This window comes from Lycium ferocissimum, chromosome 3 (genome assembly GCF_029784015.1).
Source record: "Lycium ferocissimum isolate CSIRO_LF1 chromosome 3, AGI_CSIRO_Lferr_CH_V1, whole genome shotgun sequence".
Classification (NCBI taxonomy): domain Eukaryota; kingdom Viridiplantae; phylum Streptophyta; class Magnoliopsida; order Solanales; family Solanaceae; genus Lycium; species Lycium ferocissimum.
The window spans coordinates 10,573,769-10,717,947 of record NC_081344.1 but is presented as its reverse complement, the minus strand read 5'-3'; the positions used below and the strand labels follow the sequence as shown (position 1 = coordinate 10,717,947).

Genomic DNA, 144,179 nt, shown 5'->3' with positions numbered 1-144,179 from the left:
ATCGAAAATATTACGGACACACGTGAGGCTTCGATTTGAGCTTCTATTCAACAACAGTACCAGCATTGAAGTGTTGTAGAGCTGTCATATATCTTCGCAACGTCTTGAAAAACCCTCCCAATTGCCACAGACAATCCCATGTGCACGCCTACGCCCAAGATATGCCTTCCTCGTAGTGGACGGTTTGTTATATTTCAAGACTCTAATACGATCTTTTAATAGAATACCTGAAAAATTTGAAATATCATATATAACAATGAGGAACATTATATTAACACAAAAAATAAAAGAAAACTTAAGCGAAGGGATACACTTGGGTTTTCTCTAATGTCGCCAACTAATACACGCGCAATCAAATTAGTATCTAGATTGCAATGATCATGCGGGAGGTCACCCGTATCACAAGTGTGCTTTGTGTAGAACTTTGAAATAGTCCACATCTTTTCGGCTTTCATACCACGGAGCATCCATTCGCAGGCCTTGATACTTTCGGCTTGAGACCGATCGCCAAAGTTTTCGTGTGGAATCGTCAACTTTAAACTCCCATCCCCCGGATGCAATAAATCTTAACGACGCTTTGCAATGTTTTTTTCGAGATGAAAAATCATCCTTTTTCAATATGAGCTTTTTGTTTTACCGGATCCTTTCGTTCTTTCCACAAATTTTGCCGAATATGATCATCATCCCTAGTAAAGACAAAGGCATCGGGGCGATCTTGAAGATGATCAAGATATGGGATCTCATTAGAATGCCACTGAATCGGGGTCGACTCTTTTGTTGAAATTGGCTTTGCGGGCCGAATTAAGTCATTCGCCGTTCAAATGGTTCTTGAATTCGTTCCTCCTCGTGTGCGGATCGTTCATCATGTCTTGCAGCCAGTTCTACTTGATGTTGACGATTAGTTCAACCCTCAATCTCATCGTCACTTTGCTCATCGTCACTTTCCTCCGCATTAGGTATTTCCTCACTATCGAGTGATGTCACTATATAATTCGGATAATCTGGACCATCCATAGCACGCCTTTGCCTATAATTTGGTGCAACCACCATCTTCTCCCGCACAAGAAATTAGGGTGTTTTAACTACTACACATCAAATAACACTATTGATGTTAAAAAAAAATAGACGTACAGATAGTAATCAAACTTGCGAAACTTGAGGAAGGACCGTACATCGCTTTGAGTTGTTGGATAAGGAGATGTTCCAACACGATTCATCCATCCCGATTGAGGAGACCGTCCGACATGATCCATATCGTGTGTATAACCCCTAAATAATATAATCAACGTCATTAGTAGCATTAAATGCCATTACACATAATAATAATAATAATAATAATAATAATAATAATAATAATAATAATAATAATAATAATAATAATAATAATAATAATAACAATAATAATAACAATAACAATAGTAATAATAATAATAATAATAATAATAATAATAATAATAATAATAACAACAATAACAATACTAATAATAATAATAATAATAACAATACTACTACTAATAATAATAATAATAATAATAATAAAAATACTACTACTACTACTACTACTAATAATAATAATAATAACAATAATAATAATAACAATAATAATAATAACAATAACAATAACAATAGTAATAATAATAATAATAATAATAATAATAATAATAATAATAATAATAATAATAATAATAATAATAATAATAACAACAATAACAATACTAATAATAATAATAATAATAATAACAATACTACTACTACTAATAATAATAATAATAATAATAATAATAATAATAATACTAAAAAAGAATGAATATTTACACTTGCCTGTCAAATTGATGACTTAAACTATCCAGGCATTTGGCTAGTCAAAAATGCTTTGATAGGTACTCATGTCGTGGTAATTGTGTTGATAAGTAGGTTCATTGAGTGACTTGGCTGAATTATAGACGGGGCTTCACGAGAGCCCCACCCGTGAATTCAAGTCGATTAATGGGACCTTCTCTATATACATTTCAAGGACGTTTAAAGTTATGCATTTCCTATAATCATAAGGCGCCTTCAAAAAATCGATCAACGATTCGTCGTCTTGAATGTACCACTTCGACCATAACTAGTTACACCTTGCGGCGTAAATGACGTTGGATATTTTCCAATTATATTTAGATCAAAATCACTTCTACTAATTTGTAAGTCTATTATACAAGGCTTGGAGTAGTTTTGAGAATTTTAAGTCAAGTGGAAACTTAACATGGTATTTTTGGGAAGAATCATAGCGTAAATTATTTTCCCTCGGAATATAATTTGTCCGTCCCCCGAATAAAGAAACTTTAATTCTTGGAACATCGCCATACTTTGAATAATTTAGGAGGAATACAAAACGCAAAAACTAGATGAAACTTTGAATTTTTTTTTTTTTTTTGCGTTATGCGAACTGGTATTTATAACCAACCAACGCATGCATGCAATTGCGATTGTTACGTCTAATCAAATAAGTGTGAAGGTGATGCATACGCATTATTTTACGGCGTTATAAATTTCAATGAAGATAGCGCAAAGAAATCATGCGTTATGACGGTATAGCGCAGTAAAACACTGCGTTATGACGGTATAGCGCAGTAAATACTGCGTTATGCCATATAACGTATAATTTTGCGCTATGCATACCTCCATTGTCACCTCACCTATCAATTTAAAAAACGTCATGATTCGAATCAAACTTTTATATAACGTAATTTGACGAATAGTTGTTACCAACCACACAACATTTCACACAAAATTGAGCTACTATGTCATTTTTTGATCAATTTAGAGATATTAACCGTGTTATATCATTCACTCCAGCAAATATATTTGAAGCAATGGGTAGGACCTGGGAACTAGATGATGATGATTTTCATTACTCAAATAACCCTAACGATAGATTCAATCGAGAATACAATAATAAAATGACAGAGGAGTGGGATTGGCGTGTTAGGGAGGCTGCAGCACTGGAGCACAAGTTAGCGTCAGTAAGGGCTTAAACGCCCAAAAAACGTGCTATGTCAATGCCTCGCGGAACTCACAAGAAAGTTTAATTTGGCTCTTAATCGTTTTTCGCGAAGAGAACAATCGGATGCAAATACGTTACCATAGGGTAGAATATGGTATACATGGTAGCACAAGATTTAGATCCAAGTGGGATTCGACTGTGAAATGTCCGATGAAGACTAACATTTTTCTTACAATAAGGTAAGTAGGTAGGGTCATAAAGACCCCTTCCTCCCCGGGGTACTTGGGTTTGCAACTATATAAAGTAGTCCTTTCTTTGTTATTAGAGCTACACCATATTCAATGTCGAGTAGTAGAAACTCAGCTTGGTCTTTACTCCTTCCAAAAGAACCAAATAGCAGTGACGATGAGAGTTCAAATCATGACAGTTTTTCGAGCGATACTAGTGATTTCAAACTAGATGAGCTAAATCCCCACCTTCTTATAGAACGTAATGATGATTTCTGCAGTGTGAAATATTCAGATCCGCGGGAATATTATTGCGGTTTAACGCCGGAATGGTCATCGGCTTGCCGAAGTCGAACGTCTTGTTCGTGACTTGGAAAATCTCAACGCTCCAATACCCGAGGTCCTTAACCATGCCTCCAAGTAGGTGCAGAACTTGCGAGCTTGCGTGCAAAGTAGGATTAAAAAGAAAACAACAGAATGCTGGCAAGACGATGTAGATTTTACATGCTAAAGTTGGCCGAAGAACAAGCATCATCAACCGGTAGAGAACTAACTGCTACCGAAAAAAGATGTGTCTTAAGAAACCGCCAATATTTTTTCGAGACGATATTGAGGACTTGTACTCCGATGATGATTAAGAATGTTGTGATTTTAGTTTTAAGTTTAATATATCGTTATGCTCTTAGGTATTAAATTAAGTATTAAGTTTTTTTTCAAGAATGTTGTGGTTGTATTTTTAACATATCATGGGTTTCTTATTAATGAATGAATTAGTGTGTTAAGTATTTTCATCTACTCAAGGTTATGAATGATGCAATTTAATTAAGTTTTTTTTTTTTTTGCATGAACGCTGCCATTTTGATTAACTTTTGATTAATTATTAATGAACAAATTTAAGTATTCGTAAAGAACTTCAAGCTAATGTCACCGATCCTTGAACGAAAATGGCGTTCGAGCACTTTTCAACCTCTAAAACGGTCATCCGAACTTTTGTGTATCCTTGATGTGTGTGATCCTACCTAATTAAACGCACAAAAATAAAGTAGGGTTCTATATAAAATATTGAAATTTCGGGGTCCCGAAGCATGATTAATCTATGGTCAAAGTACGTTAAAGTGTAACGAAAGAAGGGTTAACGAAAAAGTAAAAAAAATAAAAAAAGAAAAACACTATAGCGTAGTAAATTCTTTGCTATGCTACAGAGAGTTAACGGAGCCATCTCCGTTAACACTTTAGCGCAGTAATTTACTGCGCTAAAGGCATTTTCGTAACATTTTTTTTTGTTGGGGTATTTTGGTCAAAATTATTTTTTTTGAGGGCATTTTGGTTCAGTACCCTCACCTTTCGAACGTGTCACCAAACTGTTTCCTTTTTTGCAATCGTTGGAAACTTGTCAGTAAGTTGTCAAACTCTCTTGATCACCCTTCACTTTTTGTGATTGTTCTTGATCAGTTTGTATATTTGTATTCTGTTGGTTTGTTTTTAAAACAAGTCTTACTTGTGCAATCCTTTACAATTGAAGCACCAAAAAAGAAAAAGTTTTTTTTTTTTTTTGGCTGTGCTCAAAGGACAAGTAGCATAATGTTGGTTAATATTGACTTATAACAACCCCTTTGGTTTGTCGAATTTGAGATGATTTTGTCCAGAAACTAGTCCATGAAATGATGAATTGCAGTGAGAAGTAGTGTAACGTCTGTTTGCCTTAAAGTTAAAGTCCACATTATTGATCTTAAAGTCCAAAAATTATGTGGAAAAAGCATATGAGATTCTGTTATCAATATTCAAAGTATGTGCAGATTTTTTTTTCTTTAATATTTTTGGTATAAAGGCCTAAGATTACAAGTAGATCTAGTTTAATTACTCAAAGGTTAAGCATTTCTTCATCATATTCTGTTTTTGTAAGATACAGTTAAAACTAGACATGAGATACCCTTTATTGCCAGGACTGGATTTTTTAAGTTTCTCCTCTTTTTTTTTTTTTTTTTTTTTTTTTTTTTTGATATGGTAAAAGTTTTATTAGTAGAAGTACCAAGAAGGTACATAAAAGTATAGAAACAAACATCCCTACAATAAGTTCAAGTTGCATAATTCCCAAGTGAATCCAAGAAATCCATATATTGATCCAAGTTTTTTTTTTTCAATTTCTCCTTTGATCGCTTGGTACGGAATTTAGCCTTTTTTTCCTGTTGAATTTCTCTCAAACTAATGCTGAGGTTTGTGATTTTACTGTTAGCTAAAGACATGCATTAGCCTGAAGCAGGTGGACTTTCTTTTGAAGAGGCCAAGAGGGTTATAGTTTCTAGAGAGTTGGGATATGAGAGTTTCCATTAAAGCAAATTATTATCATTCAAGTACAATGGCAAACTAGATAACAGGATTTTGATTGTGCTCAAGTACAGGCTAGTACCTCTGGTTACTCCTCATTGTTCTAATGCGTGATATTTCATTCTTGCAAACATGCCACAAACTCCGCAAAAATCATTCTTCACCCTCTCTTTTATCCCCTTACTTTTGGTGTATACGCTCATCCACTTCGACTCATCTTTATACCCTCAAGTAGAGTCTGAGCCATTTATTTCTAGTAGCCCCGATGACTGGCAACATCACCAGAAGCAACTATCCGATAGCAGAAATTATATTGTTCGATTCTATCATTATAGGGATGCTGACAATCACTGGAATTATCTTCAAGATAACTTGAAATTTAAGGGATGGCAATGGATTGAGAGGAAAAATGCAGCTGCCAGATTTCCTACTGACTTTGGATTGGTGGCAATCAACGAGTCAGTGAAAGAAATCTTGCTAGAAAAGTTCATAGAATTGAATCTTGTAAAAGACGTTTCATTGGATTTGAGCTATCAAAGGAAAGTTCTTGAAGAGAAGAGTGAAAAGATTGGGGCTTTTGCCAATGGGAAGAAGAGGCCAGGGAAGATTTTTACTGCTATGTCCTTCAGTGAAGGTCAAAACTATGCGGTGGCCAACACTAGTAAATTGAAGATTAGCTGGAACAGACATCTATTGATGCAGGCAAGTCCACTGATGTGTTTGTGTTTTGTTATGTAAGCATTTACTGATAATTTATGTCGTTGGAATGCATGCAATGTCTCTTTTTGCAATCATGACATATGATACGGTCAACTGTGTTGCATTGTAAATGTCCATAGGAAATTAATCTCTTTCAGTTACCTTTTGTCTTTGCCCTTTTCCTATTTTGATCTAATCAAGTGACTGTTCTTCTAGTAATTCGCCTTTGATTTGAGACTCCGGAGTGAGAAAAAATAAGAGAAAGATTAGAGAACCCGTGAATACTAATGTCTTACGACTGATTCCTTTTATGAATGCATATAGCTGTTTTCCCCAAAGTTGAACACTTATAAGAAGCACAACTATTTACATTTAGGTATTTGCACTTGATTATCTGACACTCCCTTTCTAGCCCGTTGTACCGAGCTTGTTGCATATGTAACAAATATGGGAACTAGTGAAGAACTTGTCAATATATCTACATTTTGGGCATTCGACTTCACGAACTTCGTGAGAATGTCTTCTGAGATTGTGCGATTATCTTATACCTGACAAAGTGACAATTGATTTTTACTCGTTTAGTTCTTTTGTGACACGCTAAATTCAATTAAATATGAAGAAAAACTTGATTATTGTACATAAGTTCCATCTTACTGATCACTGTAAATTTCAATCTTTGAGTGACTCTTTGATCCATGCAATTCCACAAGTTGTCACTGCCATGGCCCAATAATTTGCTCTTGCACTGGATCTAGCGACCATTGTTTGTTTCTTTACTCTTTCGAGATACCAAATCACCTCTAACTAGAATCACTTACATATCCTTAGATCGCTAAGAGCCTCACTTTAACTTGCTTGGAGATTAACATTAAAATCTAAGGGTGCGAACCTTTCTATAATTTGTCTGCTTATTTCCTCAGGGTTGTCAGAGCATACTTAAGTCGTGAGATGACAATACCTAATGTGTATCATGTGACTTTGATGCCTAAAAAGTACAACAATTTGCCAGGTTCTTAGTCTAGAAGTGAATCAGTAGTAATTTTCCTCATCACTATCAATGATAACTATGCCATCAACATAAACCACCAAATAACTGCATACATTCAGATCAACTTCATAGTGAGTCATGCCAAACTCCTGAATTACTTGAAAATTTTGAAAATGATTACTCCCTCTGTCCCAATTTATGTGGCACACTTCCCTTTTTAGCCTGTCCCAAAAAGAATGTCACCTTTCTATATTTAGAAATAGTTTAACTTTATGAGATGTATACAACCACACAAATATCTAAGGTTTGTTTTGAATCAAAAATTCCAAAAGTCTTCCATTCTTTCTTAAACTATGTGCCAAGTCAAATGGTGCCACATAAATTGGGATGGACGGAGTACCCAAAAAGATGTCACGAAACCTCGTCAGACAAATGTTTGAAGGTTGTCTTGCAGGATAATCGCCAGCGTTTTTTGTTTATGTTGCTGTTATAGAATTTTGTGGTGTATATTATTATTTGGATGGGTCATAAAATTATATGTGCAAGTTTTGTTATTAGGAATAAAGTAAAGTTTGTCGTTTTTCTTTGGTATATGTGTCTGCTTTCCTATACCATTACAGTGTTTTTGTTCATCTACCGTTGCTCTAGTTTGGCTCTTCCAAAGAGCGTTCAGCAGAAACAAAGGTTTTAAGTACAAGTAGGCATTCCATTAGAAAACTATGCACAAAGGTTTGCAAGAGACACATCATGTATCTCATCATGGGCTATATGTTGGTGCGGCCATTCGTTTGCTTGTTTAATGAATTGTAGCATGGTGCGTTGCCCCCTTTAGCAGTCATGTGGGTCATTTGGAAAGAGAGGAATAGGAGGGCTTTTGAAGTGGTGGAACTTGATTATGTAAAGATGCAGAGTAGTGTTTTGTCCCTAGTTTCTTTTTGGTGTACTTACGAGGTCCCAATTTGTATAGAGATTGGACCTCTATGTTGAGAACCATATTTCAGTGTAGGTTCTCTTCTTTTGGTATATGGCTTGTATACGAGGTTTCCCCCTAATTGTTAATAAAATTATTTACCTTATCGAGAAACAAAAATGAATTGTAGCTGTCCTACTTGGTATCAGGAAACTTTTAAACATGAGGTTTTGTTATGGAAGTCGATAATCAGAATCAGATTATTGTGCTTTTTTGGGGTCATCGGAGGAGAAGAATAGTGATTTGCGGTTTGACTCTTTCCTATTTCTGTTTTCTTCTTATGAAGTTTCCTGAATGAGCTTTTGAATCCATAACCTCTAATTGATTGTGTCTTCCTGGTGGCACTCAAGGAGAAAAACAAAGTCAACTTCCTTTCTGAAAAGCTTTGACTGCATTCTTTGAGTGACTGAGTCTCATGTTGCTGCTCTATATTTTTTTCTTTTTCTACATTGAACATGTTTCTGTTGTTCGCTACATTTTTCTTAATAAACTTGTTTTTGTCTATCCTGTATGCTTATTTTGCAGAAATCTCAAGTCACATCCCTCTTTGGGGCTCATGCACTTTGGTCAAAAGGGATTACTGGTGCTAAAGTCAAAATGGCTATTTTTGATACAGGCATTCGGGCAGGTCACCTGCATTTTCGCAATATCAAGGTATCATGTCTCTTTTAATAAATTTTGTGTCAAGGTGTGGTTTTGAGGCTTGACATTTACGTTTACATATGTGTCAATTCATATATATTTGTACCATCTTTACCTCATCAATACAGACAATGGGTACCTGATTAATTTTCAGGAACGCACAAATTGGACCAATGAAGATACATTGAATGACAATGTAGGACATGGGACATTTGTAGCTGGTGTCATTGCTGGTCAGGATGAAGAATGCCTCGGTTTTGCTCCAGACACAGAGATCTATGCTTTCCGTGTATTTACAGATGCACAGGTAATGGATTGCTTTGAACAAGTATTACAATTCCTTTTCTTTCGGGGGCGTGATGGGACTTTTCTTTCTTAAAATGTTAAACTAATAAGAAACTTGAAAATCTGCAACAATCTCGTGTCTTGGGTTAGTGCCTCTAATTTACTGTACTGATGTTTTATAGAAGTTCGATACTTTCTTAGTGCTAATTATGATTCCTGTTAAGATGAAAGGACATACTTTTGATAACAGGAATCATCATTTTTTTTTTTTTTTTTCATTCTAAAAAAAAATGATGATTCCTGTTATCAAAAGTATGTCCTTTCATCGTAAGCTGCTAGCAGCAAAGAAAATACCTTATGTATGAAGATCCTTCTCTGGGATCCTCTAGTTTTCTGTAGACAGTGCCACATCCACCAAATGAGTGGTGAACCTAATATAGCAAATTCTTGCAGTCATAATCTTTAATGAAATAATCATTTTCAGCTCCAAACAATCTTGTTGGCACTATGGCAGAAGAAAAGACCAATCTTGTGGTATCAATTTAGCAAGTTTACGAGAAATGTCTGTTCAGTTTATTGCAGGTCTCTTACACGTCGTGGTTTCTTGATGCATTTAATTACGCAATTGCAACCAACATGGATGTGCTGAATTTGAGCATAGGTGGACCTGATTATTTGGATCTCCCTTTTGTGGAAAAAGTGAGGTCACTCATCTGTTGGCTTATTTTATTGTTTTATGTTATGGTACTGGGTGCATTTCATCTACAGCACAGGCATTGAAATGATCTTTCTGCTGTTACGTTACTCAACATAATTATCGTCTAAGTTTCTGTGTAATTTGTTGTCTGGGAAGTGTTAGAAGTTTGATTTTAATTTTCAGCATGCTACTATTATATCTCCTTGCGAAGGGGAGCCTTGGCGTAACTGGTAAAGTTGCTTCCATGTGACCAGGAGGTCACGGGTTCGAGCCGTGGAAACAGCCTCTTGCAGAAATGCAAGGTAAGGCTGCGTACAAAAGACCCTTGTGGTCCGGCCCTTCCCCGGATCCCGCGCATAGCGGGAGCTTTAGTGCACTGGGCTGCCCTTTTACTATTATATCTCCTTGTGTAGTGCATGGATTTTAATTAGCTTTCATGAGCTTGTTGGTGCATATGCTTCATGAGATCTATTAATTTCTCAAACTGAACTATGTCATGGAGATTTTATTCACCAGGATTATATGTTAATTTAGTACTCTATTTCGTAGAAGCGACCCTGAGTTTTTAAGGCTGTCATTTCACTGAAATTATCATTATTTTCGGCAGGACCCGAAACAATGTTAGCAGATCATCTTTATATTGATGAAACGTACTACAACAACAACAATAATAAAAATAAATAAATAAAACAACAATAATTACGGCCCAATTCCTAACTTGTTGGGTTGACTATATGATTTGTCACCATCCATTCTGCCCCATTTGGAGTTGTCCAATATTCAATAGTATGGCATCTATAATTCTAGAGGTTCTTTTTCTACTGAAATGCCAATTTCTAGACGAACTAAAAAGACTCCTAATAAACGTTAGATCTAATATAAGTGCACCAGCATGACTATAGCTTTATTCTTACTAGTCAGTGTTGTCTATAGATCTTTTGCTTCTATTGTGTTTTATTGCTAAGTTTTTATGAATTCCAAGAGAAAAGGTTGAAGATATACCTAGTCTCTTTTTAACACCTTCAATTATCATGGTTTCACATATAAGGACTAGTGCCTTTGGATTCTTATTTAGGACATGATAAGACCATCTCAAATGACATTCTCTTGTCATAGTCTTATTTTATCCTTTAAATGTGTTACTTCCACCTTCTGCAGATGCGCTCATTTTTATGATTTTGTGTAATCTTAGATAATCGTACATTCATCTTAATGGCTGCATTTCAATGACACTCATCTTTTCAATTTTTTTTTTTTTTTTAAAAGGTAACATTTTCTTTTCAATATAAAGCCCAACATCTACTCAGATATAGCATTGCTAGTCTTGTAACCATTCCAGGAACTTGGCTCTACAGGTATCCTCTTATCGCATAGAACGCACTCCTCAATTTTAACCATCTTGATTAAGTTTGATGTGATACATCTTGTTTTATCATACTATTGTCCTAGAAAATTGAGCCCAGATACCTAACTTGTATGCATTTAGGTATAACAATCTCGTCTAATCCCACCTCATCTTCACTCTTCTTATGTTTGCTTAACTTGCAGTGCATATATTCTCTGTTACTTCAATTTATTCTAAACCTTACCCGCTAGAGTCTCTCTTCATAGCTGATTTATATTGATGATCGTAATTAATTTTTGGCTAGGTTTGCGAGCTTACCGCAAACAACATGATCATGGTTTCCGCTATCGGAAATGATGGACCACTTTATGGTACTCTAAACAATCCTGCAGATCAAAGTGATGTGATTGGTGTTGGTGCTATTGATTATAGTGATCATATAGCCTCATTTTCTTCACGTGGCATGAGTACCTGGGAGATTCCTCACGGGTATGCTGTCTTTTTTTTTTTGGCTTATGTATATTCTTTTCTGTGGAGTATAATCTTCGGACTGACTGATCCTTTACTTTTCTGCCCTCTCCTTCTCTGCATTAAAGCTTTATGTATATGACCATATAGGTAGGCAATGAGTGTGTTAGGATGTACCAGCCTCGTTAAAAGAAGACGCCCTTAAAGATCAGCTCTTCTGAAATGGACCAGCATTTTATGAGCTTTGGTCTATCCATGGTTGGGATAAATCGAATGAACTACTGCTAAGTAGAAAATGATGGATAAAAAATTGCAAAAACATTATGGACGAATAGGAACACAACAGCTGTTGAATGCCTCTTTTGCAGTTTACTCAGCTTCTAAGGAAATAAGAGAAGGGAGATGGATGAACTGTAAACATGAAATGCAAGAAAGTCACAATTAGGATCTTTGCTGCTTCTTTTATTTGCCTTTTTTTTCTCGCATGATGATTTTCTCATGAAAAGAAGAAACTCAAAGGTATGGTTAGTTGCTTTTTTTTCTTTCAATTTTGTAGGCTTTTTCTTGTCGAATAAGTTAGTATATTTACTTTAGGTGTCCTACGTTTTGTAGGAGTCTCTCGTCCTGTCAGAGATTTATATGCTAGTAGAAAATATAGAGGAACTTCTAGTACTTTTTATTTTTATTTTTGTAATTTTGGCTTGAGATGAGTTTAATGGAGAAACATGGTTAGTGAGGATTCATATCGCCGATCCTGACTTGTTTGGGACTGAGGTTGTAGTTGTTCTTGCTTGCTTTCTAATAGCAGTTCAATGATTACCTATCTGATCAAACCTTTTACCATTTCAAAAAAAAAAAAAAAGCATAGATTTGTAACTCATGGATTGTGCCTTGGCAGTTATGGTCGTGTGAAGCCAGACCTTGTTGCTTATGGACGTGAGATTATGGGACCCAAAATTAACACAGGTTGTAAAAGATTATCTGGCACAAGTGTGGCCAGTCCTGTGGTTGCTGGCATAGTATGCCTCCTTGTTAGCATCATACCTGAGAACAAGCGAAAGGACATTCTAAATCCAGCCAGTGTCAAACAAGCGCTGGTTGAGGGGGCAACAAAGCTTTCCGGTCCCTACTTATATGAGCAGGGCGCTGGCAGGGTTAACTTGTGAGTTTTGTATTTATGCTTGCTGCTCAATGATATCAGTGCATTGTTATTCGTTTATTAACCTTGAACATCAATGACAGGTTGGAGTCCTATGAAATATTAAAGAGCTATAAACCTCGAGCAAGCATCTTTCCCGGTGTTCTTGATTACACTGATTGCCCTTACTCTTGGCCATTTTGCCGTCAACCACTTTATGCGGGTGCAATGCCAGTTATATTTAATGCCACTATTTTAAATGGAATGGGTGTAATTGGTTATGTTGAGAACCCACCTACATGGCATCCTTCTAATGACGAAGGTAACCTTCTTAGCATCCGTTTTACTTATTCAGATGTCATTTGGCCTTGGAGTGGTTATCTAGCATTACACATGCAAATCAAGGAAGAAGGAGCTCAGTTTTCAGGAGAAATTGAAGGCTATATAACTGTCAAAATCTACAGCCCACCAGCTGTAGGTGAAAAGAGTCGGCGAAGTAGTACCTGTGTCCTGCACCTGAAACTGCAAGTGATTCCTACACCGCCTAGATCTGTACGGATATTATGGGATCAATTTCACAGTATCAAGTATCCACCTGGTTATATTCCGATAGACTCCTTTGATGTTAGGAATGACATGCTTGACTGGCATGGTGATCACCTGCATACAAACTTCCATTCACTGTTTGACATGCTAAGAGATGCTGGATACTATATCGAAACTCTTGGCTCCCCTCTCACGTGTTTTGATGCGAACCAGTATGGGACGCTTCTCCTGGTGGATCTCGAGGACGAGTACTTTCCTGAAGAGATAAAGAAGCTAAGGGATGATGTCATTAATTCAGGTCTTGGTCTGGTTGTATTTGCTGACTGGTATAATGTGGATGCAATGGTAAAGATGAGGTTATTTGATGGTAATACACATAGCTGGTGGACACCAGTCACTGGAGGTGCCAATGTTCCTGCTTTGAATGATCTTTTGGCTACCTTTGGGATTGCATTTGGCGATAAAATTCTAAATGGTGATTATGTCCTATCCAGTCAACAGAATCGGTATGCATCTGGGACTGATATTTTGAAGTTCCCGAGCGGTGGATACTTGCACATCTTTCCGTTCCTGGATATATCAGAGAGCACGGCCACTCAGAATGTCGTATTACCTGGCATGACCAAGGTGAGCTGAGAAGGCTGTTCATTAAAAAGAAGTTCCTGGCCTATCCCTTTCCTTTAGGTTCATAGAAGGCACAAGATTCTTTAGTAAGACTTAGATGGCACCATCATAACTTCTCTCTTTTAGCTTATTATTCCTGAACTAATATTGAGTATCTGTGTGTGGCTGTAGTGTTTTAGGGTACTCTAATCCAATGCTGAAGCAGTTCAAAGTGAGTTAGCTCTCTGTAAGCGTGTGTACACATATACCGCTGTTTTGGAGGGGAGCATGCCTTTAGCTAGACACAAAATTGTATTTCAGCATTCATTATCATAAACAAATTAGTATTTGATGTTGCTTGCTTTAAATTGCACAAATTAACGCTGGAAGAAAAATATGGTTTTCCCAATGAAGAACCTTTTGCCAGTGATATTAGAATTCTTTTCAGTTTTCTAGGCAGTAGTTGAGCTGCTTATCTAACTTGCAATATATTTGATGAATGCAGATAGATTCACCTATTCTTGGTCTTGTCGAGGTTGGTGGGGGTCGAGTTGCCGTATACGGGGACTCTAACTGTGTGGACAGCAGCCATATGGTTACCGATTGTTATTGGCTTCTGAAGAAGATATTAGATTTTACTAGCAGAAACAAAAAAGATCCTGTACTTTTCTCAGACTCAGTTAGACAAAATACACCATTATATGTTGACAACAAGAAGTTACCATCGCGCAGAGCAGATGTAAATTTTTCTATGTATTCTAGTGTTGTTGGAAAGGAGTTGATCTGCGGGCGTGACTCAAAATTTGAAGTATGGGGAACAAAGGGTTACAATTTACCGGCCAGGGGAAAGAACCGCAGATTGCCCGCCAATGACTTGGATAGAGGTCTTAATTCTACTTTTGAAACACCAGTTTGGTTAATATCTGATTCAGCACAGAGGAATGTTGACTCTATCGAGAACAAGTACTGGAGTTCATTTTACAAAGATGATGTAAGAACTTTTAGTAGTCATTTGCTTATGAAACTTCTTTTAACATATGTACTAGCTAATTTATTTTCCGTAACTGCAGATTGACATGCCTTTACTAGTTGCTAGCCACTGGTTTGTGCCAGCAATTGTTGCCATTATTGGTAAGTGCAAATTTTGTACTATAGTCAAACCTCTCTATAACGGCATCTTTTTGTCGGATATCTTTTGGCTGCTATAGCGAAATGCTACTATAGAGATCCTATAATATAACATAACATGAAAAGTCGGTTCCAAAGAAAGCTAGGCCGTTATATTGAAATGTTATTATAAAAAGTAGTTGTTATAGAGAGGTCTGATGGTATTTGATCTATTCACACAGTTCTCTTATTCAGTTATTATTCTTACAAACTTTTGCCAATATTATTAGGTCTGATGCTCTTATTCTGGCGCATGCAAAAGCGTGGCAGGAGGAGAAGATTTAGCTCAGGTCGTTTTACTAATTTATAGCCCTAATCAGACTTGGTATGAAAATTACATGTTATACACTGGCAATGAATTTTTTTCTCGTCGTAAGAACCAAGACCAAAGCCAACTTGTGCATTTCTATTTTCTCGTTCCACTAACTTATATGGAACAACTAACCAACTTATTACTTAAATGAATTGTACATGTGATGCACTTCGAGCAATATAAGTTGACCAGACATTTGCGTTACTTGTATCCAATTTCATTAGGTGCAGACAAATTTCCTTTTCAATCCATGGTTGCTTTTAGTCCTTGAATAGACTTCACTTTCATGATAAAGTTTGGTTTAAATTGCAATGGAGTTGTAGCCTATGAGTAGGGATCTAGTAGCTAAGTTGGTTGGCAGCCTGAACTTTCACCTTGTCGGTGAGGGTTCAAATCCCCACATTGTAATCCCCTCCTCCATTTCCCCTCCCCCTACCCATTATGTAATAAAAAAAAAAATCATAAACAAAACACTTTTAAGGAGTTATAGCCTATGAATCTTGTAATGGGAAACAATAGCCCTTGCAGAGTTTGTTTCTTAATAGTCATATTGGATTAACTATCCCCATTCGTATTAGCATTCTACCAACCGGGCTTGCAGAGAAAACATATAAATAGAGAAGGTAAGATACGAGGGTGCAGTTAAACGGTCAATAAAGTGAGTGGAAATATTGAAGATCAAGAGTTAAATTTCAGCAAAGATAAAAAGATATTAGGTGAACTTTTTTTTCCCATTTGCCTAAACTTGATGAGAGGCAAAAAACACGCTAGGCGTTTTCTTCCTAAATGCCTATATCTTGGTGGGCAAAATTATTCGTTATATGCTGGTGAATTCTAACAGCGATAACAAAACACCGCGTAGCTATTTAAATTTGGTGCCGTCACTGTTTTGTTTTCGTGGGTCGTGTTTAGTGCTAAAAGAGTTAGGAACTTAAGATATATGTGTTAGTGGTTTAAATGAAAGAAAGGGAAAAAAAAAAAAAAGTATATCTCTTGCCAGTAGAAAAAGTTACCAAAAATCCGTTTTATTACCTCAATCTTGTTTATATCTTGAGCCTCAACTTGTATGGACTTAGGTATGGTATTGTTTTAAATTACAACTTCTTCACCACGCTTGTAAATGCAGCACGGAATAACTCTCCCTCTCGATGACCGTGTTGTACAATCGATCATAAACTCGTAGAGAATATTAATAAATTCCAGTACCACCATGTTGGCAAAGCAAAGGGGGAGAAGCTTTTGTCTTGATCTAGAGACTAGTCAGGCCAGTGGATTTATGATATCTCGTGGCATGAAAAAAGAATCGCAAACCACTGAGAAATAAAAGGTTCGGACTTGGGACAAACCTCACAACCTTGGGCAATTGATGCCTTAAAATTATCAATGAAAAGCTTAAAAAAAAGAAAAAAAAAATATTGGAAGAACAGAACGGCACAAATATAGTGTTGCTATTAGACCTCAGAAAAAATAAAATCAAAAGAAACCAGACAAACATGGGTATCACATTTTAGCTGTAATGTTACTATTAGACCTTAAAAAGCATAAAATCAAAAGAAACCAGACAAGGATAGGTATCACCACCTTCAAAGAAGCCTTCTTTGATCAGTAACAAGTGTGGATGGTACGGTTCGAGCGGTTATTTTATAAAATTTATACCATATCAATTTTTCGGTTATTTTATTTTGTATAACTAAAATTAGACTTTTCAAAACCCTCCCATCATCTCGGTTTTTCTTGGGTATTGATATGGTTCGGTTTATTTTTCGATATTTTTTATAAAGGTCATATAACATGCATATTTGTATAAGACTTTGGTAAAAACTCTCTAGACATTTTATTGTTCAAAAGGTGAAGAATTACGAAAGCATGAATCACGACAAGAATAAAGATCCATTGCACTAATATTAAATAAAGACAAAAAAAATTGATCACACGAGCGGAAAGTAATCAATCAAGATGAGTTGATCAACCAATTAATGTGGCTTGTGAGGTACAACAATTATTAGGAAATAATCGAGTTAGAGCTGTAGCTATGAGTGCTACAGAGGGTCTAACGAGAGGAATGGAAGTGATTGACACAGGAGCTCCTATAAGTGTTCCGGTCGGGGGAGCGACTCTGGGATGAATTTTTAACGTGAGATACAAGAACCGAGTCTAATACCTTATAGCTTATTACTTCAGATCGTTGGAATACCTTGTAACTTAGTGGTTACTACTCGAGATGCTAGAACTAATTAGTTTCAGTAGGATAACATAACAGGTTTCAGAGTTAGAACTTTAGTGTTAATTACTTGTTGCCGACTTATAATCATTTTCATCACCCCAGGCACAAGATGAAAATTTAATATTTTATTAAATTTAAACTTAATATATAAAAATATTTTTACACATAAATGCATTCGATACAGTTTGATATTTTTTAGATTTATTTTTATATAATAAAAAACCTATCCAATTTTCGGTAGGATTAAAAATTTATATAAAAACCGTCCGTGTTATTAAAAAATCCTAATAATCAATTTGGTACGGTTCAATCAGTCAAGTCGATTTTTACAAAATCATTGACACCCCTAGTTGTAACATCATGATGAGAAGCTAAAGATACAGAAACGATAAGTCATGCATGCAATGTTGGAGAGCCATTCAATGTAAAAGCTATTCCATATAATCTTTAATACCATATCTCTTAAAAATAATATTCCAACTAAAAAGGAGCTTGACAACACAATGTGCTCAGGAAAAGAATTCGCAAGTAACTGCAGTGACTTGAGGATGTAGTTCCCCTCCCACTTAATCTCAGCTTGGACCATCAAAACTGAAAAGATCAGACTGAACCAACAATCAAACAAAATAGTTTCTAACATGATCTCAAAACAAAAATGGTCATTCACTGTGTAACGCCAAGCCACTTTGTGAAGACATCGAACTCTGTGTAATCAGAATCTGAAATCATCGTCTTGAACCAAGATTTGCCTGCTGCCGTGATAGCTGATGCCTCCTCCTGTCAAACAAAATAAAAGTTTACTGAGTTAACCCAACGCACCACCAAATTCAGGTTTCGGGAACAAAATGAAAAGAGAGCTATGATGTACATCATCTCTATAGTGCTAAATGGGAGGGGAAAAAAGAAGAGCACTAAGGTAGCATTTGGATAAGGGAACTGTTTGATTTTCAGGAATTGGCTATGGGTTCAGGCGAAACTAATATCAAACCAATACTGCTTTCTGATCAAGTAATACCAGCAAGGCAGTAACTACATTAATTTTGTGGAGAAAAGTTCACGGTGGCAGGAAAACTGAATATGTGCCATTTTCAGCTTCACTAAATCATATTTTGACAGTGTCTTTTTTATAACAACACAATTCCTTTCTTTCTTCCAGTAAAAACATTATTCATTCAAATATTAATTCAAATATATGTGCAGTTTATGTCTAGTCAGTATTACTCGAACACGAAAGCCTCAAAGACTGTAGGACATTAATAATTTTTTTCCGAAAAGACATGTACAACCCAACAATCCCACAAAAACAATCCCAAACACTAGCAGCTGTTTTACAAAAAAAAAAAAAAAAAACCAAGAAATTCTAAAAAAACCAAAATACTAAAAACAGTTCTCTAACACAAAAATAAACTAAATACAAATGGCTGAATAAGTAAGTCCATTCAACATATTACATTCAGCATCCACTAGCACAATACTGAAGATTATATGGATTATCACTAACATAAACTGATATGATAATGATGGAATTATCACTAGATGTCGAATATGTTATTTTTATAGAACAGAAAAATAACAGACCACAATATACAGTTCAGGTGTTACACAAATTCGGGAACTAATATAATATCACAACATCCCATCTCAAATAAAAAACTGAAACTTAATCCAACAGTATCCTGCCCTTCGGGCCTTCCTTTCTCAACACTACATCTAAGCATTGTTTTGCAACTAACCCACCAAGATCAGAGAATAATAGCATCAACCCCATCCCTACATCACTACAGATCTCAGTTACTAACCAAACCTTATTCGCTTCCCTAGCAGGGGTCAACTGAAAGCAATCATAATGCCATTAAAGAATGGAACAATACAACTAATAGTCAATTAAAACAAGCCCAAAGACAACACTAAAAACTTCTATAAATGTGCTCAGCAATGCAAGCCCAGCCAAAAATGCAAACTGAATGTCATGCGTATAGAATTCAGCAAACTATTACCGTGTTCATGTAAGTCAGTTAGCAGTTTTTTCTCATACCATCACTAAAGATACAAAACTAGAATAGTAAACTAAAAGATGGAAGTGTAAAACTACAAAAAAATCTTAGATTATGTATTGAAGGCGACAACTTTAGATGATGTACCTTAGTGATTTGATGTCTCTTCTTGTCAAGCTTCTCCTTCTTAGCCTTGACCCGTTGAGCCTCAGCCAAAAGAGACATTCTCCTTGCAGTCTTGGCATATGGGTTGAGCTTCAACAACACATTCAAATTCTTAAGTGGATTCTTCTTCAATGTTGCCCTCTTGTTAGCATCCTTCTTAATAGGTCTCACAACAGACTGCACCTCGTCCGAGTTGATAATCCTAGCAAGATCAGCATTCACCATCTTTGGTCGTGGCAACAAGTACCCCTTCTTCTTCAGAGATGGCTTATCGAATGAACCGTAAATATCATCCAATTTCTCATATGCCGACTTAGTCCATACAATAAACCTACCCAAATGACCTCCAGGAGCAAGCTTCAAGAGATTCAACCGATCCACATGACAAACTTCAACTCCAGGGATGTTACGGAACGCTTTTACAAGCTTAGCACCTTCAGTTCCATACACAATCAATGGTCCTTTACGAGAAATGTACCTACGATACAACATTATACAATACTTATACAACATTAAACAATACTTATACAGCATTATACAAGGGGGGAAGAATTATATATAATGTATCAACCTTGTACAAAGTGTATAATAGGTGACACAAATATGGGCTAAATTTGGAAACAAACTCAAAGTATGAGATAAGTGGCATAAATATTTTCAAAAATAGACATAGAGCGTAATTTTCCCTATTTAAAAAAGGTAATCAATGGTCCTTTACGAGAAATGTACCAACAGTTACACAAATTACATACACAATGTTAATCTTTCTAAACAAAAGACTGAACTTACATCGCATTTAGCTTAATGTGCACTTAGATATATTAGCAATCATTTTCTAAGATTATCAATAAAGTACTTGTAAGTTAAATCAATAATGTACCTATGGTTACATATTTTACCCTTTCCAGGGCAAATACACGAATATCCTTCGCCTTCTCAGCATCGGCAAAAATATACAGGTCAACATAAATTATTATGCCACATAGCCCAATATACAATATTACACAACATTGTACTTGGGGGAAAGCATTATACATAATGTAGAAACCTTGTATAATAGTGTATATATGGGCTAAATTGGTAACAAAATCAAAGTATGGGCTACATGGCGTAAATATTTTCTCCCAGTAGTTTTCCGTAGGGAAATTTTCAAAAATATACAGCCCAACATAAATTATTAAATCACGTAGCCTAATACACAATATTATAAAACATTATAAAATATTATGCAACTTTATACCTGGGGAATTTATACACAAATATGGGCTAAATTGGGTAACAAAATCAAAGTATGGGCTACGTGGCATAAATATTTTAAAAAAAGGACAGACAGCGCAATCTTCCCTACTTACTGTAAGGTAAATCAATGGTCCTTTACAAGAAATGATCCTACGGTTACACTACATACACAATGTTAATCTTTCTAAAACATATAACTAAACTTCACATTTAGCTTAACATGAGATATCACCAATCATTCTCTAAGACTATCAATAAAGTACTTAATAAGTTAAAATCAGTAATGTACCTACGGTTACGCATTTTACCCTTTCCAGGGCGAATAGCGCGACTATCCTTAGCCTTCTCAGCATCCCCATAGGCGCCAATCTGCTTCAACGCTTTAATAGCATTACTAGTCTTCTCAATCCCTTCAACAGAATCCGAAACAACTAGCGGAAGTTCAGGAACGGATTCGATACGATGTCCACGTGCCATAACAAGTGAAGGAACGGAAGAAGCAGCAATAGCAGAAGCAACAGCATAACGTTTCTGATTAACAGGTATTTTCCTATGCCATCTACGCCATATCTTTGTTGGTGCAAACATACGTCCACCACGACACATGTTACCAAATGCAGCTTGTCCTGCACGGTGGGTACCGCCACCGGGTACACGTGGGATACGTGAGACGGCTCTACCTGTACCCCATGATTCCGCGGATGTTTGGTGACCTGCTTTTTTGGAGACGGCGTAGGGTTGACGGGCGTTTTTGGAAATGTTGGAGTGGACGTAGGTTACTATGTCTGGTCTGATTGGGGATTTCATTACGGATGGGAGTGGGATGGCGGCGGAACTGCCGTCGGTGGACATGTCATTTTCGAATGTTTGAATGGTGGTGGTGGGGATAGCGGCGGCTGTTGTTGCCATTGCTAGGGCTTTTTGAGAGTGAGAAAAACTGAGTGATGCCTTTGAAGGAGATAGGTTTGAGTATACACCAAGTAGAAATATAAGTAGCACAGAGGAGCAGAAGGGTTAGAAATTGGGCCGGACTTCGAAACCCAACTATATCTTTACCTACCTAAGTTGCCATTTGCATTTTGGTCCCTATTTTGTATTTTTGGTCCCTCAAATCGCCAGGTCTTTAATTTTTGTCCTTTGCACTTTAAGTAACAAAAAAGTAGCCAAAAATATCCCTGATATCAAAAAATAATAAAAAGAAATTCGAATCTATGACCTAATTTCACAAGGCAAAGGTTTCATAGAAATTATGCCTATTCGAGCAAAGTTATATAGAAACTATGCCTTATCAGGCATAGTTTTGTAGAGTATTAAACAATTTCGCAAGGCAAAGGTTTCATAGAAACTATACATATTCGAGCAAAGTTACGTAGAAACTATGTCCTATCCGATGTAACTTCATTCTATACAACTTATCTTTGGATAAGGTATAGTTTCTTTGTAACTTTGCCCGAATAGGCATAGTTTCTATGAAACCTTTGCCTTGCGAAATTAGTTACTACATAACTTATGTCGGATAAGGCATAATTTCTATGTAAATTTGCCCGAATAGCCATAGTTTTTATGAAACTTGTGCCTTGCGAAATTGTTTAATTTTTTTACTCTGCTAGGGATCGAACCCAGAATCTCTAGTTTCATAGACTAGCGAATAAGGATACTTTGGCCATAAATTTTCATTAAATGAGAAGGAGGGACAAAATTAAAGACCGGCGATTTGAGGGACAAAAATTAAAGAACAATCCATATGAAGGTCAATCCGCACAATTTTTTGTCACAGTATCTCACAAGTTATGGGCTTGATTATCCCTAAGCCCAATGTGAGTTTTTCTAGTTGGATTTGCTCCCCCGCCATCATTCAATGAGAATGGATAAGAGGCTCGTGGGATCGCCCTTAAAGAATTTATGTCCCCCTAGGCATAAGTTCAATTTTGAAGGGCAAAAATTAAAGAGCAGCCATTTGAAGGCAAAATCTAAAGACCAACCCATTTGAAGGGAAAATCTCACAATTATTTCTTTTTATGGGACGAGAGCACACTTAGCGGATTTTGGGATCACCATTTAAGGTATGTCACATTATATAAAAACTTATACATTTAGCTACTTCGGAATCATGTTCAGGCCTACGTGATTGATATTGTAAGAATTTGCATATGAAGTTTTGACTTGTCAAGGCCAAAGCTCCGACAATTGTTCCTGAAGTTTGACTTATCAAAGCTAAACTTTAAATGTGTATGTTCAAAACTGAAAGTATTTTTTTAAAAATTGGAACGACTAATTTCAGCCCTTCCAACAGTTTTAAGCTTTTCCAACACCATTGCTTGGTTTAAGTTTAGTTTTCGTATTCAAACTTTATGACCACGGATTGCCCTTCATACGGACTGGTCATTAATTTTTGCCCCCTCAAATCGTTGGTCTTTACTTTTTGCCTCTACTTCTCATTTAATGAAATTTTGTGGGCCAAAGTACCCTTATTCGCTGCTCTATAAAATCAGAGATTTTGGGTTCGACACCCAACAAAGTTGAAAAAAATAAAATTTCCCAGGGCAAAGTTCCATAGAAGCTATGTTTTGTCCGGCATAATTTCTGTAGAAATGAAGTTATCCGGCATAAGTTGTGTAGTAACTAATTCGCTCGGCATAAGTTTATAGAAACTTTGTCTTCCCAACAGGTTCGCCCTTGTTTAGCATAAGTTCGCCTTGTCCAGCAAGATTTAGCCTAGAAGAGAAGTTATCTTGGATAACTTAATTTCTATAAACTTATCTTTGGATAAGGCATAGTTTCTATGTAACTTTGTCTTGTGAAATTAAATCATAGATCCGCATTTATTTTTGTTTTTTTGATGTCAAGGGTATTTTCGGCCGCTTTTTTGTTACTTAAAGTGCGAATGAAAAAATATAAAGACCAGCGATTTGAGGGACAAAAATTAAAGACTACTCCAAGATAGGGACATTCGTGTGAATTGCCCTCTTGCCTTAAATGACATTGTACAAATAAGCTACGCAATGAAATTTACTTCTTTTTTCTTGCAATTTCTTTTATCGTTTGTTTTTGTAATCTCCCTACTAGGACTCTTTTTTTGAAAAAAAATTGTACTTGAACGCAAAATCTAAAATTAAAAATGGAGTGATTTTATGCATCTCACCACAACCTTCGATGATTTCTTTTATCTTTTGTTATTAGCATCACTTCATTGTATTAATCACTTACACTCTCTTTGGATTGTTATTCCCATAATTTAATAATGTATCATTTTATGTTGTATTGTACTATATTGTTTGTGCGATTTAATAATATTTTTATTGTCTTATTAGATTATACTGTATTGTATCATAACCGATAGTTTTCTAAAATGGCCTTAATTGTAATAAACATTGAATTTATCAACTACTGCTTATAAAAATAATTTAAAACTACTTATTTTTTTCTAATTTATCACCAATTTTGCATTATTATTATATTAAGCTATTAAATTCGTGTAACGTATCTGTTTATATAGAATAGGAGAAGCAAAAGAATAGTAAGATGACAAGTGTCATCACCACAAAAATTAGAATTTAAAATAAAATGAAAATTAAAAAAAATGCAACAGTTAAAAAAAACTGCCATCACCATAAAATTTCGAATTTGAAAATTAGAAAAAAAAAAAAAAAAAAAAAAAAAACTACGAGATCAAGTGGTTAAAACATCACATCCTGAGCGGACTAAAAACAAAAAACCAGTAGTTTCAACATTCAACTTTTATTTGGTATTTTTCAGGTATTTATGCTAATGGGTTGAGTGTTTGTGTTATTTTTTATTTAGACATTTTGAAGCAATATGTTGGGAGAACTCATCACCAGCGGTTTAGTGTATGTGATTTCTTTGAAGCTATGGCAATGATGTTCATGCTGGTGAGTGGTGACAAACAAATTGAAGAACATCCCGGTGAAGTATCAATATGTTGCATTTCAACCTTGCAAAGGTGAGATTTTGGTAGCAACAGTTACCATAGTTCACAAGGTAAGGAAAATTCGTTTGTATTTAAGTTGATTATAAAATAAATTTTGTTTTCACTACCTATAGATATTTAAGTTCATTATAAAATAATTTTTCAGGAGGTTTGTCATTAAATGTTAAGTTAGTCACCTGTAAATTATTTTGAGGAATTGTGAATGGCCCTTTGATTTACTACTGCATTTGCTTGGTTCATTCCATGATATGATCCTAAAGGGGAGCATTTTCTTTTACTGTGCTATTAAAATTACTTCATTCTAATTCTTTCTCTTTTCTTCAACTTTGCACGAACACATTGGAGCAATATGGAGTCTTAATGCAAGACTCTTCATACCAACATAGAGTCATCACATCTCATCTTCTTTAGCCGCATTCGATTGCAAGAAAAATAATGAAATTGCTTGGGAAAGCCTATGGCGTCTTTTTTCGTTTTCCTTTTATCATTTTTTTGGTCTAACTCTTCATGTCTAATTGTTGATGTTTGTGTTTGGGGGACTGCAGTCTTATGGACTCAGTGACCTTATGTCTAACCTGTCATTACTATACATATATAAGATAGATGAGGTAAAATATTATAATGATCAATAAGATTAAAAAAAAAAAAAAAAAAAAGATCAATTTTCCCTCTTCTAAGTTCATTTGTTTTGTTATTTACACCTGAAAATTCTGTTATGTGCAACAGTAATGATAAATTCTTTAGCACTACCACTGCAACACCTTTGCTGGGAAGGATAAAGCAAAAAAACCATAACAGGAAGATTGAGTCAGATGAGTTGGATGATTTCCCATTTCAAAAGTCCTTTGTTGTCATTAGGACAGTCTGCGGAAAAGTGTTAGTTTATTTCTTTATTATCTTTTGGCTTATATATGCTTCTATTGATACTATGTCTGCAAGGTATACCCTGACCAGACATAATAAGTAAATTGCCTGCTAGTCACTATCAAAAGAATATGGATGTTGAAAGGATATGAATTTTTGAGATGGAACTTCAAATGATACCAGCTGGTTCAAAATATCCTGTGAGGTTGTTAGGAGTATGAAGAAATGGAGAGAATTACTTACTGAAAGGATTGAACTTATAATTAATTTTATAAGTTTTTTGGATGATATATGTATAACAACTTATCCAGTGTAATCCCACGATGTTCCTAGACCTTACCCCTATAGGCCGATAGACTCTCTCTGCTCAAACAAGAAATAACCAATGATTCTGCTAACATTTATTTATAAACAATTTGCTTACTCATGAGTAGAGGTGCCAAAATGGGTTAAAAATATGGTTATCCGCCCGATCCAACCCATTTTAAATGGGTTGGATACCCTATCCATTTAATATGGGTCCAATATGAGTCAACCCATATTATCCACTTAAAATATGGGTAAATTAATGGGTAAAATGGATAAAACCCACAACATAGAGTGTGTTTGGTATGAAGGAAATGTTTCCAATTTTCTTCCATGTTTGGTTGGTGAATTCAAATGTTTTAAAATATTTTATAAAACGAGTTCTTTAACCACCCCTCCTACCCCCTCCCTACCCCCACACCCCACTACCTCCCTTCCCACCCCTATAACCACCCGGTCCCACCCTCCACTTATCACCTACCCCTCAACCCTTACCTCTCACCTCCCTACCACCACCCCTATCTCTCAACTTTGCAAAACTAGACATTTTGTGAAAGTAGTAACTTTTCAAAAATAGCAACTTTGCAAAAGTAATCACATTACAAAAGTAGCCGCTTTTTCAAAATATTACTTGCGAAAAGTAGCTACTTTTCAAAAATAGTCGTTTTGCAAAAGTATTCACTTAAGAAAATAGTCACTTTTAGAAAATAGCCACTTTGTGAAAGTAGACACTTTTTAAAAATAGTCACTTTTTGAAAGTAGTCAATTTTCATGAATAGTCATTTTGTGAAAGTAGTTACTTTAAAAACTAATCGCTTTGCAAAAGTAGCCATTTTTAAAATAGCTTCTTTGTGAAAGTATTAAAATAACCATTTTTGAAATGTGCCATCTCCAAGATAGTGGTCAATTTGTAAAGTAGCCATTTTTTTAAGTGACACAAAAATGGCTACTTTTGTAAAGTGGCCATTTTTGAAAAATGACAAAAAAGTTGCTTATTTTTGCAAATTTGCATTTTCGGTTGTTTTCCAAGAAATAAATTTTTGCAAAAATAACCATTTTTGTGTCACTTTATAAAAATGGTCAATTTACAAAAATAGCCATTTTTTGTCACTTTTAAAAAATGGCTAGTTTACAAACATAGTCACTTTTTGGGGTTGTCTTCAAAGTACAAAGTAGTCATATACGAAATAGACGCTTTGGGAGGGGGGTGGGTGAGGGTTGGGTTGAGCGCTGCAAAGTGTGGGATAAGATGGAGTTGGGGTGGGTAGGTGAAGATGAAGTGCGTTCGAGGGGTGATCGTTGGGTGGTACTGGATTTGGTTGGGGGAGTGGGTGGTGGGGGGTGGGGTTGGGTGGATATTTTCCAAAAAAGATTTTTTTGAGGTCGTGTCATTGAAAAGGTTCGAAGTTCTATTCTTCCCACAAATGTTGAGGTGCAACTATGTACTAGGGATTGGATTTGTGGACAAAATGGTAAATTAATCTTCTCCATATTGGCTACATGAAGCCAACATCTTTGAAGTAGCTTTGGATAATATGGATAATATGGATATCCATATTATCCGACGGTAACCCATTTTTTAACCGTGTTAAATATGGTCTGTGAATCGATCCGTTTTTTTGTCAACCCATTTTCGACCCGACCCATATCCGACTCGACCCACCCGTTTGCCACCCCTACTCATGAGCAGTGGGGGTTCCATTGAACCCCCGACTTTCGATGCGGAGCATAAATTTATGTGTAAAACTTCAATTATGTCAATAACAACATAATTGAAGACTAAAAAGGTTTTGTTACCTTCTAAAACTTCTATACGTCTACGAACCAGAAGGCGTCTATAACAAATTCCAAAGAATAAGTAATTGCTCAATAAGGTCAAACTACCAAAAAGGAAAATATTTTTGCTCGGGAAATTAGCAGTTATTGCAGATTCTCATACTTGGAGAATCAAATGCAAATAGCAAGATGCAAATAGATATAATGAGCATAATTGCGCATCTTATCCAAAAATATGAGTAGAGGTGGCAAAATGGGTTAAAAATATGGTTATCCGCCCGATCCAACCCATTTTAAATGGGTTGGATACCCTATCCATTTAATATGGGTCCAATATGAGTCAACCCATATTATCCACTTAAAATATGGGTAAATTAATGGGTAAAATGGATAAAACCCACAACATATAGAGTGTGTTTGGTATGAAGGAAATGTTTCCAATTTTCCCACATATTGGTCAAAATGTTTTGGAAAATATTTTCTCTAGAAAACGAGTTCTTTAACCACCCCCTCCTACCCCCTCCTACCCCCACCACCCCACTACCTCCCTTCCCACCCCTATAACCACTGGGCCCACCCCTACCCCTATCACCACCTACCCCCAACCCTTACCTCTCACCTCCCTACCACCACCCCTATCTCTCAACTTTGCAAAACTAGACATTTTGTGAAAGTAGTAACTTTCAAAATAGCAACTTTGCAAAAGTAATCACATTACAAAAGTAGCCGCTTTTTCAAAATATTACTTGCGAAAAGTAGCTACTTTTCAAAAAATAGTCGTTTTGCAAAAGTATTCACTTAAGAAAATAGTCACTTTTAGAAAATAGCCACTTTGTGAAAGTAGACACTTTTTAAAAATAGTCACTTTTTGAAAGTAGTCAATTTTCATGAATAGTCATTTTGTGAAAGTGGTTACTTTAAAAACTAATCTTTTGCAAAAGTAGCCATTTTTTAAAATAGCTTCTTTGTGAAAGTATTAAAATAACCATTTTTGAAATGTGCCATCTCCAAGATAGTGGTCAATTTTGTAAAGTAGCCATTTTTTTAAAGTGACACAAAAATGGCTACTTTTGTAAAGTGGCCATTTTTTGAAAAATGACAAAAAAGTTGCTTATTTTTGCAAATTTGCATTTTCGGTTGTTTTCCAAGAAATAAATTTTTGCAAAAATAACCATTTTTGTGTCACTTTATAAAAATGGTCAATTTACAAAAAATAGCCATTTTTTGTCACTTTTAAAAAATGGCTAGTTTACAAACATAGTCACTTTTTGGGGTTGTCTTCAAAGTACAAAGTAGTCATATACGAAATAGACGCTTTGGGAGGGGGGGTGGGCGAGGGGTTGGGTTGAGCTTGGTGTGTGGGATAAGATGAGTGGGGTGGGTAGGTGAAGATGAAGTGCGTTCGAGGGTGATCGTTGGGTGGCCGGGATTTGGTTGGGGAGTGGGGGGTGGGGGGGTGGGGTTGGGTGGATATTTTCCAAAAAAGATTTTTTTGAGGTCGTGTCATTGAAAAGGTTCGAAGTTCTATTCTTCCCACAAATGTTGAGGTGCAACTATGTACTAGTGGATTGGATTTGTGGACAAAATGGTAAATTAATCTTCTCCATATTGGCTACATGAAGCCAACATCTTTGAAGTAGCTTTGGATAATATGGATAATATGGATATCCATATTATCCGACGGTAACCCATTTTTTAACCGTGTTAAATATGGGCGGGTCGGGTAACTGATCCGTTTTTTGTCAACCCATTTTCGACCCGACCCATATCCGACTCGACCCACCCGTTTGCCACCCCTAAATATGAGCATAATTTCACACTGAAAGATAAATAGATATGTAATTAAATGAAGTTTTTTGCATTGCATTAAAAAAATGATTCCGACCACCATTTGACATAATTAATATTCTTCAATATTGTTCGTCTGTCGCGTGTGCTATAAATTTTATTGGAAAGGGAATATAAATATTGATTTCATTTGCAAAGCAAAGTGAATCATACCGATATTAGCAAGATGCAATGAAACTTGATAGTAGGTGTGCACAACTATAAAACACAGGATTGATAAGTTCATTGCTTTCCAACCTTATGTATATGTTAATGCCGCGCATCACGCGGGTTCTAATACTAGTGTACAAAATGAAAAGAAGAAAAGGAAATGGGAACGGTAGATACCCAAATCTAAATCCTAATTTTATGACAGTATCACTCTTTTACCTGCCCTTTCTTGTTTTTCCTATAATTCATTCTTTATGTGTTCTTCTGAATTGCAGCATTTGTCATTTCTACGGAAGCTAGCTCTCAGCGAATCTGTTAACCTGATGCGAACACCAGATTTCACGAGGATGTCAAATTTGGAGTATTTGTATCTGGCAGGATGTGTGAGTCTTGAAGAGGTTGACAATTCCCTGGGGTATTGCGGTAAACTCATTCGGTTAGATTTGGGTTGGTGCTCAAGCCTTAAGAGGTTTCCATGTGTTAAGTTGGAATCTCTTGAATATCTGGATCTAACGGGTTGACAAGTTAATAGTATTGGCAACAATAACCTGTTTAGTGGCCTCTGCTTCTGATGATCTTTTATTTTTTTTCCAGTGTAAATGCACGGTGTGCACTTCGATCAGAATATTTTGGGGGACATTTTCTGTTCATTTGGCTGCAACTTTGTAGGGTTGTTCTTTGAATATACATTTAGTTAACAATTGTGCCTCAATCCAAAATTAGTTAAGGTTACTGCTTAAAGTATGAGTTCTTTAAGTCCAAACTAGAAGTTCTCTAAAACCAAATGTCTGTTAAATCTCACTCTTAACCATACACTGTAATACACGACTCTAATAATATTAAAAGGACTTTTGACAAATAAATATTAGACCTAATATAAGCATATATGATGAGTGATCAATTCTGCTAGTGTCAATTCAAATAGGTAATGATAAGGTATAACGTAAAAATCTGTTAGGATCTATTGTAAAAATCTAAACTTCGCAGTTTTTTCCCCCTTTCTGTGGCAAACTCTTTAATTTCATTGCTAAAGGTTGCCGTTTTATGAATATTATTACCCGAGTTTTCGGTTCACTCCCCAAATGAACCTGAGTTTTGGTCATTCAATATATGTCAAAAGGATCATTTCTTACAAAAGAGTGACCATTATAATTAAAAGGATAATTCCTTAATAAAACAAGGACCATTCTAGGAAAAGATGTTTGTTAGCAGTTGGCAAGTTTGGAAAACATATTGTCATATTGTATCATTGACATTTGGTGCCAACAGTTGATGATGCTTGGTGTATACAAAGGTACTTTGCTACTTGTTTAGTGTTTTTTTCAGTTTTGTTCAGTTATTTTCTTTCTTAATTCGGGTACTAAAACACCATATATATAACCTACACATGTCGTGTCTCATGATATATGAAACCACTTACTCAAATTCTTTTTTGGCCAGAGAAGCTTGAAATTGTAGCTGCTTACATATTTTAACATGTATCTGACGAGGCATAAGTTTGGCAATGCATCGTCCTGCAACTTTTAAACTAAACTTTTTGGTTCTTTACAATATATGAAGCTCATATTCAAAGAACTCTTCTACTAGTACTTTAGCTACTTCAAGCTTTAGGCCTAAATTGTTTCATTTTGAAGTATGTGTTCTTGAATTTATTTTGTGTTATTCAAAATTTGATGTCTTTTTTTTTTTCTCACCCGGTGTCCGGTTCCCTCATTGGACCCCGATTATTCCAGATTCGCGCCGCATAGGGCCCATTCGGGGGAAGCGCTCCAATGGCATTTCCATAAGTTTCTACTTTGTCTTCCGGCATAACTTCTGCCTTGTCCGGCATAACTTCTGCTTTGTTTAGCATAAGTTTTGTAGAAGAGAAGTTATACCAGATAATTTAATTTCTACAGAACTATGCCGGACAAGGCATAGTTTCTATGTAACTTTGCTCGAGAAGGCAAAGTTTCTGGCTTGCGAAATTAGGTCATAAATCCGCATTTTTTTTCCTATGTCAGAGATATTTTCGGCCACTTTTTTGTTACTTAAAGTGCGATGGAAAAATATAAAGACCAGCGATTTGAGGGACAAAAATTAAAGACCACTCCAAGATAGGGCATTCGTGCGAATTGCCATCTTGCCTTAAATGACATTGTACAAATAGGCCAAGCGATGAAATTTACTTCTTTTTACTTGCAATTTCTTTTATCTTTTGTTTTTTGTAATCTCCCTAATAGGACTTTTAAAAAAAAAAAAAAAATAGCACTTGAACACAAAATCTAAAATTAAAAATGGAGTGATTTTACGCATCTCACCACAACTTTCGATGATTTATTTTATCTTTTGTTATTAGCATCACTTCATTGTATTAATCACTTATGCTCTGTTTGGATTGTTATTCCCATAATTTAATAATGTATCATTTTATATTGTATTGTATTGCACTCTATTGTTTGTGCTATTTAATAATATTTTTGTTGTCTTATTCGATTACATCGTATTGTATAATAACTGATAGTTTTCTAAAATGGCCTTAATTGTAATAAACATTGAATTTATCAACTACTGCTTATAAAAATAAATTAATACAACTTATCTTTTCTAACTTATCCAATTTTGTATTATTAGTATATTAAGCTATTAAATTCGTGTAACGTATAATAAAAACAATTAAATACGAGTTAATAATATTGGCAACAATAGCCTGTTTAGTGGCTTCTGCTTCCGATGATCTTTTATTTTATTTTTTTCCAGTGTAAATGCACGGTGTGCACTTCAGAATATTTTGGGGGACATTTTCTGTTCATTTGGCTACAACTTTGTATGGTTGTTCTTTGAATATACATTTAGTTAGCAATTGTGCCACAATCCAAAATTAGTTAAGGTTACTGCTTAAAGTATGAGTTCTTTAAGTCCAAATTAGAAGTTCTCTAAAACCAAATGTCTGTTAAATCTCACACTTAACCATACACCGCAATACATGACTCTAATAATATTAAAAGGACTTTTGACAAATAAATATTAGACCTAATATAAGCGTATATGATGGGTGATCAATTCTGCTAGTGTCAATTCAAATAGGTAACTATGATCAGGTATAACAAAAAATCTATTGGGGTCTATTGTAAAAATCTAAACTTCGCGGTTTTTCCCCCCTTTCTGTGGCAAACTCTTTAATTTCATCGCTAAAGGTTGCTGTTTTATGAATATTACCCGAGTTTTCGGTTCATTCCCCAAATGAACCTGAGTTTTTGGTCATTCAATATATGTCAAAAGGATCAGTCCTTACAAAAGAGTGACCATTATAATTAAAAGGATAATTCCTTAATAAAACAAGGACCATTCTAGGAAAAGACGTTTGTTAGCATTTGGCAAGTTTGGAAAACATATTGTCATATTGTATCATTGACATTTGGTGCCAACAGTTGATGATGCTTGTGTATACAAAGGTACTTTGCTACTTGTTGAGTGTCTTTCTCAGTTTTGTTCAGTTATTTTCTTTCTTAATTCGGGTACTAAAACACCATATATATAACCTACACATGTCGTGTCTCATGATATATGAAACCACTTAAATTATTTTTTGGCCAGAGAAGCTTGAAATTGTAGCTGCTTACATATTTTAACATGTATCTGACGCGGGCATAAGTCAGGCAATGCATCGTCCTGTAAATTTTGACAAAACTCTTTTGTTCTTTACAATATATGAAGCTCATATTCAAAGAACTCTTCTACTAGTACTTTAGCTACTTCAAGCTTTAGGCCTAAATTGTTTCATTTTGAAGTATGTGTTATTGAATTTATTTTGTGTTATTCAAAATTTAATGTCTTTTTTTTTTCTCATTCGGTGTCCGGTACCCGCATTGGAGCCCGACTATTCCATATTCGCGCCGCGTAGGGCCCATTCGAGGGAAGCGCTCCCAACCAATGATTTTTTCATACCCATGACTCAAACCCGATGCCTCTTATTAAGAGAAAAGCAGCCCCATCTGGTGCACCACATCCTTTTGCGATAAAATTTAATGTCTTTTGCTAAGACAGAAGTACTCTTTTCTAAAAAGATGAATCCAACATTTAATGAATTGATCAAGATTGGCAATTTTATCTTCTGTCACATCCTTAGAGAAGGTAATAATACTGCAGATATGTTGGCAAACTTGGAAGAGGAGTCCAAGACTACATTTTTATTCAATGAGGCTGTTTCCATTCCTTCTAATGTTAGAGCCTCAATGAGATTAGCGCACTACTAAAAAAGCGCAAAAATGACGACGAAAACCGCGGACCGCGTCGGTTTTTTCAATGAAGCTGCGGGAAACCGACCCTTTACTGATCGTCGGTTACATAGCCTTGCTTGTTGAAAACCGATCATCATCGGTTTTTTTTCCGACGGGATCGTGATTTACGTGGTCTGTCGGTTTTATCCAATAATTTAAAAAAAAAAAAAAAAAATCGACGGACTGAGTCGGCTTTTTTAATTTCTGATTTTTTATCTTTCATGAAAACAATACATATTTTATGAAAAAACCGACGCATTTTTTATTTAAATTTTTTTATTTTAAATAAAAAATAAAACCTGATATTTCCGCTTTTTCATAAAATTTAAGAATTAATTTCGTAAAACCGATTTGACCGATTTTTTCATGAAAATTTCCAAAATTAATTTAAAATCGATTTGATCAAGGCGATTTTTTCGAAAATTTCGCATGCAATTCCCGCATTTTCTCGGTTAAAATTTTACACTCGCATTTAAAAAACCGATTCCAAAGTTGCGCCAAAAACTAGCATTAAATGCTCCAAATCAATTCTAAAAGAGCTACAACACATAAAATCACCCTAAGTAATAATAAAACACATCAAACACTATCTAAACACATCAAATACGATCTAAATAGACCTTCAAAGTCGAATATTTAAATGTCCAACCAAAGGTATCATTAACTAGTTTTAACATAAGTCCATTATTAAATCCAAACTACTACAATCGATCATCCGTTGTCCGAGTTTACGAATCACCGTGGGCCATCATCATCTGCCGGGGGAGGGAGGGGGAGGGGGGGGGGGAAGAAGGGGGCACACAAAATTGTCCACATGCAATGTGGCTTTTAACTTTTGCCATGAGTGATTAAGGCTCGCTTTCATGGTGTTACTTTCCTCAACTCTTTTTTGCCTCGGCCTCGACGACTTTCTCGTTAAGTTCGACAATTCTTCGCGCCATGGTGCCGCGACCAACACTATCGACTCCCCTCGATTGTCGAAGACCCTTCCGCTGCGCAATCGACCGAAGGCGACTTAAGTTGTTCCTTAGGCCTCCACCGTACGCTCTACCCTTTGTACTCCCCCAACCGGCTTCTACATCAAAAATCTGTCTCTAATTAAGGTGGAGGGACGGCGCTCGGATGCCTCGGGGGTTTGGTCGTCGTTTGTCAACATCATCCATAAATTCCGCGTTCGTATATTAAAATGAAACTTATTATATAACGAATATATCATAACCAAACTTATATATAATTACTTAAATAATAAAATTATCACTTACATAGGAATTGCGATACATGCCCTCAACCCGTACGGTCGGATCCGACTCGCTTCTTCTTTTTTGGTGCGGGTCTTTAGGAATAGCCGATCCCTGGGGTGTGTCGATCGTAGCTTTTATAAAAAAAAAAAAAGTTAAACATAAAATTAATAACTCAATAATGATATATTGATCGTGGTAACTTAAAAGTATAAAATATCTTTACTATTGGTCAAAATTTCCACGTGCCTCGACTTCGCGCGGTGTGCGAAAACCCACCTTTCTCGGATGCACGGGCGCACTTTAGACTTGGCGATAAACTCGTGATTTCGCCAATATGCATTAGTTTCTCACTTCAAATTAGAGCGTAGCCATTGGGGCGTCTTCGTATAAATTTTAGCCCTCGAAAACCAATCGACAACCTTGCACTCCTTCCTCTCAAAGTTTGCGGCAACCCTATCATTGTCCATTTGATCCCATGTACAATACATCTACAAATCAAATAGATAATGTTAGATGATTTATATAAAAAGTAAATTCAAGTTATGAAATGTATAATAAGATGATACGTTAAACTCTCTAAACATAACTTTGTCGAGTATCATATAGATTTCTGTGGATTAAGTATAAAAGTGATCGCCGTGACCTCCGAACAACATCCACAAGACTTTTATAGTTTCGTGATCCGGGATAAAATCCCGTTAAAAATTTTAATGCATATAAGATTAAGATGAAAAACTTTAGGAAAACTTAATAAAAGACAATCTTGCCAGCTGTGCACGATGAAAATCTGACCGATCGCGTCTCTATCTCCGGATGTAAACCATGATATATCGATGCTGTATGAGGCGGCGCAGGTGTGTGAGGACGAAGATGGGTGCGAGGCCCGGCTGATGGCGGTGACTGAGGAGCTCGGAAGCTGCCATCTCCTACAAAGTATGACCGGGGAATACGGAGGCGTACCACTTCGAGAAGGAATGGGAGCGGAGACAAAGTGGTCGATGTGTTCTAGGAGATCCGCCCAGGTGGGCATAAATACATAGGTATGTGTATAAGTAGATAGGTAAATGATGCCGGCCGAGGTGGTGCTTGGGTGAAAGACCCACCGATTTCGGGCTCAGATAAGAGCTGTGCATAAAAAAGTGAGGCGGAGTAGACTTCGTATGTGGAGCGGATTTAATGCCGACTACTAGTAGGCACAGATCTATAGGTCTTTATCTTTTCTCTTACTAGTACCTCCCTACTTCTGACCTACCACCCCTCTACCTTGATCACTACCACTCCGATGACTAATATAATGAATACGAGAAAGTTAATAACGTTAGAATAAAAATTTAACAAGTATAGAATTGTGTTATTATCGAGTATAGAATAAACTAACATGCAGCTAGTAATCCTCCTACTCGTCGTCGCTTGTTTCATTTTCATTAGGTGATTCTTCCCCATCGCTTGTTTCATGTCCATTGGTCAATTCTTCCTCAACATTTTCTACAATAGTTACCTCATCTTCATCAACTTCTTCTAATATGTGTTGAGGATATTCCAAACTATTTTCTAACTCTGTGTCCATCGTTTGATGAACAACTGGTACATCATTTTATATGCCACATCTAACAAATTATCGACCTCAGTCCTCCCCACAAGCTTAGTCTTTATAACCACCCACCAATCAGCCTTATCCATATGCAAAGGATATGGAGCATAATACACTTGCTTAGCATTTTGTGCAATTATAAAGGGATCATAACGATTGTATTGTCTTGTGTGTTTGACTTCAATTACGTTATGTTGACGATTCACCTTGTACTCTTTGGTTTGGATCAAACCACTTGCATCGAAATAATGTCATCTTCGTCTTGGGGTAACTTGGGATACTTAAGTTGTATGATCTCCGCAAAGACACGCCATAATAATCAACGCATTCGCTATTATCAAGACGTCGCCTTTAATGCACACTCCATAATTATTCGTCTTCTTATATTGATAAACTTTTTGGTTTGAAACTTGTAGCCATTAACAATGTACTTTTTCATTGTCCTAACTTCGTTACTGTCCAAGAGTTATATCTTTCCAAATCGGGGGAATGTTCTCGTATGATAAACCTATATAATAAGGAGGAAAATTAAAAATCAATAACTTATATGTAACCTACATTTAATTGAAATTATGCAATGAACTTCCACACTTACAAAATCGTACAACCAATGGGAAAACTTTTTGAATATATTGTTTCATCGCCCTCAAGTTCTATCAAGCAACTATTCGACTTATGAAAGACTTTCATTAGTTTCAGACTTATCAGTTACCCATGTAATTCAGTAACATAATTTGACACTCATCGAATATATACTTGAATTTCAGGCAATTGAGCAAAACATGTGCATTGCAGTGATTGCCTCTCCATACTACTCAAGGTATCGTTTTTGGAGGTTTTAGACCTCGTCTGGTTGATTAAAGATGAACATTGGTGGGTAGTTAGGATCAACCCCACCCTCATCATTACGGTTGGCTTATTTCTCATACACGGACACTTGCTCTCCGAAATAATATGAACGTAAATGCGTTGTTTCCTTTGCAAGATACGCTTCACAAATAGATCCTTCAATCTTAGATCTACTCGCTAGCTAATTTTTGTATTTAAAAGGTATTCTTAATGGTCCCGCACATGTTTAATATGGCGGATAATTAGTTAAATTATATTTAAAAGAAAAAGGTATAAGTTTGGTTACTTACCTCTCGAAAGATACATCCACATAGTTTGGCCGGCCTCCAAAGTGCGCGCCTCTTGTGCAAGATGAATTTAAAGTATACGTTCCAGTCACATCGAAAAATCCACATGGAAAGATCTTCTCGAGCTTAGTTGTAATGTCCACACCATTTAGTATCCTATGTTTTGAAGGTTTTCTAAGGATGAAATTAGTGTTAGGAACATAAATCCTTGAAGAACAAACTTATCTCCGTGATTAATTTCCATAAAGTTTTCAATGTACGCTGCTAAATGCAATAGGAATCAAAAGTTTCCATGAAAACATGGCAATTATGACTTTTCATACCAATCACTTTATATTCATTCATAGCAAGATGCAATTTGATTTCAACGCATACCCAATCGCATCCGCAAATTCTTAACCCGTTGACAAATCTCTGCGTTTCTGATGCAAAGTGAATGAAAAATGATTTAAGGGCTTGAAGTTTATGTGTTTGCATAACTCTTGTAGTTCAATTGTTTGGTTCAATATTCCTTTAGGTCCAATCTAGCTTTTGGGTTATCATTTTGTCTTGCCTTTACATCATATAGATGTTGAACAAATTGTCAAAGTAATTTTTCTAATATGCATGACATCAATTATATGAACAAGATTATCCTTCAATATGGTAATTTTTTAATATGCTGAGTTTAGTCCAATTAAGTTCAACACCATAATTAAAGGTGTAGTCTATAAGGCAAAAGATGAGACCTTAGGCAATTGAAAGTCCCTCCTCCAATTTCTTCTCTGATATATGTTAGGTGGGGGATCATTTTAAATTTTATTCTTTCTAAATGCTTGTTTCATTTTCACGAATTGGTAATCCATGTGCAAGAATTCTTAGACAATCAAACCATGAATTTTGTGGCTATGTTTTAAAGTGAAAGCTTTACTATTTTCCATGCAATGAGGGCATCGGCTTTCCGGCAGTGTCATCGGCCGACAACATCCCATACGCAGGAAAATCGTTATAGTCCACATCAAAGAAGCACGCATATTGAAATTGCTCTTATTTGATATATCATATGTCACTACACCTTCACACCACAATTGTTTTAACTCATCAATCAAAGATTGTAGATAGATATCAATCAAAACTTTTGGATTATGAGGACCAGGGATAACACAATTTAGGAATATATGGGACTTGTCATACACATCTCGAGCTGTAGATTATATGGAGAAGAAATACGAGCCAAGAATAGAATAACGAATCCGTGGCTACGATTGCGGCGATTATTGGTGTGAACCATCCGCACACAAACCCAAACGAATATTTCATGGTTCACTAGATGTCAAAGATAAGTTCTATCAAAATATTTCCACGCTTCTCCATCCGATGGATGACACATAACGCTGTGTGGCCTTATTTTCGTTGTGCCATCTCGTGGAGAGAAGTAACTCTAAGGATGCAAACAACCTCTTTAACCTAGGTATAATAGGTAAATAATGCATCGCCTTAATCAAACCATCTTCCCACTAGGTGTCCACCTATAACTCGCATGTCCACATAGTCCGCACACGCATGTCCACACTTACATTCATTTAAATCAAGATTCTTGCTTATAGAAGAACATACAACCGTTGGACAACAATGAATTCTATCATACGACAATCCTAATTTGGAAACCAATCTCTTGCTTCATAGTAACTCTTAGGTATGTCGAATTCCGACTAACTAGTTCCCTCACAAGCTTAATCATCGAGTCCATAGCAAGTCAGCCAGCCTAACGATTTGATGTTAATCATTCTAAGCTATGACAGACAACTTAGAAATGCCGACTCCCTACCCAAAGTGGACGACTAGCCTCTCTAATTCTTGATAGAAGCGCATTGCTTCTTCTTCATTAGAGGTTCCTCAAAATTTTGCTCAGGTTCAAACCCAGACTGTACGCCAAAAACATCATTAACCATATCATTAACTCTATCATATTGGACATGACTATATTCTTGCGACACACTACTTTCACCGACAACCATATTGTAAAATATACCATTGACCCCATCAGTCTCTCCATGATCAGTCCAAACATAATATTTCTGCTTAAACCCACGACTATATAAATGAACCCTAACCGCTTCCGGTTTCAAATACTCTACACTTGCCGACGAGAACAAGGACACCTAATTACCCCTTCATTTTGAAAAGGGTGAAGTGTCATTGCATGTGTGATAAACCCATCAACACCTTCAACAAATTCATCATGTGCACCCACACGATTACTATTATTCATATTATACATCCATATACGATCCATCTACAAAAATATACCCACAAATTATTGAGGTTATAGAAATATATTATAACTTAAGAATTCTAACTTAAAATATAACTTAAGAAAACACAATCCCAACCACTTTTAACTTTGAATTCTCAATAACAATTCTAACTTTAATAATTTATGAATTCTAACTTTAATATAATTTTGAAAAGCACAATCCCAACCAATTCTAACTTTGAATTCTCAATACCAATTATATTCTAACTTTAATAACTTATGGATTATAACTTTAATTCTAAAAATTGAAAAGTAAATCTAGTCAAATAAAGTCTACATTTTAGTTTTGGGGTTATAGAAATATTATAACTTAATAATTCTAACTTTGAAAAGCACAATCCCAACCAATTCTAAAAATTGAAAAGTAAATCTAGAGAAATAAAGTCTACATTTTAGTATTGAGGTTATAGAAATACTATAACTTAACAATTCTAACTTTGAAAAGCACAATCTCAACCAATTCTAATTTGGATGATCAATAACAATTCTAATAATTTATGGAATTCTAACAAAAAGCACAATCCAACAAACAAAAAAAAAAAACTAGTCAAATAATTAAAGTATACATTTTTGCACATATTCAACATCAATAATATTACAAAGAATGATAACTAAGCTAACACAAATACATTGACAAAGAACATGAAATATAGCACAATCTCAAGCAAATATATATAAAAAAAAAAAAATGACAAGTAAACTAGTCAAATAAAGTTTACATTTTTTCACAAATTCAACATTAATAACATTGCAAAAGATGTTTAACAAAGCTAAATAGACTAGCATTAGGCCTAAAATCTACAAATAAAACTAAAATTGAAAGAATTTTAAAAGCCCTAATTTAAGAGAAACGAACCTCAATTTATTAACTTCAAAACGGGTCTGGGGTAGGTGGGGACGGACTGTGCAGGTGGCGGGGAAATGGGCGGCGGGGGGGGGGGGGGGGGTAGGGTTTGAGGGGAATGAGAGTTTTAATTGGGAAGAGGAGAAGAAATGGGAATAATCCTGTCTGCCATGTTTTTAAAGAAAAACTGACGGACAAAACCGACCCTGTCCGTCGGTTTTTTCCTCACATTGACCAGATTTTCACCCAAAAAATTAAAAAAAAAAAAAAAAAAGGAAACCGATCCTGTTCGTCGGTTTCTTAAAAAAAAAATTGTTTATTATTTTTTAAAAAACAAAATGAATTGCATATTATTTAAAATATTTTTAAAAATAAAACCGACGTCGTTTGTCTGTTTTCTAATTAAAATAATTTAAAAAAATTAGAAATGCAAAAAACCGACGCAGTGAGTCGGTTTTCCGTCAGTTCTGCGTCGGTTTTTTGTCTGTCGATTGTTGGCTGTTTTTTAGTAGTGGCGAATGGACTACCAAACTTCAGATTCAGGAAAAAGATGAACAAATATGTTATCAATGCGACAGTGGATAATTTTTTGTTAATACTTTCCACCATGTACATATGTAGCATCCCTTAGTGATGCTACAAATCTCTTAGAGGCTTCCCAACACTATGTTACTCAATCTGGATAATTTTGTTTTCATATTTCTCATAGGTTGGTGATAGTCAATTCTCACCCTGCTCTGGGGGCCAAGGTTTATATCCTCTTCCGTGTAATTATGATTTTTGATAAATATACAGGTTGGAGTTAATGCCTAAACTCCTCCATCATATAGATGGAAAATTGGAAAAAAAAAACTGCTCTTTCATAAATAGCTATTTTTAAATTTCAACTATATTTTTTATAAAAAAAAATAAAAATGGGGACACATGAAAAGACAACAATTTGCATGAATGTCCTTCGCTGAGGTGGTCTTTATTTTTTTTCCCTCAAATTGGTGGTTTTTAATTTTTACCCCTCAAATTGGTGGTCTTTAATTTTTATCCTTTGCTTAATACCCTGAGGTTCTGGATTCGAACCCAGGCTCAGTCAAAAAAAATAAAAAATCGCAAGGCATAAGTTCGATTCGCAAGGCATAAGTTGGATCCCAACTTATGCCTTAAGACAGAGGTTTGCAAAATTCCAGCAAAGTAATTTTTTTTTTTTTTTTTTTGCCTTAAGACAGAGTTTGTTTGAAACCCAACTTATGCCTTGCGATTTTTTATTTTTTTTACTGAGCGGGGGTTCGAACCCGAAATCCAAGGGCTTTTAGCGAAGGACAAAAATTAAAGACCACCAATATGAGGGCCAAAATTTAAAGACCAGTCCTTTTGAAGGACATTTGGCGCAAAAAAAAAGATGAAAAGATGTATCCAATTGTTATAATAAAAGGATGCATCTCATCGTAAGAAGGTATTAGAACTCTCTATAAATATTATTCCTACAACAACAACAACAACATATCCAGTGTAATTTCACACGTGGGTTTGGGACGGGTAGTGTGTACCCGACCTTATCCCTACCTTGTGAAGGTAGAGAAGTTGTTTCCGATAGACTCTCGGCTCAAGTAAAGCATATCAAAATGTGATCTACATTATTTGGCTCTTAATGATTTCATCTCCTCTAAACGTGATATGTTCTTCATTCTAAATTCTACAAATGCAGTAGAGAGATTTAATTAGGAATTTTCCAAAACTTCTATTTGAGTGTACATTAAAAGATTCCTAAGTGGTTTGTTATCTTGGGAGTAGGACTCATTTTTGCTATTTGCATATGGGTAGCACCGGATATTCTGAAGTCAGTGCCTTTTATAGCGTGCCTTGAACCTGTATATTTTTCCTATCCAAAACTCTATCAATTCTTTTATTTGTTACTATTGTGACTTGCTTGTCAATTAATGGTGTTCTTTAACGTTGTAATAATCTCTAATATTTTTCAACATATATGTTACCCTCTTGGTTTTGGAAACTGACGCTCGTTGTAAAGAATTTGAGATTTCAAATCACTTAATGAAAAAATGGTGTAAAAGAGAACTTGTTAGTGAAATGGTGCATAATTTTTATTTTTATTTTTTGACAGGAAGACCTCCCATAAAAAAAGTCCGGTACCACATATTAATCAAAGTATTGTGCGTTGATGTGATTCAAGTTTACTAACGTGGTGTTGGATATTTAGAACCATTGTTAATGATTAATGTCAAACATCATAGGAATAATTAATTTAAGTAACGTAATCGTTAAGTAGGAAAATACCAAACATAGCGAAACCAACAATCCAGAAACTTTTCTATATATTGTGCATTACACTTTTTAAAATTTCTTCCTCTCTTACTAAACTGATCATGAGTTGCATTTCTACTTCTTCTATTTCTGTTCTTGTGAACGGCACTAGAACTCCTTTCTTCAATCCCACTAGGGGAATCAGGCAAAGTGATCCCATGTCGCCATATCTTTTTATACTTTCTATGAAGTTACTTTCTAACTATATTAACTACCACGTGGATGTTACAAACAACAAAAATGCATCTCATTCATAAAAAAATAATAAATGCATGGTATAAACAATCAAGGCAAAATACAAAAATACAGGGTTATGCCAGATAATCATCCTTCAGAACACAGAAACACAGGCGAAATACAAAAATGCATCCCAGATTTGAAACAGATTTCTGATGCCGGAAAATTCCTCATTCTTTGAGATACAAAAATACATCCCCTGTGTTGACACCTAATTTTCACCTCATAAATCGCGTATTTTAATTTTCAAATTTTTCGAGTCCAAGACGGAGTAAGGATGCCCTTAAAAAATTAAAAAATTAAAAAATTAAAAATCATGAGAAAATTGCAAAAATTGACGTTTAATTATTATTTTTCATAAAATTAACAATTACAAGAAATTATGAGTTATTTACTTTCGCAAACGTGATTTGAAAAGAAGATACGTATTCCGCTCTGTCTAACTCAAAAAATTGGTAATTAAAATGACGTATGAATTACGGCTCATTTTGACCGCATTTTTTTTACATTTTTTAATATTACTCGGAAGTATATCAATATTGGGCTCGTTTTGAAGCTCGTATTTTAAAACGACGTGGTATAATTTTTAGTTCGCCAAAATATTATTTTACGAGGGGAAAGTTGTTGACACCCAATTTTGACCCTCCTTTCTTCTAATTCACTCACTTGAACTTCTAAATTAGTAATAAATTAAATTGTCTTTTATTATTATTACTATTATTATTATTATTATTATTATAATATTACTATTACTATTATTATTATTACATAATATATTTGATCTAATTTAGAAGCCAAAAGAAATATTAGAAGAATGGACTTTCAAAACAAGAGTGGACATTTTAATTACAATCTTGCAAAGCTTTGTAGGTGACCCATTTGACCATTTTGCCATCTTAATTTTCAACCCATATTACTCCCCCTGACGTGCCCAAGGAATTTCCTGCACGTTCTCACTTAGTCTTCCCTCTTTTCAAGGAAGAAATATTTACCTAGACTTTAATACATACCCCACAAGAATTTAATTCTTGAAGAAAAATCATCTCACCATCTTCACCTCTCCTCCATTTTCCTCCTAGCAGCCGCCCACTCCCTTTCCCCTCTTTCATTTTGGCAAATTTTTCAACTTTCACTAGTCAAGGACAACTTTGCCCCATTTGTGTAACTTTCTCTCTTTTCCTCATCTTCAGGGATTTGGTTGAGGAAGAGGACAAATAACTTTTTGACCTTTGATATTTTGCAGAGAGATTCAAACGACTCCTTTGACTTAGTTTTGGAGCCCAAAATTCCAAATTAAAAATCCACCAACCCTAGCCCTCTTCTTCCATCTATAAATACTTTATTAAATGCTTCTTCAGAAGGGGGGGCTAAAAAAAGGAGCTGGAACTATGAAAAACTCTCTTATCTAAGATATTTATATTTTCTATTATCTCTCAAAGAAACTTTAGCATTTTCATTATTCTTACTCTCTGTCCAACTCAATCTTGCTCACAAAGGAGTATATCTGAGGCCTCAAAGCCCTTGTTCACTGCACCCCAAAAGGTCAGTGACTTTTGTTTTTCTTTTGTTCACTTCCGTCTTATCTTTTTTTTTTTTCTTGAAATCTGGATGAATCCATGCTTTGGTATGTTCTTTAGGCGTACTATTAGTTTTGTTATTTCAGGAATCATAAAAATTGATGCTTTGCTACACTTATTTGTTTTGAGCCTTAGCCATATATAAAGGAGAATCATGAATATGCATTTGTATTTTAGTGACATAACACTCTAAGACTCTTTCTTGTTTATATGTAAAAATCTTCATATAGGATTCACTAATGTTATTAGGATCTATATTTCTATTCGTAAGACGTGAAAGCGCGATAGTAAATTCCTTATTCGAATTTATCGATTCATATAAATCTATAATATATGCTCTTATATTTAGCACACTTTTTACATATTTAGAACTCATGTTATACGGCTGTTCGCTTTCCTTCCTGTTACCTTCATTAGATGTAGTGGTTTGAGGTTACTTTATGATTATATCCTATTCAACTTGGATGTAATTTTCCATGAATCAAAAATGTTCTTTCTTTGTACCCTTCATCAATTTGAATTTAAATAGTAGTATGAGAGTCCTGTTTTATGAGTTAAGAATCATAGTAATATTTTTTAGCTGTTAAGAAGAATTATGAAATATATCTTTTTTTTATTTGGAGATTATGCTTATAGGATGATACTAATCTTTACTTTGAATGGATGTCATAATGTGCTCTACTCCAGTGCTATAAATATCTTGACTTTTTGTTTATTGTGTTGCCAAGAATCATATTTCCCCTCTAACTATTTCTCCCATTTCTTCTTTATTTGACATGTACACCGAGCCGAAGAGTTTCACTTCGAAACTCAACGACACCGCTACCGCATGGAGTATCCGCACATCCTCATTCTTTCTCGTCTCCCAAACGTCGAGTTACAAAGGAGATTTACGCTCTTTTGAAGCCTAACATGGCCATTGATCATATCGCTTATTTTCGCTTCTTTTGCTTACCTGTGTTGGTGAATGATTTTTATTTTCAATTATATGTTCACTGTTGGAGGTAGAATCGTTATATAATTGATTAGTGACTAAGCCGTCATTAGCTATTTAAAGTCTTTGCCTCATAATATAAACTTCCAAAACCAGTCCAGAAGTCCTGAATTTCTTCAAAAATTAAACTCTTAGTCAATATTTTCCTAGTATATGCCTTTGTTAAAATAAACCTATTTTGGGCTTTAACAGAATTCAAGAATCCTTTTTTTTTTTTTTTAAGTTAAAGGCCTTCAGGTATTTATAACGGTTAATGACGATTTTCCTTAAAATTGAACATGGATGTTTGACTTCCATTTCATCATTGTCTAGTTTCACTTTATACTTATTAAACTAATTATATATTTTATCACTGCTGTTCTAATCATGAATAACTTTCTTATCTAGACTTATATTCTACACCGTAACACTAGCCTTAATTAATTAATTTAAGTCCGGTTGGTTAACCATTGTTAGTGGATCTTAAAGGATGCTTAATACCTTCCCTTTAGATTAATTGAACCCTTACCTAGAATCTTTTGGTTTCGTAGATTTTAAAATAGAGTTAACTTTAGACAATTATTTTAATAAACTTTAGGTGTCCTAATTCACCATAATAATTAGGTGGCGACTCCTTAACTTTAATTAATCTCGGAATTACCGAAATGTTGTAAACCATTTTGACTCTGGTTAAAATGGGGTATAACACCCTGTATATGTGCCTTGCAAAAATACAAAAATGCAATAACGCAGATATAGTAGTAACAACAAAGAAACACTAATCGGATTCCATCGGACCGTCATTTGGGGAAGGACAGCGGCGAACATTGCAGCGTCTCTAGGTACCAAATCAACCATAGCTAAAGGGTGCTTTAAAAGCTGAGCTGTTGTAGGATTGAATCCTTTGAACACTTTATCATCCAAAATCTCCGACAACGAGATACAACCAATAATTACATCCAATCTCTTTGGAAAGACTCGCAGAACCGACCTATTTGTTCTGCCATTATTGTGGCGGAGAGAAAAATTCGCTAGAACGCTAGAGAAAACTAGTATCAGTGCTCGTCAGTGTTTGTCGGTGATCGAGAAAGAAGACAAGTAGGAGTGAGAGAGAGAAGTGGAGGCTATGTTACCAGTGTCAAAAAGGAGAGAGAGAGAAGTGGAGGCGGCACTGGGTGGATGAACGATTTCCAGGCCTGTTGAGTTTTTAAAAAGTAATGTGAAAATAGTCACACTTTAATGCAACAATGGAATTTTCAGTAAAAAATAATTCTACTCAAAACACAAAAGAACTTGTAAAGGTTTGAACAACATACCCAGCGTAATCACACAAGTGGGGTCTGGGAAGGATAGAATGTACACAAATCTCACCCATACCTTGGGAGGTAGAGATGTTATTTCCGAAAGACCCTCGGCTCATGAGAAAGCACGATAAAGAAGGTCAGATAAGAATTGACGGAAGTGAAGAAGTCACAGCAAAATACTCTTGATAAGCATTATGAAGAAAAGTAACAGTAACTGTAGCAAATGATACAATAATCAAAGTACAAGAGCCAACTAATAATAAAAGAGTCGAAGGACAAGAAACTACGAAGATGATACTACGCCTACCAATATGGAAGGATACACGAGACAATGCTCTACTACCTACTAACCTTGTACCCTAATATGTCTCCTCTATAACCTCTAATCTAAGGTCATGTCCTTGGCAAGCTGTAACTGTGTCATGTCGTGTCTAATTACTTCTCCCTAATACTTCTTCGGCCTACCACTTCCTCTCCTGAAACCATCCACAGACAACCTCTCACATCTCCGCTTGGGCCGAGGACTGGAAGAGGGAACCTCTCAAGCTCTCTTTCTTTCAATCATATTTCAGACGATTCGGCTGGCCTCGCCCCTATCTTTTGGCACTTCGGCCACTGGATTATTTGAAGAACCCTTGGCCAAACCTTCAGCATAAAAGAGGGTAGGATTGAGCTAGTCAAGATGTATAAATTAATTAATATGGCTAAGTGAGAAAGGTTTAACATGGTTCCTCAATTTCCACTCGTTGTCTCCGTAGATTTTCATCCATGAGCAGGTCTCACGAGTAGAAACATCCAGAATCTTCTGGACCCATTGGGCGTACCCTTCGATCTACAAGGGTTCCCAAAAAGAGGATGAATCAATAAAAAGAAAAAAGTAAGTAGAAAGAAACAAACGAAGGAGAAAGAGGAATTGCTGATAAGACATTAATAGAACCAGAAAACTTACGAGCAAGGTTCCACTTTCTGGTATATCAAGCTACCGACTGGGATAAGATCGTTTGTGGCCACAACCATGAATCTTTTCACCCAACCACGATCATTATCGTCATCGATGCTGAAGAGAATGACGTTGCTAACCCGGTTGCTCATGATAACTACACCGCCCCGAAAAGCTTCGGGGAATATAGTCGGATCAGGTAGCCAATAGTGAAATCCTCGCCATCCAGGTTTGCAAGGTGCTAAAGGCAAGCTACTGCCCTCCACACGGATGAGCCCACTTGGGCCAGGCAGACCTTATAGTGTCTGCAGAATTTCAGAATGACCGAATCCACTTCTTCGCCGACTCTCAAAGAAAAGGGGTACGTGTATACAAAAAAGAACCCTGTCCGGGTGGAAGTTATCCTTTCATCTTCTCCGAGGACGATCACCTTGATTTTCGCCCATCCGCAATCTGTTTTGACGGTGTGCAAGTGAGAGTTCCATATCACTAACCCGTAGTCACTTGCCGATGCGTCCTGATCACTTATTCGATTCATTGCAGCGACCATGTAGGTCTTTATTGAAATTCCACGTCCTCAAAATGATTGAGGTTACGTGGGGTCGCCGGTAGTGTTATTATCCTTGGGGTGTTTTTCTTTTTCTTAGGGGTGATTGCGCCGCCCTGAGGTTGGTCATTGCAGATGATTAGAAGAGGCGACATAGGAGCAAGTAAAGCGCGAGAGCGGCGGAAGTAGTAATGGTAGAAGTTTCAACTACGGGGAGTTATGGTGAAGACATAATGTTCAGAGTAAAAAGGTTTAAAAGCAAGGTTGACAGTTGGAAAAGTTTTCCTAAAAAGGTTTAGAATCAAGGCTGACGATTGGAAAAGTTTTTCGGTGATCGGGGTTGCAAGAGAGGAGTCAGATGGAGTTGTAGAGAAGTATTATGAAATTTTGGAGTGTACAAAGTGGTAAAACAGATAGAATAGAATGTTTATATAGAGGATTGGACACCGAGGTCATCATTTACTCGATAACTTGTGAGGCCGTCATACAAACCATCAGCCAACTTCTAGGAGAAATATGTGCGGAACATTTTTATGCGAAGAGACGTGCGTCTTATCAAGCGTCAGAGCATGTCCAGTTGCTTTCTCGCCAGGAAATAAAGAGACCGTTTTCACGAGTCACCGGCAAGTGGGGTGACTATCTGTATTAGGCAAAATTTTGGAAAAGCTAAGTGGACATATCAGGCATTGCTACATTGCAGTGGATGATAGGTCAGGCATGAGTCAGCAAGTGAAAAACACTAGACAAGCATTTGTAAACTAGACACAGCTGGTCATCAACCTCCGACGATGAAGGTTATAAGGTCTAGGGAAATAAAGTTGGGGTCACCTAACCGGTCAGGTGCCAGAATTTCCAGCCAAAAGTTTCCTCCAACCTTTATTACACACATTCATATTTGTAATTAAGAGGGCGTGTTTTGTGGATCATGTGCCCCATAGTTCAACTATAATAGGGAGCTTCATTCTCATTGTAGGGCATTCTGAATTCGATCATCAAACACGTATTATAATCCTTAGAAATTTCTTTCAAGCTCACTTGTTCTTCACAGAGATGTCTAGCTCAGTCAGGATTTTTATCCGAAGACTCAGCCATCTTCTAGTTCCAGGCTATCCTGTTCTTAATATTATTTAATTGTCTTCTTTAAGTTTATTTTGTTAGTCTTCGCTTATTATTCTGTATATTTGGTCACATTGATCCACGTGTCCATAACTACGTATACAAATTCAACTGTACCATTTGCAGGTAAACAACTTGATGTTTGGCCTTCACAAGGCAACACTTCAGTCGCGAATGTCTGAAGTTGTCAAACACAGACGCGACTATCTGAAGTTGAGTCCGAAGTTGGTAAACTTGTAAAAAAAAATTCCAACTCCCGGTAAACATTAAATGGCGACCCCAAAAGCGGATATTTGTGCATTTCGCGCTATTTTTACCTGCCCAAATTCAGCTCAACCTGTTAAAGATATGAATCCGTCCTTAAAATATAGCGAACAATATAATTAAAAGGATAAGTTCTAAATAAACAAAGGACTACTCTCACAAAAAGATGTTTGCTAGCACTTGCAATCTGGAAAAGATATTGTCATATTGTATTATTGACGCTTTATGCCAACTGTTGATGATTCTCTCAGTTTGTTCAGTTATCTTCTTCCTTAATTAGAGGCTGAAACACTATATATATATATAACCTACACATGCTGTGTCTCATGATATATGAAAACCACTTTACTCAAATTTCTTTTTTGGCCAGAGAAGCAATTGAAATTATAGCTGCTTACATGTTTTATCATGTAACTAGCTAGCTTTTTATGACAATTTGAACTCATTGACGCAGGCATAAGTTAGGCAATGCCTCGTCATTTAGTTTAGGAGAAAGGTCCAAAATTGCCTTTGAAAGTTTACAAAATAAGGACTCTATTTTTGCTCTCCGTTTAAAGTTAGGATCAACCATGCATACCCTCAATATTACTAAATTGACATACATTTGCTCATATTTTTCGATTCAGCCCGTGAAAAATAGAATAAAGGAGAACTTGACATTTTTATTTTATGTTAATTATTGATAGTCTGTTTGGCACAAAATAGTCAATATTTGCTTATTTTGAAAAGTGTTTTTCGTTAAAAGTGTTTTTCGAAAAGACTTATCGAGAGTAACAATTTGGGTTTCGGTAATTATTTAAAAAAAAATACTTTTACCAACATTAGAACAACAATTTGTGCTTGGCCAAAGGTTCAAAGTGCTTCTGGGGAAAACCTGCCCTTTTCGCTACTGAAAAACAATTTGTACTACTACTCAAAAGCACTTCTTTCTTCTTAAAAACTTTGTCAAACGCTTCAACTTTCTAAGATAAACACTTATTTACCTCCTAAAAGCTTCGTCAAACACTTCAACTTTTTAAGATAAACACTTAGAGCCCGTTTGGATGAGCTTAAAAAAGCAGCTTATAAGCTAAAAACAACTTATAAGCTGTTTTTTTTAACCTAAGCTAAACGGGCCAACTTATTTTTTTGAGCTTATTTTAAGACAAAAATGATTATGTGGTACTACCCAAACACTCAAAAAAGTTTGAAAACACTTATGTTCGTTTTCAAAGAACTTATAAGCTAACGGGCTCTTATTTTCCTCCTTCAAACTGGCTAAACACATAAACTTTCTAAGATAAGCACTTTTATAAAAATTAAGCTCTTTTGAATTCTTAAAAGCTTGGCCAAACATGCTACACATGTGTGTAAAACTTATTTATTTGCTCTCCTTCAAATGACGCGTAATTTTTGAACTTTTTTTCTTCTTTAAGAAAGACCCTCCCACAAAAAAAGGAAAAAAAAAAAAAAAGACAAAAAGATAAGCAGTGTTAGGAAAATCTGGCACCACATATTAATCAAAGTATTGCGCTGCTGATGTGATTGCAGATAACTTATGTGGTGTTGGATATTTAGAAACATTGTTAATAATTAATGTCAAACATCGAATGATTAATTTAAGTAATCGTTAAGTAGGAGAATTCCAAATATAGCCAATGAGCCAAACCATCAATCCAGAAACTGTTGAAGCCGAAAAGCACGAAAAGAAATGTTTCTTATTTATGACGTGCTCAAAAAAAAAAAAGAGAAAAAAAAAAGGACTCTTAGAAAACTATCTAGTACTCCACTATAAATAAGTAAATAAGAACATGTACTAAGCACTCTTTTAGCTGAAAATTGTCCGCAAATACCAGTTAGGATAGTAGATAATGAATTATGTCGGCTATCTGTGTTAAAATCCAAAAAACTTATGATTGTAAAAGCATGTTATTAAAGGTAAAATGAAAACTATCAATTTAAAAGATCTTTAAATGTAAAAATTAATTATTTGCTTTACGATAGGCGTCGTATTAGATGACATTTCTACACCTAAATGACGCACGTTAAATCATAATTTTTTTGTTTTCAACGAGTCATAATTGTTTGTCAATTTGGTTGAATTTTACATAATTGTGAAAACTTGATAGTGATGGACAAGTGAATGATTAATGATCGTACGGCTGAGATCAATTTGAAGAAAAGCGTACGTCAAATTCTCGTGTGTACACACATGTACAAAACCAAAAATGTCGTCCATGCAGATATTCTTTCTAGATATTTCTGCCAAACCACATGATATTTGCAATTATCAAGGGTATTTCTGTAACTTCATATAAAAATTAGACGCCGGTAAATTGAAAACACTTTGACGTTGACGTTTTCTCTTAAATTTTAAAAATACTCAACAGTCGCCACGTGTCCTTCCGTTAAATCTGTCGTGATTTGGCTCAAGCCATCGAGCTCCCTTCTTTAGATTTTGCCTCAGCATTTTGACTGACGTGGAACTATCTTGTCCGACGTGGCGCCTGTCGGTCCTACATTTTGTCCACGTCATCAACAGCGATCCTTTACCCAACTTCCGAGAGTAGGGGGTGTTTGGTACGGAAAGAAGGTGGATATACCATGGTTAAGTCTGGATTAAATTTATATTGTGTTTGTTTGAGGGTTAAACTAATAGCGTCAACCAAATACAGTGTAAATTTAATCTCAGATTTAGGACATGTTGGGCCGTGAGAATTATTCATTTTTTTCTGAAAAGTTTTTCACTTTATTTAAAATCAGCGTTTGATCATGAAAATTCCAAATACAACTTAAAATTGTATTTGAAAAACATCTAAAACCATATTTTCACTTTTTTTTTTCTTTTCAAACAATCAAATATCCTTTGCAAAAACTATAACCAAACACAACTCAATTTTCAACTCCAACTTTAGAAATTCCGAATAAAATGAAAAATATTTGGTTTTCGTGACCAAAGGTACAATAATCTTACATATCTCATTTTATTTCATCAAATTTGGGATATTTGTCCAAGAACAAGAATTCTATAATCCCGGGATAATTTAGCGAGAACCAAACGACCCCTTATTTCTTTCAAATCTTAGTTAACTTCCGTGGATATAGTAAAGTGTAACTTTTGTACAACCAAAATCTCTCTATTCAAAAGCCCTATTGTTTTTTTAACTTGATCAAAGCAAATCTAAAAGTTAATTTAATCTGTCTTTTCCTTAATTATCTGTAAAATTCATCATGATAGAATTATTTATTTTTTCTCCAATTCAATTTTCATGACGCCTTTGCTCTATTTTTTGCTTGGTTTAACGGAATTTCGGTGGCAAAGCAATTTTTATAACTGCTTTTTCGATGAGCTTTAAAGGTACTGTCACTAATAGTTTCATCAATTATCAAGATTGTAGTTAATGTCTTTTTTTTTTTTTTTCACTTTCATTTGTTATTTATTTTGTTTGACTGTTGAGGAAGATGGAATAATCATTGATGTTATAAAGGAAATGAGTTTTTTTTTTTCTGCTATGCAACTGTATTATATGCTTAGTAGTATTATTATCTGTGCTGATTGGTATTAGGGTTTGATGTGTGGCTGATGCTCTGTTCTGCTTAATACAGGTGTGTAGATGAATGTTCTGTCGAGTTTTGAGGAATTTTCGTGTAAAGGTTAGGTTTAATAATTATTTAGTAGTTCAGTCTTGTTGATTTTTGGGATAATAGTTAAAAGCACACCTGAACTATCACTTTTTCGCGAGTTTCACACCCCAACTATCGGTTGTTACTTTTACCTGAATGGACTATCAACATCTACGTATTAAAACACACCTAGTTGATAGTTGGCCTAGTCAGCTTCGAGGTGTGTTTTAATATGTAGATGGTGATAGTTCAGGTAGGATAGTTGGGGGTGTGAAAAAGTGATAGTTCAAGTGTGTTTTTGACAATTAACTCTTGATTTTTCTATTCAATTGATCGTTTAACATTTCTGATGTGGAATAGGTATGAGAGGGTTTGTATATGAAGAATTTGGGTTGTTGGAGCAGAAGAAATGCGCACTTTGCTTTAGCTGACAAGGATTTATGAAAGTTTTTGTTGGTGGTCACGTCTTCCTTATAATCAGTATTTTTAGATCTGGTTGGTAGGGAGTGATTCGATGAAAATTGTTGGTGATGAAGACAAGGTTATTAGAGATGGAATTTCTCGTGAGGGGCTAAATGTAGTTAAGGATAATGAGTTCAAAGTTGATATGACCAGTCATGATATGGTAGATGAGAGGGCGATCACATTGCAAGCTCAACGTGGTTTGAAATTGCAAGAACAGCAACAGAGTCAGGGGTCTGCAGTCTGTTGGGAACAATTTCTTCATGTCACCTCCATTAGAGTGTTGCTGGTGGAGAATGATGATTCTACACGACACATCGTCTCTGCTTTACTTCGAAATTGCAATTATGATGGTTAGCTTTTTGTTTAAATTTTTTGTCAAGTTTGAGTTTTAGCTTGATGGATTATTAACAAATTGTCAACATTTGAGTTTTGTTATAAACCTATCTTGTTCTTGTATCTAAATAATCCCCTTATCCTTTCAAGTTTCAACTCTAGCTTGCGATAATCAAATACAACCGACAAAAAGATGTGCGAGACTGTACATCTGAGTTTGTTCTAATTTCTGGTTATGAGCATTTGCAGAGCCAGCATATACAATTGCTTATTATGTTGGGTACTTAAACAAGGAGTTTGAGGTGTCATTTACAGTATATTTGTCTGCAGTTTTATCACTACTAAATATACTCTCATTTGAGCTGCATAATGGTGTTACCAGTGGTTGTCAACCCGATAGAAATCAGAGTAGTCAAGAGCGAAAAGCGCTAAAGAGAGCGCCAAAGTCTTTTGAAGCTTTAGTTGCAAACCGGAATTAAAGTAGGTACTTAAACGGATAAAAACACTAATAAAGAAAAAAAAAAATATGTGTAATGCAACAAAAAAGATCTACAACTGCATATTACTATTTGAATAAAAGAATTGAAATAACTATAGTTAAGCGGAATATATGAAGTAAAAATCATATCAATCAAGTTGAAAAACCATATTATATTTCTAATATAGATGAAAAGATGTGGTTTCATGTTTTCTGGAGCTAGTTTCCTTATGTTAAAGTTATAATTCTTAAAGCTAATGACTAAATTTAACACTTTTTAACAATTAAGGTTTTCATTTTACTGAATATATTCATTCTGGCAGTGACCTTTTTAAGACAGAGTTGATGGGTGATGAGGGCGCACACCTTATCACTTTAACATCTATGCTAAGTGAGGGGAAGTGCACAATCTAACTTTAACTGAGTTTCAAGGACTTAAATGCTCCTCAAATGAGCCTTTAGCAACACTGGTGTAGAGGCCTAATAAATGAGATAGTGAGGCTTGTTATTGGATTTAGTTGGTGATTTAGCTGAGAGTTCCACATAGTGAATAACCTGAAAATTGTGTGAACCATCTTTTACTAATCTTGTATTATTGAATTAATATATATTGATCCTATCGCCACCAAGATTTATGTTTTACATCCATATTTCATTTATGTGCACCTTATCATAATCAAATCGAAGTTTCAAAATTGTTTCTCAACAACAATAAATATATAAACACTTTAAGTTGGAGTCCAAGCTAGCAACTTGAGCTTGAGGGGAAGTTCAAGCATGATGCATATATCAAGTCAATATGAAGTCTGAAAGAATGAAATATGAATTTATACATATAAGGGCATGCTTTTTATGTGCCACGATGTTTCCATTTGTATAGATGATTGGGTACCTTTTTTAGAGAACCATATTATGATGTAGGTTTTCTAATTGAAAACTTATTGCAATATAGGGTTTTTTCCCCAATAACTACAGCTCAGTCCCAACAAGTTGGGGTCGGCTATGTGAATCCCCATTTCTTCATTTAAGCTCATATCATATCATCATTATACAAATAAAATAAAAGTGAAAAATAAATCAAATATATATATATATATATTAAAATTAATGATAATAATAATAATAGAAGTTCTCTAACAAGTCTAGAACCTACCCTCAATTAGTAGTTATCTCGTATGTGGATCTTTTTCTTCCATTATGCCCTATCTTTAGCTAAGTCTGCATTGATACCAAGCTTTTGTAGGTCTTTCGAGACAACTTTCTTCTATGTGATTTTAGGTCTACCCCATCCCCTTTTAACACCTTTACTTACCATAGTTTAACACCTACGGACCGGTGCATTTTTAGGTCGACATAGGACATGCCCAAACCATCTCAAGCGACCTTCTCCCATTTTATCCTCAATGTGTGTTACTTGCACCTTCTGGCAACTGTGTTTTTTTTCCCCACAACATCAATTAAATATTGCTTTAGAAAAAAATGTCTGTATGGTATGGCTCTTTATGCTTGTCTCAGATGCTGCTAACCTCGTGCTGTATCTTGTAACTAGAGTTACTTGAAGGGGAGCCAGAAGCAACGATAGTTGAAGAGCTGCTGACATCCCTCTACTGATCTAGCAACTTTGTTAGGATTCCCTAGGTTCAGGCTGTGTAAATTAATATATAAATAGGTCTGGTCATCTAATTTGTTTCTAACTTTGTGAATCTTGTGGCTGAAACTATAAGCTGGCTGCACAAATCTTGTTGTTAATACATCTAAGTCTTTTCAATTCAACTTCATATGAAGCTTCAAGTTTCATTTTTGTGATATTTGGTCAGAGCAACTTCTGCATATTTTCAGTGACATGTTGATTATTGGTTTTATCACAGTTCGCCTAAGTGGTTCTGTATGCTTTTTCCTTTTCTATTACACTTTCAATTCATGACTAGTATCTGCTGTGTTTGTTGTATATATCTTTTGTTTGTTGCTCTCTTTCCATCTTTAAAGTCTTTATTATCTAATTAACCTTTGTTACTTGCAGTTATAGAAGCGGCCAATGGATTGCAAGCTTGGAAGATAATGGAAAACCTGAACAATCACATTGATTTAGTGTTAACAGAAGTTGTAATGCCTTGCTTGTCAGGCTTAGGCCTTCTATGCAAAATCATGAGCCACTACGCACGCAAGACTATTCCTGTTATCAGTAAGTAACCCCTGCTAGTTTTGCCAGTTCTTCTAATGTAGAACTCTTGCTATACCATGTTTAATTTTGATTGATACTATTATACCTCTATGCTGATGAGGGCCATGTGCAGTGATGTCATCTCATGATTCAATGGGTTTAGTCTTCAAGTGTTTGTCAAAAGGTGCAGTCGACTTCCTGGTAAAACCTATACGGAAGAACGAGCTTAAGATCCTATGGCAGCATATGTGGAGAAGATGCCACAGTGTGAGTCACCATTACTCTCAATATCCTTTTACTTGTAAGCTTCTTGATGTAAAATGAATGGCTGATGCATTGACGTCCATCAAAATACCTAGATAATCAGTAATTGTTTGTTATGGACATGTGTGTCTGCTTATTTGTTCGGTGGGCTGTTTGTCTAGTTATATGCTGTTTCTTTGGTTATGAGTAATATGCTATTTTTTTAATCACCTTTTAAACTAGCCTTCCCAGAGGTTTTGTGTGCTACTGTGATTAACTCGTTCTCATTTTCTCAGTCTAGTGGGAGTGGGAGCGAAAGCGGTACTCAAACCCAAAAGTCTATAAAATCAAAAAGCAGTGAGAAGTCTGAAAACAACAGTGGTAACAATGATGAGGAAGATAATGGGAGCGACGGCCTAAATGTTGGTAACGGCAGTGAGGATGGAAGTGGCACACAGGTATTGCCATTTGGTTGCCTTCCCTAGAAATAAAAGGACATTATGCAAAATCTGCCTTTTAGCTTATTGTCATTTATTTATATGCAGAAGAAAACAAATGATAGCAACAGTCTCAAAAATGGGCTATGTCTACTCTTTCGTAGTTATTTGAAGCATTAGATAATTGAGGTGATTTTCTTTTCTTTTCTTTTTTCAAAATGTTCTACCGATTAGTATATGTAGATGAGAGTAACACATTTAGAGCACTAACTTTTGCAGCAAATAAACAAGGTAGAAATGCACGACTTCATTTGAGTTAAAATCCATTGGTTAGTCCATTGTGGCATAGATTGTTTAGATGTCCCAGCAATCGAAAGCAACGCTTATATAAGTTTCTTACTGAAAGGACAGAAGTAAAGAAATGTGTTTTTCTTTAGTCACATTATCATCACGATTCAACATAATAGTTCTATAAAGATATTCCTGTTAAGCATCATTATTCCAAGGCTTAATGATCAATAGAACTATAGAAGTACGGAATGATTTGTATAATATTTCTTCCTGAGTCTGAAATTTGTATTTTACAGAATTCCTGGACAAAGCAAGCTGAGAGCTCTCTGGCAGTGTCTCCATGGAATCAGGCACCTGATTGTCCAGACAGCACATGTGCACAGGTTACTCGTTCAAATCCAGAAACCACTGCTAACAGGAATGCACAGATAAATGCCGAAAGGAAATGCCAAGAAGAAGAAGACAAGACTGGTAATGAGTATTGATAATCCTTTTCTTCTCTTTGGTTTTAGTGTCTCTTAGTTGACTGAAACGTATCTATCATGTGTTCCATTGAAGATCACATTGCAAAAGAACCCTCCCTCGGCATACCTAGATATCAGAAGTCACAATCTGAAAATGCAATTCAGGTTCCAATCAAACTTGTTGGTGCGGAACATAAGACCCTCCTGGCAACAGATTCCAACACAAGCAGTTTGAAGATGGATAAACATCACGCAAATCTAGATGGAGATTTTCCATCCACTGCATATCATGATGTGACTGCTGAGACGCCTCATCCTCGGTCCAACAGCAGAAGGTTGAACAAAGCTGTGCCGGTATTAGAAATCAATAATACAACCACTGGTGTATCTAAAGAGATAAGTTTGAAAAGGATAAGAGGACCAAAAGAACCAGGAAATACTGCTCAAGATGATCGTAGTGTTTTGAGAAAATCAGATCTTTCAGCTTTCTCAAGGTTTGGAAACAATAGTTACTAGTTATGCTTTCTAATCTTTTTATCAGAGCTGTGGTGATTTCCTTTGTTGGATGGGAACTTTCAGCAATTTACCTTTTGCTCTGTGGTGGACCATTTTGCAGGTATAATTCGTCCTCAAACCCTACGAGGACTCCTAACGGGATTACCGTAAGTAGTTCTTTAATTAATAATGACCAAGAAGTTGCCAAGAAAGAGTCGGCATGTGATATTCCAACTCATACAAATGAGCAATTTCTACATCCGAGCTCAAGTAGAACTGGCAATATTATGGATAAGGGGTCCACCACAAATAAGCTTGCTGTGGAACCATTACTTTCTAGAGATAAGGTAGAAGCAACATCAACAATTTACGGTTTGCACTCATCGTCAGCTTTCAAGCCTGCAAAAATTGACTTTAGAATCTCCCGTCAGCAAGTGCCACAAGTTAAGCTAAAGCCGTGTAACATGCAAGCTACAGACAATCTTGCTCCGCAAGGCTCTCACACTGACATCCTAGTTCAGCACCCTCATCAGCACCACCACCATCACTTCCGTGACCTAGACCAAGATTGCACTTCCCCCCATGTAGATTTCTCATTGAAGAAACTAGCTGTGGGTGGCCCAAGTTGTGCTTCATCCAACACTCAAACTAGGCCATGTGAAGGGAACCCTGAATATCACAGTTTGAACAGAAGTGCTTCGGGAAGTAACCGTGGAAGCAATGAGCAGGACGGAAGCTGCACAGCTATAAATGCTGGAGGCACAAATGGGGAAAGTGATAACGGGTTAGCTGGCAAAAATGGAAGTGGTGATGTCAGTGGCAGTGGTTGTGGAAATACGATAGATCCTTCTAAACTTGCCAGAGCAGCAGCCTTGACCAAACTTCGTCAGAAGAAGAAAGATAGATGCTTTAAGAAAAAGGTAGGTTGAAACATTCCATTTATAGCGTCTCTATCCTAATGCTGTTTTCATCAGTAAATGGTCCTACTCCTTCTTTCTTGTGAAGTAGCCCGCTCAGCGTTCTACTGTCATATCTGATCAATCCGTTTATCTGTTGGTATATATAGATGGCATAGCTATTACATGCAAAGCTCACGAGAAAATCATCCAGTAAAAAAAATATCTAACTTGTCATTTTCAGACCAAGAATTAGGACATCTAAAATATTTTCTTGGTAGTGAGGCCCAATCATGAGACGATTTTATTTCACAAAGAAAGTATGTACTCCCTCCGGATCAAAAACGAGTGTCCATTTAGCCTTTTTTTCTTGGGTCAAAAAGAGTGTCCACTTATCAAATTAAGAAAGAATTAACCTTATCTTTCCAGATTTGCCCCTATTAAGTGCTATGTGATCAAATCCCAATACCTATTTAATTAGGGGCAGTTTAGTCAAATTACCTATTTTTGTCTAGGAGTTAGTATTTTCTTAAGGGGTGTGCAAATGGCTAAGTGGACACTCTTTTTGATCCGGAGGGAGTATTAGATATTTTTAAAGACTTAGATGGCTAAGTGGACACTCTTTTTGATCCGGAGGGAGTATTAGATATTTTTAAAGACTTAGGTATGATGGATTGCAAATCTGTTGATAGTCCGATGGATCTGAACAATAAACTGTTATCTGATCAGGGGAAGCCATGACAAATCCTATAAGGTACCAAAGGCTTGTTAGGAAGTTAGACTATCTCACTATTGCCTAAACAAACATTTCTTTTGTTGTGATGTGTAGTAAGTCAGTCAATGCAGTCTCCATACCAGTCATTGAGATGCTGTTATACCAATCTTAAGATACATCAAAAAACCACCAGGCCAAGGATTGTTGCTTGAAGAAAAAGGAAGCACTTTGATTATAGGATACTTTGATGTTGATTAGGCCAGTTTACCCATTGACATTCTACATCTGGATTCTGTGCTTTTTCTCTTTTGTGCTGATCTTTACTATGGAAAAGTAAGAAGTAGAATGTTGTCACTCGATCTAATACAAGAGCTGAATATTGAGCCATGGCGACGACTGTTTGTGAACAAATATGGGTCAAACAAGTACATTGAAAATTGAAGTTTGTAAACATAAAAGAAATAGTGTTTTATTGTGATAATCAAGCAACATCAGGTATAGCTTCTAATCCAGTTTTTCATAAAAGAACTGAAAATATAGAAATAGAACACCACTTGTTCAGGAGAAAGTTATTTCTAAGAAAATTATCACAAACCCTTTCGCTCAACTAAACTACTGGCAGCTATCTTTACAAAGGTTCTCATAGGACTGCGAAGTGAAAACATTTCTAATAAGCTTGGTGCATATGATTTATATGTTCCGACTTGAGAGGATGTGTCAGATATTAATGATAATTCGAACAAGGAAATCAACAAGTCAAGCTCACTTATGTGGACCACCTAATAAGTGCATGTGACTAAGGTCAAGGAGGAGCCATCACAATTAATTTGTAGCACGCAATCATTTAGAACTCTCATAGATATGTCTAGTGTTTGTATACTAAATTTTACACCTATTATGAGGTGGTGATTTTGACAAACAATCATTAATCTGAAAGAATTCACAAATCAATTTTTATTCTCGAGAGTTCTTATCTCTTTCTTAGTCTACACATTACTAAATTGAAGCAATACTTCTTTCGGCACTTCCGAAGTATGGATCTAAGACAAATTAGGTATTTTTAGGTATTGAGGTCGCTCAGTCGAGATCAGAAATTCTCATCTCCAGTTTAAGTATGCCCTAGATATTCTTGAGAAGGCAAGAATGACATATTATAGACCCATTGACACTCTTATAGATCCAAATGTTAGGCTTCTACTAGGTCCATATTAGTCCTTTAGTGACTATGCAAGATATAGGCGGTTGATTGGTAGGTTGAATTAGGATGATATTGCCCTTTTGGTGAATGTGGTAAGCTAGTTTATGGACTCTCAATGTGACTCACTTGGATGCAACTTTATATTCTTTTTTCGTAAGCCACTTTATGGACTCTCCATGTGACTCATTGGGATTCAAGTCTCTATATTTTTCGATACATAGAATCAACTCCAGAAAGAAGATTAAGGACATGATTAAATACTGAATATGCAGACGTAGATTGAGCAGGATTATCTTCTAATAGACGTTCTACTTCTACATATTGGTTTTACTTGGAAGTAATTTTCCTTGGACGATCAAGAAACAAATTAAGGTTGCTAATCCAGTGGGAAGCAAGAGCATTAGACGATGATTGTTGCTACTTGCGAACTCATTCGCATCAAATAGTTGCTCTTCATGTTGCTTCGAGTTTGGTGCTTCACGAGAGAACTAAATACATGAATATCGACCACACTTTCTCTGGGAAAAGATACACTTAGGAGATATTGACACGAAATTCGTGAAGTCAAATGTTCAGTTTGAAGATATATTCTCTGAGTCTTTGCATTAGATGCACTCGTAACAAACTCGGTGCATACCACTTGTATGCTCCAACTTGAGGAGAGTGTTTTTAGTTAATGTAATCTGGTAACTGCATATAGTTATACTTAATGTAAGCATCCCACATTGAGAAACATAATAACGTACATTGTAAAGTGTGTATGTAAAAAGACCTAGGCGTAATGCATAAGACAAGTCTCACACATTCTCATTAATTCTTTCTTGCTTGTCCACCACTGCTCGGTATTCATACTTTATAATGTACATAGTGTAAAGAAAAGAGAAGAAAGAGATTTTCGGAACGAATTACTTTATTATTCCCTCAAGCATGTTGGGACTTAAATAACGTTTTGTTGTTTACAAGTTTGTAAAAGGAAAGGAAAGTAATTTCTACTCCTAGTTACACGATAGCATGGATTTTATACCTATTCCATATTTACTAGGAATTTATATTTTTAATATATACAATTTCCTAAACTTTACATTTTTAAAACATAATTCAAATTTTCTCCGTGTTGGATACTGGTATATATACTCTGTATTGGCTAATGCAAAGATAATCATTTATGTTGGGAGTTTGGATAACATAGCGTACACGGAGATGGTAGATCTTGTTCATAGTTATTGAGAAGTATGATGAAGTTTAGCTGACGAAATCCATAAACCTAGAAAGTCGTTGTCACTGGTTCTTTAATTGTTCACCTGTGTCTGTTTGGGATGTGGTCAGTGTAGGTTAGCAGTTCACTGTTGGATCTCACATAAATGTTTTGAGTGGCTTTTGGACTGTCAAAGAGCTTCCAAAAGAAAGAGATGCCAATTTAGATGAAAATTTAAAATGGTTATGGATGGATGAAAAATGTGAGACCTGTAATATCAGCATTCTAAGAATAGAAGTTGGAATACGTGCATTTTATCTGGAAGAGCTAGGCACCTCTGAACTGTTGGTGCCAATTTCGCCTGGATAGGATAGGGCCGGATAAATTCAGGGTTGAGTGTTCCTAATCTAACTTGATGCTGTTTATCTGAGGAGGCTAAATTTGGTTGTGTTAGTGGAGGAAAAGATGCTGCTCTTGAATATTGGATTCTGGTAAGGTTTTGGTTTATTGTTGGCAAGAAAAAAATAGAGGAAAGTGAGTGACTTATTTTTTATATGGTCACTGTTCATCTAATCAGAAAGTTCGTTTTTAACAAGGTTTGCATTTCCTTTTTCTTTTTATACAAATCTCCTTATGTAGCTCTTGTATGTTTGATTATGGAATAACTTAACTGTAGCTCAATGTAGACATTTTGAGTCCCTCTTGAATTGGATGATCCAGTCATGTATAATTCTTAAAATGTAAGAAAGTGGGATATTATAGAAGAAATTCCATATCAAGTAAAGAATATATGAAATATTATCGATTTATATCAGTTTGAATTCTTCGGACTGAGGATATTTTAGTTAAAGAAAGGATTCAAGTAAATTGGAATGGGAAGAAGGAACATTAGTAAGTAAATTGTGATGGGAGGTGTACATGTTCATGAGAACTGTATGTTATTTTCTTAATTGACAAAAGGATAGAACTCTATTGTGTTGCTAGGGTCTTCTAGTATGGCACAAATACTGCCTTTGTTAATAAGGCCGTATGCATGTCAAATGTGGCACTTCTATGTTCTTTTATTTATTTTAAGTTAATAAACTGATAACTAAGTCGTGGACCAAACTGTTACTTTTGCAGGCCAATGGACTTTAATTTTTATAATCAGGTAGGCAATACTTGTACCGTCACTTATGAACCTCTTGAGCAAACTGTAAGAGAAGAACTGATAATCTGCTTCCAAGTCAAGTGATCCTAACTAGTTGAAGCTGGTCTACTACCTCTTTGCATCATACAGTTGATCGTGGGGGAACACATATTTCTAGTTTCAGTAATATTCCTTTTTTATCTTGCACGCGGTCATTCAGAAAGTGATAGGAGTGCCTTCTATGCGTAGCGAGTTGAATTTTAGAAGGAATGAGGTTGACCTGAAAAGAGCACATAGATTGTAGACCTAAAAGCTATATGGCGAAATGCATTCAACAATCAAGATGTTCTCATTTTCTGTTGGTTTGCTGAAGTCAAATGCCTATACCATCCATTTGAGTCCGGATGGCGTAGTAGTAGTAGTCTTTTTTCCCTTGAATTGTATCTTTTGGTTCGATACCAAAACACACAGACAGAGACTAGCAGAACAGTGGCACGTGTTCAAGGACAATTTCTGAGGCAGGCAGAGCAAAAAGAACCCAAGCAATACTGCGAATGATCATTGAGCCATACTTCCTGATCTTGCATGCATTAAGTTTGTTTGTCCATAATAGTATCTTGTACTTTGAGTATTTACTCTCGTGTGACTACATAACATATAGTAAGATTTAACCATATTTTTTCCCTGGCTGCCATTGAAGTGCCAGTCACTATGACTTTTTATAGGAGGAGATTCTGCTTTTCAGTGAGTTGCCTTCTATAATAACAATCTGTCACTCCCCATTTGTGTTTAATGAACAAAATTTGTAGGGGATGAATTTGGTTAGTGGTTGATTTGTGTTTATGACCTAACACTCGAATTAGTCTGTGGTATGCATTGTGAAATTCAGTTACAATTGGATCTCTTTGGCAGATCGGTATGAAAATTTGTAACATGGTAGGTATGGCTCGTATGGGAGATGCACCACCATTCTTTGGCACGAAAAGTTTTAACATCTCCTGTTACATGGTTATTGTTTGAAGCCCCTTTCTTGCTACACAAATTAGCAAAATACTGGTGGAGGAAAGAAGAAGAGTTGAGCATATTGGGTCCATCTGACCAGGAATAGGGATCTATGGAAAAGTCAATTGAAATGACATTTCCTTTGTTGAAATCCTGTATGAAAAAAGGTGAGCAAGGTCAGATTTTTCCCTCGTGGTTACCTTTTTCTTTTGTTTTGTTGCAGCAAGTTTTGTACACATTTGATTAGCTTGTGTATTATGTTTGGTTGATCTCCTTATCCCTGAAGATCCCATCTTATACGCAACTCACTGTATCCTTTGTACTATTCGCTACAATAGATAGCCGTGTGAGAGCTCTAAAATTCCATTCAGTTCTGGTTGGCTACAATAGGTAGCAGTGTGAGAGCTCTGAAATTCCATTCAGTTTAGGTCCTTAGTACTAGTCGAACTGCGAGCAAAGCTCGACACTGCTTTTGTTTTCTGGCGTTTTCTTTCTTATCCAGAGAGGGACACCTAAATCCGTTTTATTGGTTCTTGCGTGGTAGCTGGTATAGATGATAGAAAAACGGAACAAGAGCCACCTTTTGCGTAAATTGCTTGTGCTTTGAGCTACAAGTCGATTTCTTTATTTTGACAAATGGCACCCATGTGCTTGATGCCTAACTTGAACTGTACGACCATGTCCACAAGTTAGTATTTATTATGGCTACTAATTATCCGGGGAGTATCAAGAATTTCACAGGCCGCGTTAAATTGATTATGTTCACTGTTATGACCATTTCCATTTAGTTTTATTAAAACAAATTGATGGTCGGCAGTCTAGTGATTGGATGGTCAACTTTTATTTCAATTAACAATGCTGGTGCTTTTTCTTCTGGATAACAAAACGCTAAATAGAAGAAATAATTTAGGAAGAAAAAAATAGAGAGAAAAAATGTAAAAGAGAATAGGCATTGTGTAAGGGAAGAGAGAGAGAGAGAGAGAGAGAGAGAGAGAGAGAGAGAGAGAGAGAGAGATTTAGTACGTGTAAAAACTTCATGGGACTTTCTATTTGGACAATGTCTGTTAAGTTGTACCCAATTTTCCAAACATATTTAATTTGTCCCAGTTTTGGCAAACATCATACAAAAAAGGGCAAAAACATATTGCTTTCTCCTCCTCTTCCTATTTAGTTGTTGTAAGTGTTTTTCTTTATAGCTATTGAAGTTTAATGCTTTGGAGAAGTATTAAATTTCAAATTTGAAAAGGGAATTTAAATCGTGTTGTTAGAAAAGCTTGAACATATTGGCAAATCAATATTGTTGCAAAATGAATTTGCTAGATTTGATGTTGTTTTGGCAAATTAATTATTGGAGTTTGTTCTTTAATATTTGGAGTTTATGTTTCAATATGCGCTCATTTGAAATAGATTTAGGTATTGAAGTGCAATTATTTCTAGGCAAAAAAAAAAAAAGAAGCAAAAATTACCGAAATTCAGGTAAAAATGGTTAAAGTTCGGACATATTTGTTTAAGATCAGGCGAAAAAAAAGATTAAACTTTAGTTATATGTGCCTTTTAAGTTCATGGAAAAATAGCTGAACTTCAGGCATACGTGACTTAAGTTTATGAAATTTGCTTGCTTTCAAACTGTCTAAACTTAAGCTTTGGCAAACTACATTTCAGGTGCGACTATTTGAAGTTGATTTATCCGTTGAACTTCAAACATTGGGTCTCAAGTCGATTTAAAGCGGGCAAATTAGCGAAACTTTAGAAACTCTTAGTATAACTTAATTTGTATGCCCTAATATTCCTAAAACACCCTTTTCGTGGTCTAATCTTGCTTTCTATATAGTCGCGATAACGGGTGATTCGGTTATTTAATTAACAAGTATGTGAAGTGTGCTTAAGAAATTAATTATGCGTAAATGGTTATTTGATGAACTTAGTGGGAAGTTAATTATTTGATTATGGATTAAGTGGATGAATTATTTTGGATGTCACCCCCCTAACGTGGCAGCAACTAGCATGACAAATTTATATATATTGTTATGTGGCATTCTTTAATTAAAGGGATTAGGAGTACACATCATGATTCCATGCGTACACAAGAGGATAAAATATTTGTGCTTTGTAAAAGAGTTGGATTACAAAGCACATGGTATGTTTTATCATTACATTAAACTAGGCATTAAATTAAGGTTTCATTGGTACTATAGTGGAGGACAAAGTGGATGTATGCAGCAACATAAGACTATTGCTATGTATTAGTGGACGTGTGGCCCCACAAATCATGTGTCAAAATCAGATTTTTGCCCATGCTTAGTTGGGGGAACGTGTGAGACCTTCTTGGGCAGCAAAATGGACAAAAAAATTGGGATTAAACTAATGATAAGTGGAGTATTAAGTGGGATTGGCAATAAAAATCTGCCCATTTATTTTAAGCCATAGTTGGCCGTGTAGTAGAGTGGAGTGGTCAAAGAATATTTGACCCAAATGTTGAGTGGGACACTTGTACAACCCTTGTAATGCATACATAAGATAAAAATCTGACTCATTCCACATTACACAATTCATTCTACACATTACAAGTTAGAAATATAGTGATAGAGAGAGAGGGTCTCTCGGCTAGAGCTAGCCGAGAGTGAAGGGTGTTATATTGCTTCAAAAAAATTCAGTTTTCTCCATCAAATTAACTCCTTACCAAGTGCATAAGAACGTGTAGTAATTGTTGGAAAGAAACAAGAAAGTGTAGCACCTCAATAGAGTTGAAGTTTCGGCCAAGGTGAAGAACAAGATTAAAAGGTAAGAATGCTTATTGTTCTTGTGTTTCATGACGATTTGAATGTATAGTTCATGCACGTTGTTGCTGGATTGTTGTTGTAGTTGAAGTAGAGAGTGAGCCGTGAGTGTGGTGAAGTCTTGATTGATTTCATTTTTCATGAATTGTTGATGAATTGAATATGTACCAACATAGGTAAATGAACAAAGATTGTAGAAGTTTGGTTATGGTGTTGTATGTTGGTATTGGACTGTTTTTCGTAAAAATTAAAATGAGCTGTGTGCCCTTGATTCTAATGAAGTCATGCTTAATCTTCTTGTACATGGATTGGAAGTGAATTGAATGTGTTGTAGTATGGATAAATGGATGAAAATCATGAAGTTGTTGAAGTGGTGTTGTAGCCACGTGTGTGGACTGTTTGGGAAGAAGTTAGTGAACTGTTTTTACTTGATATTTTGATTGTCATTATCATGAAATTTATGATGGAAATGAAGGTGTTTAATGGTTGGAGTTGAAACTAAAGTCATTTGTGAGTTGTTATAAGGATTATAAAAATGACGATATAGCGTAGTTGCGTATGAATTGATGTTGTACTTATCGTGTGGATAGCTGGTCGTAACTTACTGAAATTATATGAAAAGAAGACATGAAATGATGTATAAAAATCACATGTGGTTGGCTTAGTATGTTCGTAAACATTTGCAAGAATTCCGAACATCGTTATGTTGTCGGTTAGGGACCTGTTTTGGACATGTTGTGGTAGTGGACTGTTTTGGACTTATGCTTTCATTAAGTTGGAAAGAATAATTATAAGTTAAGAGTATACACCATATGGTATGTTGGATGGAATGTTATAAGTTGTGACATACAAACGTTAAAGCTACAAACTATTAGAAGTAACTTGAGAATGTCGTAGCCGTATGTGAATCATTATTGCATGTCATGAATGTGGGTACGTTTAGAATATAAATATAGCAAGTATGGGTGTCCTTAGAGTCGTATTCTAACGTAGATCGCATATTTTATAGATTTTGATCGTTCGAGGCTCTACGCAAAGGGAAGACATTAGCTTGATTGTTCGTGGCATCCGCTCGGCATTGAGGTAGGTTACGGTCTACTTTAGTTAGACTCGATTAGAGAATCGTATGTAGTTGTAGAAAGTGACGGGGACGAGCATATAGGCCTTCGGGCATGAAGTAGAGGTGATTTCCGGTTAGATTGGCTTTGTTAGTTGCTATGTGGGCTTGTCGCCATATATGTTATTTTTCGTGATTATCACCGTTCGTATCTCTGTCACATACTAGCTCACTCACCGTGTGTAAAGGAATGGTAACATTAATATGACTTGTCTTGGTTGACTATATATTGATGATATTGTTGAGACTGATATCATGCATGACATGTCTTTTATATTATTGTTGTGATGATTGGTGAGGTGAGTGATCGAGAGACTCCGAGGTCTTTGCCGGAGATTGAGAGTGACGAGAGAGACTCCGAGGTTTCGCCGGAGATTGAGAGTGACGAGAGAGACTCCGAGGTTTCGCCGGAGATTGTGAGTGTTTGTTGCCCGAGGTTTCTTGCCGGGAACAATGGAGTGTCCGATGCCCGAGGTCTTTGCCGGGATCGTGAGAGTGTGCTCGTGATCCGAGGTTATATTCGGAGCGAGTGGTACATGGACTTCGCGGGTCCCCCATGGGTCATGACTATGAGGCATTGCCATAGCATGTGTGTACGGGAGTGGAGTGTGAGAGGTGACTATTGCATTGCATTGCATTGCATTCATCCACTTATATATTTGACTGATCATTTGGTGAATTATATCCGTCTTGGTTGATTTCATGATTCCTTTACACCTTACTTGTATTGATATGTGACCATACTGTTTGCTCTATGTGCTACTTGTTGGTTTTGACTTCTTCATGCGTTATCTAATCATTGTCGGCCTATGATGCCTACCGGTACAAGTGTTGTACCGATACTACTCTTCTTGCACTTTTGTTGAGTGCGAGTACGATCCGAGCTCCGGTTCTAAACCCCGTGGTCGATACGTGAGGGTGACATCTTTTAGTTATTCGGGGTGAGCTACCCGTCATCCGTGGCCCCCGAAGAACCTCCTCTATCTATTTCTCGTTTTTGTATTCGACGGACAATATGTAGCCTTCGGGTATTTTCGGACTTCTATTCGTCCTATGTTAGCGCTCTTGTACCCTTTGACCAGATTTTTGGGATTGTCGTGACATTTCTTGTTATGATAAGTATTTAAAACTTGATAACTTATTCTTAAATAAATTTTCCGCTTATTTAACTTGTTATTAGTAATGTGGTTCGCCTACTCGAAGGGATAGTGTAGGTGCCACCACGACTCGTGAATTGGGTCGTGACAAAGTTGGTATCAGAGCTTCTAGGTTAATTGGTCTAGTGAGTACAAGAGCAATGTCTAGTAGAGTCTTGCGGATTGGTACGTAGACGTCCGTACCCATCCTCGAGAGGCTATAGGACATTTAGGAAACACTCCACTTCTTTTCTTCGTTTCGTGCTAGTTCAATCCGATTGGTATCTGGTTCATTCTTTTCGTGCGAGATTGTTCAGATTGGTATCTTAACCTCATTTCTGTGTTCGCTCACAGATGGTAAGGACGCGATCGACCTCTACTGGAGGCCAGGAGCCTGCACCTGCACCTGCACCTGCACCTGCACCCGCATCTATACCCGTTGCCCGAGCAGCTGTCCGTGGGCGAGGCAGGGGACGTGGCAGGGGACGTGGCAGGGGGAGGCCGTGTAGCTATTCCGAATAGGAACCAAGCACCCGCACTGCTCGGGACCACGACATAGAGTTGACTCGGAGCTTGACAATATTCGGACGAGAAGATTGGGGGCCGCCGAGACACCGCCCGAGGTCGCCGCTACTCCCGATTTTCGGGGGGCCGTGTTTCGAGTGTTGGGATACTTTGACGTTTGGCTCGGGCGGGAATGATTCCGGTTGCTCCGGATGGCTCGCAGACTAGAGTGGGAGGTCATACTCCCGATGCTACGATTGCCCCAGGATTTCGGACATCGGGGATATTACCGGCAGCAGCAGTGGCGCCCCGAATTGATGCTACTCCAGTATTTGATTTTGCTCTAAGGCCTATACATGGGCCAGTATTGACCAGTGAGGAACGAAAATTGTTCGAGGGGTTTACCAAAATGTCTCCTCCCTGGTTCCATGGTACTCCCGGGGAGGATGCGTATGAGTTTATTGTTAGCTGCCATGAGATGCTTCATAAGTTGGGTATAGTGGAGTCTCACGGGGTCGATTATGTTTCTTTCCGGCTAGTTGGGGATGCTAGCGTGGTGGAGATCATACATGGAGTGTCGACCGGTTGGCTTGCCACCTTTGACACGGGACCCGGTTCTATCGGGTGTTTACGGAGAAGTATGTCCCTCGTACTGCGAGAGACAACGGGAAGGATGAATTTTCGACATTGGAGCAACGGGGTAGGTCGGTTGCGGAGTATGAGACCCAGATTTCTCGCTTTGTCCCGTTATGCGACGGCATTACTTCCCACGAGCAGGCCGAGAGAGTGAGGAGATTTGTGAAGGGTTTGGACCTTTCGCTTCGGCTGGCGACCTTACAGTTAGAGGCCTCTGGGGCCTCATTTCAGTCAGTAGTAGAGCATGCTAGGAGGGTTGAGTCAGAGATGGGTCGGACACATAGTGGGGGTGGCGACAAGAAAACTCGTAGATTTGATAGTTTCAAAGGTCCTATTAGAGGTGGGGGACGCCATGACAAGGTTCGTCATCATCCCTACAGCCGCCCCATCCAGTCATCACTTCAGGCTTTAGCAGGTGGTTCTTCAGGTTATAGCGGGCATAATTCTGAGCAGACTTCCCAAGGTTCTTACTCTCGACCTTCAGACCGCGGGGGGTATTCTGGTTATTCTATGACAGTTCAGCAGCCTATGGCCAGAAGAGCATGTTTTGAGTGTGGTGAGACAGGGCATTTCGCGAGAGAGTGTCCTAGATCCAGGCAAGGTTCTAGAGTTCAAACATCTAGGCCTCCAGCACCGCCAGCTAGAGGAGGAGGATATTCTAATAAAGGGGGTTCGCAGTCGAGCAGAGGTGGCCATCAACCTAGCAGAGGTGGTCATCAGTCTGGTAGGGGAAGCGCTCAGTCAGTGAGAGGAGGATCTCAGGCAGTCCGTGGTGGTCGTGGAGGCACACAGTCCGAAGGTGGGCGTTCCCATTTCTATGCTTTTCCGGGTAGACCAGAGGCCGAGGCCTCTAATGCGGTTATCACAGGTATTATTTCGGTTGTCACCAATCAGCTTCTCGTCTTATTTGATCCGGGTTCTACTTTCTCTTATGTGTCCACTTATTTCTCCACGGGTCCGGATATGCTTTGTGATATGCTTGATGTACCTATTCGTGTCTCTACTCTCGTCGGAGATTCGGTGATAGTAGATCGGGTCTATAGGTCTTGTGTAGTCACATTCATGGGGTATGATACGTGGGTAGACTTGGTTATTTTGGATATGGTGGATTTTGATATTATTTTGGGGATGGACTGGTTATCTCCCTATCATGCTATTTTAGACTGTCACGCCAAGACAGTCACGTTAGCCATGCCAGGTATTCCGCGATTAGAGTGGAAGGGTACTCCTAGTCCAGCACCTAAGAAAATCATATCATTTCTTCGGGCAAAGAAATTAGTGGATAAGGGGTGTTTAGCATATTTGGCTCATATTCGGGATACTAGTGTGGACACTCCTTCCCTAGAGTCAGTGCCAGTGGTTTGTGAGTTCTCAGAGGTTTTCCCTACGGATTTACCTGGAATGCCACCCGATCGAGATATTGACTTTTGCATTGACTTGGAGCCAGGCACCCGACCTATTTCTATTCCACCATATCGGATGGCTCCGGCAGAGTTGAGAGAGTTGAAGGAGCAGTTGCAAGACTTGTTGAGCAAAGGATTTATTAGACCCAGTATCTCTCCTTGGGGTGCTCCTGTTCTATTCGTGAAGAAGAAGGATGGTACCATGCGGATGTGTATCGATTATCGGCAATTGAACAAAGTTACAATCAGAAATAAGTATCCAATACCCCGCATTGATGACTTATTTGACCAGCTTCAGGGAGCATCGATCTTTTCTAAGATTGATTTGAGGACAGGCTATCATCAGTTGAAGATTCGAGCGGAGGATATTCCGAAGACCGCTTTTAGGACCCGTTATGGTCATTATGAGTTCTTGGTGATGTCTTTCGGGCTTACTAATGCCCCCGCAGCATTCATGAATTTGATGAATGGGATCTTCAAGCCATACTTGGATTCATTCGTGATCGTATTTATTGATGACATCTTGGTGTACTCTCGGAGTAAGAAAGATCACGAGGAGCACCTGAGGATCGTGCTTGGCTTGTTGAAAGAGAAGAAATTATATGCCAAGTTTTCCAAGTGTGAGTTCTGGCTCAGTTCCGTAGCATTTTTGGGACATGTTGTGTCCAAAGATGGGATTATGGTTGATCCCAAGAAGATTGAGGCGGTTAAAGATTGGGCCAGGCCTACGTCAGTGACTGAAATTCGGAGTTTCGTGGGCCTTGCGAGTTATTATCGCCGATTTGTGAAGGGGTTTTCATCTATTGCTTCCCATTTGACTAGGTTGACTCAGAAGAATGTGCCTTTCCAATGGTCCGATGAGTGTGAAGAGAGCTTTCAAAAGCTCAAGGCTTTATTGACTTCGGCCCGATTTTGGCTTTTGTAGAGGGAAAGGACTTTACTGTTTATTGTGATGCTTCTCGGATTGGCTTGGGTTGTGTGTTGATGCAAGAGGGTAGGGTGATCGCGTATGCTTCGAGACAGCTGAAGGTTCACGAGAAAAACTACCCCACCCATGACTTAGAGTTGGCTGCAGTAGTCTTCGCATTGAAGATCTGGAGACATTACTTGTATGGAGTCCATTGTGAGGTGTTCACGGATCACCGTAGTCTTCAGCATGTGTTTAATCAGCGGGATCTAAATTCAAGGCAGCGTAGATGGATGGAGTTGCTTAAAGACTATGATATTACCATTCTTTATCATCCGGGAAAAGCAAATGTGGTAGCTGATGCGTTGAGCCGAAATATATGAGTATGGGTAGCTTGGCGCGTTTGATTGCGGAAGAGCGTCCTTTAGCCATGGAGGTGCAGTGTTTGGCTAATAGTATGGTGAGACTCGATATTTCAGAACCTGGTAAGGTTCTAGCTTGTGTGGAGGCGAGGTCATCTCTTTTGGAGCAGATTAGGGCCCAGCAGTTTGAAGATGTAAAATTGTGTAAGATTCGGGATAAGGTGCTAAGTGGAGAAGCCAAGGAGGCTATTCTTGATGATGAGGGTATTTTGAGGATTAAAGGGCGCATTTGCGTACCTAGAGTTGGTGATTTGATTCCGTTAATCTTGAAGGAGGCTCATAGTTCCAGATACTCCATTCATCAGGAGCAACAAAGATGTATCGTGACTTGAGGCAACACTATTGGTGGGGTAGAATGAAGAGAGACATTGTGGAGTTTGTTGCACAGTGTTCGAATTGCCAGCAGGTTAAGTATGAGCACCAGAGACCAGGTGGCGTGCTTCAGAGAATGCCCATTCCCGAGTGGAAATGGGAAAGGATCGCCATGGATTTCGTAGTTGGTCTTCCGAAGACTCTGAGTAAGTTTGATTCGATTTGGGTTATCGTGGATAGGTTGACTAAGTCCGCACACTTCATTCCGGTTCAGACTACTTATAATGCGGAGAAGTTGGCCAGGATCTACATCCGGGATGTAGTGCGATTGCACGGGGTTCCTATTTCCATCATTTCTGACAGAGGCACTCAGTTTACTTCCCATTTCTGGAGGACTTTGCAAAAAGAACTGGGGACTCAGTTAGATTTTAGCACCGCGTTCCACCCGCAGACAGATGGTCAGTCCGAGAGGACTATTCAGGTGCTTGAGGATATGTTGAGGGCGTGTGTTATTGATTTTGGTGGTCATTGGGACAAATTCTTACCCTTGGCAGAGTTCGCGTACAATAATAGCTACCATTCCAGTATTGATATGGCGCCATTCGAGGCTTTATATGGTAGGAGGTGTCGTTCTCCTATTGGGTGGTTTGATGCTTTTGAGGTTCGACCTTGGGGTACAGATTTGCTAAGAGAGTCCTTGGATAAGGTGAAGCTTATTCAGGGAAAGCTTCTAGCAGCTCAGAGTAGGCAGAAAGAGTATGCTGACCGGAAGGTTCGTGATATGGAGTTCATGGTTGGTGAGCAGGTCCTATTGAAGGTTTCACCCATGAAGGGTGTGATGCGATTTGGGAAGAAAGGTAAGTTGAGCCCGAGGTTTATTGGCCCTTTTGAGATTCTTCGTCGTGTTGGCGAGGTGGCTTATGAGTTGGCGTTACCACCGGGTTTGGCAAATGTTCATCCGGTATTCCATGTTTCCATGCTAAAGAAGTACCATTCGGACGGGTCTTATATCATTCGGTGGGATTCGGTACTATTAGATCGAATCTCCTTCGAGGAAGAGCCGGTAGCAATCCTAGATAGACAAGTTAGAAGGTTAAGGACCAAAGATATTGCTTCGATCAAGGTGCAGTGGAAGCACCGTCCGGTGGAGGAGGCCACTTGGGAGACCGAGGCAGATATGCGGAGTAGATATCCTCAGTTGTTCGACAGTTCAGGTACCTCCTTTTCTCCACCTTTACCCTAGACGCTCGAGGACGAGCGATTGTTTGATTGGTATCTAATGTAACGACCCGTTTGGTCGTTTAGCACTTTTAGGCCTAATATTCCTAAAACACCCTTTTCGTGGTCTAATCTTGCTTTCTATAGTCTGCGATAACGGGTGATTCGGTTATTTAATTAACAAGTATGTGAAGTGTGCTTAAGAAATTAATTATGCGTAAATGGTTATTTGATGAACTTAGTGGGAAGTTAATTATTTGATTATGGATTAAGTGGATGAATTATTTTGGATGTCACCCCCTAACGTGGCAAAGCAACTAGCATGACAAATTTATATATATTGTTATGTGGCATTCTTTAATTAAAGGGATTAGGAGTACACATCATGATTCCATGCGTACACAAGAGGATAAAATATTTGTGCTTTGTAAAAGAGTTGGATTACAGCACATGGTATGTTTTATCATTACATTAAACTAGGCATTAAATTAAGGTTTCATTGGTACTATAGTGGAGGACAAAGTGGATGTATGCAGCAACATAAGACTATTGCTATGTATTAGTGGACGTGTGGCCCCACAAATCATGTGTCAAAATCAGATTTTTGCCCATGCTTAGTTGGGGGAACGTGTGAGACCTTCTTGGGCAGCAAAATGGACAAAAAAATTGGGATTAAACTAATGATAAGTGGAGTATTAAGTGGGATTGGCAATAAAAATCTGCCCATTTATTTTAAGCCATAGTTGGCCGTGTAGTAGAGTGGAGTGGTCAAAGAATATTTGACCCAAATGTTGAGTGGGACACTTGTACAACCCTTGTAATGCATACATAAGATAAAAATCTGACTCATTCCACATTACACAATTCATTCTACACATTACAAGTTAGAAATATAGTGATAGAGAGAGAGGGTCTCTCGGCTAGAGCTAGCCGAGAGTGAAGGGTGTTATATTGCTTCAAAAAAATTCAGTTTTCTCCATCAAATTAACTCCTTACCAAGTGCATAAGAACGTGTAGTAATTGTTGGAAAGAAACAAGAAAGTGTAGCACCTCAATAGAGTTGAAGTTTCGGCCAAGGTGAAGAACAAGATTAAAAGGTAAGAATGCTTATTGTTCTTGTGTTTCATGACGATTTGAATGTATAGTTCATGCACGTTGTTGCTGGATTGTTGTTGTAGTTGAAGTAGAGAGTGAGCCGTGAGTGTGGTGAAGTCTTGATTGATTTCATTTTTCATGAATTGTTGATGAATTGAATATGTACCAACATAGGTAAATGAACAAAGATTGTAGAAGTTTGGTTATGGTGTTGTATGTTGGTATTGGACTGTGTTTTTCGTAAAAATTAAAATGAGCTGTGTGCCCTTGATTCTAATGAAGTCATGCTTAATCTTCTTGTACATGGATTGGAAGTGAATTGAATGTGTTGTAGTATGGATAAATGGATGAAAATCATGAAGTTGTTGAAGTGGTGTTGTAGCCACGTGTGTGGACTGTTTGGGAAGAAGTTAGTGAACTGTTTTTACTTGATATTTTGATTGTCATTATCATGAAATTTATGATGGAAATGAAGGTGTTTAATGGTTGGAGTTGAAACTAAAGTCATTTGTGAGTTGTTATAAGGATTATAAAAATGACGATATAGCGTAGTTGCGTATGAATTGATGTTGTACTTATCGTGTGGATAGCTGGTCGTAACTTACTGAAATTATATGAAAAGAAGACATGAAATGATGTATAAAAATCACATGTGGTTGGCTTAGTATGTTCGTAAACATTTGCAAGAATTCCGAACATCGTTATGTTGTCGGTTAGGGACTGTTTTGGACATGTTGTGGTAGTGGACTGTTTTGGACTTATGCTTTCATTAAGTTGGAAAGAATAATTATAAGTTAAGAGTATACACCATATGGTATGTTGGATGGAATGTTATAAGTTGTGACATACAAACGTTAAAGCTACAAACTATTAGAAGTAACTTGAGAATGTCGTAGCCGTATGTGAATCATTATTGCATGTCATGAATGTGGGCTGTTTAGAATATAAATATAGCAGTATGGGTGTCCTTAGAGTCGTATTCTAACGTAGATCGCATATTTTATAGATTTTGATCGTTCAGAGGCTCTACGCAAAGGGAAGACATTAGCTTGATTGTTCGTGGCATCCGCTCGGCATTGAGGTAGGTTACGGTCTACTTTAGTTAGACTCTGATTAGAGAATCGTATGTAGTTGTAGAAAGTGACGGGGACAGCATATAGGCCTTCGGGCATGAAGTAGAGGTGATTTCCAGTTAGATTGGCTTTGTTAGTTGCTATGTGGGCTTGTCGCCATATGTGTTATTTTCTGTGATTATCACCTGTTCGTATCTCTGTCACATACTAGCTCACTCACCGTGTGTAAAGGAATGGTAACATTAATATGACTTGTCTTGGTTGACTATATATTGATGATATTGTTGAGACTGATATCATGCATGACATGTCTTTTATATTATTGTTGTGATGATTGGTGAGGTGAGTGATCGAGAGACTCCGAGGTCTTTGCCGGAGATTGAGAGTGACAGAGAGACTCCGAGGTTTCTGCCGGAGATTGAGAGTGACAGAGAGACTCCGAGGTTTCTGCCGGAGATTGTGAGTGTTTGTTGCCCGAGGTTTCTTGCCGGGAACAATGGAGTGTCCGATGCCCGAGGTCTTTGCCGGGATCGTGAGAGTGTGCTCGTGATCCGAGGTTATATTCCGGAGCGAGTGGTACATGGACTTCGCGGGTCCCCCATGGGTCATGACTATGAGGCATTGCCATAGCATGTGTGTACGGGAGTGGAGTGTGAGAGGTGACTATTGCATTGCATTGCATTGCATTCATCCACTTATATATTTGACCGATCATTTGGTGAATTATATCTGTCTTGGTTGATTTCATGATTCCTTTACACCTTACTTGTATTGATATGTGACCATACTGTTTGCTCTATGTGCTACTTGTTGGTTTTGACTTCTTCATGCGTTATCTAATCATTGTCGGCCTATGATGCCTACCGGTACAAGTGTTGCGATACTACTCTTCTTGCCGCACTTTTGTTGAGTGCGAGTACGATCCAGCTCCGGTTCTAAACCCCGTGGTCGATACGTGAGGGTGACATCTTTTAGTTATTCGGGGTGAGCTACCCGTCATCCGTGGCCCCCGAAGAACCTCCTCTATCTATTTCGTTTTTGTATTCGACGGACAATATGTAGCCTTCGGGTATTTTCGGACTTCTATTCGTCCTATGTTAGCGCTCTTGTACCCTTTGACCAGATTTTTGGGATTGTCGTGACATTTCTTGTTATGATATTATTTAAAACTTGATAACTTATTCTTAAATAAATTTTCCGCTTATTTAACTTGTTATTAGTAATGTGGTTCGCCTACTCGAAGGGATAGTGTAGGTGCCATTCTTCTTATATAATTTTTTTTTAAAAAAAAAACCTAAATAAAGGTACCTAAAATTAATCCTACTATAACCAACAACAACAAAAAATCTGAGTGAAGGAATTAAGATTCTTTTTTTTGTGCTCTACAAATCTAGAGCACACTGATATGTCAAGATTACGCATCAATAAAAGATGCCCTCCACATTGTCAAGTATATTCCGAGGAATTTCTTCATTATTCTTTGATCAATATTCTTCTCAATTAACATTGAATCAGTGTGTAATATCATTTTTCAATTATTGGAACTAAGGCATCATTATAAAACCATTTTATTAGCATAGACCTTAGATTACCCCTTAAGAGGGTGGCAAATGTTACAATTTTTATATATAAAAAATGTATAGAGAAATGCAAAGTTTCAACCAATTAGCTTTGCACATAATATAATGGAACTGATTTAGAACAATCGTCTTGATTTAGGATTTTTGTCAATAACAATTACTCATACCGTTTAAATTTATTTGATTTTGTTTGTATGTGCATGTAATTTTTTTTTAAAAAAAATTTGCACTAGAATAAGTTTTTAGAAATTTGTGTGGTTATAAATCATCTCAATAAAGATAAATAAAAAGTTCAATTATTTCTAGAAAAATAACATTCTTTCATGAATAGACTTAAAAAAAAGTATAAAGGTTAAATTAGAAACCCGCACGAAAATATAGAAGAGTGGTCAATTCGTCTAAGGACAGAGAGTGTAAACTGGGGAAAAAATCATACTTAAAAAGTTTGACCTCTTAAACAATATATTGATATTTTCATAGACGGAGTATACAAAATGAAAAAAAAAGAAGTAACACTGACATTGATTTGGATAAGTTAAAAAAAATAAAAAAATTACTAGCAGTATTTTGCAAAATCTAAATGAAAGCCAGATTGTTAGCAATTAAGGAGCAACAGTGGTACTTTAGCAATGGCTTAGGTTGAAATTTGGGTGTCCACTCAATTTGAGTTTTAAACGTGTTAAAACGTTTGTCTTTTTAGCTTCCTTTTGGGTTGATTCCTTTTTGTAATGTCAGGTATATAATTTGAGAAACTCTAAAGTACCATTGGCATCCAAATTCTAATTTTCAATTCATAAAATATAATCAAAATCAACCATCTTGAAATTTCTATTTTTAAAGAATTTGCAAAAGTTTATGATATATGTAAAACGGAAAAGGCTCAAATATGCCATCCAACTATCGGAAATGGCTCATTTATCTACTATTTACGCCATCAGTTCAATACCGTTTATTTATGCCATCGAAATAAGTCCAATTGCACTCATTTATGCCATCGAACTTTAGGAAATGGCTCATTTATGCCACTCATCAATATTTTGACTCATTTATGCTATATCGTTACCAAAATGACTCATCCATGCCATTTTTTATTAACGCCGATTTTATAATACCAGATATGACACGTGGCCTCCAATTAGAGGTCTACGTCATTTAATTAAACCAGCCCAATTTTAAATACCAAATTAATAAAAAATCCGACCCATACACCTTACCCACCCACAACCATAATCTAGTTGGAGGCGCACCGTCATATATGGTATTGTAAAACGAATGCTTTAATAAAATATGGCATGGATGAGTCATTTTTATTATCAGGCGATGACATAAATGAGTTAAACTATTGATGAGTGGCGATAAATGAGCCATTTCCTATAGTTCGATGGCATAAATGAGCCATTTCTATATTCGAGCATAAATAGAACCAAACTATTGACGAGTGGCATAAATGAGCCATTTCCGATAGTTGGATAGCATATTTGAGCCTTTTCCGTATGTAAAATAAACTAATTTAACTTTTTAGTGGGGAAAGATTTGAACGCCAACTTTAAACCTTAACGTAAAAATGGGTGAAATGACGCAAAACATTATAAATCCTCCGAAACGTGTTAAATAAATTCATTGTGGGTTATACATAAAATGAAGATCTTCTTTGTTTTTGAAGTGGAGAGAAGAGGCTCGATAAGCGTGGGCTTGAAGTAGATGGAGATAAATAAAACTCAAATGGCCTACAATGAAAAAAGTGAAAACAAGATTTTAGGAACCCTTTTGGCCATGAGAATTTCTCACTTTTTCCGGAAAACTTTTCCCTTGTTCGGAAATCAACGTTTGGCCATAAAAATTTCAAATACAACTAAGTTGTATTTGAAATTTGAAAAAAATCTAAAAACTTATTTTCATTTTCAGTACATTCAAACAATCAAATATTCTGTGCAAAAACTATAACCAAACACAACTCCATCTTCAACTCCAACTTCAAAATTCCAAATAAAGTGAAAAATATTTGGTTTTCTTGGCCAAACGCCTACTAAATTAATAATTTGTACATATTTAACAAAAAATTTAGTATAAAAATATGATTCGGATGAAAACTACTGGGTTCAGCCGAACCCACATTCGAAGGGCTAGCTCCGCCTCTGACCACGTGTTTTCCAAATTCCAAATACAACTTGAAATTTCATGACCCACGCTAATTTATAAATAAAGTGAAAAAAAATTCTCGAAAAAAGGTGAAAAATTCTCATAGCCAAACAGGTAGTTTCATTAGAAAAAGTTAAAACAAAAAGACTGGTGTAATTTTTCAAATCAAAACCAACGTTAGCATGCAGGACGTTTCTGAAATATTTTTTTTTTTAAAAAAGTAGTTTTTGTCTTAAATTGACCAAGTCAACTTAACTTTAAGAGGGAAGTCATCATATCTTTTACTCCTTAAAAACCAAAATTACAGTTTTCCGACAATTATTGTAATGAATATATAAACTGTAAAAAGAAGAAAGAAACAGTCACCAAAAGGTTTAATTGTCAAGACAGCTAATCAGCTGTGCAAAACTTGGCCTCTTTCAAGTTGCCACTCTCCATTACTTCCCAAAATAGAAGAGAAAAATGGGTTGGTGTCCTTGTTCTGGACCATCCAAACAGAACTCAAAGAAGAAAAATTCTGTAGATTCAGTCCAACACTCTTCAGGTATATTTATCAATCTGTAAAGCTTTGATTTTTATGCATTTAATCAACTGATTGTTTGATTTGGTGAAATGGGGTTGCTTTATATTTGTCTAATTTTTGTGGGTTTTTGTTGTTTTGGGTTTTTACTTCTGATTCTTGATAATCTGCAAATTTGTGATTTTTGTGCATTTAATCAACTGGTTGTTTGATTTGATGAAATGGGGTTGTTTTATATTTGTCTAATTTTTGTGGGGTTTGCTTGTTTTGGGTTTCTACACATGATTCTTGGATATTCAGCATCTTGATAATCTGCAAAGTTGTGATTTTTGTGCATATAATTAACTGATTGTTTGATTTGGTGAAATGGGGTTGCTTTGTATTTGTAAAATTTTGTGGGTTTTTGTTGTTTTGGGTTTTTACTTGTGATTCTTGGATATTCAGCATCTTGATAATCTGCAAAGTTGTGATTTTTTTGCATATAATCAACTGATTGTTTGATTTGGTGAAATGGGGTTGCTTTATATTTGTCTAATTTTTGTGGGGTTTGGTTATTTTGGTTTTTTACTTGTGATTCTTGGATATTCAGCATCTTGATAATCTCAAAGTTGTGATTTTTTTGCATATAATTAACTGATTGTTTGATTTGGTGAAATGGGGTTGCTTTATATTTGTCTGATTTTTGTGGGTTTTTGTTGGTTTGGGTTTTGTACTTCTGATTCTTGGATATTCAGGCTGTTTACCATTTGTGTGCTTTGACCTGGATCTTGATATCATAATCAATGACTTAATATTATACTACTTGATTGTTGTGGTGATATGTTATGGAAGTGCACCGATGACCGTTCCCTTGGTTAATTTAGTGTATTGAAGATCAGAGTTCAATCACATAAGAAAAAAAAAAAAAAAAAAAAAGGTCAGATGATTTGTTCATATTTGGCTAAGCCTTGGAGGGCAGAGTCACCCGATACCGGTGCTAGTAGAGGAATGCAGGTATCCGAAGGAATAGTCGAGTGGTGCGCCTAAGATGGCCTCAACACTAGTCATATAAAAAAAAGTGTAGGTTATTGTCATGGACGAATTAATTACAATTTGACATTTAGAGGTGGTGTCTAACAATTAAGATGATTCTGATGCAGAAATTTGGGACAAATTACGGTTCAATCTGCTAAATGGTAGTCAATGAAGTGGGTTGGGAACCATGAGGTCTCAGGTTAGCAGAGACAAAACACTAGGTGATTTCTTCCCATTTATCCTAGCCTTGGTGGATAGAGTTATCTGTTGCTGGTGTGAGGTGGCAGGTATCCCGTGGAATTAGTCAAGGTGCGCGCAAGCTGGTCGGGACACCACGGTTTTTTTTGTTTTTTTAAAAAAAGAAATTGTAGTAGTTTAGTATGGAAGTGGTACTAGTGATTTCAATTAGTAGCTAATAAGAAGTTAAGTGGTGAATGATATCAATTACTTTATATCATTTTTATGAAAACCTCATAGAACCAGAAGAAAGGTTCTTGTAACATGATAATGGGATGAAATGTTAGACGAGTTTGGTAGCCTCAAGTTGACGTTTCCAAATTTCCTTTTGTAGACGAGGCACGATAGCTTTCATACCCCCCCCCCCCCCCCCCCCCTCCTCCCTCTCCAAGAGAAAATAAGAGAAGGACAAAAACCAGACTACCAGGCTTTTGTTCATTGTGGCTAGTTTGTTCGAGTATGACGACATGATTTCACTTTGACTTCCAAAGATTGTGGATTTTCCATGTTACAATATGGATTTTGGAATTTTAACTTTTTTATTTCTGCATATCATATCAGTTAACTAGTTATCTGTGTATCAGGTGACAACGAGTATTGTGCATGACCAAAATTTTGAAGAAGAATGTTTGTTTGAAAAAGGAACTTCATAGATAAATTATTGGTACCATTATCCATGTGAGCTTGTCAAGTCTTGGTGTTTTTGGTACTATGTGCCATATTAGAAGTTCTAATGTAAAGTTAAACAACATGGACTAGTGAAGTTTCGTAGTTCAAATTTCAAGCAACCTTTTACAGTTAATGAAGCTTCATAGTTCAAACTTCAAACAACCTCCCACATCTCTCAGTTGAACCAATAAAAAAAGTTATACCTTATCATTTTCCCTGCTTGTCAATCATTCTTCTTGTGTCTGAACACCAGTTGCCTCATTTCAATGTCATGCTTTGTTTACTTTTCTATTTTATGTTCTTGGCTTCAGATAAGTCAAAAGCAAAGAATTCATTACACACAAAGGAAGTTGATAAGGATGCAGGGTCCAACCAAATTGCAGCCAAGACTTTTATATTTCGTGAATTAGCGGCTGCAACCAAAAATTTTCGAGGTGATTTTCTTCTCGGAGAAGGAGGCTTTGGTAGAGTATACAAAGGGGTGATTGAGTCCAATCAGGTCAATTCTCATCAACTCTTTTTTTTTTTTTTTTTTTTGTTTGTTTGTAATAATGGAATGTAACAAAGAGATCAATAGTTTGGTGTGCCTCTAATCTATCAGATTCTGTTGCACTCACTATTTCCTGAATAGTTTTCATGGGTAAATCTTTTCAGTATTTTACTGATTTTTCTTCTTGATTTTTACTGAGCCAAGGTCACAGACTTTTATCCTTTTCTGATAGCATAGCTATGTTATCTTTAGTTGGCTCATTTGCCGAGGGCAAACACTTGGGCTTTTTCCCGGTTTGTCAATTGGCAAAAGTTGAACAGACCCCTCACTTGAGTTTTTGTTACGTGAGAAATCTAAAATGAGAATTTCACTTTTGTTCTTTCTCATTTGCAATGCATGAGGCTTAGAGGGCTTACTCCATGTAGTTGTTTCATGGGCATGCAGAATCAGGAAAGTATTTTGCTACTTTCTAACAAGCGGTGATGTACATTTCATGGATACTTTGGTTTCTGTTATGCTTTTTACCATATTCGTCAAGCTAATTGGACTCAATTGTCTTTTTCGTTTTCACATATATGTGGGGCCGGAGTTGCAATAAGCAAAGGTATAATTGACTAGGATTATTTACCCTTTTTTTCCAGGGGTGGGGACCATGCTTGATGGTTTGCTTGTCACTTCTAAGTTGTTGGCTACTTGGCTGGAGCTGAAATTTAACACCTTTTTATTGATTTTGATTGGTGCAGGTCGTCGCCATCAAGCAACTCGATCGTAATGGATTGCAGGGCAACAGGGAATTTCTTGTCGAAGTGCTGATGTTAAGTCTGTTACACCATCCTAACCTTGTAAATCTAATCGGCTATTGTGCTGATGGAGATCAGAGACTTCTGGTCTATGAATATATGCCATTAGGGTCATTGGAAGACCATCTTCATGGTACTCTTTCTTAGGTAGACTTTCTTTTTCATTTTATATTGAAAGTTTGGATTAAATTTGAAGTTGAAGTGATTGTGCTGCAGATCCTACGCCAGGTAAGGAACGGCTAGATTGGAACACTAGAATGAGAATTGCTGCCGGAGCAGCAAAAGGCTTGGAATATCTACACAGTGCAAGTCCCCCTGTAATATACCGTGATTTAAAATGCTCCAACATTTTGCTTGGTGAGGGTTATCACGCAAAGCTCTCTGACTTTGGCTTGGCCAAACTGGGGCCCGTAGGAGATAACACCCATGTTTCTACAAGAGTTATGGGTACTTATGGGTACTGTGCACCAGAGTATGCCATGACTGGACAGTTGACTTTGAAGTCAGATGTTTACAGCTTTGGGGTAGTTCTCTTGGAGATCATTACAGGCAGGAAAGCAATTGAAAGTTCAAAAACTGGAGGAGATTTCAATCTCGTGATATGGGTAAGATTTCTTATCATACAACTTTTTGGTTGCTGTTGTTTCTGTGGTGGCTTCTTGTTTCATTGATGTATTATGATCACTTTGTTCAACTATAAAAGGGAAAAAAATCTTATAGGATAGTTATAAAATGTTTTCAGTAATCTGCAATCCATAAGATGAGTTCAATGAATGAGTTAAAAAAACTGGTTTTGCTGATCTTATATGAAATGGTTTGAAACAGTATGTAGTGCCCTATCTGGAAGCAGATGCATTCGAGTGACTTGAGAATCCTTCAGGGAAGATATAGAGAATCTTATTTTTTCCTGAAAGAAATAACAAAAATACTACTCCCTGTGTGCCAATTTATGTGGCACACTTTCCTTTTTAGTCTGTCCAAAAAGAATGTCACCTTTCTATAATCAGAAATGACTTAACTTCAAAATCCCCTTTTACCCTCAACGAAATGATTTATTGCCAGACATCTAAGGTGTTTTAGCCCACAAATTTCACAAGTCTTCGTTTCTTTCTTAAACTTTGTGTCTAGCCAAACATTGTCGCATAAATTGGGACGGAGGGAGTATTATTCATAAGGCTGGGGGAAATCAGTTGATATTGTCGTGCTGTTCGTTGGAATGGTGTCAGATGACACCATTTGAAACAATGTACCTTCACCATCGGGGGTAGGGGCAAGGTTGGGTATTTCAATTGATGCTGATGTGCTGTTAATGGACGTTTAAAGCTGGAAGGTAGTGGAGCATTTAATGTCGGAAGGCAAGAATTTCTTTCAAGGCCTTGTATATGTGTGTTTAAAGGAAAATCTTGATCCTCTATCATGTGTCACACGGAGCGAAGGAGAGATTTATAGAGTTCCGATCCTCTTGGTTTTCGCTTTTCTTGGGGCATTGTTGTGTGGGGTTGTGTAGATTGTTCTTTTCTGTTAGCCAACCATAAAGAGAACCAAGTTTCTAATTTTATAATTGTGCTCTGGATATCAGGCAAGACCATTGTTCAAAGACCGGAGGAAATTCTCGCAGATGGCTGATCCAATGCTGCAAGGCCATTATCCAGTAAGGGGCATGTATCAAGCTCTAGCAGTTGCAGCAATGTGTGTTCAGGAGCAACCTAACATGCGTCCAGTTATAGCAGATGTTGTTACGGCTTTGACCTACCTTGCTTCACAAAAATTTGACCAGGAAACCCGCGGGGGCATCCAAACTTCACGGCCAGGACCTACTACTTCACCTAGAATGAAACGATGGTGATAAGCTGCAAAAGGTTAAATGGAGCTATGAAACTAGATGGTGGTGGAAGACAAAACGAGATCATCTAAAAGGGGGAGGCAAGGCAGGGCCCTCTTGAATACCAGTACAGATAACAACCACAATCAGTGGCACCTCGAGTGCAGGTTCAATCATATGAACTAAATTGGCGCGACGAATATTTTTTTCCCTCAGAAGTCAGACCAACTATGAGGTCATCCGATCCCTTGTTCTTTCTCTGTTGAAGTTGCTTGTGCCCCTTTAGTCATTGCATTTATAGGTGATTTGTGTTCATGCAATTTGTTAGGTAGACATCCGAAGCCTGGTCCGGTATTTTTGTTGTACAGACATGGCTTGTATTTGCGAGTGCAAGTATGTATTAGAATAGCTCATTATGATGTACAATCGCGTGATTGTGTTTATTTCCTGTAGCATATAAGTTGAAATGACGTTTTCGAGGAAAACACATAAAATTGTACTATTACAAGTTTGGATAGGACTCTTGGATGCTGCTGAAGAACATTCTGTTTTCTTCTTTTAATATTTACTGTTCAATGTGTTATCATCAATGTCATTACAGTGGCTCTTGTTAAAAATCCAAGAATATAAAGGTAAGATTGGGAAAATTTTGAAAATAATGTAACCACAAATCTAGAACTAATGAATAAGCCTCAACAAGGGGTGTAGGATAGGAAGAGGGCTAAGCTCAGCCCAAAGATGCTGAATAGCAACAACAATATATCCCGTGTAATTTCACAAGTGGGGTCTGAGGAAGATAAAGTGTACGCAGATCTTACCCTTATTTTGAGAGGTAGAGAGATTGTTTCCGATAGACCCAAAGATGCTGAATATCATTCATTGGAATTTCAATGCGCATTGAGCGACAATCTTTTTGGATTCGCTCCCGCCTTACAACCTTGCTTTCCATTGTAATTGCCATTGTGGTCCAACCTCATTATTTTCTACAGAGATTCCCCATATCGTTGAAGAAAAAAGAAAAAGAAAACGTTGTCAAAGGATATATGGACGAGAAGATGATTGTTGTAATAATTCATCCCAACCTGCGATACAATCACATGGTTCCCATGTTATCACGACATTTTTTGAGTGCCACAATTTTTAGATGGGCATATTCATGACCATTTTCCGTTAAGTAATATCTTCTTGTTTTATGATGAAGACACGAAGGAACAACATTTTGGTGAGTAACATGAAATGAATAAAGAATGTTGAACGTTGACATTCATCAACTTAATATGGATTCTTTGGTGGATAATGCCTTTTAGGGCACGACTCAAACAAAAGAAAAAGAAGAATAAAAAATTGACGAATTTGTTCCTTATTGTTTGTATTTTGCACCTTTATGAAAAGATGATATTTGTCTTCTCTATCGTATGTGTAGTGGAATTAGGTTAATCTTCCGCTTCACCTTTACTTTCCAATATTTTATTTGATAAAACTTAAATGAAAAAAATACACAGGGAAATTACACAAGTACTAAAAATCACATGTAATAGTTAAAAATAAAATTAAAATTCATTTAAAAACTCGCATCGAGTCCCTGAATAATCATAGTACCAATCAATTTGTGAAAAATAGAAAAGAAATTTTACTAATATAAACTTGGCGAAACTAAACTTATTTTCCATACTCCCTGTGAAGTCATTTTCCTGATTTTTAAGGAACTTGTTATCCTAAAAATGATATTTTCCAAAACATTTGACCAACTAGAAAACATTCTCCAAAATAATATTTTCCTTCATACCAAACACACCCTTCGTCTCGGTTGAGTCACTTTAAAGGACTAGCTAAATGATGAATTACGAAAGAGAAGGCAACAAACATTACAGCTAGAGTTTGTAATAAAAATGTAAACTAGCTCCAATATCTCCTATTTAAGACCCTGTAGATAATCTCACCCCATAGTTTAAATTTTTTGAAAAGAAACCGTTTATGTATGTGCTCTTGCAAACCCCCATCCTTCCAATTTTTCTATAAAAATCCTAGCTCTAAGACTAGCTACAACAACATCCCCCGGTGTGATCTGACAAGTGCGGTCTGGGGAAGGTAGGATGTACGCAGACCTTACCCCTGCCTTTGTAGGACAGAGAGGCTGTTCCCCAAAGACCCTCGGCTCAAAGAAATTAATTTATTGCAAAAATATGTTAAAGATTGATGGTATTTTTTGCACTGTAATGGAATAAAGTACATTTGGCAGAGCAGGGCACACTGGTAAAAGATGTAATGGCCAAGGCAACAAAGAAGAGAATAAAAAAGGAACACAATACATATCCTTTATCCTCTCCTAAAGAAAGATCAGCATCTCAGAGAGCACCCCAACTCATTGATCAGATTTTTTAACAAGACTCAGCAAGACTCCAGCACTAAGACATGTCGCTACAACACCAAGAGACGCCTCAGTGGAAACATGGTATCCTGCGTGAAATTTGATATTAGTCGGACACCCCCACTGGATTTTAATCGTAAGAGGAAAGAGCTCAACTGATGTTTGCAGAAACTCACCGAAAAAGTCTAGGATCATTTTGAATCCAATGAATCCCAGGACAATACCAATGGAAGGCTGAAAGGAAATGGGGATTTTATTTAAAAATTGTCAGCTATAAAAATATGAAAAGGTGAACTTCAAAGATGACTCATGAATAGTTTAACGACTAGTTTGATTTGTTTTATTTAATATTTTAATGCTACTGACTCATATCTGTAGAACAAGAGCTCTGATAAAAGCAAGGCAATTCTCACCTGTAGATATTCCAACTCCGCCATACTTTCAGAAATGAGCGTGTACAATGACCTTAATCCTGCATAAAGAATAGCTAAGACGGTCACCTAGTTTATAGGGCAAGAAAAAGGATATTTTGGGGAAGGGTAATAAAGAAAGAAGATCTACTTCATGAAATCAGAATGAACAATAAAGTGACGAGATCTTCTTTGTAAATCAAAACAAGCACCACGTAACAATTAAGTTCATGCACATGAGTCCTTGATATATATATATGAATTGATGAAAGAACGTCAAAAACATGATCATTTACAAAAAGCACAAAATACCAAATATCACTTAGTTAAACCAACTCTAATTAGGTACAAGAAATCACATTTCAATTAGTAATTGGCTCTTTTTGTAGCTCTTGTGGTTAAAAACTTAAAATAAGAAGCAAGATAAAGAACAGCGGCTCTACCCAAAATTGCAAAGAGATTGGAAGTGAAAACTATGAAAGGATCTCTTGTGACACCAAAAACTGCTGGTATAGAATCAACCTGAGAAAAACACAACATTGTTGTTAGGACAGAAACAAACATGTATATTAGTCCTTCAAGATATGCATATCCAGTATGAACAGAATACTCACAGCGAATGCAATATCACTGAGTTCAATAACCGCCACTGTCAAAAGTAAAGGTGTAGCCTGCCCAAAATGTTAAAGCCTGTTAGAAATCAAAACAATTAATCTAAAAGATATTCGTTATAAGAAAACTATATAACAAGTACACAGGCATATAACAAGTACACAGGCTTTTGTTCGTATAGATGGTCGAAAGCACAAGATTTCGTTAAGCCTGAAATTTAAAGGTATAAATTGATATACGCGTGAATATTATTGAGGTCACATTCCAGGACAAAGATAAATTTCAATTGCTAAAATAACTCCCAGTTGACTTACTTTCCATACACCATCCTGCAAAGTTATGAACCGGTCACCATCATATTCAGCTGCATCACCAACAAAAGTTTGAAAAATCATCATATATTTCGGAAGCTGAAAGGTTAGATTTCTGTATCAGGAACAGAGCTTCATCATCTTAAGAAAACTTGTGCCTGGACCCTACTCATGCATCATATGACCTAAAGATCAACTAGAATATCACGGAATTTGAAGAACATTAGTCTCTGAAGGGAAAAAAATAACCTAATTCATGGGTTCCGACTCACCCTTGCACTCCAAATAAGCTCGATAAATTTGGCAAGGAAAGGGATTATTTTCTATACATGGAGTTTGAGTTACACTGGACCATGAATTTTGGTGATACCCAGTTGATTTATAGCATGTGGTCGAATTGTATGTGCTTTTTAGTATTGCTCAAAGTGTACCTTTTTTTAAATAATAAATTAAGAGAATATTATTGATATAAAACAGACCAGCAGTAAGGGTAAGCTGGACCAAGAGTCCAAGCGAGAATTACAATGTGAAAAGAACTAAGAAAGTCAACTGTCGCATCCAGTATATGCTGTAGCTGTGCTGCACCAAAAATTAAGTAAAGATATACACTTGAGCTAAAGATTAATTACATTATCCTTCTTGCTTTCATAAACTCTAGCATTTCTCTATCTGTATAACCAAACTTACTTTTATTCTATAAGTGATTTCCAGTTAGTTTCAAAAGGACATTGTCCCTAATTTGTCTCACCATCACTCCTTTAATGTCCCCACCAAAAATGATACTCCTTTTTTTTTTTTTTTGGTTTTGGAACGGTAAGTTTTCAAATATGATACTCTATTTTATAGGGTCCAACAACATTATCTTTGATTAAGAAATTATTTTCCATTTTTATAAATGAAGAAGTAAACAACCTGGAGTATGTCATACATCTAAACCTCTGAGTTCTACTTTTAAAAAAAAAAAAAAAAAATTGTATCGGATCCCACTTTGATTGGAACCTAGAAGGGAAGAAAACAATGAAATATGAAAAAGTTGGAGCATAACTTACTTCACAAAATATGTCTCCGAAAATAGTAAGTAAAATGATCACATTATGCACCTAAACAGAATCACATTGCAGATCCTTCCAAAGGGGACAACAAATTGAAAGAAGAGAGAAAGTCCTCTCTTAAATTATCACATTTGCAGCATGCACAGCTGTTCTGTAAACTTCACACGAAGCTCTCAACTACAAGCTAGGACTGAGAAACCAGCATAGGATGCACTTGTTGGTCTTGGAGTCTATCAATTTGAGGACTCCAGAATAACCAACTCAAAGTTTCAAAAAAAGTACCACAAGTATAAATCAAACTAGCAGTTGTTTTAGAAAAAAAAAAAGAATTACTAGCAGTTGTTGTAGTTGAACTTGATCATTTCAATTATTCCAGGACAACCAATACAAAGTTAGTACCAGTATAAGAGTTAAAAAAAACAAATGAGCAGTCATTTGCAGGAGCACATATAAGACCAATTAGAAACCAAATATTGCACCTAATTATGCAAAGACGCAGAGAAAATTTACATGTGATGGGAATGAATTTCTGGCAGGTCTTCACAATGAAATTGTCAGATAGATCATCGTCGTCTTCTTCTGCCGTGAACAGCTATGATGAGATTAAAAAAAGGTATCATTAATTAAATTGCAAAAATGCTTCTGGGACAACAATATAGATCAAAGAGTAATATATGAGCCCATTTAGTTATCTCATAGGTGCTTTTCTTATTAGTTTCCAACAGTTCGGAATGGCTGGTGGCCTTTATGCTAAGCTTGTATATTTGTGCCCATTTCCACATGACATGGAAAAGAAGAGTCATTCTACTAAACCAAGATGTATTTTATGCAGACATCCAGGGAACTCCAATGAGCATATATCTAGCAGTCTCTTGTCAATAATACTTTTAGCAGTCTCTTGTCAATTTTAGCCTGCTGTTACCTTGTCAAAAGAAAAAAAAAGAAACAAAACTTTTAGCCTTGATTGGTAAAATTCAAAGTTCTGGCAGCATTGATTGCATGACTTGAAGTGATAACTCTTAAATGTTCATTTTCTTAGTTTCCCTTAAAGTTGTTTACTAGATTTGCGGCGATTGCAGAGATGGCTCTGCCTTTTTCTTCTATTTAAATAAGTAATCAGAGTTTTATTTCACCAAAAGCACCAAGAAGATGCTAATACGTACAAGTCAAAAACTCAGGCTCCTCTCGTATATGAACAAGTGATGTATCTCTCCTCACTTACTTCACATATGAAGCATCTATTACACATTAACATACCCCTTCTTTGTAAATTTGATCAAGTTAGACACGCTTCATGCGCACCAATCCAGCAAAAATTTGTCACCTCGGGAGTCGCATTACCTTTTCAGGTTATCTTCCAAGGCCAGTGTGATGGATCCTTTTTTTTTTTTGATAAAGGTAATTTCGTATTCCTCAACACCAAGAAGATACTGGCAGTAATTTATTACAAAAGGCCTAGCATCCTACAGAGAAGCCAAAAATTCTCCAAGTGATTCTGAACCTACTACATAATTCTCTTTACACCAGAATTGAAATGTGATGGATCCTTTTAATCTGTAGTTTTTTTTTTTTTTTTTGAGTAAAAGGTAACTCCTTTTAATCTGCGGTTAATAGTTCATAACCATATCTGACAGTCCTTTCGACCTCTCTGATGTCTCCGCTTCAATGCATGCTTCCTCCTGGTATATAGCATCTGCAGTATTCTCAGAAATTCAGAGACTTCCTATTTCCCAGTCGTCAAAATTTCTCTAAAGTCGGCTCCCCCAGCATTGTGCAATGCATCCGGGTTGACTACCAAGCAATACAAGTCTAGGAACTGCTTTTCTTACTTTTTTTTTTTTTTCCTTTTTGTAGTAAGAAGGCATACTTATTGGTTGGAGTTTAAGTGATGGCAAGAGCATTCTGTCTATGTTGGTCTTAAGAACAACAACGCAAGCTAATTTATCCTGGCTGAGAAGCAAGGATTTATAGCCTATTTGGCCAAGCTTCCAAAATTTGCTTATTTTGAAAAGTGCTTTTTGAAGTACTTTGGAAGAGTAGCAATTTGTGTTTGGCTACTCAATTTTAAAAGCACTTTTGCCAATATTAGAGCATTACTTTGTGCTTGGCTAATGTTCCAAAAGTGCTTTTGGGGAAAAGCTACTTTTTTAGCTTTTGAAAAACAGCTTCAGCTACTGCTCAAAAGCACTTATGTTTTCTCTTAAAGCTTGGCCAAACACCTTAACTTTATAAAATAAGCACTTTTTGAAAAGAAAAGATAAGCACTTTTAGCTTCCCAGAAGTTTCGCCAAATATGCTATTGATCTCCCTTTTCCACCTTTTTACTGCATTCAATGTGCTTCACATTACTTCTGCCAGATGATACAACTGATAAAGTTGATATGACATCCTCAGAGGGATTATATCATAACAAATCAACAAAATTAGGTATTTTTGTCCTTAATATTTTGCAACAGCACTAAAATAAATATGTGGCAACTCTCAGAACAACAAATATGCTAATTCAAGTAATTTGGTAGTCATCATGCTCTTACACAGAATCCTTTGCAAATTTATTTAAACAAGAAATAGCAGTTGCAGAAAATGAGCATCATAAGCATCCTCAAGAATGATATCTACAATATATGCATGTCTCAGATGCAGCCCTACCTTTTTTTCCCATTGCATTAGAGGTACAAAATATATTGTCACCATCCATTGTAGTGTGGTACTAATCTCTGGGGTATGCTCGTTCATAATTATGTTACATGGGCTTCTTAAAGAATACCTATGTTACATGGACTCAACTGCAAATATGTACCCAGCAGAGATATTTTTTAGTATCAGGTACGAGTATGTGCAAGTATCAGGCATATGTATGTATAAGCATCAGGTACAAGTACTTTGCTATTTTTTAATGTGAGGAATTAATACAAAGTATCCGCACTCATGTCACAATCATTCAACATGGCTACACATCAAAGGCAAATTAAGGATCATGCAATATAAGTTTATCATCTTAAAAACATTGCATCAACAAAAAATAGCTAAAGGAGATGGTATGTAGATAAAAGAGAATGCACCTTGAATGACGAGTATAGAAGAATCCCAGCCAACAGTAGGTTAACTGCCTCAAATCTCTGAAATGACACAAAATGATAAACATGAAATAATTTTGTATAATGTGTACTTCTCCGGGTAGGGGTATATACTTGGAAGTTGGAACTTCTGCATGTTTGTAATTACATGTTTCTGCAATGAAAATAGCAGCCAACCTGCAGGGTTGCTGTTCCTAGCAGTATGATAGACAATCTGAAGATAACGGCACCAGCAATTCCATATGAGAGCACCCGGTTCTGTACACCCAATACGCAGATTTGCATCATGAACAAGGCCCCATAAATGATAATAGAAACATTGTCCAGCTTATATAAAGTAAAAGTAAGGCCAGAATGAACACAATGTTGTGAGTACGGACTGTAAGCACAGAAAAGATTAGCATCGCACCTGATACATAAGTGGTACTTTGAAATATTTGAATATCAGAACGAATACAAATAAATTGTCCACTGACAAACTCTGCTCAAGCAGATACCTGAAAATATACAGCTAAAACCAGTAAATCCAGAAGCAAATCAAGCCTAGAAAGCACTGGAACTTGATAGGAACAATTAGGTGTCTAAGATTGAGTAATAAAGAAAACTCAACTGATTCAGATCAATCCCAAGTAAAAATCAATCGTCAGTACAATCCAGTGCTAAAACATTTATTATTTTTTGGTCTATTTAGTCCTCTCAGCTGTAAGGTACTTCTTACGTGGACTATGATCTGATAAAAGTTGTGGATCTAGATCATGTCTCTCCAGCAAAGGAAAACTACAAGGTCCTACAGATCCACAATTACAGAGGAAACGCTAATAGTTCTTTTATTTGTCCGTGATAATAGGACTAGGAGGAGACAGCAGGCTTTTTTAAGGGCAAATGGAATTTTTATTGCTCGTCATAAGCAGCATCAAGAAAGTGCTTGCTCATTATTTACAGAAAGATGACCAAAAAAGGCAGGCTTTAAGTTTTATAATGGAGCAAATTTCATGTCTATAGTCAGGAGTAATACTCTTGGTTAACAATCAAATTTCCATGGCCAGACCAATACTGTCTATGCAAGATCTTGCACTTATGTGCTAAAGTGTACAGTGAGGTCTCATTTTATGACTTGGTTGAAAGGAAACTTCAGAGATCCTCACTCATGACCATGAACTCCTTCCCCAATCAAACATGCAATCCATTTACCTGGCGCGGTTAATAACTCCACGATAGAACATTGCTCTAAGCTGAAAACTATTTCTCCTTTTCGCTACTTTCCATTTTTTTTTTTCTCAGAGTTCTTCTCACTTGAATCACAGCGATATTATATAGTGGCAATTCTAATTAGCTTTATATTCTTGTTATCGTTTTAGCATTACGAATAATTTCAAATACTCCGCATTCCGCAGTCGCATTCAGCACTAGAGGTTCTATCATCTTAAAACAACAAAGAACATCAAGTATTTCCAAAATTTATAGGCTTAAATCATCAATATGTAGTTTGTCTCTTTACCCAGCGAAAAATTCAGATGCCTTGGTAACTCCCTCCATGAACCCCACGCCAACACCAAATGCCACTGCTGAAAACACCTATATAAATCCATCACTATATTTCCTTCAATTTAGAGTGCTCTAAATCAGTATGACAAACAATAACTGTCGTTATGACCATAGCTAGGAATTACTTACACACAAGGCAACCGTCCTGACAGAAGACACGTAATTGCCAGACCCTTGAGTTTTTTCTTCTGTTTCATCAACAGCAAATGTAATATGAGACATATCAGCATGGAACACAAGTTTATAGACAAAATTCCAGTCTTTATTGTTTCTATCATCTTTTCCAGGTCATTCATATCAATGAAAAAGCATTTTTTAACAAATTTCAAGATTGGATACCAGATGAATGATTTCAAGACTTTGAAACATACTTCCCCTGATCATTCAATCGGACGGCGGATGCTATTATTTTCATTTTTCAAGTCCAGACCAATAGAACTTTGTACAATGTTTTCCAAATTCTTATCATTTCACTTTCTTAATTAAGCTTTGTCTCATAAGAAAAAAAGTACAACAATCAGGATTCTATCTAATTTCTAACCAGCAGTAGATGATTCTGTTTCTTGTTCAGATTTCTTCAAGCAGGAAATCACCGCACTATATCTTCGTCTACAATTACACCCAACTGCAAACAAGAAGAAACTTCATTACCATGTCTCAATGTTAAAAAAAAAGTATTCATGAAGAAATGGGGATATATACAAGCACTAGACGTGGGGCTTAGTGGTCAATGAAGTGGGTACAAATTCCAACATAAACAAAAAAAAATACCCCTCCGTTTCAAATTATCTGTTGTGTTTCACTACACGCCCCTTAAGAAATTTATGTCTTAAGATATAATCACTCTCTTCATTTAATTTTTGCTTTATTTATGTGTCTATCTCCCTATAATTGAGGTGTTTGTCATCTTCAAGAACAATCAATACTAAGGACAAAATGGGAAAAGAATAATAAATTTAGTCTTGAACTTTTAAAATGACAATTTTTTAGAAAGTAGGACAGTTAATTTGAGACAGAGGAGTACTAGGTAATGTCTTCCTATCAATGTGAACAGATTGACATCATTATTTGTGCTGCTATCTCTGCTATAAAAAAAAAAGGATATACAAAGAAATTACCACATGAGCATTACCTAAAATGGGTGCTCGAAATTGAAGAGGTGGTGATTGAAAGTGCACCCATCTTGGACATTTAGCAGGAGAAGAGATTGTGGTCCTGCTCCTGGAGATGAAGTTTGGAGGGGATTGAGTAGTGTGGTTATTATGGATTATGGAAGCCAATTTCATGGCTTTCACTTTGATAAGGGAAGACTTTATCTCTTTTTTTGCTTTGATAATATATAGTATGAAAAAAGAGAGAGCGTTATATTACTGGTTCAAGAATGGACCTTTGTTGTGAGTTATGACAACTTCTGCTATCCGATTCGCAGATAGGAAAGTGACCGCAATTCCCCAAATCGTCCACGAAATTGCACCATTTAGGTGTCACTATGCTGGGAGTCCAATAACTTTCTCCTTAATTATATTTTCTCTATTTTTTTTTTTTGAAATGTTATGAATTAATTATGTAAAAAATAAATTTATGAATCAATTATGTAGTTTTGTTACATATGTATTATTCAAATATATAAATTTTTTCTTTAAGAATTTGAAGAATTTATGCTCGTATAATAAGGTGTTTGACCCTTGTATTTTAACCCTTCATATTATTTAGGATAAAAAAGTAGTATTAAACATCAGAAACAATAAAATATTTTCCTTCTTAGTAAACACACCCTTAAATTTATTGGTAGGTTTTTTCTTTAACATAATACATAAATAGAACCTCAAACTTGGCCTCATTTTTTAAGTATGACCTTCAATTTTGGATGTGCATAAGTAGGCACCTCAACTTGTAAAAAGTTGAACACATAAACACAAATCTTTGACATGACACATAATTTTAGAGGTGTCTAGATGATCATTTTGTAAGTTAAAATGTTCAACTGAAAAAGTGGAAACAAGTCAAGGTGTTTACTTGTGCACACCCAAAGTTGGAGGACATACTTATAAAATGAGACCAAATTTGAGGATCTATTTATGTATTATGCCTTTTTCTTTCGATCATTTGGTTCTGTTGGCTAAGCTTTGCTTTATAATTTCTACTTGGTAATTAATAAAACGGAAAAGGGCCAAATATATCTTTGCCGTTATACTTTGAGGCTAAATATACCCTTCATCCATTAAAGTTGTTTAAGATGAACATCCGATCGTACGTGTATAGCCACACGTTGTGAGGTGGATGTCGTGGCATACACACCAACACCCCTACCCATTTTAACTACCCATTTACTAATATTTTTCTTTTTTACTGGTCAAATCAAGGCTTCAATGCTAGCTTTTTTTGCTATTCCATAGACAGGGCATTGACGGAAAAGAAAATCACTAGCTTTGCATGAAGAGAGATGTCTACGAGGCAAGAAAATTAAGCACGCAAATCGAGAATTTTGATTGATTTTTTGGGGTAAAATTTGCTCTTGAAAATTCTGTTGAATGGGTTGTTGATGTTGCTGCTGAGTAGTGAAACAAACTGATTGAATCCACAACCATTTTCCATCAAATCCTGTGAACCCGCTAAAGAAAATCCAAGATTATCCGTATACAACTGGGGCTTTTACTATTCGAAGAGCAAAGGCATTTACTTTGTTTACCTTGTAATGTTCTTAATCTGTCTAATTTTTTTTTGTACAAAAATATTGCTCGTAAATTAAAATATTAAACTTGTTCATAAACATTGTTGAAATCTGCTTAGTGATGCTGCTTGGAATTTGAAAAAGCGGTCATGGTGGCTGTAATGGTGGCAATGGTGGTGAAAGGGAAAACAATTTTAGTGGTGGAAGAACAAATAGAGGGGAGGGGTAAAATGGATTAGGGTTGTTGAGGTGGCATGCCACGTGGCGTTCACCTCATCAGATGTGTGGCAGCAATGTAGGAGCAAATGTCCACCTTGGACAACTTTAACGGATGAGGGGTATATTTAATTTCAAAAATATAATGATGAGGTATATTTAGCTCAAAGTATAACGAAGGGTATATTTGGCCCTTTTCCAATATCACAAGGGTATATTTGGCCCTTTTCCTTTAATAAAATTGTTTAATTACGAAAAAAAAAATCATGTTGAAATAAAATTTCAACTTCCACAAAACATTTATTCAAATTGAGCTTTTCTTTTTTTACTTTAACTAAAATATTATCCAAACAACTACTAAATTACTAAATTAAACTACAAACAATATTAATCATTTCTCTTCAATCTTTCTTCACCTACCTCTATCTCTCGTGAAATCATCCATAGCCAACTCTCACACCTCCACGCTGCAGCCTCTGTGCCTCTCCTTTGCACATACCCAAACCATGTCAACCTAGCTTTGCTCATCTAGTTCTTCACCGAAGCCACTCCCACCTTATCCTGGATAAGTTTATATCTAACCTATCCTTCCTAGTATGAGCACACATTCATTTCTAATAATAAAGGTGTTTGTTTATGTGTATTAGCAAATACTCCCTCCGGATAAAAAGACTATCCACTTAGTAGGAAAGACATAATCTCATAAACTAGTTGCAATTATTTCGTTTGTAAAACAAAATGTAAAAAAGAAAAGAAAAACACCCAAATCCTACTGTTATGGAGATACTATCAAATTCAAAATAGTTCGACCCCTAAACTTCAGAACCGCTTTTGGGATTTTAAAATAAAAAACAAAACACGAGCGAGATAGGAGTTAAGGGTGTTTTCGGAATTTTATGCAGAAAATAATGAAAAAAATTTAGTAGCCGTTTGGCCATAGATACCAAAAATAATTCACTTTTTTTTGAAATTTTTAAAGTTGGAGTTGTGTTTCGGTCATAGTTTTTGAAATCATAATTTTTGGTGAAATCTAATTGTAAAAAAGTGAAAAAAATGAAATTTTTTTGAAAAACAAATTTTTTGAGTTTTTAATATTACAGAATGTAACTTCAAGTTGTATTACTGAATATTTATGGCGAAACGCCCAAAAACAAAAAAGTGAAAAAAATTTCCGGAAAAAAAGTAAATAATTTTTATGGCCAAACGGCACCTTATACTCAACATGAGTGAGACAGTGAGAGAGGAGTTAAGGGTGTTGTGGTAATTTTAGGTAGAAAATATTCCCCTCAAAGTCCCAACCAAACGAGCCATAAGAATAATCCCAATCCCAGAAAAAGCAGCTGCAGCTTCCAAATTCACCCAACGAAATCCCCAATCCAAACTTATCTCTTCAATCCTTAGCTATGGCCACAACAACAGCACAACAGAATCCCGAAAACCCTATCAAAACCCTAGATCAGCCACCGTCAGATCCCAATCCAACGGCTGAAACCGCATCTCCTCCTAATTCCGCACCGGAATCGCCGACATCTGCCGGTGACAAAGAGGAAATCAAGGCGGCGACTGGAGATGATGACAGCTGTCAGGTTAATGATAGTAATATGCAGAAGAAAATGAAGCGAGCTGAGCGGTTTGGAATGCCTGTCAAGTTATCTGAAGAAGAAAAGCGAAATTCCAGAGCTGAGAGGTACTACCTTCCCTTCCGCTTCAATTTATTTGTCTTACTTTCCTTTTTACTTCGTTTAGAAAATTGAAACAGGAGTAGTCTTTTTTTTTATATCTTTAAGTTGTTGCATGCATTAGGGTTTGTGGTTTATTCTATAAAATTTGGCTGGTCCTGAGTGCAAGTATCAATACATATAACATTTGGTGTGAATTCCGGCTTTTTCTTAATTTTTGAAAAATAAAAGTTACTCCTATATACTAAAGCTATCCAGAGAAGAGAAGCAAATTCTCGAGCTGAGAGGTACTTTTTTTTTTTTTTTTGAGAAGATTTTGTAAATAGCTACTGTTTAGAGCGTAATTATGAAACGTAGCTACAGTTTAGAGCATAATTATGAAACGTAGCTACAGTTTGTGTAGTTTGCGAAGCGTAGCTACAATTGCGCATATAGTAGCTATAGTTTAGGGCATGTCTGAAATGGCGCGAAAGAGTTGTATGCTACAAAACCCAAAATGTAGCTATATTCCGTAATTTTTTGAAACTATAGCTGTGTATTGTAAATACGGTCTACATGTTTGCGACGTCGCGTAATTTTTCCTACTGTTAATCCTTGAATTGTTGTATGCATTAGGGTTTGTGGTTTATTCTGTAATTTTGGCTTGTGCTGAGTGTAAGTATTAGCACATATAATTTTTGGTGTGAATTCCGATATTTTCTTAATTTTCTTAAAAACAAAATTTGTATACTTTTGGGAACTGTTAGGGGTCGTTTGGTAGCTATTTAGGAGGCAAGTTATTCCTGTGTTAAATTCTGCATAATTAATACCACGTTTGGTAGACGGTTAGGAGGTAAGTTAGTCATGTAACTAATTCATGTATAACTTATGAGGAAATCTGTGTTATTTTATGCATGATAGAAGATGGAATAACTAAATCTGCATAACTAATTCTGGCATAAAATAATACATAGATTCCCTCGTAACTAATCCCTGCATTACTAATACCTGCATAACTCTAACCAGCTGCCAAACAACCCCTAGTACTTTACATGGGATAAGTTCCAAGTACTAATGTCACATAATTGCTCTTTGAAGGAAACTAGCTTTCTTAATTGTTTTTTAGATGGGATTTTGGCTCCCATAATTGTAGTTCCCTTGCAGTACCATTAGGTTGAACTGGACATCTTTGAGGATTTATGGTGTTCATTGGTGGTTATATGCCTTGACAATAGATTTCTGGTTGTCGTGGGAAAATTGCTAGGTAATTTAACTCAATATTTTCTGATGCATTAAAATGCTTGATTGAGAGGATGAGGAGTTAAACAGTTTCTAGAACTTTATTCTAGGAAGTCAAGACACTTCACTAATAATGAAGGTTCAGATATTGGATTACTATTTTCTGAGATTTAAGTATCTATCTGGTTGCACTTGCAGTAGAATATCTACATATATGTGACAAGTTAATTGCATTTCTTAGTTTGTCACAATAAAAGCAAAAAAGTTGATAGCATTCATGTGTTTGTGCACTTTTTGGTTTAATGTCTTAATTTCTGTGTCTTATGTAGTAGTGTGATTCTAACGTACTTCAAATTATATTTCACAGGTTTGGCACTGGGTCCCCAGTTCAAGGGTCAGATGCTTCAAAGAAAGCTGAGGAGCATAAGAAGCAGGCTAGGGCCGAGAGGTTTCTATTTCTGCCTGTTTTCTCCATCTGAGATGTTTTAGTTAAATTGGTTGAGTTTCTTGATAGATTTGGTTGTTCCTTAGGTTTGGGCTTGTGAAATCTGATACAACTGATGAGGAAGTTAAGAAGAAGGCTAGGTTGACAAGGTTTGCACCACCACCAGCAAAGACTGATCCAGTGGAGGAAGATAAAAGGAAAGCTAGGGCTCTCAGGTTGTAAAAATGAAAATGGTTCATTTTCTCTTTGTTACACCTTGGGATCTGCTCAATGTTTTCCATCCATATATCAGTGTGCAACATATAAGAATCCATCGTAAATCAGTCTCTGTCACATTTATGACTTAATTCTGATAGTCATGTGCTTTTTTTTCATATAGGTTTTCACAACCCCAGCCTGGTTCACAACCACAAACAAATGGCAAAGGAAATGTTGAGCAGGTTTGTTTTTGTTTGCATGAGCAGTGCATTAGGTTTGGCCCAAAAGGAAAAAAGACAAGTACCATCATTATGCATTTGATTTTTTTTTTTAGTTATGCTTGTGGTATTCGTGATCTGAGAGGCTGATCTTGTGAGACCTCCTCATCTAGAAGTTTAAGCTGTTAAAAGAGGAAAACTTTTGTTTATTTCTTTTGGTCATCAACACTTCGCACGCTTGCTTAGGCCTCGTTAGAATATTTTTATTAAGAAAGATGATGAGATTTGAACCCAGACCTTTACCAACAACCAGGCGCTTCAAATAGATTACACCAACCTATGTAAAACAACCAGTTCTTCTCATCGCTGCACATTACTGGAAAAAGTGATTGAATAGCCAACGCCACACTAGTCTCTCAATCTGTCAATAAGTTCTCTTTATTCTGTTGCATATTTGTACAGCGCAAGAAAAGGATTATAGAAGTAAAGAGGTGGACCAATTCACAAAGATACAGTGGGGTGCCTTGGAATGCGATCGCGTAGCAGTTTCGCTCCCAACTAGGCCTCATTTTCCCCCTATCTGAAGCTTCTCTCTCTCTCTCTCTTTTTTTTTTTTTTGGGTTTGGGGGGGTTGTAGAGAATTGGAACAGAATCCTAACTTCTCCCTTCTCTCTGTGATCCACTAAAATAGGACTCTATTCTGGCATCCCCTTCCAAATCTCTTCCATAACTACCAGGCAAGAGGTTAAAAAGAGAAGGAAGATTCAAAGAAAGAAGAAGCATCTAAAGGATCTTCTTTTTTGATTCTTCATTCTTTGAACTCATTACGATGGCTGATTTTGTAGTGTTTACCTTCTACTCCTTATGAATAATAATAATAATGACAATTCTCTATATTTTTACTGGCATACAAATCTATGATGAGGTCAAATACCCTTAGAATAGCAATAGGTTCAAAATCAACGTACTAACAGGACTAAAACTTATTTCCTACTAGTATATATCACCTATTGGGATCTTTCTCTAATTACTTTTTCTCGTATATAATAGTTTTTTCCTAATCTACGTATAAATTTAATTCAGGAAGCTGTTGCTGTGGACAAGGCTGGAGGAGAACCTGAATAATTCCAAACTTTTGTTAAAGAGTAAGACTTGCTTGATTGTATGATTTACTGTTCTTGGGTTGTGGTTAGGGGCCTTTTAAACTGCAGAATCGAAGTTCTTATCTTTTAACCACTTCTTCCCCATTCTTGCAGGTTGGTGGGCTAGGATTATAATGTTTTTGATTTCCCCGTAGTTTATATAAGTTTTGGTCTTTGAATTACAGCAAAAAAGGCTTTTCTAGTCTCCTAAAGTAGCATACTATGTTTTTCTGGAGAGCACTAGGAAATTGACAACCACCTCCATGGCGTCAAACTACAGGAAATGGCCCATGATCAATATTAAAAATGATGAAACTACAACCAAATTATCCTTCTTGAAGGGTTTGATTTGACGACTTTATCATCAATCTCTTAGTTATTAATCTGCAATACTGTCTCGCGTTTATATTGTAATGCATTACTTTAATCTAGGAAAACATAGTTTCATGTTGCATGTCAAGGATCAACCAGTGTTAGAAATTTAGTTCCACCTTATCCAAGTGGTTCAGAATAGATTGGAGATTGCTTGATGTTAACTTATGTTCCTTAAGGTTAGAGGCTGTCTTTGAACATGCGTAATTTACTAGAGGTCCACTTCTTGGGTATTTTGCTGTTTCATTCAACCTTGTAGGCCCTTAAAAAAAAAAAAAAAAAAAAAAACTGTAGTGGGAAGTGTAGTAGATCTTGTGTTTTCTAGCAGATAAACATTAATCTTGCATTTAAAGAGCCAAGATAAGTTGTACTTCTCTGTGATGCATCATATGATTTTGGTTTGGCTACGTCATTACTAATCTTTTTGTTGGGTTCTCCATAGGCAGTTAGAAAGGTAAGACTAGTTATATTTGTTGCATTATATAATTGCTACTTGCTAGTGCATCTCATGGTTGTGAAACTTTGTTTGAACACTGCTGGACTTTCTGCAAGTTACATTGCTGTGTCATATGATGGTCAAGTCGTCAAATCCACATTCCTTCAAACTGGTTTTTTTGGATTAGTTGTTTTGCTTACAAAAGGTTTTAATGGTGTAAGAGCTTACCAAGTTTTCGCTTTAAATTTGATATGGGTCATTTCGGACACTAAGGAGGTGTTGTTCAACTACCTAGTATCTCCAGGTAAATCATTTCGGCTGCAGTCGTTGGCCGTGTAAAAGTAGGTTTAAAATGTCCTATGAAACATCTAGTTATGTGTTCTTGTTATTGTCAATTGTAAGCGACAATGTTAATCTAGTTGTGTTTAGTCTTTAAGCTTCTCCTATACTCCTTCGGCAATAATTTTATGCATTTCATTCTGTCGTTATTTTGTTTCTCTTCTTTGGGGTTCAAGTCTATCCAAAATTTTCACATTCTTAAGTAATTGTGTTGTTTAGACTAGAATGAATTCAGTTGGCAAGTTTTTCTAACTTTTTACTGATGAGCGGACAGAACTGTGATATATCGACACAAGGAATCATGGTTTTTGAATTTTATTGTTAATCGTCTTACGTAGTTTTGGACAAAATGTAAATGGAAATTGTCACAGCAATGTGACGAAACAATTGATGCATAAAAAAATTCCACGAAAACTACCAGATCTCGTTTCTGTCGAGTACTTAGCCATTTTATAGGAACTTCTATACTTCCATTCCTAAAATAGTAAGAGCCTGTTTAGATGGGCTTATTTTAAGCAGTTTATAAGCTAAAAAAAAAATAAGTTGGGGTAGTCCAACTTATTTTTTTTGACTTATAAGCTTTAAGCTGATTTAGATAAGTTAAGTCAAACAGGCTCAATTATTTTTTTGACTATTTTCAAGACAAAAATGACTTTAAACCCCAGCTTAAACACTCAAAAAAGTTCTAAAACAATTTATAAAGAACTTATGCCCAATCCAAACGCCTCTAAAGACTTAAACTTTAACTGCTTTCAGTTATGGCTCTTAAAAGATGTTACAGTTACTCTTCAGTGAGGCCACACTCAAGAATCAGAAAGTTCGACTCCACATCTATAGTGACCAGAAAAACATGGATATGTGGCACAGTCAAGCTTAGAATATTACATTCTGCAAGGAAATATGACAACTTAATGAAAAACGTGGAAATGTGGCACATTCAAGCTAGAATATAACATGCTGCAAGGAAAATATAACAACTTAATACTGCTTCCGTTCCTTTTTAGTAGTTCCTTATTCATTAATTGAAAAAGCTAATAAAAAGATTATTCCAACATCATAGGGCCGGTGCTAATGTTACCGCCCTCTCTTCTGGCCAGGATTCCTAAGGACTTACGTTTTCGGTGAACAGACAACAATTTGTTTAAGATACGAGGTAAGGTCTGTTGTGGGATTACACTGGGTATGGGTATGTTGTTGTTGTTATAAAGGTCCGTCTAATTTAATTCATTATGCTTATTTTTTCTTATCTTGTACCATTTATTTATCTTTTTTTCCTCAGCCTATATATCAAAAATTGAAAAATCTTGACCTCATTAGTGTAGAAGTACGTCATAATAATCTAGAGGTCAAAATATATTATACTTTTACTATTATAAAATCATCAATAAGCTTGCGAATCTTGAGATATGAGAGATATTTCTTGAACAAAATTTTTGAGCCGATTACAACTCCAAACTTGCGAATTTAACATGGCCCCAGGTTTAGCTACTAAGATAAAAATTCATTTTCTTCAATCTCCGCATTGTTCGCTCCTTTTTTCCTGCTGCTCTATTCATGTAAAACTAACATGAAAATCAAATTTCAAACATAAAAAGGAAATATAGTAGAAACCCAAAATTCCAGGACCCAAAGGGCAACCATTTCTCTTTGCCATTACAATTTTATCCTGCATTGTCATTATCAATGTCAATGCTATTCCAAAAGGCTCAAATCTTATCAGCAGCAATCTTGCTGCTCTTCTTCAATTTTATTTTCACTTTCATTTCCTCCACAGAAGCAACCGGATTCAACTGGGTCCAACAAGAGTTCCTCAAATCCCACAATGATCTGAGAGTTGCGCGTCGCCCCACCTTGCAGTGGACGCCAACGCAGCTGCCTCTCCTATCTCCGGGCGAACCAAATACAAACAACACCCGCGACACAGTAGGGTGTGTCAAATGAGGCGGCCAATTTCAGTCAATTTGACAAAATAAAATGAGTTGAGTCAATAAATGGACTTATTCATTTCGTTCAAAAGTTCTTCATTAAAAGCGGGTTGGGCTTAAATGGACTAAAAAGCAGGACATAACCCAACCCGTCCAATTCTTATTAAGTTTTAATTTATTTGTCTGTTCTTTTATATGCAATTGTTTAGTACGTAAAAAAAAAATCTTTATAATGGTTATGACCTATATATTGAGTAACATATAGTATCAAATAAATTTTAAAAAAAAAAAATCTTTTTGAAAATATATTTTGATGTAAAGCTAATAAATAAAATGTTAAACTTTTAAGTTGGAATAGGTTATATTTTAAGCCGATTTAATTCCCCGCTCTTATATACAAGCAACATTCGACGAGTCCATATGGGGAAAACATATTCTGGGAACTCTACAGACAGAACACTGCCACCAGCATTGTCCAGAAATGGTTCGCGGAGAAACAGTTTTTCAACCACGCGACGAATCATTGCAATTGCAACCCTGAACGTGCGGGGTGTGAATGTGGGCATTATTTGAATGTTATATGGAAAACTACCACGAAAGTTGGTTGTAGTGGATTTGTTTATTGCGATGATCAAAAGGGCGCGATTGTTGTATGCTCATATGATCCTATTGGGAATTATAAGGGTGTCAACCCTTTGAATCCCGGTAATAATGTGGCTGCCACGTCACCAGTTTTACCGCCAAAAACGGTGAATACTGGTAATGTGCAACATGGCAGAGGTAGAAAACGCAATGTGGGTGTAAGGTCACCAGTTCCATTGAGACGCCCTTCGATTCCCAGGAAATCTGGACGTGGCAAAGGTAGAAAAATCAAGCGCGTTTAAACATTTCTGATTTCAGTATTGGAGCATTGTCATGATTAATGGCGATGCTCCAACAATAGGTGAGATATGATCTCCAATGTAACACTATGTGTGATCAGAATGTAAAAATGCTCCGCTTCTGTCAAACTCATACATTAATTCAATTGACATTTTCCTGATTTGAACTAGTGCCTATTTAAGGGAAATGCATTATTAATATTGATCATTCACTAGCAGAAAGTACAGTTATATTTAAACCAGACAAAATCAAGCACACCCCTGTTTTCTCGTGTAAGTAAACTTCTTCTATCAAGACCTACGTTGCTCGGACCCTCCAAAAATTGTTGCCGTAATCGTGTCGGATCCTCGAAAAATGCATATCTTTTGAAGGATCTGAGACACACCCGCAATACTTTTAAAGCGTCCGAACAACAAAGATCAAGAGTATATCTAGAATCATACAAATGGCATAGGTATAGGGTGGAAAATAGAGAATGGCATAACCGCTAAGGATTTATACAACTTCCACATAATGAAGTTCTTCCTCTGTTGCATCTCAATATGCTTATATGTGGGGGATTTTACCATAAAGTTTCACATCCCTTAATCGTGGATATTGAAGAAATCTTCAGTTTGTTTCCAAGAAGACAAACATTAGATGCAACCTTGTTGCATGCTATAATAAAATAGGCTGTTTCACAGGGTAAATTTGTTTTCACTAGTAAAACTTCGTGTTAATTTCATTGAGGGTCATTAAACTTACTCTTTGTAACACTATAGTCGCAGAACTAACTATTTGTAATACTAAAGTCATAAATCTACTTTTTGTAATAGTAAAGTCACTTAACTATGCGTCAGTTGACGAAAAATACAAATCATCATAAAGTCAAATTTTTGGCGCTGGAAAATGATATGTCAATTGCTACATCATCATTTTGCCGCTGTGTACACGCCACATGAGAAAACTAGCCTTTTAATAACCCATATTTTAAACACGAAGGATTAAAAGAGCATAAAAATTAGAAGGAACGGAAAAGAAAAAAGAATTGCTGCAAATCATATGTACAAATCTGAAAGAGCTGTCAAAGCACGTTTCTCGTAATCACCGATCTCCGAGAATCGTTCACTAATCTGGAAGCACCTTTTTCATCCAAGAAGACAACATTAGATGTTCTAACTTTGTGACATGCTATAAAAAAAATAGGCTGTTTCATGAGTAAAATTTTGTTTTCTCTAGTAAAATTCAGTGTCAAAAATTCCCTTCTTCACTCTGAGGAGAAAACTTTGGTTTCTAACTGGTAAGCTTTTGTGAAGAATGAAGGCCACGAGAGGTATGTCGAGAAGATGCTACTGACAGTTGATGCCCCGATAAGCATGTTCATTACAACTATCTGCAATTGAATGGCCTCCAGAGGAGAAGCTCCTCCCATAATAAGCCCTGTCATTGCACCTGGAAGTGATATAAGACCAACTGTTTTGGCATTGTCTAACACAGGAGACAGAGCAATAACTAGTGATCTTTTCACTTGTTGTAGTGTTGCTTGCCTAGGAGTTGCCCCTAGAGCCAATGCTGTTTCTACCTAGCAAAAAGAAACAAGATTTTTGAGCATGCATAACACCGAATTTGCAAAACTTGAACGTCATGTTATAGCAATATGATTGCCGGTTGGTTAAATTTTTCGAGATTGTCCAGGAATTGAGAGGGGAAAAGGGTCAAAATGTTTATCTTTATCTTTAATTCTTACAAAATTTAGCCAGTATTATCACCATAAAATCTGTGTAATATACATTGATTATATACTTTTTATACACTAAGTATGCACTTGTGTCGACTATAAACGGATATTGCTAAGTGGACGTAAATATTTTTAGTCGTCTGGCTATTTGTGTAAAGCCCCTAATTTTAAACTACAGTCTAAAGTTGAGGCTTAATTGGACATTTTTCATCGAATCTAGACGCATTGAGTCCGCACATTTTATGTTGGATTTCCGTTAATGACAAGGAGAAATTAAGAAATTTCAAATAGTATAAAGACCTTTTCATGCCTACATTAATATTTAAAACTCTACGTACCAGGGCCATTTGTATCTTGATGTCATCGCGGAGTTTTTTCATGGTAACGCCAGTGACTGTCATTGCATTGCCAACCATCATCCCCGCGACAGGGATTATGTAGCGAGGGGTGAAAGGGAAGACATTCAAAATGACCAACAAAAACATAGTAACAGCAGTTCCAGCAAGAATGGAAACTCCAGCTATGTATTTTCCCCTAGGTACATGTTTGGCACGTTGTCCAGCCGTATAACCAGCAATTGTAACCTGCATGATCAACAAATACTAGTAAGAAGATTATCTACTTAGCTTAATGGCACAGATAGACTCAAAATTATTTGCAATGTGATCATGATTTTGGTGAAAAATGCAAGCCAATAGCCGTAGTCGAATTGGTTTGAATATCTGCACAATTTTTTTCTTTCCTTCCAATTATTCTCCATGAAGCTTGAGGTAGAATTGTTGGTAGTTTTGGTGTTCCGGGATGATTAGAGGTGACAAAATCAGTCAATTTTATGTCACCAATCCAACTCGTCCAAGTTTCAACGAGTTACGATCATATTATTGACATGACCTAACGGATTGGACCCAAAATAACACATGAAACTATTGGGTTGGAAGTAGAATATAATTGACAAAGATTTAGGATTTGTTTTGTAGGATAAAGTTCATTTTCTTTGAAAGTTATTACTGGAAAAAAAAAATTTAGTGTTTGATTGAAGAGTGAAAAGATTTTTTTTTTCTTTTGTTATTAAAGGTTAATAATAAGTTTAGGAAATCGAATTGTGAATTGATGAAATTTTTAAGTATTAAAGACGGATTAAAATGTGCAAGTGTTGATTAAGGTAAATGACTTTCTCCCAAAAGTAATTCTCTCTTTTCCGACGTTCAAACACAAAAAGATAATTAATCTATTGAAAAATGTTTTCGTAAAGATATGATGTCATACCAAAAAAGAGGTTTTCGAATTTTTCTACTGTGTCTTAAGTGGAGTATAAAAGATAACTTGAAAGGTCAATCAAGTAATGGAGAAAAAGTTGCCACTAAACTTTCGTATTGTTATAAAGTCAACATCAGCATCATCAAGAGGGAGAAGAATATCGTTTTCTTATTTGGAACCTATAATCAACTTATAAATCATATCATAAAATAAAGTAAGAGTGAAAAGTACCAAAATTATTATCATAAGAATAAGAACGTGATCTTGTTGAATTATTCTATGCTGGAAAGTCAAAAAGAAGCTGAGAGTCTTGATGAAATTAAAGAAGTTTTTGTCCTTTAGTAAATAATGGACCTCGAGAACCTTAACAGTTAGAGGAAAAAGTAAAGAAACTACGAGAACGAGACATGTATAACGAATCCTCATTGATTATGCATACTCATACTCACTCCGTTTACTTTTACTTTATTTAGTATTCTAAAAATGAATTTTCACTTTTACTTATCACTTTTAGTATATTAAGAGAAGATAATTTTTTTCATTTTACCCAAAGTATTAATTACTCATTTCAAATTATCTTTCAAATTCATTAAAATATGCACCAATTAAAATGATTATCTTGGTAAATTCACGAGTGGGGTCTAAAGAAAGTAAGATATACGCAAACCTTATACCTACTTTTGTGGGGTAGATATGATGTTTCCGATAAACCCTCATGCTCGAAAGAAAAGAAAAGAAGTAGAAGATTTAAACATACCATGAATAGATAAGCAAGAATGATCCAAGCAGCATTTTTCTGACTGAAAATGAACTGAAGAACAAAACCAATGATGCTTAGTTGAACAAATGCTCTGAATACTGAGTAAATCATTTCTCCTTCAAGTCCTAATTTCTGCACATAAGATAATCCCACTGCCATAAACACCACTGCAAGTGCTGCCACTGGCTTAATCATCCCCTTCAAGAAATCTTTCAGCCAGTTCCACTCCATACTTGTCTTTTAAATTAATTAATTAACTACAAATTTAAGAAGAGAAATGATAAATTTAATTTCTAAATGTTAAGAAGAGAAATGATGACCAGCTGCAATGGATGCTCGACAATTCAAGACTATTTATGGGTGGAAAGAATTTCAGGAAGTTTTTAGGGTTAATAGCATTTTTGGTCCCTCATATATGGATAAATTTTAATTTTAGTCCTTGTGATATCTTAGCTAAACTTATTTAATCTTCGATTACTTGAAATGTGCACTTTTGATCCCCTTTGTTAGTACTGTATATTCATAAATTTCTATAATTATTAATCGTTCGACCATTTAATTACACATATATTATGTTAAGCTTGACTGTTACTCTCATCGTCCTAATTTATATGATGGTGTTTGATTGAAACTTTTTTAACTTATGATCTAAAATAAGTCATAGATCTTTTGTATGTAAGTATAAAAAAGTATTTTAAAGTTAAATTTTTGCACTAAATATGAAAAACTATTATTCTTTTCGTTTGTGACTAAAAGGAAAGAATATCAAATAAATTGAGATAGAGATAAATATAAATTCAAATATAACATAATTCTCATATAAATGTACTATAAAAATATGTATTTTAACGAATTAAAAGTTAAATATGCTAAATCATATATTAAAAGGACCATAATAATCAGTATTAATCAACAAAATGAGGGACGAAAAGTGCTATTATCATAACTAAAGGATGATACAGAAAAGACCTTCCCTAGATGGACTGTACCCGAAAGCATGAGGGACGTACGTACGACCACATACGAAATGGGCCCCACTACTTGTGGGCTGGATTTTAGTGGTATCTGTGGGGCCCATGATTACAGATTTTATGATGACGTGGCGATTTTGGGCCTGACCCATTAACACCTGTTAGTTGTGAGTGAATCAGAGAATAGTATCAGTTCTGATCACATGACTGAATAACTGGTGTAGTAATATGCCTCTGTCAACCTTTTTGTTTCTATCTTAAAGTTAGGTGTGTAGGTTTAACTGGGGAAATAATGGAAAGGAAAAGAGAGGTTTTATTTTATTTTTTATAATAATAAAAAGGAGGAAAAAGGTTAAAAATATTTCTCAACTATTCAAAATAGGTAAAATTTATCAGCTGTTACGTTTTCGGCTAAGAAATGCCATCGCCTATGCGTTTTCGGCTACAAAATGTCATCGCCCATACATTTTTGGCTAAAAAATGTCATCGCCTATACTTTTTCGAATAATTTAAGGGCGAAATTGGTCTAGTTTCCGTTGTTTGGAGCAACCGCTAATAGAAAGGGTATTTTTGAGTTATTTGACTAATTGGAAAGCTTTTTTAAGCCAGAAACATAGCGGCGATGACATTTTTAAACCAAAACATGACGGTAAGAGAATTTTTGAGCAAAAAATGTGTAACATGAGTAAATTTAACCTATTTCTAATAATTCAAAGATATTTTTAATCCTTTTCTCATAAAAAAGCGATAAATGTTCAAGAATATTTTTTAATCCGTAAATGGAGTAAGGAGAGAGGAGCTTGTCAAGGAATAGTATTGAGATGGACTGATGAAGAATATTTTACTTGGTGCTCGTTTGATTTGAGTAGACGAAGAATTATTCAAGCATAAAATCTTATAGAAGATCATATCATATTTGACTGAGGTATATAAATGAATTATTTGAGCATAGAGTTTCACATAGAATAGTATAATGTTTAATTGACGATATTAAATAATATCAACATTAAATTATGTGAGATTTTATGAATTATTTTAAGCAAAATAGAACTGACTTATATGTGGACCTTCATTCTTGGATGGGATGTTTTCTTTCAACGTTTGTAAGTATTTCTCTATAGCCCATTTCATATTTATTGCTAGCCTATCGGTTAGAGCCAAGTTTCAACAGTAAGTGCTGGTGCTTTCTTGCTGGCTTATTATGTCCTTTCTCCCTGTTAAGTTTTGTTGTGGAGGTGCTGTTTAGTCTTCCCTTTTAAGTTTTGTTGTGGAGGTGCTATTTAGTCTTCCCTTTTAAGTTTTGTTGTGGAGGTGCTATTTAGTCTACATAATGCAAAACTTAGGATTGTGATATGCTGATACTTCACAATTAATTTCTCTTAATGATTTTCGTTGTTTTGATGAAAAGAAAACATAATTTAAATCATAGTATTAAGAGTATGAATCTAATAATTTCTGGTCAGTGTTGTGTAAGTACGTAGTTGAATTTTCTTAATACCTTCTTGTTACTATGAAAAGAGAATTCATTTTTGAACCATATATTCTACGACTATGAATATGTACGGTATAAGGAATCTAATTTACAAATCTCAGGAGAATCACATTGGATGGGATCCCACGTTCTCATAGCAACGTGCAACTCTGAGTTGCTGCCATATCATTAATGAGTCATTGATTAAAAAAAAAAAAAGGAAAAAAACGAGGGTTCATTTTTTAAGAGTTTATATTATATGCATCAATAATGATTATTTTTAACACGATATTTGAATTTTTACATAATTATATTTCTTAAAATATATAGGTAATTTGTTTATTAGTGTTGATTGGTAACATAAAATAAGTAAATTATAAGTATAACAAAATAAATTATATTAATTATGTAAAAACTGTATTACACTATTAATTACGTACATAATCTTAAAATCTATTTTTTAATTACTACTAGATTGGAATTAGAGTAATTGGATTCACATTTCGATCCCATTTACAGTAAACAAGGCAAAAGATTCTTAAAAACAAAGAGTGGAGAGAGAGATTGAAGGGAACCTGATATATATATATATATATATATATAAGTTGAGGCTAAATAAAACCTGGCAAGTTATGATAAGTCCGGTAGCTCATAAGACTCCTACTACTTGATAAGCATTTATACAGAACTAACGATTTATTCTATGAGACTAAATTATATAAAGAAAGAATCTACCTTTTTGCATAGGACCTTCTTTTTATTTGTTTTATTGTCTTTTACAGCGTCAGCATATATGACTGTGCAGATTAAATTAAAAATTATCATCGAACTCAATCATTTTTTGGCTTACTAAATCTAGATAAACTAATAATGGGCTATTAAAAAGCGCCTTTACTATTATACTTATACAGTCAAACCTCTATACTTGACATTATTGGGTCAGAAATTTTTAATTTTTATAGAGAATGAATTGTTATCTGCTATAAAAACGTTGTCTATTTAAATAATATTTATTTGTTATAGGCAAAAAAGATGCATAAAATCTAATTTTCATTTTTAATTGCCAAATTCTAAGCTTAATCACACTTTGTATAACGAAGGAAAATCGTTTAATGATGAAAATATATATACCCATATAATATTTTTTTGGTGTAAATAGTGTATTAAATGATCAAATATTTGGTCAAAATCTCTACACTTATTATTGGTAATCATAGATATGCTATTTTTATAAAGATAGTTAATTATTATATCTCCAAAAAAAAGAAGATAGCTGTTATATGAGGGTAATTTTACAAAGAGCGTACTGTTATAAAGTTGGTTGTTGTTGTTATAGGTGAAATGTTGTTATAAGTAAAATATAACATAAAATGGTTCGAAAAAAGTTTATTACGAGAGAGATCTTTGTTATATGCGGGTGTCAGATTATAGAGAGAGGTCTGACTGTATATGAACAGGTGAAAATGAGCCATCACATGTTATCTCTCCACCCTTCATTTAAAGTTTCGGATTTATGTTCTTGAAATGAAAAAAATTCTAATACAAAACACTTTTTGAAATTCAAATTAATTGGATCAGATCATAAATTTTGGATATCAATCGTTATTTAAAAAAAAAAAAAAGAGTTGGAAGTGCCAAATCATCGGCAAATTATTAACATAAGAGGTGGGAATGTAAACATCTTATTTTAGCAAATTGAGAAAACTAATTTATACCACCAACAAGTACTACCGGTATATATGGCGAAATGGTTAGATTTCTTAAACTTAACTCAAGGTCTTGAGTTAAGTCCTAAAAGTGGAGAAACCAGAAACCAGTGGACACTGATACCGGATGATTAGCCAAACGGGCCCGCACTTTTGCTTAATTAAGTTTAAATAAGGGAATTTTACATAAATGGCTACACTTTGGGTTTAAAATTTGCTATAGCTACGGTTCAATATTTACATTGCGTAGCTCTTGTTTCCCATTGTATTCAAAAAATGGCTGTTGTATTCATAAAACGGCCTACCGTATTCATGAATACAACAAATAAAAAATTTCAAAAATTCTTTTCTACCGTATTCAAGTCATATGTATTCAACTCAGCTGTATTCATGTCAAATGTATTCAACTTAGTTGTATTCATCTATAGGTATTCACTTTATTGTATTTAAAAATCAGTGGTATTCAAACAACATAAATACAAAAAATATTGTATTCAACTTGTTGCATACAAATTTTTTTTTAGTGAAGGCAGCAAGTAATACACTAAAAATTGAATACATAAAAACATAGATACACTAAAAATTAACAAAAACACTCAAAAAAACTGAATACAAAACAATAAAATGAATACAATCTAAAAATTAACCAAAAAACTCAAAAATAATGAATACAAATGCTCCGATGATCCGGAGCAAACAACACACAGAGAGAGAGAGAGAGAGAGAGAGAGAGAGAGAGAGAGAGAGAGACGGTGGTCAGCAACAGCAACGACAACAGCCAACAACAGCAGCCATCGCTGGAGCTTACTTCTCCGGCGAACCACAAAAACAACAACACCAACCAGATCTGGAGGATGCGCAGGCGGTGGTCACGACGGAGCTCCGGCGGTAACGGGAGGCATGGCGTCTCTGCTAGACGTCCGGGGATGCGTCGGCGTTGGTAATGACGGAGCTCGGCGTCGGCGCTAGCAAGGTGAAGAGAAAGCATCGGGTTTCGGAGAGAGATGACCGGCGGCGGTTCCGTCGGAGAAGAGAGAGTGAAAGAGGAGAGAGAGTTGAGGTAGGAGAGAGAGAGAGAGAGAGGGCTGAGGGAAAAATACTATTACAATGAAATAAGAGGAGAATAGTTATATTGTGTAATTGATATACAAAATTTAGCTATAAGATGTAATTAAAGTAAAATGTAGCTACTAAATATAATTACCTACTAGTGTTTGCCACACCATGTAGATTTCCCTTTTAAATAAACACTTAATTATAAGGGAAAATTTCATAAATGACTAACATTTGGGGTTTAAAGATTCACTGTAGCAACACTTTCATTATTTACGTGATGTAGCAAATCCAGCCCATTTATCAGCGTGTATCCAACATTGGTTGCACGCTGTATTCGAATCTGATAAGTTAAAAGTTCTCTGAAATCTTGGAACCAAATCTTTTTAAACATGGCAAACAAAAATAAAATCTTCCTAAAATCATGCTTAACAGATTCCGCACAAAAATTAACACGGCTCTTTATTCCTTCATACATTCGAATTTGAATTCAAATTTGCATCAGCAATAGCTGAAAACAGAGCAATTTGAGTCAAAATTTACAATTCAATTATACCGATTCCATGCATAAAACTATCTCAGAATTTAATTGCGAATCTCTTGCATCTGTGTATGTCAAATTCGGTGTTGTATGTATCGGTTCTACGTAAATCCTTTTTGTTGACCTATACAGACATTGTTGGATTCATCTCGTCGGCATTATATACAGCAAAAGGTAATTAATAGTTCAATTTATGTTTATGACCAATTTATACAGATATAGATGATACAACATTCTTACAGATGATTTTGTTGCTAATTTGTTGCAGTCCTGAATTTTTCGTTCTAAATTCAAGTAATGTCTAATATAACAGCGGTAATTCGGCATTCTGGTTTTTGGAACGATGACAATTGTTTCGTTAATTACTCTATAGATGCAGTAGTTTTCAAAGAGTATGCCTCATATGATGAGTTAGTTGATGCAATAGCGAATCAGGTGCGAATAGATACAAGTATCAAAAAAATCGCTATCAAATATTTGATCGACGGTAATTCCATGCCTATGGAAATACACAACGACATGAGTGTCGGTGTATGTTGAGCGAAGAAAGAGACAAGGCGATTCGGGATGTATCCGTTGTGTATCACAACAGTACGATGGGACGAGTGCATACGGATCTATCGGGCGAAATTGTTATTCAAGGTAGCCTAGCATTAGCGGATACAAATGGTATACACGAAATGGATGCTAAAGATTCGATAGCACTGGCGGCATCAGCTTCTAGTAAGGAAATAGTTATATTCGGAGGAGAGAACGATTTCATAATTTCAAACCGTAATCAAAAAGAAGTCATGGTAAATCAGGTATACAATGATAAGGAAACTTTGAAAGTTTGTGATGACGAAGTATGCTATTGACAATAGATTTCAATTCCGAACGAGAGGTCAAATTCGTAAGGTTAGTTAGATTCTTGATTTTTTTGATGTATTTGTATACATCTATGTATGTCTACTAAATTTGAACTGCTTACATGTATGTCTACTAAATTTGAATACATGATTATATGTGTGTTTTGATTATTTATATATTTTCTAAATATCACTGTTTTGAATAATCAGATGATGTGTATTTTTTGACTGTATATGTATATATACATATCCGGTATTGCAGCTACACCCTTGCTTGTCTTTCTAGACAATGTGAGTGGAAATTGAAAGCTTCAAGTATCAACAGATCAGCTATGTTCAAAATCAGAGAGTTCGTAGAGAAACATACATGTCCATTGAAGGATAAGGTGTATACGCAACATCAAGCTAGTAGTGGTTTTATATTTTGGAATTATTAAGCCAAAATTTAGAAATTATAAGAGGAAGTATGTGCCTAGTGATATAGTAGATGATGTTAAAAATGATTTTGGGGTGGATGTGCCATACATGAAAGCATGGCGTGCTAAAGAAAAGGCTATGACGGAGTTAAGGGGTGAGCACCACTGAAGTCATACAAGAAATTGCGGGATACGTATACATTTTGGATAAAACATACCTGTGTTCTCATATAAGAATGAAGAAAACATCGAAAATGAGTTCTTGTATCTTTTTGTAGCATTGTATGCATTTATAAAGGGGTTTGAATGTTGTCGACCCATCGTGGTTGTAGATGGCAGCCACATCAAAACAGCATATAATGGGACATTTGTTTCAGCGAGCACGATGGATGGTGCAGGTATTTCAAAATCTATCATTTAGTTATATAAAAAACTTATAGAACTCCAAAAAAAATTATGTATTCAACTGATTTTGCAGGGAACATACTACCTTTGGCGTATGGCGTGATTGATTCAGAAAATGATAAGTCTTGGACATGGTTCTTCGAACAGTTCAAGGAAGCTTATGGGCTACGGGAGAGCATGTGTGTTGTATCTGATAGGCATGAAAGCATCATCAATTTGTATCCAAAGTATATCCTAATGTTCCCCGTTTTGCATGTATATGGCATCTTTGGAAGAATGTATACGATAAATATAGAAAGAGTCACAAGGTCTTGAGTGGGGTATACTTATGCAATGGCAAAAGCGTATACACGGGATGAGTTTGACATGCTAATGGAAAAGGTCGAGACGGTGGATATTCGTGTAAAGGATTACTTGGACTTAGCCGGCGGGGAAAAGTGGTCTAGGCTTTATGCTCCGGTCAACCGAGCATGGACAATGACGTCTAATATTGCGAGTCTATCAATTCGGCTCTCGTACAAGCAAAGAGAATTGCCAATATTTGATTTTCTGGAAGAAGTTAGGATTATGTTTGGGCGCTGGAATTTCACAAACCGACAAAATGGTTCGTATACATTCACAACACTTGGGAAGAAATTCAATGAAATGCTTTCCATTAATGAGCGTAAATCTGCACGCATGACGGTTAGTTTTTTGTGTATCTGTTTGTGTATTAAATTTCTTCGGTATATTTCATGGTCTGTATGAATGTTAAATTTATATATTATTTGAAATACACCTGTAACATGCTAATATATTTTATGGTTTCTTAGGTAATACCATCAACCGAATACGTGCGCACGGTAATTGATGAGGCGGCGTTTCATAGTTTGTATTGAAAAGAAGACATGCAGTTTAAAGAGTTTTAGATGGAGGAGATTCCTGCCCGCCATACCTGGAAATCTGTTCTTAAAAAAAAAATCTCACAAAAACAACTATTGCTCAAAAATATACAAACTCGAAAGCTGTGATGAAGACTTATGATATCCCGGTTTATCTCTACCACGAGAGTGAATGGAAAATACCTCAATACATTTTGGAAGAGGTAGTTTTCCACCGAGATACAAGAGACTCTGAAGGCCAAAGAAGAAGCGCGATAATTCGTTATCGAATGGTTTTCAACTAAACGTACAAATTCGTGTAGTAGGTGTGGACATGTTGGACACATAAGGCGTTCTTGTACAAATGAGCCTCGAAGAAAGTAGTTCTTTGGTTAAGTTGTAAATCTTTCGTCTAATTTTTTTTTTCAATATTGGACAAAATCAACCGCAAAGAACGATTGTCGTTTAAGTTCCCTGATTTTTGGTCCTGTATGTTTGTTTGGAACACTGAATAAATGAAACGATTTTATATGAAAGCATTGAAGTTTTTGATTTGAAAGCAGAAACAGTTTCTTTGAAGGAATGATATTTATCAACTATGTTCTACAGCTATTTGACTGAATTGTATCCAAGATATCCCGGAACCAGAATACAGTTTTCTGTGAATACAGTTTTGTGTGGATACAATGCTGTATACAAAAAATAGCTAGTTGTACTAACTTGTATCAGTATATTCTGAATCAAAAATACAGCTTTGTTTGGAAATTCTCCTGTGGATGTATTCAACATTGCTGATACTAGATACAACAATGCGTGAATACAATAGAGAATGCGTATACAACAACTCATTGATACTAGATCTGACAATGTGTGAATACTATTTGTAAATACGTATACAACTTTTGCGTGGATACAACTTTGAGTGAATACATTACCGATTGCGGATGGAGATTCTGTTCGGGATGTATTCAACATCTGCTTTGATGCTCGATACGAGAACGTGTAAATACAACTTATTAATCGGGTATTTGAGATTATCCTACTCCGTACCTTGCGTGGCATGAGCTTTTTGGTGGTTTTACGGCCATGCGTCGCCGGACTATCTTTGCTTTTCGAGCTTTACAAATAGATGGAAATTCTGTCTGTGGATGTATTCAACATCTGCTGATGCTCAATAAAGCAATGTGTGAATACAACACTGAATGCGTATACAACTTTTTTCACCAGCTTGTATCCAAGAATCCCAAATATAATTTTGTGTGAATACAGCCTTTAAGTGAATACATTACTGATTACAGATACAACTATGTGTGAAATATTGCTATGAATGCACATCCTAAAGTTTCTTAACTACAATGGATGTGTCCTCATTTGATTCAAATAACCATCAAAATTGTGTATTGTGTATTCATACTATAAGATACAACACTCAGATATCAACATATGTTGTATCACGTACGATTGATTCAACTCGAATACAACTATGAGATATAACAAAACATGAATACATTGTAAAAAAATCAGAATGTATTCATTAAAAATGGTAATAGAACATTGAGTATTCATACTAACAATTGCCTTCTAGGCATCAAAAAGTCAACAACATAAAGGATGAAAACACCATCATAATCGTTTTTACGGTCAAGAAACTAGAATCTAATTAACTATGTTTAATTCAACTTGATCAAAATCTATCGCCGCTCAAGCGGCTTTGGAGGAGCCTCGTTGTCGCTTACGGCATCGACTTCATTCTTCTTCGAGCATAAACCCACAAAAGTGCACCATATCTCGTCCGAAGTAACTCAAAGATCAAGATCTTTGGGTGGAATAGCTTCGTGACTCGGAAATACTCCGAATGCAACAACATATATCCGCAGTCCCTACAAATATGAAAAAAGATATGTATTTTAAAACAATAAATTATACGCGTCTATGTTATTATAGAGAATAAAGAAACGAGACGTACATGCTACGGGACTTTCTTTGTGGCGATTGTCAACAAACACGACTTCAAACTTATCGACGGTGCTTTGTCTTTGTATGCGGGTGATGAGTAAAATCAATTCCTTTTTTTTCAACATAGAAGTCGGTGAGATGTAAGTACGGAGGCAACGGTGAGACGGTTTGTCTATTTCGACTTAACGAGTGCATCATGCCCGGCGATCGGTAGGAGTCATAAACATATAAACGTCGGTGTCCATGAATGATAGGACTGCCAACAGCCAATGATTTTTATCTTTCACGTTGACTGGGATAAATACATAGTCAACAAAATGCCACGGGACAGTGCATTGCAACCGATGGCCTTTCACGTATTCACATAAAATATCTTCCTGTTTTCCACCGATTGTTGCACCATCCGGGTCAGCATACACTGTGTTTATTGCATCAATCTTTGTCATGAAAACACAATCGACAGTGGTAAACTTGAATTTGCTATTTGTGTCATACTTTGCTTTCTTTCGGAAGTAGTAAAAGATGACATCAATATCGCACAAAAAAGTATATAAAAAAGAAGCATGGAAGACATGCTAATAGATACTATCTTTGAAAAATAAAGATACATACTCGATCATTCCACATCTTTCCATCCATTGACAAAAGGTAAAACCAATTTTTGTCATTGATTTTTGAATACCAAAGTCCATAAATTTGGGCAGTGTTGCCTTCCCTTTTTTGTAATGGTCCTCTTTGTTCTTTTCGTAAAGTAAATACGAAATACATGTAACAAAATTATTTTGAAAAATCTATTAAAACAGCTAACTGTGGTAGATTAAATAACTTACTTGGTATCATGTCTAACAAGCAAACCCTCCCTCAACCATTTTGAGAAGTCAGCAAAGAGCTTTTCATCATGTCGCCCGTGATGGAATTATTCTCAAATGGGTGTTTTTTGTCAAATATCTCAGTCAGCTTAACTGAACTACCTGTTTGAATTAAGTTAAATCAAAGTGAAATACAATAAAAAATGGAATACAAGCATACAAAAGTGAAATATGCAATAATACAAACCCGAAGTTGAGCCAAAATTTGTCATATAGGGGGATATTTGCAATGGCCCGGGGCGTCTTTCTTTACGCAATGTCATCACAATTCTTGATATGGTATTTTGAGATGGAAGCAATTCGTCCGCCAACTCAAACTGAGCCACATGTGTTGTCTTTCCCGAACAACTGTTTGTCATCACCTATGGTCTGCTTTTTCTCTTGTTTTGGATCAGCTGCACCACCACAAACTGTACTAGACGATACACCAACTGACATGGGACTTCCTTCATTGCTATGCATGCCATCAAGAGTAATGTGGACAACATCAACTGTTCTTTGAGCTGTTTCAATTGGAATCTGAGACCCGAATCCCTACGATAACATTAGATGACACTTTTTAAAGGAATTAAGCAAACAGTGAAGCAGCACTTTCAGCATCTTTTTTTTTCTCTAGTTTTTCCAGTTTTGAGCTATTTCAAATGTTCACTTATAGTATATTTCATATACACCACACACTTATATTCATATATGCGGTCATGTATGCACATACAGTCAGTTGTATCTGTATCAAAAATCAGTACTCATATACACGTACACCGATTTAATGATGTTTACAAATCATGAATTCTAATTCTAATTCATGTGTACATTCAATTCGGTAATCAAGAAATATTCTATTTGTTTGCACATTTAACCATATACGGATATATACAACGATGTATACACTCATGTATACAAAATATACGACCACTTGTGTTCCCGAGGTTGTATTCATGTATACGAACGATAGATGCCCACATGATTGTATTCATGCATACGGTCGGTGTTTGCACATTTAACCATATACGGTGATATATACAACGATGTATACACTCATGTATACAAAATTTACGCCACTTGTGTTCCCGGGTTGTATTCATGTATACGGACGAGATGCCCACGTGCGGCTTGTATTCATGCATACGATCGATGCGATTGTATTCATTTATATTCATGTATACACATAATTAAACATCAATAAAATTGAAATACAATGAAATATAATTTGATACGACAAATTACCTCAGTTGGAATATGAGTTGTGCAAGTCTCATTGTGATTTGGTGGTATATCAAAGATGTTGTCATCAACTGAGCGATGTATTCCAATGTCATGTCGCTGAAATGGAGATTCGCTGGCAGCCCCCTGTAAGGAAAAAAAAAAGGTATATTTATTTGACATGAATATAGTAATGTTTTTAATTGTTTGGTTTTACCTTGTCCGAAGCATTATTCCCTTTGATGGCTTGAAGAACCTTTGTGAAGTTGTCATTGATCGTTGTGTGAAGATCGTTCATCGTTGTGCGAAGATCATTCATCGTTGTGCGAAGATCATTAAACTCGTCCTTGACCTGAATTTTGAATTAAATATCAATATAGTATGCTTATCATACAATTTCAAAAAACATGATATAATAATAATTGAAAGCTATAAATTACTCTTACCAACTTCTTAAAATCATCAAGATCTTGCCTTATGAGAGACAACTCGTCTTCTTTGTTGGTTGTCGGGATGTCATCTTTGGACAAATGGGGTTTTTGGATGCACTTGCTGATCGGAGTTTGGAGAAGCGGCATTTTAGATTGTACAAAAGGCATCTTTCCACGGGTACTAATGTTGGAAGTTGAACCATTTCGGGGGCGAGGACTTGTTTTCTTGGATGAAGAACCTCCAACAGTTCTCTCCTTACGTTTCTTGTGAGGTGGGGTAGAACTAAAATCATCAAAATCATCATCTACAGGAATTGGGGCAGTGGTAGTTGGTGCCACACCAATGACAAGCGGGGGCAATTGAAGACAAGCAACCTCATTAATGGTCGGCACTATGTTGTCAAATGAATGCATCTCCTAATCAACAGGATGTTCAATATACATCAGATTTGTATAGCATGATTACACAGTCTCAAACAAAATCTTAAGTCCTAAAATAGACTCCAACCAACAGGATGTTCAACATACAGTCTCAAACAAGCCAAACAAATTCCAACCTTGATGCAAATAGCCATAACAACACCATAATATTCAAAGTGCCTAACAAGGATACATAATTTCAAATGAATTCAACAGATCGCAGAACTTGATACAAGTAATCACAATAAGACTATAATATGAAAATGGCATAACATGGACATATAACCTCAGATGGATTCAATAGATCTCACGCTTGATACAATACCCACGACAAACCACTATAACATTTAATAAAGGCTAAATAGATGAATGCAAACTAAAACTGATTTCATAATATCTAGTCAAACATTCAACTAGCCATTTATAAAGCGTGTATCCAATATCTTTTGAGATCTAAAGACATAATATGAAATCGGGAAAAGACTTTGAATCAATTCACAACGCCTTTCTAGACTAATGTCAAATCGCACGAGACTCTTACTATTTGATTTCATGTTTTTTTGTAATCAGACACTTCAAGTATGTATGTATTTGAATATGTATGTATACAAAATTAAAATAGAGAAATTAAGATACAAAATTGAAAGAGTTGGAACAACAAATTACCGGGCTGTTATCTTCTTTAAACATGCCGTCCATCAGGTCTTTAAAAGTTGGTTGGCTTTCTATGGTCCTCCAATTAAGAATTCTGGGGATGTTGTCACCCGACTTGACTGCAAGAGTGTTGTCAACAAATGAACAACACTCGTACAACCATACTTGCATGGCAAGGGGCATTCCGTGAAGCCTATAAAACTTTTCTCAACAACGTCGTCATCTTCGTCGATACTTTTGATCAAATCGCGGAATGCTAACTTACCCCATGGGAAATCTCTGTATCTACCAGTCTCCACCAATTCAAAATGTAGCCTTGGTATCCTTGTAGCATTCTTCTCATTGGACAAGATATACGTATGTATGAAATATAATATAGCAATCTTAACGGCATCGCCATCATTGAGGCCCCAATTTTTGTCCATGAAGCAATCAACCAAATCTGCCTTTTTTGGCAATTTTTTAGACCCACCAAAATATTGTTCCAATATCCTGTTTTTCCGTTTTCGGTTGACTGTAAAATCGTCTTCATCGCCAATACACTTCAAACCAGTTATGAGTGCAAATTCCCTAATAGAAAAGCGCAATTCCCTGCCATTTATGTCCATCAAAAAAACATCGTTAGAACTATCCGTGAGCTCTCTCACCATGCAGCACCTCACCATCTGTGCTTGGACCTCACAGTGCTGCATCTGGAGGAATACACCAAAGCAAGTATCCCCGAATAATTTGTACTGCCCAGCGGTTAGTTTGTCCTTAAGCTGTTTAAATACCTCCGTATTTGTGTAACAACTCATGTGCACCGAATGTGTAGGAGGATCTTTCACAAATAACTGATTCACAAAATATCAATAAAAACATGATCAATGATACAGTATGTCAAATCTAAAATACAGTTACATATACAGTGTGTCTATTTTTGCACTGTGTTCACAGCTATGGTGTATTCACCCCAACTACAAATTAAAATACAATCACTCTAAAAAAAGATAAATGGCAAGGTGCATAATGTAGAATACTCATTACACTATATATATTGTATCAAAACTAAAATACTCAATTTATACAGTGTAGCTATTTGCATTGTATTTCCACCAGTAAAATCATATACAAAACACATACACAGAATATGACATTTGTATTCACGACTAAAATACACTGTCAAATAAAAAGGGGAAATTGTATCAAATATTGAAAAACTAAAAATACACGGATACATTGTATTCATAAATTCATGAAAAGAAATACGGTACCTCTCCCGTCTTTTGAGGCACATCTACAACAATATTTTTTCCCTTGCTCCCGAAGCATCATCGATGAGTTTTCTCCGCTTATCGGTACTAGGTACGAATGCTTTGGAATTTGACGGAGTACGAACTCCATCTTTTCGTTTGATACTACTACTGCGGGGCGACCACTCTAGAACAGAGTTCGCAATTTCTTGTTCATCTTGAGAGATACACAAATCAAAAGATGGAGCATCATCAAAATACCGCACATTAGTGGGTATACCTCTAGTTATTCTCGCATGGAGTGCTTCCGTCCGCCATTAATCCCAAATTCGAAGCTTGAAAACCCTAACAATGGCGGATAATTTTTTGCATAAAAACGCAAAAACCCTGACAATGAAGTAAAATTTGTTCCTTAAAATTATAGAGGGCAAGATTGTAGAGAAGAAAATACACAATAGAAACTTAAAAAACTACCCAATACCTTACCTATTAGTGCGTGGCTACAGTTTAGGATGAGTGAATCTGGTGAGGATCGTGTAAAAGGGAAATGGAGAAAAAATCGGAGAAGATTGCTACACGATGAGAGAGAAAAACGGTTTGAAGAGTGTGAAATGGGATACGGAGTTTCTTTTACCAATGTTTTTACCGTGTCCGTTATTGGATGTGATTATCGGTTGGATGTTTGCTATGGAACGTAATTAAAACAAACTATAGCTACTAAATATAATTACTTAGTATAAGTTTGTCATGCCACGTAAAATTCCCTAATTATAAGGCCTTACTTTCAACCTATATAATTTATTTGGATTCATTCTTTTTTCTTCCCCCGCAAGATTTGGACTCATTCTCAAGTTTATAAAAGTGACTTCACTTTATTATTAATATATAAAGTTACTAATCATAAAACATATAAACAAATTGTACTTGTGTAATTGTCAATTCGTCACGTCCTTTTGGGGACAATCATACAGTTAGTTATTTCTGTAGTCGTTGTCTAACATTTATTTTTCAGTTGTATTTCATCATCTATTCTGCTTTTACTTTGAAATCGTTGAATAAATTTTTAAAAACTCTTTTTCGAACCGTAAGAGAGTGCGTTAAAAATAATAATCTAAATTAGGAGATTCAATTGGCTAATAGAAAATAGAAATTATTACAAACCACAGGTAACAAATTAATAAACAAAAGAGGAAATAAGCTAATTGGATTACAACACATTGACTCATTATACAGAACTTCAACTTGGGGTTGGCTGTACGTACTCAAAAGAGAAAAGTTATTTTTTTAAAAGTCAAAGATAACATTAGATTTATAATAATAATAATAACCTACTAGTTCACCATATTACAACTACTAGCAGTATCATTGAGGACGCTCATATTACAAGTTTTTCCAAAAGAGAAAAGTTAAATGCAACATGGTGTCAAAGGAAGAATCGAATATGCTTATTTTATCTAAGCAAAATGCTTAATAGTTAAAGGCATCAGAATAATTTCCAATGACTTGCATGGTCAAAAAAGCAGGCAGAGAATCTAACCCATAAATTGTTAATAGAATCCCCGTTAAATTAATTGTTTTATCCCAATTTATGTGGTCCGTTTCCTTTTTAGTTTAAAAATTAAACTTTTTTATATTTAAGAATAATTTAATTTTCATTTTTAATTTATTATTAAGGAGATAATTTATAACCGTATAAATATCTATAATTTATTTTAAATATAAATTTTTTAAACAACTTTTAAAATGGTTTTTTTCTTTTTATTTACTTCTTTTAAAATTGTTTAGTTAAAATGTATCATATAAATTGAGAGCAACATGATAGAAACGCTATCACAAACCTTTGTAGCCGAAGCATTGGAAAAGCACCGATGTTATTTCTTTTTAAGCCATCTAGGATATTCCATGTCACAAACCGACATTAGCCGAAAGACACCAATAAACAATACTTAAGCTTCATTTGTTTTTATTAAGATTAAGACGTCTGAATCTGAATACACATCTGAATGATTAAGTACATATTTACGGCTCTTAAGTACATATTTACGGCTCTTAACATGAAATTGATGAGTGGGCCACTTTAAGCTTAGACTTGCAACCTGTAGCCTCGGAGTAGAGATATAAGGTTGGTTTTATAGGTGCTCACTAATTTTTATATTTTATTATATTAAAGTTATTAAATTAGTTTTTATAGTATAAAAATCGCTCAACCTCACTTAAGTATTACGTAAAGTCACAAAAATTATGTAAAACGTCTCTTTTTATTTCCTCCTAATAATTTCCTGCAACACTTGTGAATTGTGATACTTAAACAATGTCGAATGACTTTTTGGTTAAAAAAATATTTTAGTGATTTTTTATCAGTTTTGATAAATTTGACTGATTCTCTCGTTATATAAAAGTAGTTTAATAACTTTGATTCAATAAAATAAAAATAAAGTGATTATCCATAAAACCAAAGCAGCTCCAAATTCAAATCTTATTGTGATTTCTAAATCTTAAGACAAATATTACACAGCAATGGCAAGCTGCAAGAATTCTAAACAATTAAAGGGTATACCTGGGTGTCAAAAACTTAGGAAAAACCATACTCCTTTATTTTTTCTTCTCATTTATTTTAACAATATTTTTTAATGGAGAAAACAGGAAGGACCTTCCCCAGGTGGGCTGAAAATCGGAAGGTATCCAAAATCTTGAGGAATATAGAGTAGGGTCTGATCATGTTGTGTAATGCGACATCAGGTGGGAAAAGACATGTACCCAACAGTAAAAGGGACGTACATATGGCCGCATACGAGATGCCCCTTACTTTTAAGGTTTATGATTAAAATGATCATTTTTTTTCATACATTAAGAAATATTTTGATTATACAGTATATGTGAAGGACTAAAAGGATCATTTTTTGTATACATTAAGGACTATTTTAGTTACATAGTATATATGAAGAACTAAAATGATCACTTTTTCAATACATTAAGGACTGTTTCAATTACGTGCATGATATGTACGAAGGACTAAAATAGTCAAACTAACTCCCATACATTTAGGACCATTTTGATCATTTTCTCTGCTCACGTTTATATGTTGGAATAAGGCAACCTAAAGATTTTCTTAATATGATATATTATTTATTCATTTTTTTGCGCGGATTGCCCTTCTTTTGGGGTGGTCTTTAAATTTTGCCTCTCAAATTTGTGGTCTTTAAATTTTGCCCTTCATATTTGTGGTCTTTAAGTTGTGCCCTTCGCTTGGAAAGGTGGGCGAATACATGAAGTTACGGGTTCGAACCCCGCTCAAGCATAAAATAAAAAAATAATTTCGCGGGGCAAGGGGGGGAGTGTATGCGGATCCGCATACAATCTTTAGAAAAAAGCTAAAGTTATGCCGGATCCGCATAACTAAAAGTCGCCCCATAAGGCGAATTTTTCCTAAGACATAGTTTAGTTATGCCTTATGGGGCAGAATTTTAGTTAAGGCATAACAAAATTATGCCCCATAAAGGTGAAATTTTCCTTAAGGCATAGACTTTGCCTTATAAGGCAAAGTTTAAGTTATGCCTTGAGGAAAAGTTCCGCCTTATGAGCATACTTTTAGTTATGTCTTTGGGGCATACTTTTTAGTTAAGGCATAACTAAAAGTTTACATTGAAAAGTAAAAAAAAAAAAAAATATATATATATATATATATATATATATATAATATATATATATAACGCCCTCCGCGACTTTTAGTTAAACATAACTAAAAGTACGAGGGAAATAGCATAAGAAAATTTAAACTTTGCCTTATAAGACGCAAACTTTTAGTTATGCCTTAGGAAAACTTACGCCTTATGGGGCATACTTTTAGTTATGTTTTATGGGACACACTTTTAGCTAAGGCATTACTAAATGTTTACCTTGAAAAGTTAAAAAAAAATATATATATATATCTTCAAGGAAAGTCTAAAAGCCGGTGGGGACATACTTTTAATGGGCAAACTTTTATGGGACCGGCATAAACTTGTGAAGGAATTATCAAAGTTATCGCGGACCGGCATACTTATTAATCTGCATTTAAGGCATAAGTATGCGGGTCCGACATAACTTTGGTAATTCCTTCACAAGTGTATGCCGGTGGGGGCATAGCGAATTTTAAACTCTGCCTTGCGAATTTTTTTTAAAATTTTGACTATGCGTGGGTTCGAACCTGGAATCTATGGGTTTTAGCCGAAGGGCAAAATTTAAAGATTTCAAATATGAGGGGCAAAATTTAAAGACCACCCCAAAAGAAGGGCAATTCTACGAATTGCCCATATTTATTTGCGACAAATCGCATGATTTTTCCTAAAAGTCTTGCTCCATTAAGAGTATATATACCTTATATATAATTTCTCAATTTTTTTAGCAATCAAAGTAGTGCTTTCTCAAACTAAGCCTGATTTGTTTGCACTTAATGGAGGTCTGAATCTGAATGGTTCAGATTTTAGATCATTAAGTGCATTTGTTTACATTAAGATCTAAGCACTTATTTCGTCTGAATAGGTCTTAATCATTAAGATCTTGAACAAAGTCTTAATATCGTTAAGAGATATTTTGTATGGATAATTTTTACCACCGGCTCCACCCCGCTCCCACTCCCACCACCTCCACCCACCACCCAACTTTACCCCCCCCCCCCCTCCCAAATCACCACAACCACCAACACCACGTCACCACCACCACCCAAGTCTCGCCCTATTCACCACCCCCACCACCCACCTTACCCCCAATCACCACCCTTACCACCACCATACCCCCACCCACCGTCCACCACCACCCACAACCCTCCCACCACCACCCACCCCCACCTACCAACCCCACCCCACCACACATCTACCCCACCCACCACCACTACAAAGCATCTCCGCCATTACTAGCGAACATAAATGTTTAATTTTTTAATCAAATAATATTTTTATTTTATAATTTATATTTATGTTCTAAAATTTAGTTACTTTTGTATTTGAATTGTATATTTATTATGTTTAAACAAATACATTATGCACATTCAGATGTTGAAAAACAAACAGTCTTAATCATTCAGTGTTCAGATTTAGAGATAACATCTTAATCAATCAGATGGGCTTTCAGATTTAGACGTCTTAATCTTAATTAAAACAAATGAGGCCTAAGTCCATGTGAATACTATGATTTAAAAAAGAAAAAAGAAAAAAAAAGTCAATTTCCGAAATTTGTGGTATGCCACCCACAGCTGAATAGTGCATGAAACAGTTGAGCCCAAAACTACAAGGCTGGAACTGTGTGTGATGAATCATTTTTCATTTTCTCTTAAATAAAAGTTAGGTTTAGGTTTAACTGGGAATAGTAGGGAAAGGAAAAAGAAAACGAAATGTTCCTATTTAAAAAGAGGAAGAAGAAGAAGAAAATACTGGATAATTAGAAAGTGACAAATATAGAAGGAAATGTTTTTTTGTACGCAGATGAAGTGGGGGGAGATATCTTTGAAGACAACTAGAGGAAGAGTTAAATCGTGATGGAGTCAAAATTTTCACTAAAGGGAGTCAAAATATAAACAAGCAAACACATGAATAGGTTAAAGAAATTCGACCATCTAAATATTGTTTCACCTATCTACACATTGTAGTTCTTCAGCCGAGGAGTGTTAATTTGACACCTTGATAGGGAGTTTTTCCTCTTAAATGTGTGCGGCTCAAATTAGTTCAACCAATAAATATTTGATATCAGATAATTAAATAAAATGAAAAAATAACAACAACTGAGATGGAAAGATGAAAAATAGAAATATGGATAGACGACTTGTTCAAATTTGGAGGGAGTTCAATGAGCATTTACTTCATTTAAGTTTTGAAATATATGTGTAATTAAGATAAACTTATTCAAATGATTATGTCAACTTGGTCTATATTATCTAGAAAAATAGAATACATTATAACAGATTGTAAATGTAGGGTATATTGCAATTTAATTTAGTGTACAATGAGTTGTGTTTAGCAACGCTAACTCCATGTATAGTTAGAGACTGATCACGGAATAAGCAAATAAAAGCAAAATTGCTTAGTTAAACGTTACAACAAATTAAGTAAAGCATCTAACTAAAGGACCATATTTGCAACTGTCCAACTAATATTTGTTTACTGACCTAACTGATTTCCGTTTGAGTGCTATTCGTCTGTTTCCATTTAGAGTAATCAGCAGCTTAATTTAAAAATATTATTAATGCCGTTTGGATCCAATTATGCATGGAATCCTAATTAAAAAAACATCAAATTAACCATTTAATTTGGCTTTTGTTACCGACTCAATGACGAATGTGAGCTGCTGAGACATGCATGATTGTATGAGAACGTGGGATCCCATGATTTTGCTGACACATTTATTTTCCTCAATACTGTTCCGTTATTTTTTTAATTTAAAAAAGAAACAGTTGAATTGCAATTTGCCCCTTTTTTGAGTTAATTGTCCTTTGCCTTAATTTACTTTTTCTGGGAATAGTATAACCATTTGAAATAAGAAATAAATTATGTATCCATGTAACTATAGGAATGTGCGGAAGAACAAATAAGGTATACTAGCTAACAAATAAGGTATACTAGCTTTATGTTCAATCTCACTTGGGGAAGAAGCAAAGAAAAAAAACAAACAAAAAAAAAACGACTCCTATTTTTATTACTATTTTCTGAAATTAACATATTGTTTTATAAATAGTTCGCAAGATAACTTATACTCCCTTCGTCCCAATTTATGCACCACTCGAATTTTTCTCAATCTTTTATGCCTTTTTAATAACTTAAATTATCAATTATTGTACCTAATGATACTTTTAATTGACTTTCAATAGCTAAATGGTGAAACGTAGATTGGGACGGAACGGGACGGGACGGGACGGGAGAGTAATGAGCAAGAAAAAAGGTGTTAAAAAGGAGAGAGATGATTAGATAAGTTAAGGTTGAATAAAACCTGGCGAGTTATGATAAGTTCCAATTGTTCTCATCGTGAATGAGTAGTGGTACTAGTTGATAAGCATTTTTACAGAACAAAGATATTTGGAGTATTATATCCCTGTACTATCTCCATCCTAATTTATGTGATATTAATTATGAGGAGTACACGGGACACACATATGCCAATAGAGATTTGGTCATTGACAAAGTTAAAATATTTAGCTGGCAGTTGGTGCCAATTTCATGGGATTATCTATGTATTTAGCTTACCAAAAAAAGAAAATATACCCTATAAATTGAGATAGTGTGTGCACTTTTTGAAAACAGGAGGAATATTGCCTTTTCTCTCTTATATTTTTTTTTTTCACCACCTTTTTCTCTCTTTCCTTTGAGAGAATCAGGCTTTTTGCGGAGGTTGGGACATTTTTTCGTTAGAGAAAAGGACAACAGGGGAACATTATGTTCGGAGTACTGCTAATATTTTCTACTTATTGCCACTATTCGATTATCTATCTAATTATTATAATACCGGCCAACGTTATTAGTCAATAAATCTTAGTATTATTTTATGGAACTTTTTCCATGCATATATATATATATATTACTACTTATAATAAGAGAGAATCTAAAGATTTTGTAATCACTTAGTTAGATTCTAACTAATGGTTACTAACTACTTAGTTAGATTCTAACGAATGATTACTAACCAAAAAGCTTTTCTTCTAAATTCAACCTTTTAGTTGTCCTTTATTGCTTGTATAGCTTCTTTTATATGCCTCATCTTCTCCTACTATATATTGCTTTATTGACTTAATAATTTTTTAAAATTTGTTAGTAAAATTTAATTGAACACATAAACTACGACTTATTTCAATTAAGCACCCGAACACATGATAATATGTTTCTATTCGACATTTTCTATTTAAATTTTAAAAATACTTTTGCGTCTATTCTCAAATGTCTATTACATAGACAAGTTAACTACTTAAAACATGTCACCTCCTTTAATATACGCATTAGCCTGAATAACCTTAGAATCGTTCCAACTATAACTGATGTGTATAATTAAAGAACATGACATATTTTATGCTTGTGTACGCAAATATTACATGATTTTTAGTTTTCCAAGGAATAGTAATACTCCCTCCGTCCCAATTTAAGTGTCTTAGTTTGACTGGACATAAAGTTTAAGAAATAAAGAGATACTTTTGAATCACGTGGTCTTAAATTAAAGATGTGTGTAGTTTTTTAAATCATGTGATCTAAAACTTGCCAAAACTTACTAAATATAGAAAGAGATACTTTTTTTTGAACAAATAAAAAAGGAAAGTAAGACACTTAAATTAGACGGAGGGAGTATCAAACAACTGTAACAAAAGGGAGCAATCATATTTAAGGTTTTTGAGCCCCGTTTTTTCCTTTGGGTTGGGGGGGGGGGGGGGGGGGGGAGTGGTTGGTAAAAAGGATGAGGTTGTCTGTTTAGCATAGAAACACATGATTAAATTAAGCATGAAGCGTTGAAGCTTTATTTTTGTTTAAAAATAATTAGAATGTATATTTTATAAAATAATGTGTCACTTATAAACTAACAAAAGGAAGAAATGTCATGTCCTCATCAAATAAGTTTTTGGAAAGCAAAAGGATTTAATTATATTAAGAAAAGTCATTAATTATTTTCATATTTTCATTGTATTTTGTATATCTTAAATGAAAATAACATCTACTAACATCTCATCGAAAGAATAAATACAACATATATAATTGATGTCTCTTGAACCAAATTATTTTTCTTCTTTTTGAAAGAAAGTGTTATAGATCATAATGGATGTTTTAATCACACAGATGTTACAGCTAAGTTGGATCTCAAGAAATTTTCAAAGTCTAAATCTAAATAAAATTCAATAAATAAATAATGCTAAAAAGAAGTCTAAAATAAGGACAAAAAAGTTTTTATTCAATTTTTAAATACTCTGGGTGCAATTTTAATGTTTGGAGAGCCTTTAGTATCTTGGAATTTGACTAATCTTTCAATAATTTAATATCACAAAGAGAGAGAAAAAAAATAATTACAAATTTAATTTTAATATTAATTTAAGTCCAGGTCAAATAACACTAGTATATATATGGCCAAACCCATCGTCAGACATCTGTGGTCGTCCACTTCTTTCACTTGAACACCTCAAGTGACCTTTGTTCCATTTAGACACCTCAGATGGGCAACTGATGTTTCATATAGGCGTTTTTTTGAGTTGGAAAATTGTGTGACCTTCGCGCACAAAACGTAGCGTGAAGAGCTTAATTTTACGATTTATTTTTATTTTTTATGTCTTCTTCCTTCTCTTTCATTCCAACACTTCCTCCACCATAAACCATCAACTTGCCACCGCAACACCATCATGCCGGATAAGTTTTCCGGCATAACGGTGATAACAAATTGACAAACCCTTCAACAAATTAACAAATTGACACCACCACCGGTTGCAAATTTTTTTTCTTGTGCAATAAGTTCCTCATCAAACCCGGCTCAAAAATCATTCAAACAACTTTGATTCTCACCAAACTCTGAATACATCATGAACAAGTTCTTAATGCTCTTAAGAACAATATTTAGCGCACCTAATTGATTTAATTATTTTCTCTTTCCAGAGCTTCTAAGCTCTCCTTCCATGGAGGTCACATTTTTTTTTCTTTTAAAACACACCTTCCCAGCTTGCAATTTTTTCCCGAATGTAGCATATCTCCATTGAAGAAGAAAGCTGAATCCGCCATTGTTGAAGCTCAAAGCTTCCAATTTGAATTTTCGGGTTGCCACAAACGGGCTCCATTTTTAGTGGGTGATATCTCAAAAGAACCGGAACGTCGTGAGGAGTTCGAATCCGAAATTTGGTTCTATTTGATTGAGATTTGAGGAACTCACCATTAACGTAACTTAAAGCTTCAAATTGGAAAATCAAATTTCCGAATTGGAGGACTGCAAAAACAAAAAAAATAATGAATTGGGGGCTATAGATTAGTGCCAAATTTTGAATTATATGCTTTCAAAATGGATCAAAATCTAATGAAAATAAAAATGGAGCCTTTAGAAGAAAAAAAATGGTGCGCAGTAGTAGAGGTGTAGGATGGGGGAAGGAGGCGTGGGGTGGGTGGGGGAGGGTTTAGAAAAGTAGGTAATTTATTTATTTATTTTGGTGAAAAATATTTTTTTTCTTTTCTTTTATCTTATAATTGTTTTTTAAATTATTATTTTACATCCAATTGCCACATGTCCTATTTTAATTAGTCACCCTGCCACGTCATTCGCGAGTGGATGACACTCGTTTGCAATTTTAGGATTGATTGTGAAAAAAGTGTCTAAATGAAACATCGATTGCCCACGAGGGTGTCTAAATGGAACAAAGGTCAGTTGAGGTGTTCAAGTGAAAGAACTGGACGACCACATGGGGCTGGCGATGGGTTTGGCCTATATATATATATACACACACGATAGAGTGGTTTCTTCCTGATCAATTGCTATTATGAATGCACTAAAATATGGTGTATTGGGGTTGAAAAGAGCGTCGTCTTCAGAAGAAAAAAGTTCCAGAATGCTTCCCGATTTTCGCTATGAAAAGATAGAATTAAGAGTAAAAGTTAAGCTCCCATTAACCCATGCCTGCACTAGTCTATTAATAGCCTGTTTGGCCAAGCTTATTTCCTCACCTAAAAGTATTTATTTTTTCAATAAGTGCTTATTTGAAAAAAAGTGAAATGTTTGGTCAAGCTTTTGGGAGAAAATAAGTGTTTCTGGGGAGTAGCAGAAACAGTTTTTCAGAAGCTAAAAAAAATTACTTTTGCCCAAAAGCACCTTTTTTAAAAGTACTTTTGAGAAAAATACAAATAGAAACACTTTTTAAAAGCTTGGCCAAACACTAATTGTTTTTCAAAAGTGTTTTTTTAATTAATTGATCAAACACAAACTGCTTTTCGCCAAAAGTGCTTCTTTGAAAAGTATTTTTTTTTTAAAAGTACTTTTTAAAATAAGTTGATTTTAGAAGATTGACCAAACAGGCTATAAGGCTACTAATTAAAGCTAAGCATTGGACTCGCCGAAACTTTTGAGTCTAACTAGTAATTAAGCTCATCTTGAATTGCTCATAACTTAAATTTGTCACAATATTCTCAATTTTTTTAGTGATAAACTTTTACATTTTATACTACGAATTAGTAAAGTTTGAATATAGTGTCGGAGCTATATGTATGTGCAGGGGTTTAATTGAAACACTTTGCCCGAAAATTGTAGGGAAAACATCACTAATTTCCCGCCCAACCCAAACTAATTATGCTTCCATTCCCCCTCCCAAACAATTTTCCCTTCTGCCCATTCCAGCCCAAACTAATTACCCGACGCGCCACCTTGCCCTAACTCCTTCCTCCATGATATCATCGCAGTATATTTATATATCATGATGGTATCATGGAGGACTAAGAGAAGGGTGAACGGTCCTCGTAATCATACAAAGGAATATTTATACACCATGATGGTACCATGGTCCCGAAGAGCGTCTCATTGAAGGACTAAAGCAGTCCTCCATAATGATACCATCACAATATATGTATATAAGATGATGGTATCACAACTGTTTTTTTCGAGAAAACTATGTCTTTTTGAATAAATGAACATGATCATCCATAATATCACCTCAGTATATTTATATACCACGATGATATCATAGAGGACTAAGAGAAGGACTAAAGCAGTCTTGGATGATATTATCTCAGTATATTTATATACCATGTTGGTATCCTAATTGGGGGGCTAACATGTTGGTATCATAATTGGGGGGCTAAGCGGGGGCATCTCGGATAAATAGTTTTAATTTTTTCTGGGGGTACGAAAGTAATTGGTGTATGGGCAGGTAATTATTTTGGTTTGAGAGGCCACGCACGTTCTTTTCCTAAATTGTATTGCGCGCACATAAAAAAATATCTTTCTTTTTATTTTTTATTTTTTTATTTTTTTATTTTTTATGTATATATATAACTTGTTGAATTCGTTCGCATAGAAAGACTTTTACTGTAGTATTTTTTGAATCTCTCATAGAACTTCTGGCACCGATATTGTTTGACTTTTTTTTTTTTTTTTTCATCACCCCGATATTGTTTGACCATTCAAAAGAAAAAAGTACAAAGTAATTACACTAATAGGAGATGTTCGTTAGATAGTCATGATCGGGTTTCACATATAAATGCTAAATTTTCATTAGTTGCTAAAGATCAGAGATCTTTATAAACCCAAGGTTATAAATTATAATATAGGACATTACTCTTCAAAATCGAAAAGTGATTAATAAGTGCTATTTCTGCATATTTAAGCGTGATGGGCTGAAGTTTTATGAACTTGACATAGCTTACAATAAGCCCAAATTTACTTCGAACCTCTAAGACTCAACGTTTTTTGCGCGGAATGTCCTTCAAAGGCACTTGTCTTTAATTTTTGGCCCTCAAATTGTTGGTCTTTAATTTTTGGCCTTCGCATAAAAACGCATCAGTTCCGTGTTCGAACCCCACCTCAGTCAAAAAGTAAAAAAATTCGCAAGACAGAGTTTTGAATTCAATGTAGAGTTTGGGTAAAAGTTTGCCTTAAGGCAAACCTCTACTTTAAAGCCTAATTTTGCCCAAATAGGCCTAATTTTGGGCAAAATAAAGCAAATCTCTGCCTTAAGGCCTAACTTTTACCCGAATAAGCCTAGTTTTACTACAAATCTCTGCCTTGCGAAATTCTTTTTATTTTTTATTTTTTATTTGAGCCGGAGTTCGAACCCAGAACCTCAAGGTATTAGGCAAAGGCTAAAATTAAAGACCAACAATTTGAGGGACAAAAATGACCAATGCCTTTGAAGGACAATCGTGCAAATGACCCTTAATTTGGTGGGCCAAAAGAACAACCTTCAGAGTGGCCTCGACTTAAATAGATCGTTCCACAAGCAACATTGTTGGAAATACACTAAAACGGGTCATTTGCACTTTCCCCTATTTTGTGTTGGTCTTTAATTTTTGTCCCTCAAGATAAATAACTGTTTCACGGGACATAAGTTTATATTTTCACATTATAATATCTCATAACTTATGTCTTGCGCCCTATTTATGCCCCGCGCGGCATAAGACGAAAGACAAAAATTAAAGAACAGTCCATTTGAAGGGCAACTGATAAATTTCTCCCAGTCAAACGGTATTTAATGAAAGATGAAAAGAAAAAGGACTTCCAAGGAAGTTTTTAACTTCCGTTTTTGCCTTTTTCGATTTCACGACAAGATAGTTCAGTTCATTGTATTATAAGATGGATAATAATTGGAATTTGTTGTAGTTTGTTACCATATGTCAGCTTGACTTATTTCGTTCGTTTATTTATGTTAAGTGGACTATGTCATATTTAGCCTATGAAGTAATAAGGGGAACTTACACAATTACTAGCAAATAAGTATTAAATTATATAATTTATAATTATTTTTTAATTTACAGAATCTACAACATATACCCTATAAATGAGTAAAAATAATAATCTCTAGATATGGTAAATTTTGTATAAATAAGGTAATTAAATGAGTAAAAGAGAAAAATCTTTAGATATGGTAAATTTCGTATAAATAAGGTAATTAAATGAGAAAGAGAAAAATCTTTAGATATGATCAAGAGAAAAATCTTTAGATATGATCAATTTTGTATAAATATGGTAATTAATTTTGACAGGTTATATTTTTTCCTTCATTTAAGTAATTTGTCCATACAAATTCTCCTCTCCTACCTATCGATAAGGAAACATTATCTCAAATTCTAGAAATACTCCATTAAATGCTACAAATACACAGACGTTACAACTCATACACTCCACCTTCGATCGCAAATTCAATTCAATACTCTACTGTACTCTTTCTTGTTTCATTATGGGATTCTTGTTTCTTGTTTCATGTACTCTAACAAAGATGGTGAATGTACAAAAATTGATTCAATACACACTCCCCTGCTAGTTTTGCTTCCCAATTCTCCAATAATTTCCCCTTCATATTCTACTTCCCAATTCCCTTCTCCTGCTCATTCTCAATTTGTTTTATATTCTTTTTTTCCTTCACCTCTTCATTAACACTCTCCTTCTCGAGAATACGACCAGCAACATTCTCCTTCTCTATCGCCTTCTCATTTGTGTTCTCATTCTTGAACTTTTTCTCAACAAAAGACCCATTCTTCATTAATTTCCTCTTGTCCAATTGCATAGGAGATATATTCTTAAAGTATAACTACAAAATAAAATGTTGTATATTATATTCTTATATACCAATGTTATATAAATTATACAAGATTAAACACTACATTTATTAGTATACTAACCAGATATTTCCATTTAATAAGATTTGAACAATGTACAACATATATATGTTAATAATAGGGGGGGAAAATATACCTTATTGTTTTTCATCTTTGCTACGTATTTCTAATTAGTATACTAATAAATGTAGTATTTAATCTCTGTATAATTTATATAAAGTTGGTATATAAGTATATAATACATCATTTTCTTTTGTAGTTATATTTGAGGAGTATTTCTCCTATGGAATTGGAAAAGGAGAAATTGATGAAGAACGGGTCTTTTGTTGAGAAAAAGTTCAAGAATGAGAACATAAATGAGAAGGTGATAGAGAAAGAGAATGTTGTTGGTCGTATTCTCGAGATTCGAGAAGGACAGTGTGAATGAAGAGGTGAAGGAAAAAAATATATAAATCAAATTGAGAACGAGAAGGAGAAGGAATTGGGAAGCAGAATCTAAAGGGGGAAGTATTGAGAAATTGGGAAGAAGAACAAGCAGGAGAGTGTGTGTTGAATCAATTATTGTATGTAGGGCTGTACAGGGCAAACCGATAAACCGCACCAACCCGACAAACCGAACCAAACCAGAAAAAAAATCCGACTAGTGGTTTGGTTCGGTTTGGTTTGGTGTTCGGAAAAAAAACCCGACCATTATAGGGTTGGTTTGGTTTTAACTAAAAAAAGTCAACCCGAACCCAAACCAACCCGATTATAGATATACTACTTTTAAATTATGTTATACATAAAAATATTTATTAAAATGTAATTTATAAATATTTTCTTAATTTTTTTTATAATTTTTGTTTTCTTTCTTACATTTAGATTTGGACTTAAAGAAGCCCATCTAAATAATATACAAAAAAAGCCCATTAAGTAAATGAACACGGGCAATTCGCAGAATTGCCCTTCTTTGGGGTGGTCTTTAAATTTTGCCTCATATTTGAAATCTTTAAAAATTTGCCCTTCGGCTAACACCCATAGGTTTCGGGTTCGAACCCACGCGCGAGCAAAATTTTAAAAAAAAATTCGCAAGGCGAGTTTAAATTTCGCTATGCGGACAAAGCATACTTTTGTTAAGGAATTACCAAAGTTATGCGGGACCCAAACATACTTATGCCTTGTGGGCAGACTTGGCATAAGTATGCCGGGTCCGGCATAACTTTGATAATTCCAAAGGTTATCGGTCGGCATAAAAGTTTATGGATAAAGTGGATCCATGCCTACTATGTCAAGAGTAGGATTTGACCAATTTAACGATTTGGCGTACATATTGGATGGTTAGACAAATTATTGGTTCTTGGAGAATCTGGAGCAAGTGCATATTCTTCTCGACCTCGAAAAAGCTTGATTGAACTAAATTCTTGCAATTATTAGGTAATCTGAAAGAGTCAGCGAAAATTTATGGTGTTTCAACATGCCACTCGACCAAAATATATTTCACAATGTGATTGTGCTTACATGGAAAGGCTTATTGCTAATAGGATCATACAATGGGGCTTGAGTGTAGAACCAATTTGTGTTATGTGCAAGTGTTGTGATGAAGAAAGTTTGCCCATTAAAAGTATGTTGCATAACTTTGTGAAGGAATTATCAAAGTTATGCGGACCCAGATACTTATGCCTTATGGGCGACTTAGCATAAGTATCTCCAAACTTTGATAATTCCTTCACAAAGTTATGCGAGATTCCCCAGATAAAAGTTTATGGATAAAGTGGATCCATGCCTACTATGTCAAAGAGTAGGATTTGACCAATTTAACGATGCTTGGCCGCTTATATTGGATGGTTAGACAAATTATTGGTTCTTAGAGAATCCTGGAGCAAGTGCATACTTCTTCTCGATGGAAAAAGCTTGATTCGAACTAAATTCTTGCAATTATTAGGTAATCGAAAGAGTCAATCAAATTTATGGTGTTTCGACATGCCACTCGACAAAATATATTTCACAATGTGATTGTGCTTACATGGAGGAAAATACTTGTTGCTAATAGGATCATACAATGGGGCTTGAGTGTAGAACCAATTTGTGTTATGTGCAAGTGTTGTGATGAAGAAAGTTTGCCCATTAAAAGTATGCCCCCACCCATAACTTTGTGAAGAAATTATCATATTATGCGGGACCGCATCTTATGCAAATACGCCCATAAGGTATGAGTATCTCGGGTTCGGCATAAAATTTGTAATTCCTTAACAAAAGTATCTTAGGGTCCCAGATCTACACGCGATTCAACCCTTGTCTTGCGATTTTTTTTTAATTTTTGCTTGAGCGAGGTTCGAACTCGAAACCAACGCGAAGGGCAAAAATTAAAGACGTTGTCCGATCGTGAATGTCATATTTGGCTTCCTTCTTCCATGCAAAAGCGAATTGCACCAATATTCCAATACCATATAATACTTGTTTAAAAAGTGGATATTTGAGAAAATCGGTACACGGAGGCGGTAGTAGGAAGTGTAAAAAATATTTGGAATCTATGCCTAAATGCATATATG

General features: G+C 35.7%; 8 protein-coding genes and 1 long non-coding RNA gene across 14 annotated transcripts; 6 read left to right on the top strand and 3 right to left on the bottom strand.

The window, feature by feature from the left end:
• Positions 1-4,550: 4,550 nt before the first annotated feature.
• LOC132049689 (subtilisin-like protease SBT6.1) lies at positions 4,551-15,403 on the top strand. Of its 3 annotated transcripts, none has more exons than XM_059440591.1 (11): positions 4,551-4,609; positions 5,447-6,240; positions 8,721-8,849; positions 8,992-9,144; positions 9,705-9,821; positions 11,469-11,653; positions 12,531-12,794; positions 12,875-13,943; positions 14,425-14,910; positions 14,990-15,050; positions 15,317-15,403. In XM_059440591.1, the coding sequence occupies exons 2-11, from the start codon at positions 5,671-5,673 to the stop codon at positions 15,394-15,396; spliced, it is 3,114 nt and encodes a 1,037-aa protein (XP_059296574.1). In that variant the 5' UTR covers positions 4,551-4,609; positions 5,447-5,670; the 3' UTR covers positions 15,397-15,403. The 3 variants fall into 3 exon arrangements, with proteins under 3 accessions (XP_059296574.1, XP_059296575.1, XP_059296573.1); XM_059440592.1 differs by lacking the exon at positions 4,551-4,609 and adding an exon at positions 4,622-4,999; XM_059440590.1 differs by lacking the exon at positions 4,551-4,609 and having other exon boundaries at positions 4,622-6,240.
• A 2,638-nt stretch (positions 15,404-18,041) lies between these two features.
• LOC132049688 (large ribosomal subunit protein uL4z-like) lies at positions 18,042-21,993 on the bottom strand. Of its 2 annotated transcripts, XM_059440589.1 has the most exons (4): positions 21,311-21,993; positions 19,765-20,260; positions 18,262-18,400; positions 18,042-18,182 (listed from the first exon to the last, which is right to left on the bottom strand). In XM_059440589.1, the coding sequence occupies exons 1-3, from the start codon at positions 21,928-21,930 to the stop codon at positions 18,287-18,289; spliced, it is 1,230 nt and encodes a 409-aa protein (XP_059296572.1). In that variant the 5' UTR covers positions 21,931-21,993; the 3' UTR covers positions 18,042-18,182; positions 18,262-18,286. The 2 variants fall into 2 exon arrangements, with proteins under 2 accessions (XP_059296572.1, XP_059296571.1); XM_059440588.1 differs by having other exon boundaries at positions 18,042-18,400.
• Positions 21,994-24,823: 2,830 nt separating this feature from the next.
• LOC132048685 (TMV resistance protein N-like) lies at positions 24,824-30,435 on the top strand. The gene is made up of 2 exons (XM_059439382.1): positions 24,824-24,982; positions 30,190-30,435. The coding sequence occupies exons 1-2, from the start codon at positions 24,959-24,961 to the stop codon at positions 30,433-30,435; spliced, it is 270 nt and encodes an 89-aa protein (XP_059295365.1). The 5' UTR covers positions 24,824-24,958.
• A 23,169-nt stretch (positions 30,436-53,604) lies between these two features.
• LOC132049687 (two-component response regulator-like APRR7) lies at positions 53,605-65,562 on the top strand. Of its 2 annotated transcripts, XM_059440586.1 has the most exons (10): positions 53,606-53,889; positions 54,138-54,185; positions 54,516-54,970; positions 57,452-57,613; positions 57,726-57,859; positions 58,132-58,293; positions 58,860-59,034; positions 59,122-59,521; positions 59,644-60,442; positions 64,649-65,562. In XM_059440586.1, the coding sequence occupies exons 3-10, from the start codon at positions 54,670-54,672 to the stop codon at positions 64,661-64,663; spliced, it is 2,148 nt and encodes a 715-aa protein (XP_059296569.1). In that variant the 5' UTR covers positions 53,606-53,889; positions 54,138-54,185; positions 54,516-54,669; the 3' UTR covers positions 64,664-65,562. The 2 variants fall into 2 exon arrangements, with proteins under 2 accessions (XP_059296570.1, XP_059296569.1); XM_059440587.1 differs by lacking the exon at positions 58,132-58,293 and having other exon boundaries at positions 53,605-53,889.
• Positions 65,563-82,340: 16,778 nt separating this feature from the next.
• On the top strand, positions 82,341-88,088 carry LOC132049684 (probable serine/threonine-protein kinase PBL7). Its single transcript, XM_059440583.1, has 5 exons — positions 82,341-82,520; positions 84,728-84,915; positions 85,650-85,839; positions 85,923-86,311; positions 87,286-88,088. The coding sequence occupies exons 1-5, from the start codon at positions 82,439-82,441 to the stop codon at positions 87,550-87,552; spliced, it is 1,116 nt and encodes a 371-aa protein (XP_059296566.1). The 5' UTR covers positions 82,341-82,438; the 3' UTR covers positions 87,553-88,088.
• Positions 82,533-83,852, top strand: LOC132049686 (uncharacterized). Its single transcript, XR_009413140.1, has 2 exons — positions 82,533-83,555; positions 83,636-83,852. It is a non-coding gene; the product is annotated as an uncharacterized LOC132049686 (long non-coding RNA).
• Positions 88,089-89,684: 1,596 nt separating the features above from the next.
• Positions 89,685-98,353, bottom strand: LOC132049685 (thylakoid membrane protein TERC, chloroplastic). The gene is made up of 14 exons (XM_059440584.1): positions 98,036-98,353; positions 97,445-97,528; positions 97,033-97,091; positions 96,857-96,933; positions 95,768-95,855; positions 95,536-95,616; positions 95,344-95,400; positions 92,792-92,873; positions 91,233-91,282; positions 90,921-90,977; positions 90,750-90,828; positions 90,310-90,368; positions 90,073-90,130; positions 89,685-89,985 (listed from the first exon to the last, which is right to left on the bottom strand). Exons 1-14 carry the CDS (start codon positions 98,187-98,189, stop codon positions 89,891-89,893), a joined length of 1,080 nt encoding a protein of 359 aa, XP_059296567.1. The 5' UTR covers positions 98,190-98,353; the 3' UTR covers positions 89,685-89,890.
• Positions 98,354-101,109: 2,756 nt separating this feature from the next.
• LOC132049682 (protein MODIFIER OF SNC1 11-like) lies at positions 101,110-105,986 on the top strand. Of its 2 annotated transcripts, none has more exons than XM_059440582.1 (6): positions 101,110-101,477; positions 103,055-103,135; positions 103,219-103,350; positions 103,533-103,572; positions 104,632-104,693; positions 104,805-105,986. In XM_059440582.1, the coding sequence occupies exons 1-5, from the start codon at positions 101,194-101,196 to the stop codon at positions 104,671-104,673; spliced, it is 579 nt and encodes a 192-aa protein (XP_059296565.1). In that variant the 5' UTR covers positions 101,110-101,193; the 3' UTR covers positions 104,674-104,693; positions 104,805-105,986. The 2 variants fall into 2 exon arrangements, with proteins under 2 accessions (XP_059296565.1, XP_059296564.1); XM_059440581.1 differs by having other exon boundaries at positions 101,111-101,477; positions 103,219-103,347; positions 103,512-103,572.
• Positions 105,987-109,656: 3,670 nt separating this feature from the next.
• LOC132049681 (protein ALUMINUM SENSITIVE 3) lies at positions 109,657-112,723 on the bottom strand. The gene is made up of 3 exons (XM_059440580.1): positions 112,376-112,723; positions 110,700-110,945; positions 109,657-110,205 (listed from the first exon to the last, which is right to left on the bottom strand). Exons 1-3 carry the CDS (start codon positions 112,607-112,609, stop codon positions 109,891-109,893), a joined length of 795 nt encoding a protein of 264 aa, XP_059296563.1. The 5' UTR covers positions 112,610-112,723; the 3' UTR covers positions 109,657-109,890.
• Positions 112,724-144,179: the final 31,456 nt, after the last annotated feature.

What these genes read in the sequence shown, in the direction of transcription:
- LOC132049688 (XM_059440588.1), bottom strand. Translation starts at nt 21,930, where the DNA reads ATGGCAACAACAGCCGCCGCTATCCCCACCACCACCATTCAAACATTC. An exon ending in GGTAAAATGCGTAACCGTAG is followed by an intron (nt 20,261 to 21,310) that starts GTACATTACTGA and finishes GTTGTATCGTAG; the next exon opens with GTACATTTCTCGTAAAGGAC. An exon ending in AGAGACATCAAATCACTAAG is followed by an intron (nt 18,401 to 19,764) that starts GTACATCATCTA and finishes TTTGTTTGACAG; the next exon opens with GAGGAGGCATCAGCTATCAC.
- LOC132048685 (XM_059439382.1), top strand. Translation starts at nt 24,959, where the DNA reads ATGTTGCATTTCAACCTTGCAAAG. An exon ending in TGCATTTCAACCTTGCAAAG is followed by an intron (nt 24,983 to 30,189) that starts GTGAGATTTTGG and finishes TCTGAATTGCAG; the next exon opens with CATTTGTCATTTCTACGGAA.
- LOC132049687 (XM_059440586.1), top strand. Translation starts at nt 54,670, where the DNA reads ATGAAAATTGTTGGTGATGAAGACAAGGTTATTAGAGATGGAATTTCT. An exon ending in TGTGGAGAAGATGCCACAGT is followed by an intron (nt 57,860 to 58,131) that starts GTGAGTCACCAT and finishes TCATTTTCTCAG; the next exon opens with TCTAGTGGGAGTGGGAGCGA. An exon ending in GATCTTTCAGCTTTCTCAAG is followed by an intron (nt 59,522 to 59,643) that starts GTTTGGAAACAA and finishes ACCATTTTGCAG; the next exon opens with GTATAATTCGTCCTCAAACC.
- LOC132049684 (XM_059440583.1), top strand. Translation starts at nt 82,439, where the DNA reads ATGGGTTGGTGTCCTTGTTCTGGACCATCCAAACAGAACTCAAAGAAG. An exon ending in GGGTGATTGAGTCCAATCAG is followed by an intron (nt 84,916 to 85,649) that starts GTCAATTCTCAT and finishes TGATTGGTGCAG; the next exon opens with GTCGTCGCCATCAAGCAACT. An exon ending in ATTTCAATCTCGTGATATGG is followed by an intron (nt 86,312 to 87,285) that starts GTAAGATTTCTT and finishes TCTGGATATCAG; the next exon opens with GCAAGACCATTGTTCAAAGA.
- LOC132049689 (XM_059440591.1), top strand. Translation starts at nt 5,671, where the DNA reads ATGCCACAAACTCCGCAAAAATCATTCTTCACCCTCTCTTTTATCCCC. An exon ending in TGCATTTTCGCAATATCAAG is followed by an intron (nt 8,850 to 8,991) that starts GTATCATGTCTC and finishes ATTAATTTTCAG; the next exon opens with GAACGCACAAATTGGACCAA. An exon ending in GTTCATTTTACAAAGATGAT is followed by an intron (nt 14,911 to 14,989) that starts GTAAGAACTTTT and finishes CCGTAACTGCAG; the next exon opens with ATTGACATGCCTTTACTAGT.
- LOC132049681 (XM_059440580.1), bottom strand. Translation starts at nt 112,609, where the DNA reads ATGGAGTGGAACTGGCTGAAAGATTTCTTGAAGGGGATGATTAAGCCA. An exon ending in TTCTTGCTTATCTATTCATG is followed by an intron (nt 110,946 to 112,375) that starts GTATGTTTAAAT and finishes TTGATCATGCAG; the next exon opens with GTTACAATTGCTGGTTATAC. An exon ending in TCAAGATACAAATGGCCCTG is followed by an intron (nt 110,206 to 110,699) that starts GTACGTAGAGTT and finishes TCTTTTTGCTAG; the next exon opens with GTAGAAACAGCATTGGCTCT.
- LOC132049685 (XM_059440584.1), bottom strand. Translation starts at nt 98,189, where the DNA reads ATGAAATTGGCTTCCATAATCCATAATAACCACACTACTCAATCCCCT. An exon ending in ATTTCGAGCACCCATTTTAG is followed by an intron (nt 97,529 to 98,035) that starts GTAATGCTCATG and finishes TCTTGTTTGCAG; the next exon opens with TTGGGTGTAATTGTAGACGA. An exon ending in TCAGGACGGTTGCCTTGTGT is followed by an intron (nt 96,934 to 97,032) that starts GTAAGTAATTCC and finishes GGATTTATATAG; the next exon opens with GTGTTTTCAGCAGTGGCATT.
- LOC132049682 (XM_059440581.1), top strand. Translation starts at nt 101,194, where the DNA reads ATGGCCACAACAACAGCACAACAGAATCCCGAAAACCCTATCAAAACC. An exon ending in AAGCAGGCTAGGGCCGAGAG is followed by an intron (nt 103,136 to 103,218) that starts GTTTCTATTTCT and finishes GTTGTTCCTTAG; the next exon opens with GTTTGGGCTTGTGAAATCTG. An exon ending in GCAAAGGAAATGTTGAGCAG is followed by an intron (nt 103,573 to 104,631) that starts GTTTGTTTTTGT and finishes AATTTAATTCAG; the next exon opens with GAAGCTGTTGCTGTGGACAA.